Source organism: Caretta caretta, chromosome 19 (genome assembly GCF_965140235.1).
Source record: "Caretta caretta isolate rCarCar2 chromosome 19, rCarCar1.hap1, whole genome shotgun sequence".
NCBI lineage: Eukaryota > Metazoa > Chordata > Testudines > Cheloniidae > Caretta > Caretta caretta.
Window position 1 is genome coordinate 10,385,095 of NC_134224.1, and position 141,436 is coordinate 10,526,530.

At 48.1% G+C, this 141,436-nt stretch overlaps 6 protein-coding genes across 9 annotated transcripts; 2 read left to right on the plus strand and 4 right to left on the minus strand.

The window, feature by feature from the left end:
- Positions 1-3,892: 3,892 nt before the first annotated feature.
- Positions 3,893-16,435, minus strand: GPN2 (GPN-loop GTPase 2). 3 transcript variants are annotated; one of them, XM_048826093.2, is made up of 6 exons: positions 16,314-16,435; positions 11,114-11,549; positions 8,993-9,149; positions 7,698-7,858; positions 5,297-5,427; positions 3,893-4,754 (listed from the first exon to the last, which is right to left on the minus strand). In XM_048826093.2, the coding sequence occupies exons 2-6, from the start codon at positions 11,525-11,527 to the stop codon at positions 4,682-4,684; spliced, it is 936 nt and encodes a 311-aa protein (XP_048682050.1). In that variant the 5' UTR covers positions 11,528-11,549; positions 16,314-16,435; the 3' UTR covers positions 3,893-4,681. The 3 variants fall into 3 exon arrangements, with proteins under 3 accessions (XP_048682050.1, XP_048682049.1, XP_048682051.1); XM_048826092.2 differs by lacking the exon at positions 16,314-16,435 and adding an exon at positions 12,984-13,153; XM_048826094.2 differs by lacking the exon at positions 16,314-16,435 and adding an exon at positions 11,959-12,559.
- Positions 15,689-25,581, minus strand: GPATCH3 (G-patch domain containing 3). The gene is made up of 7 exons (XM_048826068.2): positions 25,237-25,581; positions 23,741-24,171; positions 21,963-22,137; positions 20,592-20,651; positions 18,820-18,941; positions 18,283-18,410; positions 15,689-17,395 (listed from the first exon to the last, which is right to left on the minus strand). Exons 1-7 carry the CDS (start codon positions 25,565-25,567, stop codon positions 17,182-17,184), a joined length of 1,461 nt encoding a protein of 486 aa, XP_048682025.1. The 5' UTR covers positions 25,568-25,581; the 3' UTR covers positions 15,689-17,181.
- Positions 25,582-27,958: 2,377 nt separating this feature from the next.
- NR0B2 (nuclear receptor subfamily 0 group B member 2) lies at positions 27,959-31,196 on the minus strand. The gene is made up of 2 exons (XM_048826100.2): positions 30,501-31,196; positions 27,959-29,634 (listed from the first exon to the last, which is right to left on the minus strand). Exons 1-2 carry the CDS (start codon positions 31,042-31,044, stop codon positions 29,354-29,356), a joined length of 825 nt encoding a protein of 274 aa, XP_048682057.1. The 5' UTR covers positions 31,045-31,196; the 3' UTR covers positions 27,959-29,353.
- A 10,682-nt stretch (positions 31,197-41,878) lies between these two features.
- On the plus strand, positions 41,879-58,579 carry NUDC (nuclear distribution C, dynein complex regulator). 2 transcript variants are annotated; one of them, XM_048826091.2, is made up of 9 exons: positions 41,879-42,039; positions 45,764-45,841; positions 50,649-50,852; positions 51,435-51,521; positions 51,934-52,050; positions 52,542-52,736; positions 53,777-53,860; positions 55,122-55,240; positions 57,072-58,579. In XM_048826091.2, the coding sequence occupies exons 1-9, from the start codon at positions 41,941-41,943 to the stop codon at positions 57,121-57,123; spliced, it is 1,035 nt and encodes a 344-aa protein (XP_048682048.1). In that variant the 5' UTR covers positions 41,879-41,940; the 3' UTR covers positions 57,124-58,579. The 2 variants fall into 2 exon arrangements, with proteins under 2 accessions (XP_048682048.1, XP_074977382.1); XM_075121281.1 differs by lacking the exon at positions 45,764-45,841.
- Positions 58,580-63,374: 4,795 nt separating this feature from the next.
- On the minus strand, positions 63,375-77,097 carry KDF1 (keratinocyte differentiation factor 1). The gene is made up of 4 exons (XM_048826083.2): positions 77,019-77,097; positions 71,563-72,680; positions 70,183-70,257; positions 63,375-69,575 (listed from the first exon to the last, which is right to left on the minus strand). Exons 2-4 carry the CDS (start codon positions 72,659-72,661, stop codon positions 69,493-69,495), a joined length of 1,257 nt encoding a protein of 418 aa, XP_048682040.1. The 5' UTR covers positions 72,662-72,680; positions 77,019-77,097; the 3' UTR covers positions 63,375-69,492.
- A 24,944-nt stretch (positions 77,098-102,041) lies between these two features.
- Positions 102,042-102,637, plus strand: TRNP1 (TMF1 regulated nuclear protein 1). The gene has a single exon (XM_048826098.2). It carries the CDS (start codon positions 102,070-102,072, stop codon positions 102,598-102,600), a length of 531 nt encoding a protein of 176 aa, XP_048682055.2. The 5' UTR covers positions 102,042-102,069; the 3' UTR covers positions 102,601-102,637.
- Positions 102,638-141,436: the final 38,799 nt, after the last annotated feature.

Consider the following 141,436-nt stretch of genomic DNA (forward strand, 5'->3'; position numbering starts at 1 on the left):
CCCAGAAGTTTGGCAAACCCTCTACTAAGACTAACTATAGGGCAAACCTCAAACTTTAATAGAGAGACTCATCCACACACATAATAAGCCATTGGCCTATTGTGACCGATCATTACAGCCCCTTCCTCTACAGATTCCACTACCTCTGCTCTCAAAGCTCCTCAAAATGTGTGTATGAGCCTGCTATTCAAATCCTTCCCAGATCCTACTGGAAAACCAACCCGGAGAGAGGGGGGGCACACAACCAAACACCCAACAAAACAATATAATGTCATAAAATGCAGTGCTTAGAATGCTTAAGAGTTCATCCAGGGGACTCGGTCCTCTCCTTATTGGGGGATCATAAGCTCCATGAATCAACAGGGCCTTGCCACCTCTAGTCAGTGTGATCCTGTGCCTCTGTAATCACTTCACCCTCCACTCCCTGCCTCTTCCCCTACGGTCAAAGACCCAGAGCTACAGGTAATAAAGTGACTGGAATAAAAATATATATTCATTAATAGTAAGAAATACTATTCACCATTTTAGCGTGGGTCAAACTTTACTATGCCCCTTAGGAAAAGGGGAGAGAGAGAACACACTGTGCTTCAGTGAGATGTCATCCAACAAATTTTATAATAAAAAAATAAAAAATTTAAAAAAAAGAAAAACCGTCAGTGTATTTAATCACTTCCTGGAGAATGGATTAAAAATCCCAGCTGGATTCCAGATTCTCACTTCAGGTCACTGGAACATTTCAAGATTGAAAGTTCTCTAAAATAGCTAACTTGTAAACATACCCAGCCCAGCTCCGCTTTGGTGATCCCTCCTAAATGAAAATGAATCAGGGAAGTGGGAATGAGGCTTTGGCTCTTGGGTGTTCCAGGAGTGAGGCTATTTCACACATAGGTGTCAGCAGAAGGTTAGCCTGAGTCATTTGTCGACAAATATCTAACTTGGAGGTATGTGGCAATGCGAGGTTGCAGGAAAGAGGGAAGACCAGAAGGAATTTGCTGCTTCTGATACAAGCAGTGACTTACAATTGGGAGCTGGGGAGTCCTGCTGATAGATCAGCTCTGTAGAGTTCCTGCTCCATAAGATGAGACTTTCAGAGCCACATAAGCTTGCCCTGCATTTAACTCACATTTCAGAAATAACTACTGTCCTTTACCCCACATGATGTCTTTGTTAACTAGAGACATGATCCAAAACATAACCCTTCCCTGCTTCGGGAAACTCCCAGATTATACATCCTGTATAATCGGCTGTATAATTCAGTGGGTGCAAACTCACTTATATCAGCAACTTTTCTACCATCTCAGATTTAAGGCTCTCCAGTTCCAGCTCACTTTCAAGGGCACTTAGCAGAAAGAGTTATCAACAGGAATGGAATTGGTCCCCCTGCATTTCATTTTTCTTCTTCACCCATGTTGAGTCTGTCTTCTAACATGTGGGTATCAGCAGGTACACTGGGGCCTGAGTGTCCAACAGGCAAGACTTGCACTGAGAGGTGGAGACAGCAACATTTCCCTGCGGGTTTTTCCACTGGAGCAATCATCCCATTACGTCCATCCAGTTGTAATATCAACACTTACAGCTATGCCTAAGCAGCAATAATTCATAGAGAGGTACAATTTAATTACTCCGTCTGACTCACCTAGTTCACGAACAGGAGAGGCCTCGTTATTACTTTCGTAGGGGTCTGTTACCATACGTGGTGGTCTGCTGCCTTGTGTTTGCTGATCAGGCAATTGCTATCTTCTCTCCTCTATGATCTCTGTGGGTTCGCATAATGAGGAAATTCTAATACCCAAGTGAGACATTGCTTTCATCTGGTTATGCTCCTTCCATCTCCCCCACCTCCCTGGGTCCTAAACCCTCCAAGGGCAGGGAGAGAATTTCAACATTACACTTGGTTTTAAGGTTCCTAAGTGACAAGATAGCACAGAGAGCAACTTCTACCATTAGCCAGAACGCAGAGAAAGTAAAATAATAAAGAAAGATACTTCCAGCTATCAAGATGTCTTCTAATTAGAGAAGCTGAAAAGGTTAAAATTTAGATGGGACTTAGAAATGGATTTCTTGACCTATTACTAAGAACACCTTAATGCCGGAACTCTGAACATTTACTTTTCACTACTGATATTGTTTGGTTTTTTTGCATTTCTCTCTGCCTGGAAAAAGAAAAGGGACTCAATTCTCCTGCACTAGCATAGTGCTCCAATGGCAAACACTACAGGTGAATTTTAAAAAAATTACTTCTGCCTTGGAAATTAAAAAAAGCCAAACAACATATAAAATTGAAGACCAATAGAAACATTTCTATCGAATTTGACCTAAAAATGCCCTCTTAAAGCACCACATTTCTCTGAGTCATAAAATTCACATTTAAGATTGAATACATTCCAAACACACACTCAAGCGACAGTACGGCTAACAGAAGAGCAGGTAAGTTTATGTCCCAAGTGGACTACAGTACCAACATGCAACAGGGTGAGTCAAGGAGGGAGTTTCAATCTAAATACATAATGAGACGGCACTTCAATCTATATGCATAATCACTGTAATGTAGTTACCACTGTGGCAGAGAATACCACCAGCAGACACAACACCCACTGCTTAACAATGCAGGCAAGACCCTACTCTTCTAAAAAGTGCCCCAAAAACTTTGAACATGCAGAGTAGACAGAACTTTGTTTTTTCAATTCTAAACTCCAGAGTGGTCTTCATGACATGACTGATATGAGGCAACCCAACCCTATGTATGTGTCACGTGCATCCCCATTCCGTCACCAACAAGCAACAGAGTAGAAAATTTCCTACTCTGAGCCCCGGCCACAATACCGTGAGATGTAGGAAAATGCAGATCTCATTCTTCTACCATGAGTCTTTAGTACCACCCACGCTTATATTCCTACCAGCTGTTAGCCTACAATTCTTTTGTTTGCCCAGGGGAGGGTACAGGGGAAAAGAGGGAAACTCTCCTGCTAAGTTCTACAGCACAAAGCAACTAGATTATTCTTTACAATATTTCAGTCGAAAAGAGATGGAAAACTTGGCCTGAGCACAGGACTGGGAGCCAGGAACTGCTGACCATTAAAATGTCAGCTCTGCTGCTGAAGTTTTGATTAAGTCTCTTAACCTTTCAGTGTCTCAGTTTTGCCATCTGTAAAACATTATGAAACTGTAACAACTTAATCACGAGCCTCACCGGGGTGCTCTTTGGATTAATCCATTTGTAAATGGCTTTGAACATTACAAGCTAATTGCCAGGCATGATCAGTTTAAAAAACACAACATGTACCTGTCTCAAGCAGCCTCCTTCAGGGCAGACTCAGATCATTAGATGCCATTCTAGCAGAGATAGGTGCGTTCACACCAGTTAACTAGCCTGATAACTGTCTCTCTCTACCAGCAGTTAACTAGCCTGATAACTGTCTCTACAGCAAGTAGGAGCAGAATTACTCAGGGTTCCCCCAGGGAAGTAGTGGACACACCGTTGCTTGGGATGTTTAAAACTCAAGTGGGTAAAGCACTGGACAATCAATTGTAGAAAACAATCCCACAAAGACGGAGGGATATAGCAAAGGAAGGTTATAGTGAAGGACCTAGTAGAGACAAAGAAAGACCTAACTTCTATGGTTTGCTACAACCTTTGCGGAGCCAGAGACATTCTTCTGCTGAACCACACAGGCTCTTCCCCAGTCATAAGCCTATGAACACTCCTGTTAGTACAGTTTGGGCAAAGCTTTCAGGAGCTCACAACAGGACATTGGCAGGGTTTTGTCATGCAGGGCAGAGAGACAGAATTTGTCCACTGGAACAGAGTGCACAAGAAGTGACCTCCTTGCCTCCACCCCATCCCAAGCAGATACTTGTCCTGCTTCCAGGTAGATCACAGAAGGAAACCACAGAGAATAGAGTGCTTTTAATAGAAACGTGTGGCCGCATCTGCGATAAGGAACCTATTCATGGCTCGTCTTGTCCCCCATGCTTTGCAGCACTGTTGCATTTTCTCCACTTCAGGGGAGTTCACAGCAAACTCAAAAGTACAGGGTGAAACTAAGGGGTGGAGAAGTGTTTTTGTTAAGAAAGAGCTGATGATAAAAAACAACAACAAAACTCACACCTCTCCTCCCTCCCAGGGATGAATGGACAGGTGGCTGGCTCTCTAAGGAGTGGATACTCCTCACTGTGAGGATGCACAGAGGTCCCATTCAATACATGGAGAACTCATTCCACAAGGAGGAGCTCCATTCACTGCAGTAAATGCTGATTTGTCTTTCACTTGAGATGTGGCTTTGGTCACGGTGGTGAGGGATGAGACTTGGCAATAGTGGGCTCCTACATCTTGTCTGCTCTACAGAGAAGTTGTGTTCTTCTGCTGCTGCTGATGTCCTAGATCAGGTGAAAATTCTCTCTTGTTCTTGTAAGAAGATCTTGAATTTGCCCTGCACTCAGCTATGGAGGTCCTGATCTCATTGTCACCCAGAAAAACATAGCTCATATGCAGCAGGATCCAGATGCAGGACTGCATTCATACAAAGAGGGAGCTTAACAGCTGGACTTCTGCCCAGGAAGTACCAGGTCCAAGTCACACTACACAGAGGGCCCCTCACGCTCCTGATTGGAAGAGGTGGGACAAACTTAAAACAGGAAGGGAGCTCCTTCCACTACAAGCCTGCTGAAAGATACAGGAGCACTATATTTCCATTGCTTCCTGTTCCACGGTTTTCTCCTGAGGCTGCACATACTTCTCCTGGACTGCAAGTGTGCTGATCATCCAGGAATCAAGGAAAACAAGGCAGCAAGAAGGGCTGGGGTTCAAAGCACCCTATGAGACAAAGGAGCTCTAACCTTCTCATCTGAGAATAGACTTCAACATTAGCCTGAAAGCTAACATGGGAACTAGTAGCATTGGTAAGATGATGCAATATTCAAATGCATTTGTAGTTCTTGCTGGTCCAAACAAGCTCCAAACAAAGTGGCATTAATTCAAATGATTAATTACGCTCTGTGGAAGGAACAAGCCCAGTGAGCATGAATTACAGAGATACAGTCAATGACACCCCCCCAAATAAGATCCCAATTAGTGCCAAATGTGGTTGTGGTGGGTTTGATGTGGACCCTTGTCCAATAGGATCTGAGTTGAGACCTAACAACTCATTGTACACATGCCATTAAACAGCATCAGATAAAAGGTACTAATAACATGGCCTGAATTCAGACCTTGAGATAACAGGCCTATATGAAATCCCCAGAGCCACAAATCCGAGTTCAAGACTCCACACAGGAGAGAAGCGCAGCTAAAGGATACGATGTGAAGTGGAAATCAGCTCCCACTGCTGCAGACATCAGGGCTTCAAGGCTTCTCTGCTCCAAGTCTCCGAAGGAGTAGCCATTGGCTTTGTCCACTGCCTGCATCACCCGTCGCATACTCTCCTTGTCCTGGGAAGAGTGACACACAGTGGGGGTGAAAATGAGAAGCAGCAGCTTTAACAGAAGCATTAAGAAGAAAAAACAGTCAAGCAGTCTGAACAACTAGCAGGGATGGGTGCAATGCCACAGCTGCACGCTCAGCCTGGGTAGAGGAAAGGGAAAGCCTCACAATTCTCCCTGGAAAGTGATTTCTTCCTTATGAAGAAATGAGGTGTGTGTGCAGCTCCTAACATCAGCGAATGTGAGGTTCAGGGCTTTTTTTGGGGGGGGAGGAGGGGGGTCATGGGGGAGAAGACACACAGAGAGAGAGAGAGAGAGAGAGAGAGATGGGGGAAAACTGCAGCAGCTATATTGCGTATTCTTTCACTCGAGGGCGCAGAATTCCAGCCATTGGGTGCTGGCTCTACTCATGTAACAGCCAAAATGCCCAAGGAAAAACATAACCGACAGATCTCTGTAGCAAAGGGCTTACAATATAATGGATGGACTTGGCCATCTTTTAAGATAACCTGGTCTAAATAAGGCAGTTGCTCTGAACCTACATTGAGGATGCTCTGCAGCCTACTCTTGAAATAAAATTTCCATTTCCCCTGAAGAAATTCAGTGATCTACAGGAAGTGGTTTAGTGGCTAGCGCAGGGCACTATATGTCAGCAAGTCCCAAATTACAGTCAGAACTCTAATAATGACTCCCTCCTGTGCAAGTAACCTAACTTTGCCGCAGCATCCCTATCTCTAAAACGCAGTGAATGACACTTACCCTGACCTACATCACAGAGTGTGTAGGAGGATTAATGTGCGGAAAACACTTTAAAGAAAGTAACATGCTGTATCGTAGACATCAGAGGGGAAAAACAGGTGTGCCAATATTGGGACCTGAAGAACTGTCTCCCTTCCAGTACAAAATTATTCTCCATAATTAGGGATTTGTTCAGTCTAGTTTTAAAAGACCAGGTAATGAGGCTTCCACCAGTGTCACAGGAAGCGTCCTCCACAGCATTCCACACCCCACTGTCAGAGGGTTTTGCGGCAAAGTAGCGTGATCTGGAGGAACGAGTGCAGGACTGAGAGTCAGGAGGTCCCGAGATGCAAACTGGGCTTTGCCCCTGACTTGCTGCGTGGCCTTTGGCAAGTTACTTCCCCGCTCCAGGTCCAATACTACGCCCAAAGAAGTCAATAGGAGTTTTTCTATTGGCTTCAATGAAAGTTGGATCAGGCCCTTGGTACTTCAATTTCCTAATCTGTCCATAAAACAGGGATACTGATACTTACAAACTTAACCTATAAGTGGTGCCGGGTGATACCAATGCCAGCACAGTGCTTCAACAGGTGAAGTGCTATATAAATAATTCTTCTCCCTCCTGCTCCATTCAAATATTTGTATCTTCCCCTATTGTCACTTACACAACTCTAGTATACATTACTAGTATATATTAACTCCTTTTAATCCTTCCTTCTAACATTATTCTGCCTGTCAGCTTATTTTTGTTGCTCTTCTCTTGCTGCAAATTTATCGGCATATTTCAGGTGACACAGTGCCCAGCAATGAATGCAGAACTCCACATACAGTTACAAGACAACTGTGTAGAGTGGGGATCCTTAATTCCCTGCTCCATGATGCAATGCCTATGCATCCCTAAACTGCATTAGCTTTACTTTTGCTGCTACATGGCATTTATAAATTCAGGCCTGATTTTCTCTCCATTCAAGCCACCGTGTCTCTCTCAATATTATAGCCTCCTGGCTTTCTCCATACTACTGAGTATCTCATATTTTGGATTCCCTCCCCACCCTGATATATTAGCTGTATTTTTCTAGGAGGAGACTCATTTGTTATTTTCTGCTCAAGTTTTCACTCTCTGTACCTCCCTTCTGTATTTCTCTGTCCTGACCAGAGATTGCAATTTCTCCAAGTTTAGTACCATTTGAGTTTCATTAGTCTCCCAAAGCCCACTTCTAGACCATTATCAAAGGCACTAAGAAAACTTGGACTTAATACCGCATGGGTAATACAGGGTTTTTGGTTTTTTTTAATATAAGTATGCTTATTCAAGGCTACAGAAATCAAGCTGTGAAATTACAGTTCTACTTGACACAGCTGAAGTCTGGAAAAAAAATAACATGGGAGGTGACACAAGATTTCATTGTCAGGTGCTCATTGGGAGAACGGAGCTCCCTTTAGAAGCCCACAAACTTACTCTAGGCAGTTAATGAATCAGAAAGCTACGTGCAAAACGTTCCTTGTCATTTCCAACCCACCCACACCTCAAGCTGGGTTACCTGGACGTTGAGTGGAACAAAGGAGACCAGGCTGTAGTCCTCAATCACCTCCACCAACTTCTCATTGAGGCGACGGTAGTTCTTGAAGAACGGATCGGTGGCTAAATGGTCTACCAGATAAGAGAGATCTAGAACCTCGGTGTAATAATCCAGGTTGAAGGCTGCAAGGAAAGACAAGAGAAGCAGCTTCAGGACCAGCTTCCAGGGTCTGCATTTTTCCTATGGGTTTGGAGGTGGTGGGGTCCTGGCCCACCCCTTTCTTTGCCCTCTGAACATGCTCTGTGACAACATTAACTCCTCTGTGTAGCTAGCAGGGCAAGCTCCCTCTTCAAAGGCTCCAATGCCATCCTACCATCAAATGAGAATATGCAACAAAGCCCAGTGAACAGCGAGTCTCCCCATAGAGGGGTGAGTCAGACAGCTCCCCAGCAATCCCATTAGCACAAGAGGCTCCAGAGCTGAGAGTTTCCCCAACAGGTACAAGACGACTATTTCGTGTAGCGTCTCACACAGACTGTGTCCCATCTGCTTTTAGAGTCAAATACAGAGTGACAAGAAGCAGGGAAGGAATGAGATGTGAAGACAAGCGAGAAGATACATCTTCAGAGGAGATTTAGAGAGGTGGAGAGATGGAGTGAGGCTGTTCCACACGGCAGGGGCTGGAGAGGGGAGAGCAGGTGAATCAAATCACATCTAGAACGGTGGCAGGTGCAACTACTTCCAGATTCCTCAGCAAATAAGTTAATGAAACAGGGACTCCTTCAGATTCGCACCAACCCACCAATGTACAACGAACACCCCCACCTTACACATCACCCCTGAATTTCGCCCACTGAGTTTAAGTTGGTTTAAAATATATGTTAAAGGTGCAAGCTATACCACCTGAGACTTACTGAATTTGGCCCCAAGAGTGGCGAGGCTGTGTGAAATGTTAGAGAGAGGAGGCTGATGATTGGCTGGAACAGAAAAGGCAGAAGAAAGAACAGACAGGTCTACGGTGCTACCAGTGGACCCTGTGGCCACTTCAGGATCTCCTTTTTCTTACTGAATGGCTTTGAAAGCGCTTACGAGAGTACTCATGCACACAGCTAACTGCACAGTCCAGAATATTTCACCAAGAACTCTGGGAGATGTTATATACTTTTCCTGTCCATCATCCCCAAGTTGCCGATTATCAGGAGGTTAGTTTCTCTCTGATAAGAGTCAGCTCCACAGCACTTCCCTTCTACCCTCTGCTCCTTTGCAGGGTCCACTCATTTTCCTTCCACGCAGGCCTCCTTCCCAAAGGCTCTTACCCAGCTTGCCATACTGTTCTATCAGGTCCATCTTAGAGAGGACGTTGACGTGGGGCAATTCCACATGCAGCATGGTTGAGAGGGAGGTGCAGAGAACTGAGATGAACTTTCCAGGGTCTGTGCAGTAGTGGGAATCCACCAAATGAACTGCAGCCAACTGCAAAATGGAAACGAGAAATAGTGCAAAATCAGAGGCAGGGCAGAATCTGCCTGTGCAAATATGCAGAAGTCACTACGGCAAATCTGTGACACAGGAGAAAGATAAAGGCATCCAGCCCTCCAGACTCATGTGGTTCTAACCAGAAAAAAAACATCAGCCAACTTCTCCCTAGATGTTTGATATACTTATTTGTATACCTCTGACCACTAAGCATGATCCACTGTATAGGATACTGACCAAACAAAGAGTCGGGAGACCTGGATTGTTTTCCCACCTTTGTCACTGATTTGCTGAATGACCTTGTAAAAATCACTTTGCTATGACTCAGTTTCCTCATCTGTACAATGGGGATAATGATACTGACTCACTTTTATAAAGTACTTTGGTATCAATGGATGAAAAAAGGTTACAGACGTGCCAAACTTTCACCAACAACAAGAGAGATTGTTAAAGTTGCAACTCTTCTTCCACTTCAGCCCCCTCTATTCACTTGCTTGGAATTTCTTTCCTTTCGGGATGAAACTTTCCATGCTTGGTCTCAGCCCAAAGGCGATGGAAGTCCACGTTAAAACCAGTTTTGAATTACTGGACTGTATACAATTTTTCCACCTTTCCCATACAAGTATTCACCCCAAAATAACTCAATAACAGAGTAATTTTATAACATCCAACTTCTCTAGGACGAACAGTCGCAGTGTGGTTTGTGAGAGAATTAATAAATTTATAAACAATTTGATTAATTATTTTTCATACATATGAAACAGACTGGTTTAGGATTTTAGTTCCGTTACTACCTGTCATACTATGAAATTGCACAAATGTATAACTCCATATTACAGAGTTCAATTGTGTCAACAGATAGATTTTTTCCTGTATCTATAGTGTACTGAAGCTTACAGACGTGCATAAGAACTCATCTATACAACTCTATAGTGATTTTTCTTTTTTCAGAAAGGATAAAAATTAGATGCAAAGAACTATGTGAATGCACCACCATGTTTATTCGAACACACACACAAATGCAAAAGTTAAGATTCTAAATAAGATTCTCAAGTAAAATTACGCAAAAAGAAAAGGAGTACTTGTGGCACCTTAAAGACTAACCAATTTATTTGAGCATAAGCTTTCGTGAGCTACAGTTCACTTCATCAGATGCATCCGATGAAGTGAGCTGTAGCTCACGAAAGTTTATGCTTAAATAAATTGGTTAGTCTCTAAGGTGCCATAAGTACTCCTTTTCTTTTTGCGAATACAGACTAACATGGCTGTTACTCTGAAAGTAAAATTACCTTACCCTCCTTGATTGTCCAGTATACCGGTTATACATTAATGGTCTAGCCAGTAATCCAAAGTATGAGATATATGTAATGTAAGCAAGACAGTTTTGTTATGGAAACCTTCACTTGTGCATTTGCTGGCTTGTGTGTTTCAACGTACAAGAATGTTGCATTAAAATAAATGTTTGCATCAAGCACATTAAAATATAATTTGCCCCATAATTTTTGTTAACTGAATGAGATCTGGGTTACACATCTTGAAAGATCATTTGAATTTCTTGGGATAGAATCCTTCAGGTCCAGAGTAATCTGACATACAAACATTCCTCCCTATCCCAAGCTACGTTCACTGGGTTAAAATGTGAAAACTTTGTAGAAAGACACTAGGAGTAGAGCAAAGGAAGAGCCCTGGATTCTATTCTTTTGATTTGCTGGGTAGCCTTGGGCAAGTCCTCTTTGTGCCTCATTCCCCACAAAATACTTTCCTACCTTTGTAAAGTGCTTTTATATACTTGGTTGAATGGACCAATACACAGCAAAAGCATATTGTTAATTATTACATACACTCCACAGATTCATAAGGCCTGTCTGCAAGACATAACACTTTTAAACATGGTTCAGCAAACATGCGAGAGCTACGGGTGCTGAACCATCTTATCACTATACATAAAACCCAAACCATACCCTGAAGTTCCACTTGGCTAACTGTGCAAAGACATTTTTCAACGCGCCGTGGTGGGTGCAGAGTTCTACCTGCCCCGGGCAGTCAAACAAAAAGTAATGACCCTCAAGGTTAGCCAGCTTTTCCCGCAGCCAGTCAAAGTTGGCTTCCAGGTACTCCATGCAATAGATCAAACCACCGTTGGGGCCCAGTTTCAGATTATCCATCACATCAGCCAGGGTGATAAGCTCTGAGATATCCACAGCACACTGATAAGGAGTCCCTTCATTGGCTGGGTCCAAATTCACCACAGCCACCTTCCGCCCAATCCTGGACATGAATTCCTGCATGCCAAAGCAGTAAGTGGTCTTCCCCGAGCCAGGTGGCCCAATCACTGCCTGGCCAAAGGCCAGGCAAGACGCATGGTTTTCTGACATGTCAGCTCATTTCTTTCTCCTCCTAGAAAGAGAAAAGGAAAAGGTTAAGACAGTGCTCTTTATTCATGTTTATAGGAATATTATGCATTGAAAACTGAAGTTGCCAAGTAATTCTCAGACCTAGGGGGGCCTATCATGCAACACCCCCCTTTCACCTCCTGAGCAAGATGGAGGGACCATGCCAAGACAGGAGAGTAAGCCTCATTTTATCCTTCCTGTCTGGACAGTCTCCAGTCCCTTCCAGGCAGTGGAGTAGGCAATATCTCAGTCTGTCCACTGGCCCAAACCAGCTGCAGAAAATAACCACGATATAAAGGACTACGCCGCTAAGGGAAGCGGATTCAGATTCTTGCTGACAAGATGTTGAGTGCCTTTGAAGTTCTTTCAGCCTGTCTAGGACTGTTACTTTCAGACACACCCATTACGGTTACCTTTACTATCCGACAGGGATTCCTGCACCTGGATAGTCAGAGGATTTTATTTTCCACTGGATGAAGATGGCTTTTGGTTGACGTTATAATTCAGTGGTCAGTCTCATTTTGGGACACAAAGTCAAGTCATTGTAACAGGTTCTCAAGCTAGTAAAAATATTAATATCAAACCCAAGAGAAAAATCCCTGGGCAGAGAGCTTAGAAACAATAGGAAGCACATTTATTTAAGGCCCTGGAGCCTGTAACACCTCCTCACTGCCAGGCTCAGCTTTGTGGGGTCACTGATGGGAGCATGGCTGGGGAGGTGGCCTGAGGGATAACGGAGAGGGATGAGATGCTAGGGTGGTGGTCGGGAGGAGCAGATGGGTAAGGGAGGTTTGGGGAGGGAACCTGAGGGAGGTTAGACCACTGGGGGCAGAGAGTGAGGGATATTAGCAGATGCCTAGGAGATCTGGAGAAGCTTAGAGAGAGGAGGGGGGTCTGGGGAAGGCTGGGCAGGGGGACGGAGGGTGTAACGGAGCAGGCGCCCAGGGGTCCAACAGGGTTAAAGCCAGTTCATAAAACAGCCTGAAAAAAGCGTGAGAGAGACTGTGTGTGTGTGTGTGTGGGGGGGGGGGTCTCATAACCCCTGGCCAAGTAAACGTTCATGCGTTTGAAACAGACAAGTCACCCTTCCTCCTGTGCACCTAGGACATGATCACACGCCGAGCTCACTAAGCTACTGATCCCCGCCGACTGCTGCCGTTTATACCGGGAACGACAAAGCCCCGCACACGTGATTCACGTTAGACACCCTGCGACCGCGGGCTCTGGGGGCTGAGTGCGGCTCGGGGGGTCTCTCTGGGATTGGGGGTGCAGTGGCCGTCAGCGGGGCGGGGGGTCGCGGAGGGGCCGGGGCCCGTCCCGGGGGAGCGGCCCGCCCCTCAGGCGCTGGGGGGCCGGCGGGGAGCGGGGGCAGCGCGGCCTCCGCCCCGCCAGGCCCCGTGGGAGCGGCGGGCGGGCGACGCCCCGCGAGCAGCCTCACCTCCGCGGCTCCGCCGAGGGCCCCCCTCCTGCCCGTCGCGCCGCTTCCGGCGCGTGTCCCAGCTGCTCGGGTCCGGCGGGCGGGGCGGGAGCGAGCGGGAAGGTTCCGGGAGCCCGCTACGTCCTCGTTGGACTAAGCTGATGAATATTCATGAGGCGCTGCCCCCGCCGGGCAGGGCTGAGCTAGGAGATTGGCGCCCCCTGGCGGCAAGGCAGGAAAAGGAAGCAGAGCGGGAAAGCCCCATGGCAATGGCGCCGTAGGAGCTAGCACAGCAGAGCGCCCCCTACAGCCTTGGGGGTGACAGGCTGCCTGCTCGGACGCTGCTCAAGCACTGCACTGGTTTCGCTGTTGATTAGCTTCCAGGCCTGGCCCTGGCTCAGGTGCGGGGCAGAGACCCGCGAAAATTATTTATCCAGGACACTAAATGCTGCGGGAGGGGGGGGCTCCATTCCCCGCCCACAGCCTTCCTTCTGAGCTAATTAATTTAACATTAAGGCAGAGGCAGCCCACTTGCATGGATTCACCAAGGGAAGGTCATGCCTGACTAATCTAATCGCCTTCTATGATGAGATTACTGGTTCTGTGGATGAAGGGAAAGCAGTGGATGTGTTGTTTCTTGACTTTAGCAAAGCTTTTGACACAGTCTCCACAGTATTCTTGTCAGCAAGTTAAGGAAGTATGGGCTGGATGAATGCACTACAAGGTGGGTAGAAAGCTGGCTAGATTGTAGGGCTCAACGGGTAGTGATCAATGGCTCCATGTCTAGTTGGCAGCCGGTATCAAGTGGTGTGCCCCAGGGGTCGGTCCTGGGGCCGGTTTTGTTCAATATCTTCATAAATGATCTGGAGGATGGTGTGGATTGCACTCTCAGCAAATTTGCGAATGATACTAAACTGGGAGGAGTGGTAGATACACTGGAGGGCAGGAATAGGATACAGAGGGACCTAGACAAATTGGAGGATTGGGCCAAAAGAAATCTGATGAGGTTCAATAAGGATAAGTGCAGGGTCCTGCACTTAGGATGGAAGAACCCAATACACAGCTACAGACTAGGGACCGAATGGCTAGGCAGCAGTTCTGCGGAAAAGGACCTGGGGTGACAGTGGACGAGAAGCTGGATATGAGTCAGCAGTGTGCCCTTGTTGCCAAGAAGGCCAATGGCATTTTGGGATGTATAAGTAGGGGCATAGCCAGCAGATCGAGGGACGTGATCGTTCCCCTCTATTCGACATTGGTGAGGCCTCATCTGGAGTACTGTGTCCAGTTTTGGGCCCCACACTACAAGAAGGATGTGGATAAATTGGAGAGAGTCCAGGGAAGGGCAACGAAAATGATTAGGGGACTGGAACACATGACTTATGAGGAGAGGCTGAGGGAACTGGGATTGTTTAGTCTGCAGAAGAGAAGAATGAGGGGGGATTTGATAGCTGCTTTTAACTACCTGAGAGGTGGTTCCAGAGAGGATGGTTCTAGACTATTCTCAGTGGCAGAAGAGGACAGGACAAGGAGTAATGGTCTCAAGTTGCAGTAGGGGAGGTTTAGGTTGGCTATTAGGAAAAACTTTTTCACTAGGAGGGTGGTGAAACACTGGAATGCGTTACCTAAGGAGGTGGTAGAATCTCCTTCCTTAGAGGTTTTTAAGGTCAGGCTTGACAAAGCCCTGGCTGGGATGATTTAATTGGGGATTGGTCCTGCTTCGAGCAGGGGGTTGGACTAGATGACCTCCTGAGGTCCCTTCCAACACTGATATTCTATGAACACCATTAACAATCATGCACCCGCAGCCTTAAGGCCAGCCTCAGCCCACCTCATGCAGGGAAGCTGCGCCCTTGCCCCCACAGGGGCTAAGCCTGTAAGTAACAGCTAGAGTAGTGAGCAAGAGGTATCAAGGTGGCCCTCTGGTCCAGCTGAAACAAGGAGAGCATTCACACAGCACCCAGGCACTGCTGGCCAGGGGCACATCACGCAGAGACCAAGCTTTATATTTACAGATGCCCTCCTGTAGAAATAAAAGGGTTGTAAGAAGCTTCTTTAATGATAGAGATTTACTTGAGAAAGGAGCTCTGCCCCTCCCCTAATAAGTAGTTGTGTGTGACACGTTTAAAGTTTTTGTATGAGCGGGCCTAGGAGTAGCACTCATGGCCCAGACCCCATTGGGGTAAGTGCTGTACAGACAGATTTTAAAAAGCTGGAAAATAGAGTTAAACTTCTTGGTCAGGCCTTGATTAGTATAGCCCAAAATGAATTTGCCGAGCTATTGTTAAAAATAAATAGGCATCAGTTTCGGTGTGTTCATTCTGTGTGTGAAACTAGCCATCTATTCTCAGTGGATGATTCCCCAGAGCCAGGCTGTGGAGGATACAGACCAGGCCTACTAGCAGAGGAGGCTCTCAGAGGTTTGTGAGAAAAGGGAGTTACTCTACATCCTTAAACTAGTTTTAGTGCTGTTGGGGTCACTGGGGCATGGCCACTAGGTAACTCGAGGGTATGGAAGGCCACGCGTGTCGGTGAAGCCCCCTTGCACTAGGCCCAAGTGTCCTTGGCCCCCCCTCCTGCCTGGAGGCACTCACAGCAGCTCTGCATACTAGGCCCAAGTGTCCTTGGCCCCCCCGCCTGGAGGCGCACACAGCAGTTATGCTGAGGATCTGCAACAATATGTTGCAGAGTCAGACTGCCTGAAACTAAACAAGGCCAAACAGGGCAGATAGGGAAGAAAAATGCTGAATAAAGCAGCTTTATGTATAGTTTAACAAATGATACAAAAAACAAGGTAACTGGATTGGCTGGCTATATGGATACTTAGGGCAGCTTGCTATTGGATAAGTATGCTGAAGAAAGGATTTTATAAAAGCCTGTGTAACTTCCTGCTCTGTGTGCAGGATTTGAGATTCTATTCTCCCTGTAGTCTTTTTGAAGCTTCAAATAAACTTTTCCGCTTCTCCACCCCGTTATGATTATTGGGTGAAGCACACCGGGTAGCGAATCAAACCCTGCTGTTGTATTGCCTCTCAGCACTGGGTGCTGGCAACAGTGCCATAGTGGGAGTGGATAATTAGATCAAACTCTTTCCAGCAGGTGGTTTCTAAGCCTCGTTTACAAGAATAAGCCATAAGCCGCTCCTCAGCCATGGTTGTCTAGGGGTGAAGCAGATTGTCAAGACAAGGAAAGAAGGTACAAGGTTTAGCATGTGTTGTTTTAACAAGCATGTCTGAGTGAAGGAAGAGAAACTAGAGTTATAGCCTGTGCTAAACTAATTAAGACGTGACAGGTAGGTTAGTTCAATGCAGGAGAGGCCAGTAATGAGATTCCTCAATATAGAGCTGATCTTACCTAAAACCGGAAAAGAAGAACGGAAACCTCAACTCTGCATTCCTCTCACCACATAGCCACAGTCTATGGCTGTGGCATAAACTGGCCATGTCAACAGGCACAGGCTACAGCCTTCCAGGGCAGATACTGCTGCTAATTAGCTCTTCTAGCTGCAGTGCAAAGCCGTGAGGGAGAAGGTGGGGCATCTCTCAGTGGAGAAGTGTGTCGTTAAATACATGTGGGTAAAAAGAGCACAAGTGCTAGTCACTGGAGAAGGGAGCTTGATGTGCACATCCTAGCCTGTGCTTTTACCCACTTAGTGTCAGGTGCTGTACAGAGAGGAAGCACAGCTAGTCTCACTACTACTATAGAAGTCTTCATTTTATCTTTGGCACTTAGTACAGTGAAGGCCACCAAAAAGGTCATCTTGCCCCAGTAAGTTTTCATCTGAGTGCAGTATAAATACCAGAGACTGAATGATGCTCTGGACCAGTAGTAAGTTTCCTAGAAAAGTGAGGTTTTTTCCTGCTTGCAGACAGTTCATCTGAAAACATCTCACTGCAGGAGCCTAAACAAAACGCTGGCTGCTTCACACAACAGCCTTGCTTACAGTATTAGTGTTAACCTTCCCACTGCCAAACACCTCAGCTGGTGGCAGGGATACTGGGACCCCCTCCTAATAAAGCAACTGTTAAAACAGGAAGACTTGCAAATGCTACAGAAGAGTCTGTTATTTCTTCCAGAAAATATGTTAACGTTTTGCTTAGGGTCAGACAGCAGGAGAAGTCAGGCTCCAGGTGAAAAGCAGCGTGGAAGAGGCTGTTCTCATACAAAGGTTCTGCTGTTGCTCTAGTGAAGGAGTCCCGAAGTCTCCGTTCAGCACCAACTCTCATGAGGCACTGGGGCTCTGGTGAGCACTCTGAGTCGCTCGGACAAATGCCACGTCCTGTCTGTACTTCATGGCAGTGGGCAGCTGGCGCCGGAGTAGCTGGTCCCCATGGTCTACAGGCTGGGGCTCATCGTAGACTGTGGAGATGAGGATGGGGCCATCCCGGCGAGGCTTTTTCGGCTTGCTGAAAGTCTGCAGTTTCTCTCCGTGGTACCTAGAGAGGAGTGGGCAGAGAGCAATGAGAAATTGCTCTACACTAGCCCATATTTACCAAATACTAATAAAGGGGCCAGGCCCATTGTTAGGGCATGGGGACTAGGAATCATAGTTCCTAGGTCCTGTTCCTGACTGGCACCAACCTCTAGGTATACTTTCATTAACATGGCTCCAAAATGAGTGAATACCCGTTTTGCAGGCCGTTAAGAGGCATGTTTGTAAAGTATCTGTATCATATATACATGAAGAGCTCTGAAGGTGCAGAGAATCTGAAGTAGTTTAGGCATAAAACCGGAGCTGGCCAACTCAAAGCTGAGACAGAACAATTAATAATGTTTACTAGGTCTGCGCATAGCATCTGTACCTAGATCAATTGTTTCCACACTCGCTGGATCTGCCAAACAAGTACTGTAGGTACCACCCCCTGTAGGCTCTGCCACAGCACTTTAGTTTCCAAAAGTGTGCACACCCCATCACCAGCATCATTGAGGTCACGCGCCACATGTGTTTCAATCTCCGCTATAAGGGAGCAAAGAAACCGTTCACAAAGCAAGAGCCAGAACAGATTCTCAAGCTTTGAAGGGACCATTACAGACAATCCAGGTATTGCTGGAGGACTGCTGAGTAGCAAAAACAAGGGTCCAAGATTCAGGACTTGATCTCACTTGAGCTGCACAACCATAAGGACAGAAGCATATTCCATTCACCTCTAAATGGCATGAGTTGTATCAATACTCACATCAATGCTGCCTATAGAGACTGCCGCAGAACCCCCGGGGACATTCCTTTTAGTTGTCAATTACCTACTACATTTTACCTCTTGGTATGGGGCCATTGAGTGGCACTGTGCACAAGCAAAGAACACCAGAAGTTTGTAGCACTTACCCCAATCCTCTCTTGCACTTGGGATGCTGACCCTCATTGTCCAACGCTTCAGCCATTCCAGAGTTGCTGCTCCCCAGACCCCGTCCCTCCATCCAGCCCTGCCTCTCCAACACCTTCCTACCAATACCCTGGAAGAGAAGAAACCACTCCACGTAAACCATCATCAATTCTGGGAGTGAGTGGGCCAAGCTATTACACTGAGGTCAGTGACACACCAAGGGATCAGGCTTCATAAACAGCCTCTGTTGCAGAGCCTTAATGAGAAGGCTAGTCAATCCTGGCCAAGTGTCTTCTGCAGCTGTTACATGCATTTCTAAAGCCCCCAACCTTCCCAATATGCCACTAACTAAAACCCAGCTCCATGACACCTGCACTTTTACAGGGATTTATAAATAACTTTGAAAAGCAACCCTAAGAGAAAAAACAGTTTGCTAGTTAGTCCAAGTCCTGTAATTCTCCGTCATTTCAAGCCTCCTCTGGCCAACTATCATTTGCCTCTGGCCCAGACACCATGAGCAGCACATATTCTAGTGTTACCTTGGTATATTTCTCAAAGGTTCCAATCTGTTGCCCTGAAACAGAGCCATCCTCCAAACCATCCCGGAGTCTCTGTTCCAAGCGCATCTGTATTGCGTCACGGGCATCTTTATCACCTCCATCTGAGGACAAACATGAGACAGAGCAGAACTTATAAGGGAAAACAATGTGATATTACAGTCCTTTCCCCAGAGACCAGTGAGCAGGGGAGCTTCTGGCAGCTTCCTTTGCCAAGTCAGGAATGTTGTTGTTCCAACTATGTTGACCTCTTATTTCTCATTTAAACTAGCTTTAAATGACAAGCTACACAGCAGCATCTTGAGAGGAAGGCACCTGGCTCCAAATGCAGGTTTTACAGTAAGTCAGATTTGAACAAGAGAATTTCATTAAAGCGTTTCAGAGACAATCTCGTTTGTTTTAAGTTGGCGCATTCACCTGCAATGCTGGAAACTCAACAGCTTCATTCTATAGCAGTGGCTCTCAACCAGGGGTATGCGTACCCCTGGGGATACACAGAGGTCTTCCAAGCGGTACATCAACTCATCTAGGTATTTGCCTAGTTTTACAACAGGCTACATAAAGAGCACAAGCAAGTCAGTACAAGCTAAAATTTCATACTATGACTTGTTTACACTGCTCTATATACTATACACCCAGGGGTTCTCAAACTGGGGGTCAAGACCCCTCAGGGGGTCACCAGGTTATTACATGGGGGGTTGCGAGCTGTCAGCCTCCACCCTAAACCCTACTTTGCCTCCAGCATTTATAATGGTGTTAAATATATATTTAAAAAAAGTGTTTTTAAATTTATAAGCGGGGGTTGTCACACTCAGGCGTGCTATGTGAAAAGGGTCATGAGTACAAAAGTTTGAGAACTGCTGCTATACACCAAATGTAAGTACAATATTTATATTCCAATCGATTTTATAATTATATGGTAAAAATGGAAGTCTGCAATTTTCCAGTAATAATGTGCTGTGACACTTTGTATTTTTAGGTCCGATTTTGTAAGCAAGTCATTTTTAAGTGAGGGGAAACTTGGGGGTATGCAAGACGAATCAGACTCCTGAAAGGGGTACAGTAGTCTAAAAAGGTTGAGAGCCACTGTTCTATAGTACAGAAACCAAAACTGACGAGAACAGGAGTGAAACCAGTTCACTAGTTTGGCTGTCCCAAGCACAATGCCTTGCTAAGTAGCCAATTATGCTCAGAGTTTTAAAGTTTCCTATTTCAATATTCTCAGGTGTTAATCTGGGAAGGTTTAGCATCCTGTCTTCTACGGACACTCAATAAGACACAGTATTAGACTTTTCAGTTCTGAACTGTTGACTGACTATGTCCCTTTATAACCGTCATCTTCAGAGCCAAGGTCTTGGAATATTATAGTTGGCAGTGGCATGAGGAAAAGTCATTATGAGATTTAACGTCTGCATCCCTGTACCAGAGAGGGTAAAACAGGAGGCTTTATACAAAGCATTAAATATCTCCCTCTTACCAAACTACAGCCTCACTACACAGACTTCTGTTCAAAGGTCCCTGCCTATTTGAACTTGCTGTGGCTCCCAACTCCACTTAACGTTCAGATCCCTTCGGCCCCACAGGAGCCTGGTGGAGAGGCAGCCATGCTTCTCTGCATTCCTGGTTCTGGAGATGCTAGACATTTGAGCATGTCTCGGTTTAACTGCAGCCCCAGTGGGAGTGCAATGAGTCTTGCTGCTGGGCCGCCACCAACACCTGTACATATGGGAGACCGCGCATTTCAGCTCAGATACCTTTGTCGTAGTAGATACTCATGTCCACATCCCAGTCATCTGCAGTCTGTTCGTCAAAGTCTGTCAAGAGAAAAACAGTTTGTGGAAATTAGATAAAGGATCTGGGTCACGGGAGCAGCTTTTCTGTCAGGGGCATAGCCCTCCATCCAGCACAGCGTTTTCCCCAGCACAGTAGAAGAAGTGTGTTAATATCCGTATGCAGTGTTGTTGTAGCCCTGTTGATCTGAGGATTAGAGACACAAGGTGGGGGAGAGAGTATCTTTTATTGGACCCACCTCTGCTGGTGAGAGACAAGCTTTGGAGCTCTTCCTCAAATCGGGTATGAAGAAGCTCTTGTGACCTGAACAAGAGCTCTGTGTAAGCTCCAAAGCTTGTCTCTCACCAACAGAGGTGGGTCCAATAAAAGATACTCCCTCCCCCACCTTGTCTGTGTTAATATACAACATTTGTGGGGTCTACAGAAAGACCTGCCAGGGGGATTGGTGATAGCATAATGAGCCTTGTCTCCAGTCACTGGATCAAATCCAGCCCAGATTTGTGGTGTCTGCGGGGTAAGTTTTCCCGAACAGGGTTGCAGTGATTATAGCCACAGAGGAGTTCACTCAGGGATGGTTCAGTACTCACCGATCACTATTTGTGGTTATACCTGTTGGGCCCACTTCTGAAAATTCAGCCCCAAGTCTCGTTACCCCCAGTACCGAGTCTGTGGCTTACGTAATCAGAGTTAGCACTCAGTCCCAGACCCAGGGGACATACGTTTACATCCAAAAAAATAACTAGCACTCTTGCTGGCAGTGGTGGGTATCTCAGACCAAGAATTCTGAATGGACACTGAAAACAAGCCACCCTCTCATCCCTAGCAGTCACCCTCCAGCTCAGGGAGGATGACCATTAGCAGAACAACATTTGAATGGGAGGAAACCTGCATTGCTTTTGTCCATGCTGGAGACTATCAACACACCAACGCTAAGTTTACTGAGTACTTGAAAGACTTGGGACTTTTGAAGGGTACTTTGACTGCCTGGCTCGTATAAACTATTTATAAATACAACCTCTTCCATGTGAGGTACTGTGGACCAGTTGCTGACCATGTGGATGACCAACCAGATAAAAGGAAGGAGTCCTTCCTACAAATTACAACTTCTCTCCAATCTGTTTATAAGTTTGTCTAACTTGATTCCTATAAAACATACCCAGAGCTTCTCCAGATTTATTGCTGTAATTTGTAATCAAATCCTTTTGCAGAACACTTGATTATCGGACAACTTGTAAAGGTTCATACAACTGAGCCCTTGATAAAAGGTGTTCATATTTAGATAACTACTGTGCACAAAATGCCCCTCCCTCCCAAGAGGCCATGAGCAATATTACCTCCTTGCTCTTCCTGCCAGTACTGAGCATCTGTGTAGAAGACCAGCCCAGAGCCTCCCTTCTCCCACTTCAGCTCAATCTCCTCTTCAAACAGTCGCTCCTCTGTGCGTTCCTGATTGGTTACATCCTCATGCAGAGCCTCATGTCGTTCCCACTCCTCACACCTATCATCATCCTGCAAAGGAACAAGGAAGAAGGTTGATACCAATAAAGCAAGGGCACTTGCCCAGACCCAGTCTCCCCCAGCTCCCATCATATCACCCACTCTCCAGTTGCCCTGCTGAATATGTTCTCTATAGAACAGAGGCATTTTGGTCAATGCACTCTATTGTGGGCACATCACCTGCAAATTCCAATCACTGGCATTATCAGTGCAAGTCCCCTCACTCCTCCACTGAGCAAGGCTTTTCAGAGTCAATTACTTGGGAGAGCTGGTGAAAGAGCTTAATTCCCTCTTTCCACCCTAACCCCATTCATGCACCATTTTATGAGTAAGGAATGCAGCTAGAGGACTTGCCACATGGCAAGTGCGTCAAAGTGGAGGTGGGTGTTTAAAAGTTCCAGCCTCCTGATCCTGTGCTCACAACTCTATGCCAAGCCCATCAGAAGGATTGCACTGCCACCCTGTAATCAGCTTCCCATGGAGAACAACTTGGTTACGATAAAATAAGCTTTGGTATCTAAGAGAACATGAAATAGCACCGAAAGCCTCATAGCCAGAGCTTAGCATATACAGATTAGTGTATATTCATGCTTTATAATACAATTCTCAGATACAAGATACTATCTGTATGGTACTGTTATGTAGGTAGATATCAGCACCATTCCCTCCTTGCTGTTTACAGGTACATCTCTACCCCAGTATAACGCAGTCCTTGGGAGACAAAAAAATCTCACTGCATTATAGGTGAGATTGTTTTATCTAACTTGCTTTGCCCCTCCCCCCCATTCCTTGTCCCCTGACCACCCCCTCCAGAGACCCCCATCCCTAATCACCCCCAGAACCCCACCCAACCCCCCGCTCCCTGTCCCCTCTCTGCTCGGACCCCTATCCACACACCCCACCCCGACAGGCACTCACCAGCAGCGACGGGAAGTGGAGCAATGTGGCCCCAGCCCGCTCCACTCCACCACCTCCCAGGCACGGCTTTCCGCTTCCCGCCACCCGTGAGTGTGGGAAGGTTGGGGAAAGGACGTCCTTTGCACTCAGCGGTGGCGGGAAGCGGAGTGACGCAGCCCCAGCCTGCTCCGCTTTCCTTGCCCTGGCCCCAGCCGTGTCGCTGGGGGGTGGGGAGAGAAAGGTCCCGCACACACTGGCAACGGGAAGCGGAGCGCCACAGCTGACAACTGGTGGAGCGGAGCGGGCTGCTCCGCTTCCACCGCTGCCGGTGAGTGCGGGGGAGGAGGAGGATCCCTTTCCCCAAGCCCCCTCCTCCAAGCGACACAGCTGGGGCTGGGGCAAGAAAAGCAAAGCAGGCTGCTCCCAGCCCCCTGTTAATCCCCTGGGCCACTCTGGGATTGCGGGGCCCCCAAAAGTGCTCCCCCACAGCTCCTGCCTCCCAGACCCTGGTGTGGGGGGGAGCCCCTGACCAGCCCCAAGACCCTCTGCCCCTTATCCAACCCCTCGGCCCTGGCCCCGCCTCTTTTACACACTGCTCAGAGCAGTGTGTCGAAGCTTTACCGTGCTGTATGCGAACCCCTGTTATATTGGGTCACATTATATTGGGGTAGAAGTGTCTATGGTTAGTCTTGCAATTTGACAGGAGAAAGCCACTTACATCATCTGAATGAGACTCTTCTGCTTCCTCCTTTCCTGGTCCTTCCCAGTCTTCCTCATCACTAGTTTGAGTCATCCCAGTTCTTGCCAGGGGTCCCTTTTCCATTGTGATCTCCTCCCCCATGTCTGTATAAACCAGGTCTTCTTGTTCAACAGTCTCAGTGTCCCGATATTTAAAGGGCACATTCCCATATCTGCGAGAGGATCCTGTCTTGGGGAATCGTAGCTGCAGTTTCTTAATAACTCGGGGAGGCAGCCTGCAGGCCTTGATCAGCTCCAGAAAGACTCTCAGAGGGGTTCCCACATTCCCATGGGGCATAAACACAGGAGGATTCAGTTCAGGCAGCCACTTTAAGTCTGCCTGGGTAAACATTTCACTCTGGGTCTTATTATGAAGCTCCTTTTTATTTTTATATGGGAACACGCCCAAACCTAAGAGAAATAAATAGTAGATTATCAAATCTGTGATTCCGTCTCAAAGAGCGCAATTTCACCAAGCTAGAAATAGAAGGCAGACTACCAAAGGGAGCCCATGATACAGATTTTAACAAAGAGTTGCAGAAGAGGATATGTCAGAGGGCTGTTCTTGTTTAAGAATCAAGCTATGAAAATATGTTAACTGAGAATTTCATCAGCCGTTTGTTTCAAGCTTTTATAAGTCCATACCAATAGCAAGGTGGCATTGTTTTATGCAGCAGGACAGAGTTGTTTCTGGTCTTCAGTTACTCAAGTCATAAGCAATATATCATTCTCTGAAGGGTGCAATTGCTTTTGTGAAGCGTTCTACTACTGGAACCGCCAACCAGGTATCTATAGTTCAGAGCTCTCGTATGCCAGATGAGCTTTCATACTTTGCGGCCAGAACACATGCTAGCTGTAATTGCACATAACAAACCTGAAGTGCTTCCTCCCAGAAAGTCATGTAACCCAACAAAGTATAGAGAGACTACTTTTTCCCCCTGGCGGGTGGGTGAATTTTGCAGCTGCAATTCAGCAACCCCTCTGTCCTACTTCTACCCATTTTACCGCCCACTGATATCTTTGTTGTGAATGCCATCCTTCCAACCCACAAAGAACTGGGTGGAACCCCTTGAGCTTCACAAGGAAGATCACTGGCCATTTGGAGGGGAGAAACAGGGGGTTACATAAACAATTTCCCCCAAGGGTTGAACCCACCACCTCTAGGCCACCGAGGCTCCTGCAAGCCTAGGAAGTAAACTACTTTCTGGGAAAAAGAAAGGGAGGACTTGGGGGACCTTAGAGACTAACAAATTTATTTGAGCATAAGCTTTCGTGAGCTACAGCTCACTTCATCGGATGCATCTGGGAGTGGTGGGAATGAAAGAAGGTAGAGAGGGGACTTGTACCAGCTTCCTCTCCCATCAGTAGGAGCCACTGCTTCACAGACTCCCCTGCTATGGTCAGCAACCCCTCCTCGCCCCCGAACGCCCCCCGCCCCTATTACCCGTTCAAGCCATCTCCCCGCCCGCCCCGTACCTGCGTCCGGGGAGACTCGGACCCTGCGGATCACACAGCGGCCGGGCAGCCCGTCGCCCTGGGCATCCAGCCAGCGCTTGCCCGAGTACATGCGGAGCAGCCGCCGGGCCTGGCCGGGCCGCACCGCGACCAGGCAGCAGCAAGTGGCCGGGCCCGGGGGGTCGCTGCGCTCGGGCCGGTGCCGGTAGTGGAAGCAGAGGAAGCCGCCGGCCTCGGCGAACTGGCTGAAGTAGGAGCGGAGCTGGGCGGAGCGGAGCTCGGCCGGGATGCGGCTCACCAGGCAGTAGCGGGCAGGGCCCCAGCCGGGCTCAGAGCTCCCGGGCGACGCCATCTTCAACCCACTGGGCCGAGGTCACGTGAGCAGCGCCGAGGGGGAGGGTGGACGCAGACACGCCTCTCGCGAGATTAAGTGATTGCGTCACTAGAAGGGGCGACGTCATCCTGTTGCAAGGGGGCAGGGATAGGGGTTCATTTCCCTGCCGCACATTGATGATGTCACAACAGTGGCACAGCCGGGTGACCCTATGGCGCAGCGGTATGACCTCAGCCTCCCTTTAGGAATGTGCCCCAGCATGGCCCAGCACATGAACATCATATCGTCATGGGAGCCCCGGGGGCCTGGAACACCGTGATTTTAGGATCTGTGCGTGTGCCTCAGTGTTTCCAACTCTCGTGATTTTTATCGCAAGACTCATGGTAATTGGTGTTTTTTCTTAAAGCCCCAGCTCCTGGAGTCATGTGAGGCTGTCAGCTTTCTTAAAACAAAAACCAAAGCAACTAGCCCTTCATAGAAATAGAATATCAGGGTTGGAAGGGACCTCAGGAGGTCATCTAGTCCAACCCCCTGCTCAAAGCAGGACCAATCCACAACTAAATCATCCCAGCCAGGGCTTTGTCAAGCCTGACCTTAAAAATATCTAAGGAAGGAGATTCCACCACCTCCCTCGTGGTTGCAGAAAAAAGCTTGGCAGCGTGACCTGGGTGCAACCTAAAGCTTAAAAACACAACAGGTAAATAAAAAGAACCCAAATGGATTATTTTAAAGTCTTGTATTTAAGGTGATCTCATGATTCCGGGGTCATGACTCATTTTTTTTGAACGCTTGGGGTTGGCAGTACTGGGAGCTGAAATCAAAGAAAAAATGACCAGACAAAACAGGGAGCAACCCAGAAATTACAAGCAGAGCCTTGTGGCAACCCCTGTTGCGAACAGACAGCAAAGGGTGCTGATGCTTTTTTAGACCTTTGACAAAATGGGCCCTGTATTAGCAGGTGTATCTGTGGTAATGACATTGTTTATTACGTCCTATGCCAGTGGTTTTCAACCTGTGGTCTGCAGACTCTCAGGGGTCTGCAGACCATGTGTAAGGGGTCCGTGAAAGGGTGTCATTACCATAGAACAGTGGCTTTCCACCTGTGGTACATGGACCCCTGGGCATCTGCAGACTGTCTCTACAATTTCCAAAGCGGTCTGCACCTCCTTTTGAAATTTTTTAGGGGTCTGCAAATGAAAAAAGCTTGAAAACCACTGACCTATGCTATAACTCACGCATTCATCACTTCCTTACATGCTCAATAAAATAAGAATAAAATAACCATCTGGCGACTGGTGTGGACTGTGTGAAATCAATTAATGGATCTCAGATCGGTTCCCAGTGGAACGTGGCCACAACACTAAGCCACTGGCACAAATTGGCCCAGTTAATCAGCAGGCTCTGCAGAGAGGCCAAAGACTGAATGGACATGGAGCCTGAACTTTATTTTCACCGCTAGTGCCCGGGGGCTAAATTTTGAGGTGTGTCTATGCTGGGGGCAGGGGTAGGGACCACCCACATTATATTACACCAACTAAGGCTCCCTGAGGCTAACACCCACTTACACACAACTCTTCCACATCAGTTCTGAATCTGGCCCCCGGTATACAGATTATACAGGCCACGTCTATACTACAGCAGCACAGTTAGGGCACTGGAGCTGTGTGTCTGTAGCGCCGTAGTGTAGATGCTTCCCACGTAGAGGGAAAGGTTTTTTCAGTCAGTCAATGTAGGTAACCCATCTTTCTGAGAGGCAGTAGCTAGGTCGAGAGAAGAATCCTTCTGTCAACATAGCCGTGCCTACACCAGGGGTTAGGTCTACCTAACTACAGTGCTTAGGGCACAACATTTTTCAAATCCTGTGCAACATAACCAGGTTGATCGAAGTTTTATGTGTAGACCAGGCCTAAGGGAGTCTAGTGTTGCCGCTGCGCCACTCTAGCTTTTCTAATGGAGACACCCTAAGTGAGTGTCAGGGAGTCTCGTTTACGTATCACTTCAGAACCTGGCCCAGTGCCTTCAGGGTGGGACGGAGGTATGGTTGGTGAAGGGAAGCATCATAGGGGAAAAGTTGCAATTCTGCTTCCTGTGATTTTCCTGTTCAGTCTCCATCACTATTAATCAGACACCTTTCCTCAGCAATGTTTATGTACAACATTAATTTTGTTTTGCAGTTTAAGATGACAAATGCTGTCAAGACAGGATGCATTTTTGAGGGCATTTTCTGGAGACTGTGCCTCATCCCATTTGAATCATCTTTGGGTTCTCAAACCTGTGGCAGGCTTTTCTAAGTTTCAGTAAAATGCAACATGCACCAATGTTTCCAAAACAGAACCACCATTTTCCAAAATGTAATACATTTTATTTTAAAAAAAAAATAATTTACTGAATTTTATATACAAATCACAGACTAACATCCACTCACAAAATACTGATGTCTGAACTCTGTGCAAAGGCTGTTTTCTTTGTATAGATCAGCACCTAGTATGGGGGAGCGGGAGCAACCAGTCAGTAGTCTAGGAAGCAGACGCTCTGCTGCAGAATGCTCTTGTGCAACCACTACAGCTCCTCCTCTATAGTGTGTACCATCTACGTAATATCACTCACTGTTACACAAATGGACATAAGATCACCAGCCCTACCTGTTCTTAATATCACTGCAAACACCTTCATAACATTTAGCTAAAATGGAGCCCTCAGCCACTTGAGCTCATGCATTAACAAAAGGTATTAGATTCTGCCACCCTAACATTAGTGGTACAAACATTAAGTGGTACGTTACTCAGAGTAGTCCCATTTTCTTCTACATGACTACTCAGTTTGAGTAAGGGTGGCAAAATGTGGCTCTCTGTGAACCCTTTTAGCTTTAATACCGTCTGTTTGAAACAGGGATAGATGTTTTATGGCTACTTCTCTAAGATTCCAAGGCACTTAGTTAACCAGTCACACAATACACACACAGGTACTATATAAGGGCCTGATTCCACAATACCTGGTAGCACTCATATCAGTGATTCCATTCACTCTCAGTACTGCTCAGCGTGACTACAGTTTGCAGAATTAGGCCCGTATGTATGCATAGACTGTGAGGGTGAAATCCTGGCCTCACTGAAATCAATGGCAGAACAGGCTGAGATTTGACCCTGAATCACAAAATTTGGATCATGCTCTAATCCAATGTGTTGTGTATTGCAGGCCTGTTTTCAAAGGTGCTGAGTACCCACAGAATCCACTGAGCATGGCAGGCAGAGTGAGTGCTGAGCACATCTAAAAATCAGGTTGTGTGTGTGTAACAGAGGCTTTCTATGGCAATTTTATCCTTTAAAACGGTAAGACTCCATTTAGTTCAAAGCCCTTGTTTCAATCCCCTCCTTTCTCAGATAAGTGCTTCTCTGACCTGAATATTTCCCAGGAAAAATGTCAGCCCAGAGGATTATTTTGTATGGAATGTTTTAAGGACATTGGTCGTGCTTTTTTCACGTTACTGTGCAGTGAAATAGTAACATCACACACACTTCAGAAACGACTTGGCTTTATGAGTTCAGTATGTACAGGGGCTGATGTCTGCTGTAAACAAACGCTAAATAAGAGTTACATTCTTAAGTGTTTTGTGCCTTAGCTGAGATTTTCAATCGCTCAAGCTGTTGCCTGAGCCCAAGTGAAATATAAACACAAATCCAGGTGTCTGCAAGTCCACAGTATCTTTCCCACTAAATCCCCACTCCCAGATTAACATTACCATCCCTTGGAACGCAACTCAATCCTCAGGAGGTGCATGTGAGAGTGGCCGCTGAATCTGATCTCTTAGGATGCTGTGTGTGATGAAAGAGTCAGTCGCCTGCTGGTTATTTCGTACAGCATTTCAGTGATCACCTCAATAACGTCTGCATTGCCAATGATCGGTCGAAAGAAGAGATTGGTGATAAGTGCAGGAGGTATGGACCTCAAGGTGGAGGCAATCAGCAAGATGCGGGCAAAGCGGCCCTTGTCCTCTGAGTGGAGGGGCACTAGGACTTCTCGGAGCGCTCTCTGTGCTTCCCGTTGGAGGCTCTCAATGTACAAAGAGGCCCTGAGACCTGGGACATCTATGGAGAGAGAAACAACAGGAAATACAAATTAAAGTTGGACTTAGCTTGGGAAGCAGAGCCTCAGTCCCAGACTCTTACCGTGCATGTGCCTCTGCTGAAGGCTGGCTAGGCACTATTGCTAGCGAGTCACAATCAATTTCTACTGACCGCACACAGGCACAGGCAGAGAAATATACACGCCGCCTTAGCATGTATACATACCTTCCAAGGGACCCTAAAGTACTTCACTAACTCATACATGGAGCACCACTGAAATGCAGCCACTTCTGGGGTGGAGAGCACCAGTTCTTTAATAGTGTGTAACACAACAAGGGAGGCGAAATATTGATCAGTGAAGCCAGGGCAAACCCCAGCTCTAGCAAAACATGCCTTAACATCCTATTGTCCCTGAAGGATATGCAAGAACTCCATTTTAAAGTCTTATTTAAAATATCCCCTTCCCTCTTCACACACAGTAAACTGCATAGGACTCAGTTTATCTGCCTTAGAAAGATGAAGAACTGAATCAACCCTGTTAGGATTTGAGAGACTGCAAACCTAATGAGCCATCCCTATCAGCATAGTTGACTCCGAGATCTATGAATTAAAGCAGGTGACTGAGTGGGGAAAGTCACTTACAGCCTGAATTCCAGAAGTCAATGGGAGCTGGAGATGCTCAGCACCTCTGAAAATTTGCCCCTAAAATGCTCTGTGCCTCAGTTTTCCTGTCTGTAAAATGGGGATACTCCTTCCAGCTTGTAAAGTGATTTGCGCTCCCTGGATGAATGGATAGACAGATAGATAGATATTCATTGCTAGATGCTATTGTGTGCCATGCCTTCTCTCCCTGCCGATGGAAAGGTGTGTGAGGATTAGGCACTCACCAGGGTTAAAGAGAATGGCTCCTTTCAGGTAAGCATATTCCTTAGGGCTCAGGTCCAGGCTCCAGAATGTGTTCAGGCAGCACTGCAGCCGCTGCACCCCGGCTAGGGTGGGCTGTGTCCTCTCAGGCTCCTGTCTCTTACTCTGGCCATCAAGGAGAATCCTCTTGAGCATGCTAGGGACTGGAGTTTCTATCACCTCGAATGTCACCATCTCCTGAACCAGCCCCAGAATGAAGAGGGGAGCCCAGCAGCTGTCCAGAAGCAGCAACTGGTCTCCCCAAGGAAGCAGCTGGAAGGAGGGCAGGTTCTTCATGAAGCTGACCGTTTTCACAAGGACATCAGAGGCTGCCTGGCAGGTGACCTGGGGGGTTTGGAGGCAGACGGTGCGACGTTTCTGGCACAGGCAGCGCTGCTGGGATGGGTTATGGCTGCCCCAGTTGTGGTTCAGGTTCTGGCTCAGGAGAGTATAGAGGATGGCGTTTCGGTTCTCCTCACTGCGGCACCGGCACCTCTCATAGTCCAGGTCCATGTTGCTTGTAGTCATTGCTGAGCCTGGCAAGCGGATCCTGTCAGGTCCCAAGAAGGATGAAACTCTTGTGCACCTGGCCGGATGGATCTGTGAGCACGACTAGTCCCTTGCAAATGCTGCTGTATCAATCAAAGCTCTCTGACTGCAGCCTGCTTCTCCCAGCTCAGTAGCCCCTCTCACCTCCTTGGCTGTTATTCCTGGCTCTATTTATAAGACTCTGTGATGAGTGAAACACCCCCTTAGCAGCCTTGACTTCTCTTTGACCGAGCAGCATTCATTGAAAAACAACTCGACCCTGGACTAATTGGCTAGGGAAGTGGGGCCTCCACGTGGTGCCGATAAGAGTTTTCTCAATGAAAGTGCCAGTTGGGGCCAGGAGGATGGGACAGATCCGGATGACAGATTGAGTGGCCTTCTTATCTGGATTACCCAAACAGTATAAATGAAGTCATTAACCTTGCCCGTACCATGGCACCAAGGCCCCAGGTATGTAATCAGGCAATGCTATATGACAGGTGTCATTGCCAAAGAGTTCACACACACACACACACACACACACACACAGCCCTTGTCTGGAGCAAGAGACCAGTAGCAAAACAGCCTGTAAACTCCGGCCTTGGAAAGAGCAACCTGGAAGTCATTTTATCAGCAGGTTGTTTGTTTAACCTTGTTGACAACAGGCTGCCGTTGTTGCAGATAAAGAAAAGAAACCCAACAAACTACAAAGGGCATCTCTAGTCCTCAGAGGAAGGCTGGAGCCTCAGGTATTCTTACGTGTTTCAGGGAGGGGGGAAATACAGGGGAGTCTGAGGGTCTTTTTACTTTTTGTCTTGATTTCCCTGGAGATTTCATCAGTTTATAGACAGGAATTGCATTAGACACAGGTTAGATACATGGATTGATATGTCTTCACATTTCAAGGAGTGAATCATAGAATATCAGGGTTGGAAGGGACCTCAGGAGGTCATCTAGTCCAAACCCCTGCTCAAAGCAGGACCGATCCCCAATTAAATCATCCCAGCCAGGGCTTTGTCAAGCCTGACCTTAAAAACTTCTAAGGAAGGAGATTCCACCACCTCCCTAGGTAACGCATTCCAGTGTTTCACCATCCTCCTAGTGAAAAAGTTTTTCCTAATATCCAACCTAAATCTCCCCCACTGCAACTTGAACTTGAGTGCCATGACTCAGATGAATTTCTAGGGCAGGAAGAAGTCACTTAGTTGAAACCCCTATCCCATCCAGGCTCCTGGAGCCCAATCCTAAAGAACATGAAGGAAGGAAGAGCCATGCTGTCTAGTTCCTTGCCTTAGTGAGTTGGAGGGAAGCAGCTGGGAAAGCTAGGTGGGAATACAGAGCGGGACCTAATGGAGTGAAGAAAGAGGTAGATGACATGTTTACAAGGGAGCAGAAGACATCCACTTCCCCAGTGCAGGACAGAGGGGAACTTTTTGTCACTAGAGGTGCCCAGTGGAGATCACCAAACTATGAAAAGTCTTAGGAAAATAATGACTGCCGGCCCCCTTCTCCCAATGGTAAACGGTGTAATTTTCATAATGTTAATAGGTTCATTTAGACAGGTTGAGTCACGGGCATCTGTCCACCAGACCAGCATTGTAAGTAGTAAAGGGTTGATTTGAGCTCTCATTGATTTACTCTCTGCATGAAATTAGAATAAAATAAGATCAGCACTTCTGCCCCCAGATGTCTTACTATATGATCAGTGCCAGAATCCACAAATCTCACTGTGGAATTAAAACCAGGATAAGAGAGCTAGAGGAAGGTCTGGGTTACATATGAGCTATTATTATCAGATTAGGCAGAACTGAAGAGAAAGCCATCTAAGATGGCATATCATTGGAGAAAGGGCTGCAAACCTGCCGAATCAGATGCTCTGTGACCAGAGTTAGCATTTAGCAAAAGAAAGGAAAATTGACTGCTCTTTCAGGAGTTCTGCATCCCAGGCAAGCTTTATAGCTCTCTACCTATAGCAGCAGGATCAGAGGGGGAGGTGTCATGCTGTCTGGAGTGGTTCATGACCATGAGTGCCAACCTCAGGGCAGACTGTCAAAAAGCAGACAAACACCTCAAACCGGCTGTATGTTCAATAATTAAATTTCACCAACTCAGTAACAAACGTGAACTCCTGAAGCACTATAACAATCTTACCATGAAGAAAAGGAGTACTTGTGGCACCTTAGAGACTAACCAATTTATTTGAGCATGAGCTTTCGTGAGCCACAGCTCACTTCATCAGATGTGTACCGTGGAAACTGCAGCAGACTTTATATACACACAGAGAATATGAAACAATACCTCCTCCCACCCCACTGTCCTGCTGGTAATAGCTTATCTAAAGTGATCAGCAGGTGGGCCATTTCCAGCACAAATCCAGGTTTTCTCACCCTCCACCCCCCCACACACAAATTCACTCTCCTGCTGGTGCTAGCCCATCCAAAGTGACAACTCTTTACATAATCAAGTCGGGCTATTTCCTGCATAGATCCAGGTTTTCTCACTTCCCCCCCACCCCCATACACACACAAACTCACTCTCCTGCTGGTAATAGCTCATCTAAACTGACCACTCTCCAAGTTTAAATCCAAGTTAAACAGAATATCTGGGGGGGGGGGTAGGAAAAAACAAGAGGAAACAGGCTACCTTGCATAATGACTTAGCCACTCCCAGTCTCTATTTAAGCCTAAATTAATAGTATCCAATTTGCAAATGAATTCCAATTCAGCAGTTTCTCGCTGGAGTCTGGATTTGAAGTTTTTTTGTTTTAAGATAGCGACCTTCATGTCTGTGATTGCGTGACCAGAGAGATTGAAGTGTTCTCCGACTGGTTTATGAATGTTATAATTCTTGACATCTGATTTGTGTCCATTTATTCTTTTACGTAGAGACTGTCCAGTTTGACCAATGTACATGGCAGAGGGGCATTGCTGGCACATGATGGCATATATCACATTGGTGGATGTGCAGGTGAACGAGCCTCTGATAGTGTGGCTGATGTCATTAGGCCCTGTGATGGTGTCCCCTGAATAGATATGTGGGCACAATTGGCAACGGGCTTTGTTGCAAGGATAAGTTCCTGGGTTAGTGGTTCTGTTGTGTGGTATGTGGTTGTTGGTGAGTATTTGCTTTAGGTTGCGGGGCTGTCTGTAGGCAAGGACTGGCCTGTCTCCCAAGACTTGTGAGAGTGTTGGGTCATCCTTTAGGATAGGTTGTAGATCCTTAATAATGCGTCGAAGGGGTTTTAGTTGGGGGCTGAAGGTGACCGCTAGTGGCGTTCTGTTATTTTCTTTGTTAGGCCTGTCCTGTAGTAGGTAACTTCTGGGAACTCTTCTGGCTCTATCAATCTGTTTCTTTACTTCTGCAGGTGGGTATTGTAGTTGTAAGAAAGCTTGACAGAGATCTTGTAGGTGTTTGTCTCTGTCTGAGGGGTTGGAGCAAATGCGGTTGTATCGCAGAGCTTGGCTGTAGACGATGGATCGTGTGGTGTGGTCAGGGTGAAAGCTGGAGGCATGCAGGTAGGAATAGCGGTCAGTAGGTTTCCGGTATAGGGTGGTGTTTATGTGGCCATTGTTTATTAGCACTGTAGTGTCCAGGAAGTGGATCTCTTGTGTGGACTGGACCAGGCTGAGGTTGGTGGTGGGATGGAAATTGTTGAAATCATGGTGGAATTCCTCAAGGGCTTCTTTTCCATGGGTCCAGATGATGAAGATGTCATCAATATAGCGCAAGTAGAGTAGGGGCTTTAGGGGACGAGAGCTGAGGAAGCGTTGTTCTAAATCAGCCATAAAAATGTTGGCATACTGTGGGGCCATGCGGGTACCCATAGCAGTGCCGCTGATCTGAAGGTATACATTGTCCCCAAATGTGAAATAGTTATGGGTAAGGACAAAGTCACAAAGTTCAGCCACCAGGTTAGCCGTGACATTATCGGGGATAGTGTTCCTGACGGCCTGTAGTCCGGAACTACATTATCGGGGATAGTGTTCCTGACGGCCTGTAGTCCGTCAGGAAAACCTGGATCTATGCAGGAAATAGCCCGACTTGATTATGTAAAGAGTTGTCACTTTGGATGGGCTAGCACCAGCAGGAGAGTGAATTTGTGTGGGGGGGGTGGAGGGTGAGAAAACCTGGATTTGTGCTGGAAATGGCCCACCTGCTGATCACTTTAGATAAGCTATTACCAGCAGGACAGTGGGGTGGGAGGAGGTATTGTTTCATATTCTCTGTGTGTATATAAAGTCTGCTGCAGTTTCCACGGTACACATCTGATGAAGTGAGCTGTGGCTCACGAAAGCTCATGCTCAAATAAATTGGTTAGTCTCTAAGGTGCCACAAGTACTCCTTTTCTTTTTGCGAATACAGACTAACACGGCTGTTCCTCTGAAACCAATCTTACCATGGAGTCCCCGACAGTCCCCTTGGGCACTCCAGTCTATCTTGCCACCCAGGCAAGCTGGATGAGTGATAGCTGGTTGCCATACACCAAAGATCACAAAAAGATTCAGGTTGTTTCCAGTCCCAAGAGACCAGTCACTTACCCCAGGTCAATTTGTATTTCAGATCTTACACCAAAGATAACACTTGTAGCCAATCCTATAGTAAACTAACTAAGGATTCATTAACTAGGAAAAAGAAAAAAGAGTTATTTGCAGGTTAAAGCAGGCAACAGATATACATACATGAGTTACAGTCTATGGTTTCAAAAGGTGACAGAGATGTAGTAATCTGTCAGAACCAAATGTCTTTTAGGGCTAACCCAAGTTGACCCCGAGGATCTCTGCTAATTTCCTAGCTCCAGCCCTTTGAGAGTCCAAACAGCAAAGAGACGACAAATTTTTGTGCCAGCTATCTACATTTCCTTTCATAATCCAAGTTGATGAGATGAGCTTCCTTGCACATAGCACCTTCATAGGTGTGAGAGGACCATTAATCCAGTCCTTGTATCGTGATGTTTCACAATGGTCCACTTAGTTTTGATAGCCCTTCTTGATGGGTGGGGGAACCACTCCTCCTGCCTGGGTCCACAAATTCAGAGCAACATTTTACAGCTATAAAGTAAAACTGACATATTACATTATAGAATGGGATACAGACATTACAAGTAAGATTAATGCATACAGCAATTTACAAGCATTTTACAGAAACTAAACATGTCTTTACAAGTCTAACACCTATCTTGAATAATACTAACATACAGGTGAGCTAGTTTGGTTTCCTTCCAGCTATCTATCTATCTGTCAGTGCTCAGCTGACATCTTCAGCCTTGGCAAAAGCTGGCATCTGATCTACCAGCATCACAGGAGGAAATAACTTAATGGCAGAACCTCTCACCTCCTCCTGTAGTAGGACTCAGATACTATGATGGTGAGCATGTTATAAGAACCTGGACAGAGAAAGGTTAGTTAGATTCACTGTTTTGAATTATGCAGAATTCCCATTGAAGTCAGTATGTTTGTCTGAGTTAGGATTGCGGTATTTTATGTAATGATGTAAGAGATCAGTATGACTGCTCAGAGCTAAGGAAGTATGAAACTGCAGAAAAACCTGAGAGTCTCTGGATTAAGTTTAGAAGTGTGAGCAACAAGGGTGATGGGAGTCTACTATAGACCACTGGACCAGGGGGATGAGGTGGACGAGGCTTTCTTCCGGCAACTCGCAGAAGTTACTAGATCACACACCCTGGTTCTCATAGGAGACTTCAATCACCCTGGTATCTGCTGGGAGAGCAATATAGCGGTGCACAGACAATCCAGGAAGTTCTTGGAAAATGTAGGGGACAATTTCCTGGTGCAAGTGCTGGAGGAACCAACTAGGGGCAGAGCTCTTCTTGACCTGCTGCTCACAAACCGGGAAGAATTAGTAGGGGAAGCTAAAGTGGATGGGAACCTGGGAGGCAGTGACCATGAGATGGTCGAGTTCAGGATCCTGACACAAGGAAGAAAGGAAAGCAGCAGAATACAGACCCTGGACTTCAGAAAAGCAGACTTTGACTCCCTCCGGGAACTGATGGGCAAGATCCCCTGGGAGAATAACATGAGTGGGAAAGGAGTCCAGGAGAGCTGGCTGTATTTTAAAGAATCCTTATTGAGGTTACAGGGACAAACCATCCCGATGTGTAGAAAGAATAGTAAATATGGCAGGCGACCAGCTTGGCTTAACAGTGAAATACTTGCTGATCTTAAATACAAAAAAGAAGCTTACAAGAAGTGGAAGATTGGGCAAATGATCAGGGATGGGTATAAAAATATTGCTCGGGCATGCAGGAGTGAAATCAGGAAGGCCAAATCACACCTGGAGTTGCAGCTAGCAAGAGATGTTAAGAGTAACAAGAAGGGTTTCTTCAGGTATGTTAGCAACAAGAAGAAAGTCAAGGAAAGTGTGGGCCCCTTACTGAATGGGGGAGGCAACCTAGTGACAGAGGATGTGGAAAAAGCTAATGTACTCAATGCTTTTTTTGCCTCTGTCTTCACGAAAAAGGTCAGCTCCCAGACTACTGCACTGGGCAGCACAGCGTGGGGAGGAGGTGACCAGCCCTCTGTGGAGAAAGAAGTGGTTCGGGACTATTTAGAAAAGTTGGACGTGCACAAGTCCATGGGGCCAGATGCGTTGCATCCGAGAGTGCTAAAGGAGTTGGCGGATGTGATTGCAGAGCCATTGGCCATTACCTTTGAAAACTCATGGCGATTGGGAGAAGTCCCGGATGACTGGAAAAAGGCTAACGTAGTGCCCATCTTTAAAAAAGGGAAGAAGGAGGATCCTGTGAACTACAGGCCAGTCAGCCTCACCTCAGTCCCTGGAAAAATCATGGAGCAGGTCCTCAAGGAATCAATTCTGAAGCACTTAGAGGAGAAGAAAGTGATCAGGAACAGTCAGCATGGATTCACCAAGGGCAAGTCATGCCTAACTAATCTAATTGCCTTCTATGACGAGATAACTGGTTCTGTGGATGAAGGGAAAGCAGTGGACGTGTTGTTCCTTGACTTCAGCAAAGCTTTTGACACTGTCTTCCACAGTATTCTTGCCAGCAAGTTAAAGAAGTATGGGTTGGATGAATGCACTATAAGGTGGATAAAAAGCTGGCTAGATTGTCGGGCTCAATGGGTAGTGATCAATGGATCCATGTCTAGTTGGCAGCCGGTATCAAGTGGAGTGCCCCAAGGGTCGGTCCTGGGGCCGGTTTTGTTCAATATCTTCATAAATGATCTGGAGGATGGTGTGGATTGCACCCTCAGCAAGTTTGCAGATGACACTAAACTGGCAGGAGAGGTAGATACACTGGAGGGTAGGGATAGGATACAGAGGGAGCTAGACAAATTGGAGGATTGGGCCAAAAGAAATCTGATGTGGTTCAACAAGGACAAGTGCAGAGTCCTGCACTTAGGACGGAAGAATCCTATGCACCGCTACAGACTAGGGACCGAATGGCTCGGCAACAGTTCTGCAGAAAAGGACCTAGGGGTTACAGTGGACGAGAAGCTGGATATGAGTCAACAGTGTGCCCTTGTTGCCAAGAAGGCCAATGGCATTTTGGGATGTATATGTAGGGGCACTGCCAGCAGATCGAGGGACGTGATTGTTCCCTTCTATTCGACACTGGTGAGGCCTCATCTGGAGTACTGTGTCCAGTTTTGGGCCCCACACTACAAGAAGGATGTGGAAAAATTGGAAAAAGAGTCCAGCGGAGGGCAAAAAAAATGATTAGGGGTCTGGAACACATGACTTATGAGGAGAGGCTGAGGGAACTGGGATTGTTTAGTCTGCAGAAGAGAAGAATGAGGGGGGATTTGATAGCTGCTTTCAATTACCTGAAAGCGGATTCCAAAGAGGATGGCTCTAGACTGTTCTCAGTGGTAGCAGATGACAGAACAAGGAGTAATGGTCTCAAGTTGCAGTGGGGGAGATTTAGGTTGGATATTAGGAAAAACTTTTTCACTAGGAGGGTGGTGAAACACTGGAATGCGTTACCTAGGGAGGTGGTGGAATCTCCTTCCTTAGAAGTTTTTAAGGTCAGGCTTGACAAAGCCCTGGCTGGGATGATTTAATTGGGGATCGGTCCTGCTTTGAGCAGGAGGTTGGACTAGATGACCTCCTGAGGTCCCTTCCAACCCTGATAGTCTAGGATTCTAAATAAATAAATACAGGACACTGGGCCCCCTTTGCAAAATGTGCCATGGAACTCTTAGTGATCACAAATGCTCAGGATCTCAGTTTTACATTTCATCCTAAAGATGGCACTTCCAGCAGCACAAGATCTCCTAATACCATACTGGAGCATTAGCTCAGAACTGCTTCAGAAGGAAGAGCTCCATATTCTGAATCACAATCACCACTAATGACAGGTTTCAGAGTAACAGCCGTGTTAGTCTGTCTTCGCAAAAAGAAAAGGAGTACTTGTGGCACCTTAGAGACTAACCAATTTATTTGAGCATGAGCTTTCGTGAGCTACAGCTCACTTCATCGGATGCATACCGTGGAAACTGCAGAAGACATTATATACACACAGAGACCATGAAACAATACCTCCTCCCACCCCACTGTCCGAGGGTGAGAAAACCTGGATTTGTGCTGGAAATGGCCCAACTTGATGATCACTTTAGATAAGCTATTACCAGCAGGACAGTGGGGTGGGAGGAGGTATTGTTTCATGGTCTCTGTGTGTATATAATGTCTTCTGCAGTTTCCACGGTATGCATCCGATGAAGTGAGCTGTAGCTCACGAAAGCTCATGCTCAAATAAATTGGTTAGTCTCTAAGGTGCCACAAGTACTCCTTTTCTAATCACCACTAAGAATCCCGAATTCCACATTACTACACATCATCTCCAAGGAACCCTAAAGTAGATATTTTCTCTTCAATATGATACATACATGTTGCTTAATTTTTTCAGCCCTGGATTTAGAAGATCGAATAGCAATGGATTTGCGAGTGAAAATATAAGAACCTACTTAACCAACTACTATTTCAGCTTTTCTCTCCCCTCCAAAATCTGAGCAACCAACAAGATAAGGAAACACAAACACAAATTTCACCCAAAGGAGTACCTCCACATTTCCAAACTCCTTCTAACCTCTATTTGAACTGCACTTACAGCATATTATTGGATGTCATTTTTACAGCAGCTTTCATGCTGAAGGCTCCCACAACAGTGGATAGTCAGTACATATTGTATTCAACAGTGAGTGGAATGGAGATTTTGGCTAAGGACAGTGAGACAAATCCACAGTTCTTACTGAAAGTGCAGCTTGAAAGGGCCTTATGACCTGATTTTCAGATGGGCTGAGCACTCAGTGAAGTCAAGGGGAGCTTCAGATGCTGAGCACCTCTGAAAATCATCCCACTGGATTTTGAAGATCTTGTCTGAAAAACCCACATGTAGCAAACTGCATGGAAATAAATTGAACTTCTTCTGAAGAACAAAGGGCTGAAGAGAGCCTAATTATTAGTACCTGCAGTTCCAAGGAATCCCCATATTTCAAAACTGATTCTTAGATCATTAAACAAACATCTCCCCAAGGTAGCCTCTTTGTACCACTAACACTGGAAAGCACCGAGATCTCTCTGAAGCAGAGCAGAGTGAAAATGGGGCACTTTGTTTTGATCAGATATATTGCACTCAGAACAAACGGACCTGGCATTTATCTCTTGTTCCACCCCACTTTTTTGCAGCGGTCTAAAAAGAGCCCATATTTTGCCTTCCCATTCCAGTGCACAAGAAGAGGGGAACCTGATACAGTCACACTGTGGTCAAAAAGTCCCAAGCAGTTTAATCACTAAATTGTGTAGGTGCCTCAGCAACGAGCAGAGTAGCCCAGAAAGGGTGAAAACAGAGAGAAACTGTTCTATACAAAGGGTGACATGTTGGGTGTTGCTTAAGAGAATGATCTGTCTTTCCAGGCCTCAGTCATGAAATTGGTCCGGGTTACTAAAAGCAGCATGGTAAGAGTTAGGAGCCATTTCCTCTAGTGACTATAGTAATACCGTCCTTTATCAACAGCAGCCTGTTTGACCATTGAAGTGGATGCATCAGCTTGGTCATGTGTTTGCTGCTCCTGGTGTTTTTCATTGTGATTAGAGTCAGGAACATGTTACTTCCTTCCGTCAGTATGCAAGCTTGTCATCAGCAAACTGGCTGCCCTCGAGCAACAGAGAGTTGTCTTCCTTGGTTTTGCTTCTTTGCCCTTGGTTCCACGTGTGAGGCTGACCTATCCTTTGGAGGCGTTTGAGAAGCCCTGGTTTAAACGTTCCCTCACAGCGTTTGCAACCCAAACATCAAGGCCGCCGGGCCCGTGAGGAGAGGGAAAGGAAACAGGCTCCTCTAGTCCCTACCCAAGTGGAAAGAGCAGAAAGTGTGGTACCCCTCCCCACATAGCCCTCCCTTGGTAGGTAGCACCCCGCCCCCCCCTTCAACCCCCAGGATGCCCTCCCAGGAACATGGAGTCCCATAACCTCTCCCTTTTGATCACCAAGGCCCATGACTCCTTCCCTTTGACCCCATCACAGGCATCTACCACCATGCCTCTCCCTTTGACCCTAATACAGGAGCCCCCCGGACACCCTAGGGCTCCCACCCCAGAACCAGGACCCTTTACGCCCCTCACGCCCCTATAACCCCTGACCTTTGACCCCCTCCCCCTTAGGACTGCGCGGCCCCTGCGCAGATTTTTCTGGAAGGCCCCGGACGTTGTCAGTAACCATAGAAACCAACGCCAAGCGCAGAACCTGTGTCGGGGCTCCCGCCTCTTCTCCGTGGATTGGCCGCGGCGACAGCCAATCAACTAGCAGATTGGGGGGATTTGGGCGCGAGGATTGGCTGACGGGCTCAGCGGCCGAGTGGTGGCGGGGTTTCCGGTTCCGGTGTGAGGCATCGGCGGCGGCAGCGGCAGCAGGAGGAGGTCAATGATGGGGCCGAGCGCGGCGGATGCGGCGGAGCAGGAGGAGCGCTTCGACGGGATGCTGTTGGCCATGGCCCAGCAGCACCAGGGCGGTGTGCGGGAGGTAACGCCCGGATGGACGCGCTCGTCAGGCCGCCCCTCCCCCACCTTCGACTCCTCCCCCCTGAGCTCCGAACTCTGTTCCGGGGCCGCGTGAAATGGGAACGGGGGCGGGGCGGGGCGAGCTGGGGTGCAGGGCTCACCCCACCCTGGTTGGGAGCCCCCTGGAGCGGAGTCTGGAATAAAGCTGTGATACCCCCCAGCTCCTGTGCACGTGCTCTGGTGGCTGCATTAAGCCATGTGGTTCTCTTCCCTCCCCCGCCATCTGATGTGCCCGTTATTTCCCCTCCTGCCTTCGTGCTTGGCGACTTTGGTAGGGAAACGGTGATTCTTAATAAAGAGGAAGGGGTCGGTATGGTGCTTGTGTCCTGGGTCTGCGGCTGGGGTAGTCGTTTCAGAGGCAGGCATGCTCCTGTTGGTCACCCAGAGGTTGCCATGTTGCTGTTTGCCAGCAGCCTCTACACACGTTGTTATTGCTTCCACTAGAGTCCCCAGGACTCAGGGTGCCTGGGGTAATGGCTGGAAGACATTGACTTGAATGTATTTCTCATTAATATGGTGCTATTGACATGTATGGGCTTTCAGAGACAGCCAAGAAGACAAAATCCACACCCATGTTACAATTTCAATAGACAAAATACAAGCAAAGGGATGTAATATAAAAGTAAGTTGAATGAGTAGCTATATTAGAGAGACAAGGTGGGTGAGGTAATCTTTCTTATTGGACCAACTTCTATTAGTGAGAGGAAAAAAAAGCTCTGGAGCCACACAGGCCTCTTCTTCAGGTCTGGAAATTATCATCCCAGTTCAGTAAAATATATTAGCTCACCCACTTTGTGTCTCTAATATCCTGGGACCAACACAGCTACATTACATATATTATATCTATAGGGCAGGTTACTTGTTTGTCAATCATGTCATTGAGTCCTACCCCTGGAGAGTGTGACCCTAAGAAAAACCATATTGAGTCAGACCTATGGTTTGTCTAGCACAGTATCCTAGTTTCTAACAGTGACTGGTGTTAGGTACTTCAGAGTGAGTGACTAGAACAAGGCAATTTATCAAGTGATACATCCCGCCATCCAGTCCCAGCTTCTAGCGTCGCAACCCTGATACAAGCAAAACTGTTTAAACGTGAGCCGTTTCTTTGGCCACAGAGATTTCTGTACTGACAGTCATCCCAAAATGTTATGATGACTGTTACATGGTGTTTCAAATGACCTAGGAAGATAAATAGGATGGTGAGGTTACCATGGGTTTCAGAATCAAGTCCCTGCCCACATCAGTCAGGGAAACCATAGTAGCAACAGCACTTCCTACTGACATAGTATAGCTTTTAGCTGAGGTGTGGGTAGGATTTAGTCTCAGTGAGCACTATTTTCCTTTCCTCTACCATCTCCCAGAAATTTTAAATTTCTTGCAGAAATTGCCATGCTGAAACATACCTATATAGTCTAGTCTTGTCATATGTCAGGTGTCTAGGGCCCGACCAAATTAAAGGTCCATTTTGGTCAATTTCACATTCATAGGATTTTAAAAATTAGTAAATTAGTACTGCTACCCTTACTTCTGGGCAGCTGGAGAGCAGCAGCTGGTGGCTGGAAGCCTAGCTCTGAAGGCAGAGCCACCGCCAGCAGCAGCGCAGAAGTAAGGATGGTGTAGTATGGTATTGTCACCCTTACTTCTGCACTGCTGCCTGCAGAACTGGGCCCTCAGTCAGCAATTGCCACTCTCTGGCCACCCAGCTTTGAAGGCAGCAGCACAGAAGTAAGGGTGGATGGTATTGCCACCCTTACTTCTGCACTGCAGCTGGTGGGGCACTGCCTTCAGAGCTGGGCGCCCGGCTAACAGTCAGCGCCATCCATCTGCCCAGATCTGAAGGTAGTGCAGAAGGCTGACCAGTAGTGTGACACCCCCCCCCCCAAATAACCTCCCCTACACCCCCCCCCCCAACTCCCTTTTGGATCAGGACCCCCCAATTTGAGACACTCTGGTCTCCCCTGTGAAATCTATATAGTATAAGGTAAAAGCACACAAGACCAAATTTCACAGCGGGTGGCCAGATTTCATGGCTGTGAATTTTGTATGGCCCTACAGATGTCCGATGGAAGCAATTCCTTTTTGCAGCCCATGCATCTGGACCATTATGAAATGCTATCCTTTAGCTGTGCCATATTAGAGCATCTATTTGTCTGCTTCACTGATGAAGTGAGCTGTGGCTCACGAAAGCTCATGCTCAAATAAATTGGTTAGTCTCTAAGGTGCCACAAGTACTCCTTTTCTTATTGAGTCAATGTATCCTTTCCTTGGACAGTAAGAACTTTTCTTGGTTTAGGGCCTGGAAATGAGAATACTTGCTCAAATAGTTCTCATTTACCAGACTGTTTAAAAAAAAAATTGTTCAGTGTGATACTAATAAGATTAGGAAAAAGTGATAAGGGTAACTACTATTTCAGACTACAGACTTTTCTTGCAGCTGTGCAACAGGTTGGCTTTATTAAACCAGTGCAGTAGGTATTAAGACCTTGTTTGCATTGTTGCCACTCAGTAAAAGATGTAAAGGTGGCAATTTTGCAACAGAAAAGCTTCAAAAACAGACTCCAGTGAGAAACTGCTGAGCTTGAATTAATATGCAAACTAGATACCATTAACTTGGGTTTGAATAGAGACTGGGAGTGGCTGGGTCATTACACATATTGAATCTATTTCCTTAAGTTAAGTATCTCACACCTTGTCAACTGTCTAAGTGGGCCATCCTGATTATCACTACAAATGTTTTTTTCTCCTGCTGATAATAGTTCATCTTAACTAATTAGCCTCTCACAGTTCGTATGGTAACTTCCAACTTATCTGTGTTTATATCTAACTGTATGTTCCATTCTATGCATCTGATAAAGTGAGCTGTAGCTCACGAAAGCTTATGCTCTAATAAATTTGTTAGTCTCTAAGGTGCCAAAAGTACTCCTGTTCTAGTTTGCATTGCTGGCCATTGTTAATTACAAAATTTTACAGATTAATTTTCTTTAGTAAAGTCTAGGATACTGATTCACATGTGCTTTACTTCTTATAAGTATAGCTGCAGTTTATAATTCTTCATATTTAAGTAAGTGTGCTGTAGTCTCTCTCTCAAAAAAAATAAGATTTGATCACATAAGGTCTCTTATGGCTACTACAGCATTGCTCAGAGCTGAGGAATGATTTGGTGAGAGAGAGAGAATTACTGGGGTTTTTACATGAGCAAAGAGACCTAAGTTTGAGAGTTATTTTTAAAAAAAAATCCTCACACACCAGATAGTTTTAAGGTTATAATTCTAGAAGCCCCCACTGTAACTATAGTAGTCATGGTGCTTCTAAGGGAAGGTGACTTCAAAAGGAATTTATCAGTCCTTGCCCATTGTATAATCTCATAAAAATCTCTTGAAGGTAGAGAATCCAGAAGGCATATCTTTGCAGAATACGCTAATTGTTTCTGATAAATAGGTACGGGAGTTTGATGTCAAGATTTAAACAGATCTCCAAGTAGACTTGGCTGGGGATTACAGTACAGATCAAAAAAAAAACAACTCTCCTTACTGAGGCGAGAAGTACTGATGGGAACTAGCATCTCTTGTTGATCTGGTGGCAGTTTGGTGTCCTGGCAGGCCAAGAGTAAAGTTATTGTTTGTTTTCTCTTGGGAAGTTGAAATCTTTATTTCAAGTCTTCTGAAACTACCTGTCTTGTCTTTCAGCTTGTGAACACGTTCTTCAGTTTCCTCAGACGTAAAACTGATTTCTTCATAGGAGGAGAAGAGGGAGTAGCAGAGAAGGTAACTCCCCTGATATTTTCATGATTGATTTCTTACATATATAGAGCATAGCTTGCTCTATCTGGAAACACTCATTTCTGTGGCAGACTGAGTTCTCCATATTCTCCAGTTACTGCTCTGTCTCCACATGCTCTCCTATTGCCATCAGATTCTTTTTACTGCTCTATGGGCCTGACTTTCTGTGAAACTGCTGAAACATACTAAGGAAACAAGGTAATAATAGACTGCCCCATCCACAGCTGAGCATGTTTGCTTGTGTGAGTGGCATCAGTGGTGAAAGGTTGTTGGTTTTTTTGGCCATGCTCTGGCCAAAGGCTTGTTTGGAAAGCAAGCCTGCCAGACATACTGATTTAACTGTGACAGACACCGCAGGATTGATAACCCCAGGTTACCTTGTTTGTTCATTTCAGAAAAAGCACAAAGTCCGTCTCACTGCATATGTAGTTACCACTTTGTCTCTGAGCTGCAGGATACGACAGTGTTGGTGTGAGGCTGGTGGTTGCTGTGTGGGTGTGGGAGACCTGGACCCTTCAGTTTCCAGCAGGCTGGCATTCCTGACCCTACTGCAGAGTACTACATTTCATATTTAATCTCACAACAGACTTAAGTGCTCAAATATGAAGTACCTAAACTTTCTGAATGCCTTCTGTAGTTAGCTACATAGCAGGAGTTCCAAACTTCTTCACGTTGTGGACTATGTCTTAGTAACATCTCATGGAAACATTAATTTCCATACAGATCACATCCCCTCCTACTGGCTATTGAATAACATCTGTGGCCGGCAACTACAGCCATTCTTGCATGGAAAAAAAAATCAGTATCGGGAAATTAATATATTTGTAGGTGCTTTAATGCAGTTTAACAAATTCTGTGCTCTACCACAGAGCTGTTAAGTGCTCTACCAACCACTGCTGATCTGAAGGCCAGAGTTTGGGAACCACTGCCATATGGTTTTGTCAATGCTGCATAATGTATACATGCTGCATAATCTATGAAATGGAAAAAGAAGCTTTAGGATGAAGATGATGCAAATGATTAACTCTTCTTCCTCCCCTCAGTCTGGGGAGAGACGAGTTAGAAATCTACAAGATCACAAAGAGATTGGCATATAGTTATAGAAAGAAAATGTGATTAGCACTCCTGATAGTTTCAGATGACTGACACCCCTCCCCATTTTTTTTTTAAAAGAACCTTCCTGTGTTTGACTGAGGGTTTGTTTTTAAAATTATCCTCACTTTGGATTCATTCCTCAGTAAGGGCAAGTCTTTGACAAATCACTATACAGGCAGTGAACAATACTACATGCAAAAAGAAAAGGAGTACTTGTGGCACCTTAGAGACTAACCAATTTATTTGAGCATGAGCTTTCGTGAGCTACAGCTCACTTCATCAGAATACAGACTAACACGGCTGTTCCTCTGAATACTACATGCAAATACATATTTTGTACTTCTGGTCATGGCTATTCAAATGCTGAAGCAACTTTAAGGGTCTTCCAACATTTGAAACAGAGCCAATTTCACCGTCAAATGGTTGCAGAACACCCTGCCACTTGCTGCTGGGTATGCATCAGTGTCCTGATCTCAGCCCCTGACTCTCCTGAGATGTAGGTTAGGTGGACAGAAATAGCATGCTTCTCCCACCTTCGTTTGGGAAAGAACACTGAGCCTGTTTCACGCAGCTTTTTGGGATCATAGCTTGGAATTTGACTAGCTGTAGAGGCAGGAAAACCATAATGTTGAATCCTCTTTTGTGGAGGGAGAAAGATTCTGGAGAAAATCTTTTCATAGGGCAGCTCCACCAAGCAGCACCCCCACAACAGGCTGTGGCCTGACAGGTTCTCCCAGCCTCAGTTTCTCCTTCTTATCCACACATGAAGAGAACATAGTCTGTCTCTGATACAAAGCTTGCCCTGGGCATAACTGGTACACACCATTGCAGTAATTCCCCAAAAACCTTGTAATAAAACCATTCTGCAGTTTCCACAGTAAACATATGAAGATACAGTGGTTTCCCCCCCCCTTCAGGTTGAGCTCTGCCACATCACCGACCCAAGTCAATAACAGCACTCTGTTCCGAGTTCTTTTTACACCAGTGTAGAGTCCCTCTCTCCAGGCCTTCCTGCCTGAGAGTGACCAGTCTTCTTGTAGCCCTTCACTCAGATCTTTGCCATTAGAGCTCCCCCTCCTGCAGGCCTCCCTTCCTGTAAGTCCTGCCCCTTGGCAGGGGATCCACTTCCTGCATCAACCCTCTTTCTCCCAGGCTTGGCTTCCCCTCACCAAGCTGTATCATCCCCTTTTTCCTAGGAGCCACTACCCAAGCCTTCTACTCATCTAGGATTCCCCACTTCAATCAGTTCTCACCAGCAGTTCTGTTCCAGTTCTTATTTGAATTCAGCTCTCTTCCAAGCAACTCCTGCCACCTTTTCCTTGCTGCTCACTCTCGGGTTCAGGCACCATTCACCTGTTCTGACTCTCCCAATCTCCTGCCCTCAAGTGCCCAGATGCCCTCTTTTAAGCCTAATTTGGGGTCAACTGACCAGTTGCAGGTGCACTGGCCTCTTCCCTCTTAAAGGGCCAGTGTTACCCTGTGACACACCTGTCTCCTTTTCACTTCCCTTCCCCAAATGAATTAGAATGCTATTTTAGTAGTACCATCCTTTTGGCTTTTTGGAGACTCAATTCCGCTTCTATGTATACAACAGAGGGAGTGTGTTTTGAATATCATATCAAAGAAGATACTACAGGCCAGTGTTCCCTCTAATTTTTTCCATCCATGTGTGGAATAAATTTGTAATGTGCACCAATATTGAGGTAATGTGCAGATCTGTGTCACCAGTAGAAACAAAAAGCCCCGTAATTTTTTAATTACCGTAGGGATAATTATGCATTTTAGAACTCACTACTCAAAGAATTAAATTTTAAGCATAAAAGAAATAAAATTATGAAATGCATAGACCAGTCCAGAAACTAAAATAATAGCACTTTGAAAGAATAAAATTACATAGAATATATGTGCACTGCAGGAAGTACCAAGAAGTACCAACAACAACACAAGTATGAGTGTGCGTGTGAGAGAGACACAGACAGTGTGCATGCTCTGGCCGCTGGGGAAGTCAGGGACTGTGCGCTATCTCTTTAAGGCACTCACTCATCACAGCAGCTCTCCTGCTCCTGAGCCCTGTGTTCTCCTCCCCCTCTGTGGAAGTGGGGTACATGGGCGGGGGGGGGAGGCAGGGGAAGCAGGACACCCTGATATCGGCACCCCCTCTGTCCCCCCTCCACAGCAAGCAGGAGGGTCCCAGGAGCAGCTGTCCAGGGGTTCCAAGATAGAGGGCAGGAGCAATGTGACTGCAGAGCAGTGGGGGGAGGGCCACCTGAGCACATGCTGCCGTGGCTCTGCTAATCAAGTGCGTGATTCACTCCTGGGTGGTCCTTCAGCTTAGAGGGAACAGAGTACTGCACTCCTGCTGTGTACATAAAGATTTAATAATAATTGTATCTTTCTCCCCCTGTACTGGTTTGCAGTCAGTTGTATAATTAGCTGAGGTCCAGAATCTCTGAGCTGCTTTGGCCTAGTTCACCCTGATAAGTGCCGATCACATCCTTGGCACTTCTTCTGATTAAACTCATACCCTTTGATATAAGGAATCTCTTCTTCCCCTCCTCTTGATTCCCATCTGTGATGGTTACCAGGGGTACCCAGCATTGCTCCCACCTGCCCTGTATTACATTCTCCCCAGATGTTCTCTTTCCTGTCTGAAGAGCTTGTGTGTCTTCCATAGTAGAACTATGTTTTCACTACGTGCTGCCTTGCACTGTACCTCTGGCATTATCAACAGCTGGGTTATTTCTCTGGCTTCCTGCCTGTTTACTCAACTCTCCCTCCAAGCAGTGCAGCCATTTACGTCACAGACCTTGATATTCTGCCTTTCTTGGGTGCTCCTGGGGCAGGGTTATATGGTAACTTGGTCCCAAGCAATATAATTTGGTTTTCAAATTTTTAAAATCTCTCTCCCACAAACTATACCTTCTAGGTTTTTAAGTATTCATTGTTATTTCTTCCCCCCCGCCCCCTTCTGCCAACAATGCAAGGTGTTTACAAAAAATAGTATGAATGCAAGTTCTCCACCCTAAATAGCTTACCATCTAAATATTAAATTGGATAATTATCCATCTAGTGTATATGGGGATGCTTCAGATGGGAAAGGTCTTCAGTGTACTCCACCTGGAAAGCATCCGGATCCAGTTATTATACTCCTATAACTTCTTCCACGGGGGGAATCTCAAAGCATTGACAAACACTAGTTATCAGAGCCTCCTGGTCCTCTGTGAGTTAGGACAGTATTCTTCTCATTTTACAGATGAGTGAGGCACAGAGACTACATGAATAGTTTAAGGTGAGACTACAAATCCTTGGCACAGAGCTGAATATACAAACTAGGGTCCTGAATCTCCATTGCACTTTCACCTCTGCAAAGTAGCTGTTAAACACTGTCAAATCAAATGGTAGGATTTTACACTACACAAGGTACAGGGCAATGGAGAATCCAGCTCAAGGAGTACTTTTCTCCTATGGGCAGGGATTTGGAAAGTATTTTGAACTTTCCCAGATATTCTGTCAGACACCATCTCAAATCTGGGATGAAAAGAGGGGGAAATATCCCTAGGTCAGTGCTTTTGGGGAACGTGTCTGCTCTGCAGTAGACTTATAAGGGAGGTGAAGTCTCCCTTCAGCTGCTGCCACCCAGGTTCGGGAGTATGGTGAAGTCTTAAAACTCCTCCATCATTGGGCTTCTTTCTTTCAGTTAATCACAGAGACGTTCAACCACCACAACAAGCTGGCTCAGAAAGAGCGGAAGGAGAAAAAGGCCCGGCAAGAGGCAGAACGGCGTGAAAAGGCAGAGCGAGCTGCCAAACTCGTTAAAGAAAAGAAGCAGGAAGATAATGAGCCAAGGATCAAGGAGCTTACAGAGGAAGAGGCGGAAAGGTTGCAACAGGAAATTGACCAGGTGAGAGCTCAGTATGGTGCACGTGTGTGCACACACACATCTGCCTTTTAAAAGGAGACTGTCTGGGGCTAGAGCCAGCCTTCTTTGTTGGCTTGTGTGCAACCCAATCAGTAGTGACTGGTATAATTCAGTTAGAAGCTTTGTGCTTGTACAAATATCCAGAATACCAGGCTGGAGCAGCTGTTGCATTTCCAAGTTAATCTAAGCCTGTCCAATCTTTCTTTTCCTTGGTTCTCTTACAGGTTACTTTGCCCCAGTGCCCTCAGCAAGTGCTCTTATTGCAACAGAGCGCTCTGGCACGGTCTCTGAGTAACTCTCTGTGCAGTTACACTGGGGAAGGGAGCAGAGGAGGGCTGACACCATGCCAGACTGCCTCTCGGAGAGTGGGGCTTTCCTGTTATGTGGTGCAGTAGAGCTGGAAACCCCCCCAAGTTTCCTGTAGTTCTGAGTCATGCGCAGGTCTGCAGCTTTATCTATAGAAGGAAATGGGGCCACCTAGTGCTGTATTAGTACATTTCACTTGTCAGAGTTTCACAGATATCAGATAATCAGTCTGGGGGTTTGGGTTTTTTTTTAAAACAGAAAAAAGAGCGAAAACAAGATGAGCCCAAAGATGTCTCAGTGAAACCCTGTGAGAATCAAACGGAATCTCCAGAGCCCAGCAAACAGGTAATGTGTTCCCAGAGACTTTCTCAGTTCTGGGGAGGAGGAAGTGTGCATCTGAACAACATTGAGGTGGCCTCTCGGTATGTGGAGGAGTATGCCATTTGAACAGTGTGGAGCGTCCTCTTTCTGTGAGAGCGTGCGCTGGAGGTCTTCAGTGCTTCTGCCATCTCTACTCCCTGCCCATTTGGCGAGTGCAAAAGATTCTCAAAGACATTTCCTAATGTATTAAAAATCTGATGCTTTAAAAGGAAATCTCTGCCCTCTAATTCCAGGCTGGATCTATGTGGAGTGCCTTGGGCATCAAAAAACATAATTAACTGGAAAATCCCATATGAATTTAAAGAGCCATTCTTACTAGTGAAATGTATATGCAAGCTTGAAGACCTCTTTACTGATGCTTAAATTGTCTGTTTAGGAGACTGATGACGAAGAAGAAGAAGATGAGAAGGATAAAGGAAAACTTAAACCAAACTCTGGGAATGGGGCTGACCTTCCAAACTATAGGTGGACACAGACCCTTTCTGAATTGGATGTAAGTGCTGCCTTTGATTGGGGATGTGAGGAATTCTAGCCTTGAAACTTGAGGGCAGGCACTGCTATGAACTGTGGAGCCGTTGATGAGTAACAAGGTCAGCTAGCTCAATTATATGCTTTGTATTCTGGTTGTCCAAGAAGATAATAGTAACAGTGTTCAGCTGTAGCACACCCATAGAGGGAGAGAGCTTAGTAGACAAGATGCTTTGAGGCCTTTTTGTCATTCTGCCTCAATCTTGACCTTGTTGAAGTGAGACAGCACTCATAGTTTGCTCATCCTGTGCAACCCACTTGAGACCTGTCGGGCATCATCTTGCCAAATGTCTGCTTCAGCCCCCACAGAATCCATATATTTAATGCACAAAGAGCATGTCCTACTCTGGCATATACCGTGTAGCTCAGATGAACTCAAGGTAGAAAGTCTTGGAGCAGTAACACAAGGGGAAGTGAGAGATCTCTCTGATCCCTCTTTCTCTCTTTCCTGTCCAGCTGGCCATCCCATTCAAGGTGAGCTTTCGGCTGAAGGGGAAGGATGTGGTGGTGGACGTTCAGAGACGGCACCTGAAAGTGGGGCTGAAGGGTCACCCCCCAGTGATTGAAGGAGATCTATACAATGAAGTGAAGGTGGAGGAGAGCTCCTGGCTGATTGAGGATGGTAAAATAGTCACCGTGCACCTGGAGAAGGTAAGAACATAAATGCCATACTGGGTCAGACCAGTGATCCATACACACAGTATTTTGACACCTCAATCTCGGACAGTTCTTCAGGGCATGTCTACACTTAAAATGGTGCAGCAGTGGATACTCCATCTCCCCTAGAGGAGGTAGCTAAATCAACAGGAGAATTCTCCCATCGATCTAGCACTGTCTACACTAGGGTTTGGTTAGTTTAATCATGTTGCTCAAGGGTGTGGATTTTTTACTGTGACATAGTTATACTGATCTAATTTCCTAGTGTAGACCAGGCCTCAGTTTTGTCACCTAAAAAGAATGGCTCAGGTCTGGAAATTTTTCTCACATCCTGTACAAGGTACAGCAGGATGAATCAGTGATAGCATTCAGGCTCATGTCTGTTATACATCTCCTAGAGCCAGGAACCTTGAGAGTTAAGATTGTACTTCCACTCCTGTTCTTTGGTACAGTATTGCTTGAGCCTATATACTGCTCCACTTAGGAACATCAGTGTATTGAGGACTAGAGTCTGACCAGATCTTCAGCTGTAACTTTTAATTGGTCCTGGATTGGTCATTCACTCTTTGAGAATGGAGTCCGCTTTTCTTTAAAGTTGGGTGGATTATTGGAGCAAAGTTCTGGTCTGTCTTTCACCTGTGGTATGTGAACATCTGGGCACAGTTGGTGTGTCATGTGCTGGCAGGTTTCAGTGTGGCAGTGTTCCTTTTATGTCATTTCAGTTGCAGTTGATTAATAATAGGAACATGGGTTTGCCCATTCTGGACGCTGTCTCCTTGCAGATTGTTGCTAGCGTTGGTAATTCCTGCCATTTGGGATTAAACTGAGGTGATTGAGAGTGGGAAAGCCACCTTATACCCAGGCTTTATCTTCTGGCGGTCATTGTCATTTAAGGGCTACATGAGCTGGGTTTGATTCCAGTAACTCTGTTTCTTTGTAACAAAAAAGTAACCCACCTAAATATCCAGATGAGCATTTTCAGAGAATCTGCTGTTTTGTGAAGTGTTCTTTACTGCCTCCTCTCCTCTTTTTAGATCAACAAGATGGAATGGTGGAGCAAGCTAGTCTCCACGGACCCAGAAATCAACACCAAGAAAATTAACCCAGAGAACTCGAAGGTAATATCTGCTTGTCACCCCATTAGCCATAGTGAACAGGGGCTGTGTACGGTGATCAACTTGTGATCAAGGTTTTCTTAAACCTTTTGGCCTCTACCATATATTCAATCTGCAAGCAAAGTAAATGGGGCCAAAGGACACAGAATCCAAAGGGGATGAAGACTTGGGAGAAATGTTGACCTATGAAACTATAAGAAGTGTGGCACACAACTCGTCTCAGTGCCCCATGAGAGACCTGGTCTGAATTAGAAGTGGGACTGTAGAATTTCTTGTGTCCTGGGAAAATAAGGTGTAAACTTGCCACTGCCCATGGTGACAATGTTGCATTAGTCTGAGAACAAACCTCTGCTCTGTGTAAGGAAAACCCCTTCCCCTGACTTCAAATACCATGAGTTCAGTATCAGGGGGTAGCCGTGTTAGTCTGTATCCACAAAAACAACAAGGAGTCTGGTGGCACCTTAAAGACTAACAGATTTATTTGAGCATAAGCTTTCGTGGGTAAAAACCCCACTTCTTCAGATGCTGAAGAAGTGGGGTTTTTACCCACGAAAGCTTATGCTCAAATAAATCTGTTAGTCTTTAAGGTGCCACCAGACTCCTTGTTGTTTTCATGAGTTCAGTGTTACTCCAGAAAAGTTTGCTCCTATAGAATCCAGTGAGTGTTCACCTGGAGTGGTGTAGGGAGCATGTTAAAAGGAACATGAGGAGACATGTTGCCTCCTCATGGAACAGTTTTTGGATCAGAGTATGACTAACTGAATATTTTTGAGAGACTTTGTGAGTGTAGAAAGAAAAGGAGTACTTGTGGCACCTTAGAGACTAACCAATTTATTTGAGCATGAGCTTTCGTGAGCTACAGCTCACTTCATCAGATGTTTACCGTGGAAACTGCAGCAGACTTTATATACACACAGAGAATATGAGACTAACACGGCTGTTCCTCTGAAATTTGTGAGTGTATTCCCTGACTGGGGTTATGGATGGCATAACTAGAAAGAGATGATCTAGCAAGTTAAATAATTCAAAAGCATGAGCTGGTATTGGCTACTTCAAAGCTACCCTGCAAACTGAATCCTGCACTCACTGCAATAAGGTTTTGCTGTTGGATTTACAGGTCAGTTTATAAGTAGGTCTGTAGTTTGCATACTATAGTGGATTGAAATTTTACTGTCTTAATTCACTGTAAGCAGAGGTTCTGTATGTAGGCCATGGGGCCTGTGGTTTATTCCTCCATCTATAACAGAATCTCTTTGGGTTTTAGTTGTCAGACCTGGACAGTGAAACTCGCAGCATGGTGGAGAAAATGATGTATGATCAACGTCAGAAATCCATGGGGCTCCCCACATCTGATGAACAGAAGAAGCAGGATATACTGAAAAAGTGCGTACAGAGAATTCATCCATGGGTACTTTCTTTCCCCACCTCCCTTGAGCAATTTTGTGTGTCAGCCATATGTCATGGAGTAATGGGAGGAGGGAGAATGACTGATGGCGTGTGAGACAGGTTTGGCCTTGGAACCTGTCTGCATTCACGTGCAGAATTCAGTTGCAATGTTTTAGACATTGACCCTCCGTGAAATGTGCTGTGTTGCACAGCTCTGCTCTAGGGCTAGCTTCAAGTGCAGGGAGTAAGACACAGCAGGTGGTGTCTTGGCTGGAGGTATTGTCTCTATGGAGCCAGTGAGATCACATAAAAGCTCATTAATCTCCCTCAACCTAGTAGCCCAGATAATCTTTCCTCCCCCACACATCCTACATTAGACAGTTGTCTCCAAGCCAATAGCACGTTTATATCTTTATAGCCCTGTTTGGCGTAACTGCACCTTGGAGTTCCTGTGAGTAACTTTCCTGACAAGGCTATATGGGGTCAGTGCCCACATCTGCTGGTGATGAGACGAAGGGTAACTGTAGGTTGTGCAGCTTCCCCTTGTAAATGCAAAACTGCCTCTTTTCCCTGGGGTGAAATAAGGATTAGTCTAGCAGGACAGTTTTTCTGCAGACTTTACTGGCAGTACTATCTGATGTAGTTTTTTGATCAGCACCATAGGGGCTTGTTCAAGCTAAAGGTCCATGAGGGTTATGTGCTGTGTGCCTCTAGTGAGATGACTTGTTGTTCCAAAACGTACATCAGACCCGAAACTGAGATGGTCTCCTCTCACCAAGAATCTGGGTTTGCCCTTGCTTCCCTGAGCAGTGTAGACAGGATCTCTTGTACACGAGACCACTTGTTGAATGTTCTCCATAAGCTTAGTCTCAGTGTTCTTTGACTGGTGGAGAATGGGCATGAAGTTTAGACTGTCCGGCCCATAGTGGGCTTTGGTGATGTCCAGCTACATTCCTGCTCTCTGGCAACAAAGTCCTCTCTGCTGACATGCCGCTGCAACGGCACTTCTCCAGCGTCATGCAGAATGGGCATGTGGTTGCATATAGCCCTCTGCCTAGCCAGCGGTTGCATAGTGCTGAACTACATCGGTGGGTCGCCTCCTTGTACCATATTGTTCACATTGCATGATGCAGTATTTCCAAACCTGCTTGCAGTGGCAGACGGAGCATGAAGCTAATCAAAGCTGCTGGAAGAGCTGTACATTTGGGCAGGGTTTGGCCTAACTTTACTGGAGCTGGGTTTCTGTGCTATCCTTCTCTTGCTACTATTCTCACTACCTCAGTAGCGGAGACATCCCCAACATCCCCAGTAATATGTATGACTAAGTAATATGTCTAAGGTTCGATCAGAATCCCCTCACCCCCATTATCAACATCGCAGCTGCTACGTGTCTGGCCTGAAGGTAATAGTTCCCAAGGGTGTGTCCCATTAATAACAGTTGCTTGTTTACACCTGTTGGCCTTGATGACTGGGTAATGTTACTGATATTACTAACGGGAGCAGGAAGGAGTGAGGTGGTGTCCAGGGTTCCTTGCACGGGAAGCTCTGCAAATCAACATGGCTAATGTGAGACCTGCAGGCCTGGGGAAGGGGAGGGCAGCAGCCATCATGATAGCAAGTGAAAGTGACAGTAGAGGGGGCATTGCTATCCTCTTCCTATGTGGAAGCAGCGATTAATGCCTCCCCACTATACAGGGGCTGTTGTGAGGATAGATTGAACAGTGCCTAGGAAATGTCATACTCTCTGGTGTGTTTGATGTTGCAAAGTAACATTATGTAGCATGCAGCCTACCTAGCTCATTCACTTGTGCACCTTTCTTTCTTACAGGTTCATGGAGCAGCATCCAGAAATGGACTTTTCAAAGGCTAAATTCAACTGAGCCCCTCTTTTCCCCCCCACCCCCTTGAGACATACCATGGAATGGGGCAGGATGTGCATGGGTTGGGGGGAGGGAAGGGTCATCTCCTGACCTTGGGCGAGTAAACACTCCTGTCGTCCCCAAGTGAACTTGCCACGGAAGCAGCTTCGTGACTGGCATCCTCGCTGTTGTCAGTCCAGCACAATGCAAGGCCCTTGTATCAGTTTGCAGCAGCAGCGCCTGCCAGACCCGTAGCCAGCTGGCTCACATTTATATAGATCCCGAGGACCTTGCTTGGCAGAGAGGAGGAAGTAAAGCAAAAAAGGCTAGGCAAGTCAGGCTAAAGCAATGTTTGAACATCTCGTGGGACTGTCACTTGCCTCTTGGGACCCACTAACCCCAGTCCTTGGTTAAGAACCAGTCTAGTTGTGACAGGAGGGCAGCTGATGCAGCTGTCCTCCCAGCTCCTGCTTTGAAACTGGGCAGTTGGCGCCTTGATGGGCAAAATTCCATCTTCTCTCCTCCCCCCACTCCCCCCCACATATGTACCTGCTCCAAAGCAAGCTGCACCTGTAAAACTTTTACAGGACACAGTACCCTGGCTAAGCCCCTTCCCCCCCCCCCCCCCCCCCCCCGTGTTTATCAGTGGAACAGCTGTGGCATTTGGGGTCTTAGTCCTACCTTCAGTAATACAGCACTGCTCACAGTGGGTAAGTCCCTTAACTCTTCCTGCATGACTGCTCTGCTCTCTTGTAGGAACAGTTGGCTTATTTTGTAACGCTTTCCTAGCCTTCATCTGTTTGCCGTGGGGGAGCTCCTCAATAAGGCCTGCCTTCACCCTTGGTCTTTGGAGTAGAGGCTAATGTGCCAATTAAACACCATTTTATCTACAACAGAGAAGGATTTTTTACTCCTCCCAGTCCACACTGGTACAAATCCATTTCAGTTATCAGAGGACATTGCGCCACTAGTCACCACACTGCTGCTCAAATTAGTGGGGAAGGGACTTTATGGCCTTTCTAGCTTGGGGGAAGCCCTAGAGCTGAATTGTGCCTGGGGAGTGAGGAGGGTTCAGTGGCTGATCTGCCCACTGCATGGGATTGGCTTAGTGCTGTTGTTGAGCTTGGTGAAAGTGGGACAAGCGGCTCACTACAGCGTTGAGGGGAGAGGTCACTAAAGTGACAGAGGGGTGTGCTGAAATTCTGCTGTCCTGTGAAGGAGGAGCACTTAAGCCCTCTTGCCTTTGCAAAGGGAGGGGGTGGATGGTAGGCAGGAGGAAGCCTGCTGGAAGCTTGATCTCTCCACCTATGTCAAGTTAGTGTTTTCCAAGAGGCCTCCTCTCTTTCACGTGTTGATTGGCCAGCAAGTGTCCCCTATATTCTCTCCTCTCTGGGGTGCTGCTGACTTGAGTAACTTGTTTTCTGCATGTTCATATCATTGTTAAAGCTGCACTTGTAAAATAAAGGAAATAGGGTGACATGCATGTGTAATTGTGTGGTAAGTAGGGTGGGGATTGATAATGGGGCAGCACCTGGTCTGAAAGCAGTAGAAGGTGGAAATGGAGAACACTAAGGGCTGGACTGATGAGGGGTTTTAGGCCAGGGAGTCTCAAACTCTGCCTGGACCAACTGTGAGCTGCAGTGCCCTGTCTGAAACATTTGAAAGCAATAATGAGGTGGGGTCTGCAGGAAGAAGAGGCTGGTGCATTGCTGATCTGGGACTTTTAACACTCATCTTGCCTAAGGCCGGTCACCACCTCTGACTTCCACTTCCTGAAGCACACAGCTCGGCCTGTGACTGAGCCTGGGCCCAGCTTGTACACTTTAGTCCGGGCTGGCCAACGGCCCTATTCTTTGGCCTACCCTCTGCCTATAGCGGCCCTGGTGCTCGATCTGAAGTAGCTGCCCCCCTGCCTGATCAGTGCTGCGCCTGTGAAAAAGGCTTGGTGCATAACATGCCATGATGGCTTTTTTTCACCACACACATTGCTGTGCAGGAACTAGGCCTGAGCCCTGGTGTGGTTATGGAGCGAGAGCAGCAGGTCTTTATTTCTCTCATCAGCTGCCTCTGTATCAGATGGAGTGGAAAAGCTGCCTTTTGGTATCACTGGAGGGGCTAGTCAAATTGCCAGAACGGGTAGTTGGGCAAAGGGGTAAAGTCCCCTCTGCCCATGTGCCTGGGCTGTTTGTTTTCGGTTTATAGCAGCAGGACACGGCAGCTTGTTTGCGCTCAGCTGAGCCAAGGCCAGTCTGTTCTGTCTCAGCTTTTGTACATTTTGGCCCCAGATGTCAGTACTGCCTGCACAATCCCCTACAGCAGCAGCCTTGTAACAGAGCATGGAGCTGGGCACCTGCCCTGACAACTGCCACTCTGAGGTGCAGGGGTGCTTCCTTACACTCTCTGCCTGAGCTTCCACCCCCGCTGGACAGGCTATGCTGTCACTTCACCACCAGTTCTCGTCGTTTCTGCCCTCACTGAAGTCAAGTGTGCAGACATAAGAAAAAAGTATTTCAGGGTCTTACATTAAAACTGACTGGGCCAGCCACTAACGTGACATGTGTAAGCATTATTTCTCTCTCCTGTGCAGGCTGAGCAGCTACATTAAGTTCCTGGAATGTACGGTTTATATATGCCAACTTTTCTGTCCAGTTCTGGTGTATAGCAGGCCAAAAAATCAGGTCAGTATATCTGCGGCATGTGTGTGGAGAGCCTACCGTGATGCTGAACTGCAGAGCTCAGAGAGGGGTAGAGAGGAAGTCACTGAGGGCAGGTGCCTGTCGGGTTCTGTCCATCCCTTGAGGTGGGAGAACAGCAGGAGCAGTGGGAAAGTTCAGGCTAACCTCCATGCTTGCACTAGGCTTAGCTCCCAGCCTCGGGCCCCTCCTAACGAGTCAAGTTTCAGCAGCTGCAGTGGCAGAGACTGATCAGAGGCCAGACCTGCCTGTAGCACCGCCCTCCTCGAACCATGTCCTCAGTTCACCAGCCCCACTTCATCCCTGGCTGGCAGGGGTTGGTGTGGGAGAAATCGAGTTCGGTCACCCTGTTTTGTGGAGGGAAGTAGGGTCAGATCAAAGGTGAGGAGGAAGATAGATGAGCAAACTACACCTCTTGCTTCAGATAGTGCAAACCCCACGTGGGAGCAGGGTTCAGTCCGCAGCAAGCAGGGCTCTCGCATCCATAGGCAGCCCTAAGAATAGTTATTGCTAACCCAGCAATGGAAATAAGCAGATCAAAGGTAACAAAAGTCATTGGGATGCAGCTGTCTCTAGAACTGACGTGAGAAACCTTTTGACAAGCACCTCTACTAATTTTTTTTTTTTAAATACAGAGCCTCCCCCTTGCTTTGACTGAGATAATGCCTGACGCTGAGCTTAGCCGCTGTTCTTGTTCACTTCATGGCTGTTAGGGGACAAAACCTATCTTATACAGCACATGATGGTGGTTAACTTCAGCCATACCCTTAAGATATTAAATCTCAATTTTCTAGTCCAATCTGGCACCAGACTTCCCATTTTAGGTGCCAGCCACCCAGGATTTGAGAGAGAATCTGCTACAGCAGCACCCCTATCACGTTAGCAGGTAGCTACTGTTGATTCATGTGTGCAGGGAAATCTACCCCCCCCGCCCCGAGAATGACCCTGCTCAAGTTATGGGAATAGACTGCAGCAGCTAACATCCGAGGTTGTGTTTGTGAATCAAAGCTTGGCTTTAGGCCTAAGCCCCTGGACTTCAACCCTTCCAGCCAGCGGAATGGAAGGTGTTTCTCCCTGCTGACCTTGTCCTGTGCCACTGCTGAGGTGTCATTGACTCCTGCCAGGGAAAGGTCAGTAAAAACAACACCCCCAACTGAATGGGTCATGCTGGAGTGAAATAAATCAAAGCAGGGAAAGGGGGTTTCTGGTTCCAAGCAGCTGTGAAGGTGGATCCACAATTGCAGATGTGAAGCAGTCTAGTTACACGCATTGTAGACACTTCCTGGGACCAGGAGTCATACTTCACATGATGTAAGTAGGCTCCCAAAAGCCCTGATACATCAGCTGAAAAACTTTTCCAGAGCTAAATTGCCAGCAATCCCTGGTAATGGTGAAAGCTTTAGACCTCCACCAGTACCGTGGTGAGCTGGAGCCAGTTCGCACGAACCGGTGATTAAATTTAGAAGCAGTTTTAGAACCGGTTGTCAGGGTTCCCTGAGCTCCCAGCTGGGGAGGTTTCCCCCAGCTCGCAGAGCCTCAGCACGCCAGCGCTCTGGACCACACCCGGGCAGCTCTGCAGCGCCTGCCGCTTTGAGTGGCATGATAAGGGGGCCGGGCCGGGGCTGGGAGGAGGGGTTGGATAAGGAGCAGGGGTTCTGTGGGGGGGCAGCGGTCAGGGAACAGGGCAGGGTTGGGTAGGCAGTTGCTGGCCCAGAAAGTCCCAGCCAGGATGGGGCTTGGCTGGGGCAGCCCCCCAGGCCAAGGGGGCCCCGACTCACTGTGCTAGGGAGGGTGCACGGGGTAGGGCTATAGAAGGGGGCTGTTGGAGACAGGGCTGGCTCTAGGCAGCAGCAAAACAAGCAGGTGCTTGGGGTGGCACATTTCTAGGGGTGGCATTCCGGTGCCATGCTGCCCCTGGAAATGTGCCCCAGCTCACCTCTGCTCCGCCTCCTCTCCTGAGCGCACCGCCGCCGCTCCGCTTCTCCAAACAGCTGTTTGGCGCGGCAAGCCTGGGAGGGAGGGAGAAGCCGAGCTGCGGCTCAGTTGTGGGAGGCGGCAGTGGTGGAGTGGAAGAGAGCTGGGGTGGGGAGCGGTTCCTCTACCCCCCCCTACTTCCTGTGCTCCCCCGCAACCCTCGCTCACTTCCACTCTGCCTCTCCCACGCCTGGGAGGGACGGGGGGAGAAGCGGAGCAGCGGGGTGGTAGGGGGAGCGGAGGTGAGCTACGGCGGGAGGTTGCAGGGGGAAGCCGTAGGAAGCAATGGGGGGGGGGAGGAAATGTGGCATGCCTGGGGGAGGAGGTGGGGCCAGGGATTTGGGGAAGGGGTGGAACAGGGGGTGGTGGGACTCCTGCACCACCAGCAGGCACCTGGGATGGAGAACGGGCCTAGGGAGGCAGGAGGGGGCAGGACAGAGGTACATCCCTTAAATCAGAACTTTTTATAGGGAACCGGTTGTTAAGATTTTGGCAGCTCATCCACTGCTTTTAACTGCTTTGCTACAAAAGCAGTCAATCATGCGGGTCAGTGCTGCCACCCCTTGGCAAAGAAAGGAGAATTCAGCACACAAGTATGTTAATACTAGTCACCATTCCCAAGCAGGTTTAACTTGAAAGGTGGTTTTCAAGATAGGGGCAATGTCCCCAGGCTCACTGCCCTGCTGTGGACACTCAAACTGCATGCAGGAAGCACAACAAAATCAATCATCCTGTGACAGGAGCTGGAGTTGCCGAAGGCAAGCATGCCTCCACGCAATAGAACTCTACAGGGAGCAGACAGGGGAGCTAGCTCTGCACTGTGCATAGGTGACAGACAAGAGCAGGAACAACAGAAGCAGCCCAACACCCACGAAAGATCTACTCGAGCCTTTGGGTTCAACAATGGTTCCTTAGGTCAGCAATTTATCATGCACCTCTTTGGCTTTGTCTACACTGCAGCTGGGAGCAAGGCTCCCAGCCCTGGTAGAGACACTTACTAGCAGGGCTCGAGCTAGCATCCTAACAGTTGTCATGTATACAGTGGGGCTCTGGCTCTCAAGCCCACTTGACTTCCTAAGCTTCAGAGCCTGAACTCCAGCCCAAGCTGCAACATCCAGGCTAGCTCAGGCCCTGCTTGAATCTGGCTGCCTGGGCTGGGAGGCTCACTCTCAGCTGCAGTGTAGACATATCCTCAGGGGGCCTCAGCTCTTCCCTTCCCACATATTTAGGCAAAGCCCTGAAGACTCTTTGTAGAGGTGTTTCCAAGCTGAAATACAATTCTCTCCCCCTCCCACTTTCCTTTTTCTAACACCAGCCTCTGTGTAGCTTTTTAAGCTACATGTTTAAACAGTACGAGAAGCAAACCAGGCTGTGGTACTATTTTACAAACAAACTATTCAGTAGCAAAGCCTTGCAGGAGAAAGAACAAGTACTAGGCATTTAAAATCACTGCTTTTTAGTTTGAACAGAGGCTGCAGCTCTCACTTTAAGGGAGGAAGCTAATACGGACTGGGCTGGGAAAGGATCAAGGTAGAACAGTCCATTTTCCAACATCACTTTTTGACCACATGGAAAGAAACCATTCAGTCATTTTCAAGAGGTGGGTAGGTGAGAGGAACATGGTGTTTATTTGCTTTTCTTTGCATGCTCCAAACAGTAATTAAAAAAAACACAGACCAGAGTTAGGGTTGCTAACCCTCCAGAATTGTCCCAGAGTCTCTAGGAATTAAAGATGTCATGTGATGAAACCTCCAGGAATACAATCAAAATTGCCAAACCTAACCAGAGTCTGTTCATTCACAGGAAGATCAATCGCTTTTTGCTAACTTTAACAAAATAAAACAATCACTGCCAAGGGGTTTGAAAGCAGGGGTCTGTGCATATAGAGTTGATTTTTGCACAAGGATGTTCTAGATTCATATGTATGCAGAGAAACACAGCCAGGATGAAGGTGCTACCATGGGCTTGCGCCCACCCACTTCCCGGGTTTTCCAATAGGACCATGGTTGCTCAGGTCAATGACCTGCATGGTCCTGGATTTCTGCTAAGGGGCATAGTCATGTGACAGATCATAAAATCTCTGAAGAGCACCATTAGGTGGTTTTCCAATGGTGATTAAGACACATGCTCAGTAGAGACTTGCTATTTATTTCACTGAAAATCTTAACCAAAAAAATCAAAGACGTCAACAGTGAAATAAAGATGCTGACTCAAGTTCCCAAAAGGAAGTAAATTCACAGGTGGTTTCCCAACGTACCTCAGTCCTGCTCCTGCTGATTTTAGCTGCATGTTCATCATGAAGACTGCTTCGGGTTAAATCCACAGATATTTATGTAACTAACAGGTGTGAGACAATGAGATAGTACTGACACGTAGATTCATCATGAATCAGACTCTCTTTTAAGGAAACACCCATAAATTGAAGGTTTGTGCGCTCTCAACTGAGCGGTGGGAGGGGGGAAATCCTCTCTCACAGGTGTTCATTTAGACATTGGAGGTAAATGTATGTTAAAACCAGTCTGCCTAAAAATCCCTGTCCTCCTGTGTTGCTCAGCTCTTGGTCTCTTTTAGTGTTATGGCACTAGTTCCCTAGTCACCATATTCTTCCCAAAAGATCACTTGCCCCATTCAGTACCACGCCCAATACTGAAACCCAGAGTGGATCCAGATACAGCAACTAAGGTTAGGTCTACACTGACAAGTGAATGACAAAACTTTTGTCTTTTAGAAGTGTTAAAAAAAACCACAACAACCCTAAAAGACAAAAGTTCTGCCTCGACAAGCGTCAGCGTGAACTGCGTGTTGTCAGCAGGAGAGCTGCCGGCAAATGCCGCTCGTTGGGGGTGGAAGTTTTTGTCAGCAGAAAAGGCAACAAACAGCAGCTATGCTAAAAGCTGTGTAGTGTAGACACAGGCTAAGAAACTGCTGGACTGACAAACATGACAACTCTTCCAGTAGCAAAAAGATGTTGCAAATTCATTCAACACCCAGGCATGAATGGGGAGAACACAGCAGTCAAGAAACAAAGTGACACCCAGGCTCAGGAGTGAGAATTTAAAGCACTTTCACTGCTATTCTACAAGGAACCAAGAAGTGAGATGGATGCATTGTCAGATCTTTATTTTAAGCAGTCTAAGGTGGCAGAAGACATCCTAGTTACTCCCTAGAAATATTCTGAGAACAGCAATTAATGAGGGTTTGGAACCAAGGGCCAGCTCGGTATGATTACATGGCTCTTTGGGGGCCGGGACATGTCTCACCATGTGTGTACAAAGTGGGTAACTTGATGGGCTCCCAATTGTGGGTGAGGCCTCTAGTCACGGCTGCAGTACAAATAAGTAATAACTTGAGTCACAGCTTTTAGGATGGCCTGGTGTGTCGAAAATATGCCTGATCACCAGTACAAAACAACAGAGCAATTCTGTGGTCATCAGCCGTTCCCCACCACTAATTCAAAATAAGCTAACCCCAAACAGGAAGCTGGCCAAACAGAAGGGAAACCTACTTGGGTCCCATAAAGCAGCTGGAAAAGAGTAAGTGGCGCATCCTAGAGTGGCTTTTTGTGAGGGGGCTGCCCTGTGATTAGCTGGCTGCAAGCTGTCGGGCCCTCTTCCAAAGCTGCTTCGAAACAGACTGGGATAGTGGAGAAGACATTCTGTGGCCAGAGCCCAGTTGCAGGACCCGGATGAGGCAGCTATTCAGAAAGCTGGCTGAAAGGCAGCTTAAGTTACTGCCACTTAAGTGGAGCTGGCCGTATTAGTTCTATATACCTGTTGCCCTGGTTCACCAATAAAACAGCTCTGTTCACAAGCAAAGGTTCTTCCCTGGCAGATCCCTTCCAGCCTAGAGCAAGGATTTTTTCCTCCCTTCATATTTTTAAAATGAAAATAAAGAACATTAAAAAGGAAGGCTGTCTCCCTGCAGGGGTCTGACTGGATATTTAGTGCTGGTGGAAGATGGCAGCTTGACAGGACTACAGTCTGATGTCTACTTAGCCCAACGGGTAAATGCAGTCCAAACGTCTTTCCCTGGACCTCCACATGGAGGTCTGCAGAGTAAGTGGGGAGTTTGGTCTCAATCTTTTGCCTCTCTAGACAGAGAACCGTAGCTCCCAAATGGAACAGGGGTTGTGCTGGGAATCACTGGCTTGACACCAACCAGCTTGTTTCACACCAGCCATGCAACAGTGGGGAGTTTTCAATCATTACTGCCTGCAGCACCATTCAAATGGCAACTTAGATGTAGAAAGCTCCAGATTTCAGATCAGACTGAAAGGCTCCTAGCAACCCCTGACCTAACAAGGGGGATTTAAATCCCTCCCTCTCCCCAAACCAACCACCTTCCAATCCAACAATCGGGTCTCAATGGAGCCCCACTGCCACTAGGAAGTGTCTTGCAAAGAGGAGAAAGAAGGGTCTGGCACCAATTCTTACCACACCCCCATACCTTTGAAAAAGTGTATGACAAGGTAGTTACCCTACAAGCAGCCACACTCCCTCGTCTAATGACAAGGCTAGAGAGACATGGGAGTTCCTTTGATTGACCATCTCCTTCCCATCCCCTCCCCACCCCAAAAAAGGAGCGCGACAGCAGGTGCAGGAGCAGGACTTTGCAAACTAGCTACTAGATGAGTAACTGACTTTAAAAAGGCAAAACTGGTCCTTCAAGTCAGAGGGTCAGGAGAACAAAAAGCTCTGACAACCCCCCCCCCCCGCTTCATGAGGGTGTGGCTCCTCCAGATGGATTAAATGAGTACAAGATTTGGGGATGGGGGGGAGAAGAGAGACACTGTAGAGAAGATTGGCCTCAGTTCTGTAGAATTGTCATTGACAGTGTCTTCCCTTTATTAACTCCCCCACACACATTTCCCTGCACACAGACAGCTCCCAAGAGGCTACTTTATTTACACAGACCCTCATTGCTCCCCAGACACCAGGCTGCATTAAATCAACCGGGGAAAAAAGATATACAGACTTAACACAATTGGTTAGTCTCTAAGGTGCCACAAGTACTCCTTTTCTTTTTGCGAATACAGACTAACACGGCTGTTACTCTGAAATCTGTCATTAACACAATGGTCAACCACAAGAGAAACTTCTAGCTGGACCATTGCTGTCTGCCAGCTGCAGGGCACTACACACGCCCTTCTCTCCCAGACCCTTCAGCAAAGGATGTGCTTAAAATCTGCTTCAGGCTGAAATTTAAAAGCATAATTAAATAGGGAGCAATTAAAAAAACAAAAAACAGAAAGACGGAGTCCAACATAACATACAACAGGTTTGCCAGTTTCAGGAATTGTTTTACACCTCTAACACCCACTGGTTTTTTCACTCGGAGTTTTAAGACGCATACATTGTCAGGCACCATTGGCATAAATGGCTGTATAAACAGTTGTAAAAGTCTGCTGTTGCATCTGGGCAGCAGCCATTGGCAGCTCTTCCTGAAACTGCCTCATCATAGGTGCTATATGGAACCAGTTTGTTCCAGCAGTAGGCGCCAGGCTACGTTGTCATGTAAATGTGCATTTAAAAAAGCAAACTTATCCAAATACATATTTACAAACTAGTTCAGAAGCCAAGAGTCAGCAAGGCCCATCAAATGTAGTATGTAAAATATTACGTATTTACAGTCAGTCTCTGTTTGCCAGGAGTCAGGTCCTCACATGAACAAGTGGGAGGGCTTTTTCAAATTTACATTTCATTGCTTTAAAAACAAAGCCTAAGGAAATACAATCGAACTCACCAAAACTTCAGTGGCCCCCGCATTGCCAGACCATCCCTCTGAGCCCGCCAAAGGCCCAAACGTGGAACACAGCGCCACAAGAAAACACAGGCAAATGTGGAAGAAGCTTCGAAGTGATGTGGGATCAGTTATTTAGCCTAAATATCATTGCCGAGTCAACACTGATGCATGAGCCAGTGTTTCTGATGTTTCAAGTGATATGATTGAATCTGTATTTTTTAAAAGCAAGTAATTTACAAGAACAGCAAGTAGGTCTGAGTGGGACTTAAATGTGGCTCAGGTGAATGGTATGTTTCAAAGGGGTTCTGTCCACAACTGGCAGCTACATAAGCCCTACTTAGTGAAGTGAGGAACCAAAAGCTACAAAAAGCTGAAAAGCACAGGAGGCAAACACAGGCTCTAGAGTCCCAACCTACAAGCTCAAGACCCCTTTCCTTTGCTGAAGCACAGAAGTGCGGCATACACCAGGGCAAGAGCCCACCTTTGCCACTGTCTGTCTCTAGCAACACTGGACACCGGTTTCACTGCTGGTTAATTCCACCAACGAGCATTTCCTATTCCCCTGCTAAGGCACCGAGGTGTATAAACAAATCTCACAGCTGGGTGTGTTTACTTTCTGATAACGAGCCAGTGGAGATGCCAATGAGGTGCAGGCCTCAGGCTTCTGCAAAGCTGCAGCCCTCAAGGTCACCCAGTTTGGTGCCTTTAGGGTGGCCACAGCTTCTAGGAAAGAGGCTGAGCACACTGAACACCCCTGTGCGAAGGGGGGTGAGAGTCACATTTACACAGCAATAATCAGTTCCCTACATATACTTCATGGAGAGTTCCCCCAAAAAGCCCTTCTCCCTCCCTTTAAAGGCAACAGCAAAGTTTTCCAGGGAGCATTTCTAAGGAGCATTTAAGATCCCAAACACACAGGCAGAGTTACAGGGAGGACTGATTTGTAATTTTAAAAAAAGTCTGGTCTTTCACTTACCTGCTAAGACCCAAGGTCAGGGCTTTCTCCAGCAGTTCACATGAGCACCAAGGGCTATGTAAGCCTTGGCAGGTGAGTGAGGGAAAAGCTGATTGGCAAATGAGTTATAAATCAACACCTTTGTCTATTTAATACCTCATGTCAGTGGTTCTCACCAGACTGGCAGTGATTTAAAGTTGTTACTCAATGGTTGCATGATAACCTGAGAGACAAGAGTTGGGTCGCAGTCCAGTTAGTCTCGTCAACAAGTTGTCCACATTGTAGTTAGCATTAAATGGCTTGGTTGCTTTGTTGGCACCCACTACAAAGAGGCCAAGGATTAAACGAACCCTGAAGGCTGAACTACCCTCTCTTTTCTGAGGTGGTCCCTCCAGGACAGGTGTAAGGCACTTTGTCAAGAAAGCTTGTCTGGCTACTGTGCCTAGAGGACTCAGCCTCTGGGACAATCAAGGCCAGCAACGGTAAGTAGACATCTGGGATCTTAAACAGGTGTTCTCACAGCCTTGGAGTTCACCTCAACAGAATTGCTACAAATGTAAAGACATTCCTATCATCAACAAAGCTACACAACATACATTAACATCTACAGTACCAGAAGGGCAAAAGCTGTACAGCTGACTCTTGGAGCTGGGCAACAGCTGGATGTCTGATTGGGTACTAAAACTGCACTCCAAGAGTGGAAGTTCCCACAAAGGCAGAACATATTCCGTTTGTCAGTATCCCCTTGTCCATCTTCTGTTCCCAGAACTCACATCCCACTGTCTGAATAAGTTCACTAGATTCATGGTCCATTTCCTCAAGGTTCTGTTATGATCCCCCACACACAGAAAAATAATCCAATGCACCCCACAGATTGAGGGGCAAGTTGAACTTTAACAAGGGAAAAAGAGAACTGAAGAAAATAAAGTGGCATAGCATGTTCTATATGAAAAGAGATGAGGAACTCTGTTTGCTGTAAGGCCCAGCGACCTCTCCCGCCACAGAGTCCTGCCTTGGTCCATTATTCTAACAGTAAACCTGAAGCAGCGGTGCTCCAGACGAATCAGTCTCTGTGTCCTGGTAGGAGGAAGCTCTGCTCATTGGAGACCCTTGGAAAAAAAAAAGGGGGGGGGGGAAATAAGTTCAAATAAAATGGCACAGACTGCAGCAGCAAAATCCTCAGGAGCTACACAGATACAGCTGCCATGAAGGGGCTTACCTATGGTGAGGGAAGAGAAAGCAGCTGACGCCCTCAGGCAGGGAACAGCCCAGAGTATCAGAGGCAACTTTCAGAAGAGATCCTGTCACTTCACACACACAGGGGAACTAGCAGCTCAGCCTACGGCTGCTCTCTGATGCAAAACATTAAAAGCAATATGGGAGAGGAACAGAGCCCAAGGCATCTGCTGGTAAATAATTCGCCCCCGCTGCTTCACTTCACTGTAAGTTACCCTCAGGCTGAAGTCAAAATCCCATCCTAACTATGCTTTCACTTCCCTTCAAACTTTGTCAAGAGGTTTGGGGACTGAAAACCCTCAGGCTTGGTCTCAGGCCCCAGGAGAAAAGAGTGTGCGTGTACGTACATACGTACTAGCCTGGGTCCTCCCAATGAAGGAAATGGCCTCTATTCAACAAGTGCCGCATCCCAAAGTCACAATGGAAGCTGGAAGAGCTGTAGCCTTTGCTTTCTCACTATGACAGAGACAGAGGTGTTACCTGCAGCGCTGAACCGCCTCATGTTCCTGGCTATCACATCTGCTGTGGTTTCCTCTGATATCTGCACAGCCAAATCTGGAAAGAGAATTCAGAAGTGCTGAGAGGGGAGAGACTGAAGGTGTATATGGTGCCATGAGCAGACAAACCTGCCAGCAACATATAAAGTTCTCTCCCAACAGCCAATATCATTTGCATGTATCCAGCTGAGTATCAGGACTAAGCTCACTACTTCTTTATTCTTTAGGTTTAAGAAACATTCTTGTGCCTCTGACAACTATTGAAATACAATAAAGCAACAGCAACCCTATAACTAAGTAACCAGCGAGCCCAAAAATAGAATAGTCTTACTTCTTCCCCATCACATCCAACAATATTTGCTTCTTCAAGAGCCCTAAGACAGCGCGCCTTGTGGCATGTCCTGGAGGTGAGCAGTTTCAGGTACTTGGACAGGGGGTGCACATTCCAAAGAAAGAGGCCCTCCCACTCTGTCAGCAGCTCCCCCTTTTCTTTTAGGGTTAGGCAGCACTTGAGATACTTGCAGGTAACTAACACCTAAGAGAAGAACGATAGGGGACAAGCTAGTGACCGGCCTCAATGTGCAGTTCAGAAGTCTGGAAGTGTATACTGTTACGTTACTGGACTCTAAGTTAAGGAGGAGAGTGGGGGAAGGAAAGGCTTTCCGGAAATGGAATGAAAGATTAGAAAATTAACATGGTGAAACCCCACCACACACACCCAGCCAGTTTTCCAAGACTGTTGATAAACAATTGTTTCAGATTTGTTACTAGATTGGGAAAGTTCCTTCATGCTACGGGCAGAAAAACTGAGATTCCTTTGGCTTGAGAATGAGACACGGGGAAGAAAGCGTCAGGAGGTGAACATTATCCAAGAACAACATTGGCCAAGCTTAATTAAGAAGGCCAGCTTACTAGCCTTAGTGGAAGTGCTCTGGCATGTGCCGGATCTGATCATCCCAGTGACCTGAGTTTGACTCATGGCCTTGCTTCCTAAGATGGGGTTAGGGAGGAGAGCCAGGACTAGCACAGAACCAGCATCGCCAGCCCCTTATATCACGGAGCACAAACCCCTCTGGCAGAGTAAAGTATGGTGAGTTATCAAGAAGGATACTAGCTGCAAAGTGGGTTCTCAGGGACTTGGACAGTATTAAGTGGCTATCTTCAGAATTTAGAAGGGGAATAAGGATCCCCCTAACTCAGGAAAATAACCTTGATGCTACAGTTCAGTTTCCAACTCCACTCCCTGCAAACTCCAAAGTAGGAGCCTCACAAGACCAGGGTTTCCATATCCCAAGGTGAACCCAGCTCTCAAACACAGGGAGCTGAGCTGCAAAGCTAGTGTGGACAAGAGACTTGCACATACCGTCTTGGCTGGGGATTAGGGACTCCAGCATGGTTTCATTGCCGCTGTCCGGTGGGTTTCCTCTGCTCATCTTCTCCTCGTGGCTCTTGGTGGCAGGAATGGAAATGGGGGGCCGGACCCTGCTCTTCCGGGTGCTGATGCGTATAATGCCACGGACTAGCCTGCACTCAGCATCCTGCTCATCCAGGTTGTAGTCCTGAGTGATGCTATTAATCAGGTCTGAGATCTTGTTGGTCTTCTCCAGGAAGACTGTGTCTGATGTGCACTTGGCCAGCTCATCAATCTGGTGGACGCTGAAGAGCTCTGTCAGTTTCTTGAAGATCAAGACATCAATCTCTTTGCTAGACATAGAGCTGCTCAACTCACTGAGATCCAGATCAGACTCATGGAAGGAATAATACTCCTCCGAGCTCCGGTGGCTGCTGGGGAGTGGTGGCTTTTCTATGCTGTTTCTGAAGGTCTTCTCTGGCAGGGGCTCTTTGTAGCACGAATCTGCATCTGTATGGTTGCCAGGGCTCCGGTTCGGATAGACAGGGATCCCCTTCAGTTTCACATCTGGGTAGCTGAAGCTGCTCCCCATGGTATTCTTTTTGATCTGGTTCCCATTCTTTTCAACAGGGGAGATGTTGGCAGGGCTGTTGCTAGGCACACGTCCATTTTGCTCTCTGTTTCTTCCATCATCAGTTGAAGTCTCCGTGTGACCCATGCAGGGGATGTGAATGCTGCAATTCTTAAAGCAGCCCCCACAGGCCACTATACAGCAGAGAACAGCCTTGGAGGCGTTCCAGGCCTGAGACAAAGAAAGACAGCACAAGCTCTGGGTCTGGGGAGCCTCTGCTGTGCCAGAAATAAAGGTAATTGTTTCTGCCTCCCTCCCGTTGGAGTCTTTGAGGTCAGCTTTGCGGGCTCTCCTGTCCCGTGCTTGCTGTGCCAGCTTGCGGCTCTGTTTGAGTTCAGGTGTGGATTTGCTAAACACCTCCAGGCTGATGTCACACTCTTTGGATGGGTTGATCCTTTGGGGCACAGCATCCTGGTGGGATAGGTTCATCCGGTGCTTGCTGATTATTTCTTGGGGGTGTCTTGTTCTCCTGCCCAGCATGGCTCACCACCTCAGGCACCTGAAGAACAAGGTCTCATGTCAAATTTAGAGCCATTGTCACAGTAACTTTGTCTCCAGCCAGCGTCTAAGAATCATCAGAGAAGGACGACACCTGGATCATCTAGCCCAGTGGTTCTCAAACTGTGGGTGTGGACCCCATAGTGGGTTGTGACCTGTTTTAATGGGGTCACCAGGGCTGGCATTAGACTTGCTGGGGTCTGGGGCTAAAGCTGAAGCCTGAGGGCTTCAAGCCCTGGGCGGCAAGGCTCAGGCTTCGGCCTGTGGAGACAGGGCTCAGGTTACAGGCCCCCCACCAAGGGCTGAAGCCCTCAGGCTTTGACCCTACCACCCTAGGCAGTGAGACTCAGGCAGGCTCAGGCTTCGGTCCCCTCTCCTGGGGTCATGTAGTAATTTTTGTTGTCAGAACGGGGTCATGGTGCAATGAAGTTTGAGAACCACTGCCCAATCCCTGACCAGGGCAATGTTCCCTGCAGTACTTTTACTAGTGCTTTAAACATCGAGTTTTAAGTGCCTTCCAAAGGAAGCAGGAAGTCAGAAAAGCCACTTATTTTTTAAAATGCTACTTTTAGCAGCATCAGAGTCACTATAACCTTCAGAAGATGCTTCCCCAGCATAAATGGAAGGAGATTCAGACTCTGAAGTTGTTCAGAAGGCGGGTGGTCCCTGGGTTTAGCAGGCCAATGCTCGAGCCACTGAGCTATCCCTCCCCTCATCTTTGGAAGCTTTTAAAAATGAGTTGGACAAACACCTGTCAGGGATGGACTAGGTTTACTTGGTCCTTCCTCAGTGCAGGGGGATGGACTTGATGGCCCCTCAAGGTCCCTTCTAGCCCTACATTTCTATGATTCTAATATCAAATATTTGCTCCGTATATAGGTACTTATAGGTATTGGGATCAAGTCACCCCTTAGTCTTCTCTTTGTTAAGCTAAAGAGATTGAGCTCCATGAGTCTATCGCTATAAGGCATGCTTTTCAATCCTTTAATCATTTTTGCAGATCTCTTCAGAACCCTCTGTATTATGTATCAACATCCTTCTTATAATGTAGACACCAGAACTGGACACAGTATTCCAACAGTGGTCACACCAGTGTCAAATACAAAGGTAATATAACCTCTCTACTCCTACCCTAACTAGGGCGACCACTGCCACTTTTTAAAAGTAGCCCTGCCAAAGTAACTGACATGGGGACTGGGAGTGCTTGGCAGATATTTATACATTGGGGATAAGCTTCCCTAGCCTCCGTGCCACTGTTTTCCATGGACATTTTGGCTTCATTAGCCTTGGCTGATACTTATGTATCTTGCAGTGTTGTAGCTGGGTTGGTCCCAGGATATAAAAGAGACAAGGTGAGTGAGGCAGTATCTTTTACTGGACCACCTTCTGTTGGTGAAAGAGACGTGCTTTTGAGCGACACAGAGCTCTTCTTCAGGCCATCTGGTCTCACCTATGTATTTTATAAGATTAACACACACCCTGAGAGTTCCCCTTCCCTGACTCCTAGACATTTTAAATATAAAAACTCAGATAGCACCTTCTGAAAAAGAGGATAAGCACCCCCAGCTCGCATTGCCTTCACCGGGAGCTGTGGGTGCTCGGCACTGTTGAGTCAGGCCATCAGCTTTTGCTCAATTTCATCAAGTTTTCATGCACCAAAAAACCCATCTGAGCTGATCAAATTCTCCAAGTGGAGAGCCATTACCGGTCAGCAGGAAGACAGATTAGTCATAATACAGAGGTCATGTTAAAAGAATGACATATATCCAAAGCCCATAAAGTAATGGTCATTTATATAGCGCTTAGTATCCTGAGGTTTCAAAGTGTCTTATAAAGTGGGTATTATTGCCACTGTAGAAGAAAAAATATCTGAGGCACAGCAGTTAAATGACTTATCTAAGGTTGTGCAAAATACAGTGTCAGGGATAGAACCTATCTCCTGCTCACATCCTGTGCTCAATCCATTAGATCACAGCTGCACACTGTATTCACCACAAGATCACAAGTTTAAGACTATAAAGACTTCTCAACCAACACAGATATCAAACTACAGTCAAAGCCCAACTACCAGGATTCCAAAGACGTGTTCCCTTTGACCGTAAGCCCAGATGCTAAATTGTAACCAGCTGCATAACAATGGCAAATAAATATTTGGGTTAAAACCCACTTGCCAAATTGACACTGACAATGAAGTTGGTAGCCTTCTTCCTCCTCAAGCATCAATCTTATTTGAACCAACAAGATCCTTCTAAAGAGGTTAAGCATCCATTTCAGAAGAATGGTATTTGTGAGTAGTTGGAACTTCAATTATCCAGGGTTTAAGATCTTCCTTGTTGAGAGGGAGAGGAAATCTCCTTCAAAATCAGTTATAAGAACGAGCTGAATTATCAAGTATTAAGGGGTCGCAGTGTTAGTCTGTATCCACAAAAACAACAAGGAGTCTGGTGGCACCTTAAAGACTATTTGGGCATAAGTTTTCATGGGTAGAAAACCACTTCTTCAGTTGCATGCATCTGAAGAAGTGGTTTTTTACCCAGGAAAGCTTATGCCAAATAAATCGGTTAGTCTTTAAGGTGCCACCGGACTCCTTGTTATTTTAGCTGAATTATCAAAACCAGTAAGCCAATAACCAGGCTGGCCACAGCTTTGACTCATCCCTATCTAGTTCTGGAGGATTTGGAAACACTGGATAAAAGGGGGCCTTTCAGAACATCCAAACTGCTGTATTTCAAATTTAATCCTTTCTTGATTTCTAATGTGACCTGCATCCAAACACACACAACCCTCAATAGCTTTTACAGTTTCTTCAAAAACCACACTGCTGCCAGGGTTCAAACCTGCCTTACAGTGGTTTTGCTGACAGTAGATTGCGCCTCAGGACATCCAGGTTCTATTCCCCGCTCTACCACTTATTTGCTGGGCAATCTGGGGCAAGTCACTTTGCTGCTGTGCCTTAGTTTCCCCTCCCACCTCACATCTGTCTTGTCTATTTAGATCAAAAGCTCGCCTCTCACTATACGTTTGTACATTAGCACAATGGAGTTGCCAATCTCAGTTGGCGATCCTAGACACCACTGTTGTACAAATCATAATAAACTGTTCATTCTCCTGAAGATTCACTACAGACAAATTTCAGAGTAGCAGCCGTGTTAGTCTGTAGTCGCAAAAAGAAAAGGAGGACTTGTGGCACCTTAGAGACTAACTAATTTATTTGAGCATAAGCTTTCGTGAGCTACAGATGCAGTGAGCTGTAGCTCACGAAAGCTTATGCTCAAATAAATTGGTTAGTCTCTAAGGTGCCGCAAGTCCTCCTTGTCTTTTTGCGACTACAGACAAAGTTATTTTCACATAAACGGAGGTACATCTACCTCTGACACAAACACCTTGGGCGTTCCCAACAACACAGCACACTGCTACTTTTTAAAAACTTAACTAAAAATATTTTCCAAAGGAAGAGTAACAGACGTGCATCTAGTGTAACGATGGCACTGTAGGTACTGGGTCCGCAGCAGCTCTTTCAGAGGACAGGACATGAAGTGGCAACGGCTGCACTGGCGTTTGTGGTTCCAGTCAATCACACGCTCCCTAGAAAGCTGATCACATTTCTTGAACACACACACCAGATCTGTCATCCCACATGGAGCCCAGGACCCTCCCAAGCCCAGCAACACACAGGGAGCACAACATGCGTGTCCCCCCCGCCCCCAGAGCGAGCAGGCTGGGGGAGGCAGGGAGGGGGACACAGAGTGCTTGGGTGAATGTCACACCATCAAACAGGCAGCCTGCTGGGGGGTGTGGGGTGTGTGTGTGTGTGGGGGGGGGGGGGATGTTGGAGAAGGGCTGTCACAAGGAGCGGAGACCGATTCCGTGGGGAGGGGGAAGGAGAGCTCCCCCTGCCCCAAGGCAGCGAGGAATCCGCGGCTTTGGATCTCACGAGGCCGGTGGGTTACACCCTCCTGTCCGCGGACCCCTGCGGGGCTGCGCACGATGCCTACGATCTCCCCAGGGGCCCGCACACGACACCCAACCGCTGCCCGCGGCACACAACCCCCTAGCCACCGAGCAGAGGCGGGAGAACCCCGCCCCGGCTCCAAGGGCCCCGCTCCCCCCGCGCGGGGTCTGAACGGTCCCCCGGGGCGGCCCCCGCCGGCGGGGTCTCTGAGGTGGGTCTGGGGCGCCCAGAGCCGGGCAGGGGCGGGGCCCGCCCCCCCGCAGTGTGTCGGGGGGGAGCGACCTGGGCAGGGCGGGGCCTGCTCCCCCCGGACGCGGGGGGGGGCTCCCCAAGCGGGCCCCCTCCCGCCGTGGGGGGGTCGCTGGCCAGGCCCGGCCCTGGAGTTACCTGTGCCGAGCCAGGTGAACGGCGTCCGGCCCCTCCCTCACCTGAGCCAGGTGAGACCATGTGACCCGTCGCTACGGGCTGCCGCTCGGGACACGCTTCTCGAAGAGGCGAAGCTCCTCCCCCCACCCCCCTGCGGACGAGGGCCCAGGGACTGAGCTCCTGGGCCCTGCACCCAGCCTCTCGCCCCCGCCCCGCCGGGGACCTCCCGCTTCTCCGGGCCGGACCCTCCCAGCCACGGACCCCGGGATCCCCAGCCACTGATTTCTTCCCGCTCTGGGACTGACCCCCCCAGACACTGACACCCCCGGGACCCCCAAACGGGAGTGGCCCCCCCAGACACTAACACCCCCAGGACCCCTAACCGGGACTGACCCCCCCATTCCTCCCAGACACTGACCCCCATCGGGATCCCCAAACGGGAGTGACCTCCCCCCCCATTCGTCCCAGACACTGACCCCCATCGGGATCCCCAAACGGGAGTGACCCCCCCAGACACTGACACCCGCTGGGACCCCTAACCGGGACTGACTCCCCCAGACACTGACACCCCCGGGAACCCCAAACAGGACTGACTCCCCCCAGACACTGACACCCCCGGGACCCCCAACTGGGACTGACCCCCCCCAAACACTGACACCCCCTGGGATCCTTAACAGGGACTGATCCCCCCCAGACACTGACACCCCTGGGGACCCTCAAATGGGACTGACACACCCCCCAACTCCGCCCAGACACTGACACCCCCTAGGACCCCAACCGGGACTGACTCCTCCCAATCATTGCTCCTGCCCCCCTCCAAGGAGTGTCCACCAAACCCTCCTCTCACCCTTCCCCCCAATTTCTGCAGCTACTGACTCCCCTCCAGGAATTACCCCCCACCCCGAGATCCCTTCACCCACTGACCCCCAGTTCCGGAGCTCTTCCCCTGAGTCCTACTGCTCCCCCAAGTACCAGGCTTCACAAGGCCTCAGCCGGGACTCCCCTATAGTTAGTATCTGAACACTGAAACTATTGGATGTACAGACCATGCGTGCAAAACGGAGTCTGGCCTAATGGTTATTGCAGGGGAGTGAGTCAGGACTCCTGGGTTCTACACCTGACTCTAATCTCTTGTGTGGGCTTGGGCAACCCACATCCCCGCTCTATGCCTCAGTTTACCTATCCCTGAAATGGGGATAATGATACTGACCACCTTACGGGGAAGCTTAATTAATTAAGATTTGTAACAGGCTTTGAGATCTTGAGGCGGGAGAAGCTGCAGAAAAGCAAAGCACTAGAATGAAGAAATAAGTGGTAGCCCACACTGAGGTGTGTTGGCCAGTAGGTGGCAGCCTTGACCTCCAGTAATTATTTTAGATGAGCTATTACCAGCAGGAGAGTGAGTTTGTGTGTGTATGGGGGTGGGGGGGGGATGTGAGAAAACCTGGATTTATGCAGGAAATAGCCCGACTTGATTATGTAAAGAGTTGTCACTTTGGATGGGCTAGCACCAGCAGGAGAGTGAATTTGTGTGGGGGGGTGGAGGGTGAGAAAACCTGGATTTGTGCTGGAAATGGCCCACCTGATGATCACTTTAGATAAGCTATTACCAGCAGGACAGTGGGGTGGGAGGAGGTATTGTTTCATATTCTCTGTGTATATATAAAGTCTGCTGCAGTTTCCACGGTATACATCTAATGAAGTGAGCTGTAGCTCACGAAAGCTCATGCTCAAATAAATTGGTTAGTCTCTAAGGTGCCACAAGTACTCCTTTTCTTTTTCACCTGTAGTTCAAACAAGATCCAGAAATGAGACAGGCCAGTCCTTGCTTACAGACAGCTCCCCAACCTGAAGCAAATACTCACCAGCAACCACACAACAAAAACAAAAGGAGTACTTGTGGCACCTTAGAGACTAACCAATTTATTTGAGCATGAGCTTTCGTGAGCTACAGCTCACTTCATCGGATGTATACCGTGGAAACTGCAGCAGACTTTATATACACACAGAGTCTGCTGCAGTTTCCACGGTATACATCTGATGAAGTGAGCTGTAGCTCACGAAAGCTCATGCTCAAATAAATTGGTTAGTCTCTAAGGTGCCACAAGTACTCCTTTTCTTTTTGCGAATACAGACTAACACGGCTGTTCCTCTGGAACAACAAAAACACTAACCCAGGAACCTATCCTTGCAACAAAGCCCATTGCCAACTCTGTCCACATATCTATTCAGGGGACACCATCATAGGACCTAATCACATCAGCCACACTATCAGAGGCTCGTTCACCTGCACATCTACCAATGTGATAGATGCCATCATGTGCCAGCAATGCCCCTCTGCCATGTACATTGGCCAAGCTGGACAGTCTCTACGTAAAAGAATAAATGGACACAAATCAGACGTCAAGAATTATAACATTCAAAAACCGAACACTTCAATCTCCCTGGTCACTCGCTTACAGACCTAAAAGTCGCAATACTACAACAAATAAACTTCAAAAACAGACTCCAATGAGAAACTGCTGAATTGGAATTAATTTTCAAACGACACCATTAAATTAGGCTTGAATAAAGACTGGGAGTGGATGGGTCATTACACAAAGTAAAAGGGTTGTGAGCTCAATCCTTGAGGGGGCCATTTAGGCAAAAATTGGGGATTGGTCCTGCTTTGAGCAGGGGGCTGGACTAGATGACTTCATGAGGTCCCTTCCAACCCTGATATTCTATGATTCTATTTCCCCATGCTTATTTCCCTCCCCCCCGCCCACTGTTATTCACACCTTCTTGTCAACTGTTGGAAATGGGCCATCCTGATTATCACTACGAAAGGTTGTTTTTTTTTCCTGCTGATAATAGTTCACCTTAACTGATCACTCTCGTTATAGTGGGTATGGCAACACCCATTTCTTCATGTTCTCTGTGTATATATCTATCTTCCTACTGACAGGTTTCAGAGTAACAGCTGTTGTTAGTCTGTATTCGCAAAAAGAAAAGGAGTACTTGTGGCACCTTAGAGACTAACCAATTTATTTGAGCATGAGCCCACAGTATACATCCAATGAAGTGAGCTGTAGCTCACGAAAGCTCATGCTCAAATAAATTTGTTAGTCTCTAAGGTGCCACAAGTCCTCCTCGTTCTTTTTGCTGATACAGACTAACATGGCTGCCATTCTGAGAAATGGAAGTGGGGCTGGAGTTTTTTACAGTTCTTCATCCATCGCAGCAGAGCAGAGACACTCAGAACCCCCTCTACTTTTAAATTGTCTTAGCTGATACTGTTGCCAAGATACCAGCTCCTACTGCTAATAGCAATGTCCTTGTACTTCTGCATGTGCTGACATCGGGGGGCTCAGAAACGGCGTGGGAGAGCAGAGAGGAGAAATGAATGGTGGCATTGCATATAGCAAACCAAGCAGAGGCTGGAGCAAAGTGGCAGTGTCTTGACAAAGGAAGGGAGCCGGCAGTGCCCTGATCCACTCTCAGCGACGGGTAATCTGGACTGTTATGCCCTGCCCACACTGGCACCAAATTAAATCACTTTGAAAATGGTTTACTTGGAGGGTTTAAACTGTAACCATATTAAGTTAAAGCATTTCTGCATCCACACTAGTAGTCCAAAGGGCAGGGTGTTTGGAATCCTGGGGCAAGACAAGGAATCCCACACACCATTCTTGCTGACCTGCACTGTGCTGCTGGGCGGGAAGCAGGCCTTGAGGGCTTCCCTTGAGGGCATGGTGCTGTGCACTGTGGGACTGTCTGGGCCATCAGACTAGCATGGTTCTGCAGAGGGCCACGTAAAGCTTTGTTCACACCACAATACAAACTCAAAGCATCAGCCTGTTACAATGTAGAAAGGGAACATTGTCTAGTGGTTAGAGCAGAGGCTTGGCATCAAGACTTTGGTTCTGTTCCTGGCTCTGTCATGAACTCCCTCCACTATACTGTGGAAATCATCTCAAATCTCTTTGCTTCAATTCACCCACGTGTAAAATGGAAATAGTATTTCCCTGTCTCAGGCTCTTAGGTGCTGCAATAATACAAATTATTAATATTTATAAAGTGCTTTGAGATCTCTGATGGGAATTGCCATAGAAGGGCAAAAGGTAAATTCATGTCTCTCTTTACACATATGTGTACAAGAACACTACCACCGCTCCCTCCTCTTCCCTTTAGAGGGGGACTTCCAAAGCCCTTTTATGAGGGCCATGCCACTGCAATATGCCAAAGCATGGTCTGCAGCGATCGCATCCTTGAGTCATGCTTTGCTGTGTGCGCACCCCGCTCCGCTTTAACCCCACCTTCAAACAGGCTTCTCTCAACAGGTCTGGAAACAAGTACCAAGGAGACAGTTTAAAGTAATCCACACATATGAAAACACAGCACAACCAAAATGAAACTAATCAACTCAAATAACCTGCTCTGTGGGAATAACAGCCCGTCCCCCACAAGGGCAAATCTCCCTTCCTAATTACTAATATTTTAACCCTGCTGCCACACACGACCCCTTATCTAGCAAAACCCACCTTTTATTTATATTTTGAGATTTTTTTTAAAAAGAAGGAACCATCTTCTGGTCTCCCAGCCCCGTATGTGAAAGATAATACCACAAAATTCACTAGGCTAATGCCGAACACCCAACCCCACTCTTTGCTTGAAGCAAAAGTCCACCTCACTGACATCCACTCAGCCTGGTGCTCTTTGTGCATAGATCTCAAAGTTCTTCGCAAAAGTCATCCCTGCGTTAAAGACGGGGAAGCCAAGGCACAGAGCTTATGGCCAACATTTGCAAGAACAGCCTCTGATTTTTGGATGCTCATTTTGAGACACCGTTGAGCATGATTTTCTGGGGTGCCGAGCTCCTATGACTCCCATTGACTTCATCTGGAGTTGAGGGGTGCTCAAGTCTTGAAAACCAGGCTCACAGTGGCTGGTTCAGGGCACCCAGAAACGGAGTCGCCCGAAATCAGAGGCCACTTTTGCAAATGTTGGTCTTCAGTGATTTGCCCGGGTCACACAGCCAGTCAACTGCAGAACCACGAACAGATCCAGATCTCCTGACTGGACCTTGCTGCCTCCTATGGTAAACCCTGTGCCCTGAGACTTGACGATCTCAGACCATATTGGATGAAGGAGAGGAGAGGTGAGTTCCAGAATGAAGAACTCTCTGAAAATGCCGGACAGCAATAGCAATCCAGGGGGACTTACATGCTTAAAGTTAAGCATGTGCTTAAATGCTTTCCTAAATCAGGGCTTTAAAGATTTGCCATTTGTTTTATCCTAGATCTAATTTAGGACCTGATTGTGCAACACTACCAAGCACACTGCTTACTGGCAGGCCCAGTTGCTTTGGAGTCAATAGCCTGGCAGTAAGTGCTATGCCCAGTAGCCAGAGTTTGCAGGTTTGGGCCTGATTGTAAGACCCATGGATGCAGTTCAGACACTTGGTAGGTGCAGTGTGCCCCTCTGGTGCTATCTAAACAATGTCAAATGGTAATAACTGCGTGTTTGCTGAGGGTCTGAGCTCACAGGAATGACAAAGGCAGGGATCAAAGCAAAGAAAAGGCAGAAATCCACACAAAGCAAAACTTGGTTAAAAGCCTCATATGCACCTCTACAAACTGCTGCTATGTGGCAGGGACGGGAATATGCAAGCTGTGGGCTTGATCCAAAGCCCTCTGAAGCGTGTGTGTGGTGGGGGGGTCATTCCTTTGGATCAGGCTCTGGGTGAGTTGCATGTCTCATGGCCTTGTCTCCACTAAACTTTTGTCTTGATCATTTCCTGCCAGAGCAGCCCCGCCTGTGGGAGCCAGGATGGGAGCCCCAGTGTAGACAGTGTTTGGGGAGATTTTGGCAAACCAGTAAAGTGCCTAAACCACTCTCGCTTGTTGCTAACAGTAGTCAAGTTAGCAGGCCGGACTGAGCCATTCTTGCTTATTGCTAAAAGTAGCCAAGTCAGCAGGTTGTAAATTGGTCATGCAGCGGCCTCAGTGTAACCAAGGCAGCAGGGGAGGGGGTTTTAGGTGCCACGGACAGGGCTGCTTGTCCCCGTGCCCTTCCTGCTAGGTGTTGGAATTGCTGATGCAAATATTTTAAAAAAACAAGAAGTCTGTTTATACGTGCCCCTGGGAATGTTTGTCAGGGCCCAAAGGCATGGACACTCTGAAAAAAAAAAATCTCTGGTTAACTGACGATCATAAGGTGTTTGACCTTTTAAAACTGCTTGCTTAGCAAGTTTCTTTAAGGAATATGTCATTGTATTACTAATGTATAAATAACGGGGGAAAGTTTAAGGTAATTGGACTTCTCTCAGAAGGGGCTCTTCAGGAACGCTCCCTCTGGATGCATCTTGGTCCCCACTGGCAGACGGAAGCCTGGCCAGCAGAAGCCTGTTATGGTGCCACTCGAAAGCCACACTCAGCTTCGGTAATTATCGAGGGTTGGGGGTGTTTTACTAACCTATTGCGGACGTGTGTAAGTGCTTGAGACTAAGAAAGGCTTAGCTTCAAGTAAAAGCACTCTTGCGTTGTCCTCTTTGTGCCAGCCATCTATAGGTTGGACGGTCGTGTCCTCCCTGATTTATTTCCTGACACCACCTCTCACAGAATAAACGTTACGAAGAGCTTTGGATTAAAAGAATTCCGGGTAACAACAAGGCGATGACAGCTTTCAGAGTAGCAGCTGTGTTAGTCTGTATTCGCAAAAAGAAAAGGAGGATTTGTGGCACCTTAGAGACTAACCAATTTATTTGAGCATATGCTTTTGTGAGCTACAGCATCCGATGAAGTGAGCTGTAGCTCACGAAAGCTTATGCTCAAATAAATTTGTTAGTCTCTAAGGTGCCACAAGTCCTCCTTTTCTTTTAACAAGGTGATGGTGGCTAAAAACAAGTCCCATGCAAACACAGTCCCTGCTTTCACCAGAGAGAGGAGCTTGCGGGCATTGTTGCTTTGGTTTGGTGTCGTTCGCTGCATGGTGGTGGCATGCAATTATGCACGCTGGAGACGCACTGCGCTTTCCACGGAGCAGACCTGCCAGGCAGCTCGGCTCATTCACTCTTTTTTCCTGCTGTCTTGAGTGACTCATTGGATCTCTGACTGCTGATGACTCACCAGCCTGGAGTGTAGGGGTGGGGGATGCTTAGTTCTGCTCCTGGGTTCGGGGAAAGGAGGGAAATGATGGGGTGCAGGGCACTTCATACTCAAAGCCCATCCCGGGACAGCTGGCTGGCAAGGGTCTGAGAAGAATGAGGCTGACATTTGTGGAACACCAAAGCACCCTGCCCAGCAGCAGCTGTGACTGACACGGGATTGTGTGAGATGCACCAGCCAGGCTGCTAGAAGGAGAGAGAGAGAGAAATCAGATCACAATGTGCTGTTAGTACCAGGCGGCTGGTTCCTTTTCAAAAGAGCACAGAGACTTTGGGTGGATCTGTTGAAGCCGCGGCAATGGGAGCATGGTGCTTCACTCCCGCTCATGTCGTTTTGCTGGCTGGGGTTTGATTTGTGTGCAATTCAAAGTGCTGCCTGGAAACGTGTTGCCTTTTTCCTCGTCAGGTGTCCAGAGTGCCGGTCAAGAGAGCGAAAATACCTCCCGGGCATTATTAATTTATTATTCTTGCATTATTAGAGACGGGCCCATGAAGTTCAAACTTCCCCTGAGTTCAGGGCTGTTGGGCTCTGGAATTTCACTTTGGCTCCAGCTCTATTTAAAAATACCTGGACACTGGTTTTCATTTGCTCATAAGATTCCTCCAACCCGAGCAGTCACCTTCTAAACTGGAAGTGCTCTGGGCTTTATTTGGAATAAGGATATGCATTGAATCCAGCTGATCTTCACTGCAGCTCCGGGGAATATGCAGTGCTTTAGCGATGGACACAGCTCAGGTTGGTTCCTTCCAAGTTTATGACCAACATTCTCCACTCTTCTCCCCAGTGCAAAGGCTGTCATGTTAGCGCTGGGCATTGAGCAGACTCTTAAGCCTAGTGACAGCAGGAACGTGGCCTGGGTAGGAAGAGAAGCTCAGTTTGCTGCTGAGCACTGTTCTGCGTCACGGTGTGGGCAAGGAAGCTGCATTAGTCAGCAGCACGGAGGCGAATGCATCAGCCAGAACTGCCTAGCTCGCAGCACGCAAGGCACCTGCTGACATCAGGCCTGTTCATCAGGGTCTGTGCAGTGCATGGCCTGAGCTCCCAGAAGACTGAGGCTTTTAAAAGTGCTTGAAAGCATCTTTAGCGGAGGTCAGGCGTGCTGCTAATTTTAACGTCTGTTCTTTTCATTGCTACCAACTCTGGCACGGTCCTTACTCCTTCTGGAGCTCCGGGTGCTGGAGGAGGACTTTGAACATGCTCCAGTTTATGCCAGGATGTTTCAGTGACCCCAGACACCCCTGACAATAATTCCATACCATGGTCACTCATGGCGGGCGGGGGGAGGGTCACAGGATTCACCCCAGGAGCTGCACATGAGCAATATTCCAGCAGTGCATCCACATTTCCTCTTTATCAGGAGCAATTTGCCCTCCACTAGTCTGTTTCTAGCTGAGGGTCTCAAAGCCCTTTGCAAAGATTAACAAGTTAATCCTCACAGTTCCTGTCCATCCTCAGATCCAGTGTCATTATCCCTGTTTTAGATGAGTTCACAGAAGCACAAAGAGGGAAAGGGACATGCCCAAGGTCATGCAGTGAGTCAGCAGCACAGCTGAGAATGAACCCAAGCAGCCTGACTCCAAGTCATGTGCTCTAGGGTGACCAGATGTCCCGATTGTATAGGGACAGTCCCGATATTTGGGGCTTTTTCTTATATAGGGACCTATTACCCTCCACCCCCTGTCCCAATTTTTCACATTTGATATCTGGTCACCCTAATGTGCTCTAACCACTAGATGTGATTTTTCTCTGCTCTCTTCTTTAGCTGGATCAGGGTCTGTGGAGTAGAGGGGAAAGCTGCAGCTCCTAGATTCCCCATGCTGGCACCAGTGATGCATGGGAAAAGCTCCTGGGCAACTGGGGAAGTGATAGTAATCGCATTAATTAATTCATGAAGGTTATATTATTCTGCACTTCTAAAGAGTCCACCAGCCACCAGCTTTTAAATGGTTGGCAGATAGTAAGGGCCAGCCCATGGCTCTCTGGACTTGTCTTCACTGCAGTGTTAGCTCCTGGTATAACTCCAGGGTAGCCCTGAACCCACCTCCCATTCCCACACAACAATCACCAGCTCGAGGTAGGTGGTGTATTAAACTCAAGCTAACTGGCCCGTCGGGGGGGTTGAAGCTCCAGTATGCCGATGCTCCAGCTAGTAATGCAGCGTGAGGGCATGAGGAAGCCAGAGGGACCAGACCAGCCAACCCCATCCTTGGGGTCAGCTTTGCAAAGAGAAGCCCAGGAACACGCTGCTTTCAGCAAGAACTGAAGGGCCAGTACACCCCCTCTCTGTTTCCCTCTCTCTCCCCAGGTCCATTAGTGTCCTAGGTGAAGCCAAAACTTTATTAGGGCCCTCAGTAAAGCTGAAACCAGGCACCCCTAGGAATTTTCTTCTTGTTCCATTCCCATTCTCCCTCCTCCCAGCCCATCCTGGGCCCTATCAGCCAAGTTGTCCTCCCCCCCATGGGCATATCTCATGTTGCTGAGATACTGCAACGGACGCCTCTATTCACAGTTCCCAAATGTGCTCCCAGGATCCTTTGCACCTGCTGGCAATGGCAGAGGGGTGCTGGGTGCAGATTACTGAGCAGGAACCTGGACTCCTGCTTGGACAGGGGACCAGGATGTGCAGACGGAGAAGATCAGGTCAGACGGGAGAGGGTCCTCGTAAAGCACAGCAACTGGCTCAGCCTCTGCCAAAGGCTGTCTCCGCCCCACCCCATCTGTAATAACACAACTTAGTCCGTCTGTGGGGCTCCCATGTGAGGAGTACACACATCAGCAAAGCCTCTCAACCTGGTCAGGGGTGGGGCAGTACTGTTTTCCCCAGTTTACAGATGATTTAACTGAGGTTAAGTAACTTACCCAAGGTTACACACAGCAAGTCAGTGGCAAAGCTAGAAGTAGGACACAGGTCTCCTGACACCCAGCCTCCAGCTGTAACCAGCAGATAACATTGCCTTCTCCCCATGCACACCCCCCCCCCCTTGAGCTGGTTCTGCTGTGGAAGGAGGGAAACAGGGTTTGTCCCATGCTGCTCATGATCACCCCCCGCCCCAATTCCTTCATGTGCACACAACAGAGACAAAATCTGCCCAATACCTAAAGCTTTACCTCTAATTCCTTGTGGGCATGAGCCCCCCCCTTTGGCAGCATGCAGCTGCAGTCCACTGACTGAGGCAGGGTGTCTCATGCCCACGCCAGGCCCACAGGCCTCGCAGAGAGGATGTCAGACTCTGAAGCAGAGAGAAGCACAGTGTCCTTCCTAGTGCAGAGATGGCAAGGATGCTGGAGTTACCTTTGCCCCCGGGGTTAAATGGGTGAAGAGGGTGAACCAGGGTATGCCAAGGGAAGCAGAGGCAGCGTGGATGCATCAGAGCACCAGGAACAGCTGGGCTATTGCTGAATCACGGAACGCTAAAAGCAGATTAAATGTGTTCTCTCCAAATGCCTAGTCTCCACAGTACAATCTGTTTGAAACAAATCAGGACTCAGACTAGCCTGGAAAATATCCTGCCTGGAACATGAACTCCAGAGGGTGATGGGAGAGACACGCCGCAGCAGGGGAGGAAGGGATGTATCTATGTTTGAAATGGGTTTGCCCCCAGGTCTGACCATGACACCCCCAAACATTTCAGGGAAGCCCTAATCCTGTGGCATGGCCCCATCTCTTATCTGTATGAATGTGTCACCAATGGAGGTGTGGGGGGAAGGTGTGCACATTAGAGCATGTGGACACCAGTGTGCAAGGGGGGATTGTGTGTCTTGTTTCTGTCCTGTCTGTTGGAGGGTGTATGGTAGGTTGTGTGTATGAATGGTTGCAAATTGCTCTCAGGTGTTTTTCTAAATGTCTGCCATGTGTCTATCTCAGTGGTTCTCAAATTTTTGTACTGGTAATCCCTTTCACATAGAAAGCCTTTGAGTGCAACCCCTTCTTATAAATTAAAAACACTTTTTATATATTTAACACCACTATAAATGCTGGAGGCAAAGCAGGGTTTGGGGTGGAGGCTCACAGCTCGCGACCCCCCATGTAAGAACCTTGTGGCCCCCTGAGGGTCCCAACCCCCAGTTTGAGAACCCCTGGTCTATCTATTGCTATGGGCAGTTGCTCCTGTGGCTTCTTGCAAGCTGAAAAATTAAGGTCTTACTACCAGGGAGGCAGTGAATAGGACCTAGGACTGGGAGTCAATATGCCCAGCCCTATTCCCCACTCTGCTACTGACTCTCTGTAACGAGGTGGCTCACCACTGGAGGACTCGGGCTAACCAGTCCTGATCACAGAATGAGCTATCCCCTGGAAGAGCTCAAGGTGATTGCCCTAGAAAGAGCAGCAGGAGGCTGCAGTGGAGGGAAGGAGAGAGAAATACACACGTACTTCCTCAGCCCTGGTCTACATTAGGACTTTAGGTCGAATTTAGCAGCATTAAATCAATGTAAACCTTCACCCGTCCACACGATGAAGCCCTTTATTTCGACTTAAAGGGCTCTTAAAATCGATTTCCTTACTCCACCCCTGACAAGTGGATTAGCGCTTAAATCGGCCTTGCCAGCTCGAATTTGGGGTACTGTGGACACAATTTGAGGGTATTGGCCTCCGGGAGCTATCCCAGAGTGCTCCATTGTGACCGCTCTGGACAGCACTCTCAACTCAGATGCACTAGCCAGGTAGACAGGAAAAGAACCGCGAACTTTTGAATCTCATTTCCTGTTTGGCCAGCGTGGCAAGCTGCAGGTGACCATGCAGAACTCATCAGTGGAGGTGACCATGATGGAGTCCCAGAATCGCAAAAGAGCTCCAGCATGGACCAAACAGGAGGTACGGGATCTGATTGCTGTATGGGGAGAGGAATCCATGCTATCAGAACTCCGTTCCGGTTTTCGAAATGCCAAAACCTTTGTCAAAATCTCCCAGGGCATGAAGGACAGAGGCCATAACAGGGACCCGAAGCAGTGCCGCGTGAAACTGAAGGAGCTGAGGCAAGCCTACCAGAAAACCAGAGAGGCGAACGGCCGCTCCGGGTCAGAGCCCCAAACATGCCGCTTCTATGATGAGCTGCATGCCATTTTAGGGGGTTCAGCCACCACTACCCCAGCCGTGTTGTTTGACTCCTTCAACGGAGATGGAGGCAATACGGAAGCAGGTTTTGGGGACGAAGAAGATGATGATGAGGAGGAGGAGGTTGTAGATAGCTCACAGCAAGCAAATGGAGAAACCGGTTTTCCCGACAGCCAGGAACTGTTTCTCACCCTGGACCTGGAGCCAGTACCCCCCGAACCCACCCAAGGCTGCCTCCTGGACCCAGCAGGCGGAGAAGGGACCTCCGGTGAGTGTACCTTTTAAAATACTGTACATGGTTTAAAAGCAAGCATGTGAAAGGATTAATTTGCCCTGGCATTTGCGGCTCTCCTGGATGTACTCCCAAAGCCTTTGCAAAAGGTTTCTGGGGAGGGCAGCCTTATTGCGTCCTTCATGGTAGGACACTTTACCACTCCAGGTCAGTAACACATACTCGGGAATCATTGTACTACAAAGCATTGCAGTGTATGTTTGCTGGCGTTCAAACAAACATCCGTTCTTTATCTCTCTGTGTTATCCTCAGGAGAGTGAGATATAATTCATGGTCACCTGGTTGAAATAGAGTGCTTTTCTTCAGGGGACACTCAGAGGAGCCCATTCCTGCTGGGCTGTTTGCCTGTGGCTAAACAGAAATGTTCCCCGCTGTTAGCCACAGGGAGGGGGGAGGGTTGAGGGGGTAGCCACGCGATGGGGGGGAGGCAAAATGCGACCTTGTAACGAAAGCACATGTGCTATGTATGTAATGTTAACAGCAAGGTTTACCCTGAAAGAGTGTAGCCACTGTTTTATAAAATGTGTCTTTTTAAATACCGCTGTCCCTTTTTTTTTCTCCACCAGCTGCATGTGTTTCAATGATCACAGGATCTTCTCCTTCCCAGAGGCTAGTGAAGCTTAGAAAGAAAAAAAAACGCACTCAAGATGAAATGTTCTCCAAGCTCATGCTGTCCTCCCGCACTGACAGAGCACAGACGAATGCGTGGAGGCAAATAATGTCAGAGTGCAGGAAAGCACAAAATGACCGGGAGGAGAGGTGGCGGGCTGAAGAGAGTAAGTAGCGGGCTGAAGACAGGGCTGAAGCTCAAATGTGGCAGCAGCGTGATGAGAGGAGGCAGAATTCAATGCTGAGGCTGCTGGAGGACCAAACCAGTATGCTCCAGTGTATGGTTGAGCTGCAGCAAAGGCAGCTGGAGCACAGACTGCCACTACAGCCCCTGTGTAACCAACCGCCCTCCTCCCCAAGTTCCATAGCCTCCACACCCAGACGCCCAAGAACGCGGTGGGGGGGCCACCGGCCAACCAGCCACTCCGCCACAGAGGATTGCCCAAAAAAAAGAAGGCTGGCATTCAATAAATTTTAAAGTTGTAAACTTTTAAAGTGCTGTGTGGCATTTTCCTTCCCTCCTCCACCACCCCTCCTGGGCTACCTTGGTAGTCATCCCCCCTATTTGTGTGATGAATGAATAAAGAATGCATGAATGTGAAGCAACAATGACTTTATTGCCTCTGCAAGTGGTGATCGAAGGGAGGAGGGGAGAGTGGTTAGCTTACAGGGAAGTAGAGTGAACCAAGGGGCGGGGGGTTTCATCAAGGAGAAACAAACAGAACTTTCACACCATAGCCTGGCCAGTCATGAAACTGGTTTTCAAAGCTTCTCTGATGCGTATCGCGCCCTCCTGTGCTCTTCTAACCGCCCTGGTGTCTGGCTGCGTGTAACCAGCAGCCAGGCGATTTGCCTCAACCTCCCACCCCGCCATAAACGTCTCCCCCTTACTCTCACAGATATTGAGGGCTCCCATTGCTGTGGAGCACACAGCAAGCAGTAATAACAGTGGGAATATTGGTTTCGCTGAGGTCTAAGTGAGTCAGTAAACTGCGCCAGCGCGCCTTTAAACGTCCAAATGCACATTCTACCACCATTCTGCACTTGCTCAGCCTGTAGTTGAACAGCTCCTGACTACTGTCCAGGCTGCCTATGTACAGCTTCATGAGCCATGGCATTAAGGGGTAGGCTGGGTACCCAAGGATACATATAGGCATTTCAACATCCCCAACAGTTATTTTCTGGTCTGGGAATAAAGTCCCTTCCTGCAGCTTTTGAAACAGACCAGAGTTCCTGAAGATGCAAGCGTCATGTACCTTTCCCGGCCATCCCATGTTGATGTTGGTGAAACGTCCCTTGTGATCCACCAGAGCTTGCAGCACTATTGAAAAGTACCCCTTGCGGTTTATGTACTCGGCGGCTTGGTGCTCCAGTGCCAAGATAGGGATATGGGTTCCGTCTATGGCCCCACCACAGTTAGGGAATCCCATTGCAGCAAAGCCATCCACTATGACCTGCACATTTCCCAGGGTCACTACCCTTGATATCAGCAGATCTTTGATTGCGTAGGCTACTTGCATCACAGCAGCCTCAACAGTAGATTTGCCCACTCCAAATTGATTCCCAATTGACCGGTAGCTGTCTGGCGTTGCAAGCTTCCACAGGGCTATCGTCACTCGCTTCTCAACTGTGAGGGCTGCTCTCATCTTGGTATTCATGCGCCTCAGGGCAGGGGAAAGCAAGTCACAAAGTTCCATGAAAGTGCCCTTATGCATGGGAAAGTTTCGCAGCCACTGGGAATCGTCCCAGACCTGCAACACTATGCGGTCCCACCAGTCTGTGCTTGTTTCCCGAGCCCAGAATCGGCGTTCCACAGCATGAACCTGCCCCATTAGCACCATGATGCATGCATTGGCAGGGCCCATGCTTTCAGAGAAATTTGTGTCCATGTCCTGATCACTCACGTGACTGTGCTGATGTCGCCTCCTCGCCCGGTATTGCTCTGCCAGGTTCTGGTGCTGCATATACTGCTGGATAATGCGTGTGGTGTTTAATGTGCTCCTAATTGCCAAAGTGATCTGAGCGGGCTCCATGCTTGCCTTGGTATGGTGTCCGCACAGAAAAAAGGAGCGGAACGATTGTCTGCCATTGCTCTGATGGAGGGAGGGGCGACTGAAGACACGGCTTACAGGGTTGGCTTCAACAAAGGGGGTGGCTTTACATCAAGGAGTATTTCAGGCAGGACTTCACGGAGCGTTCCAATAAGAAATGGTGCACCTAAGTTATTGTTCTTATTGGAACAATGAGGTTAGCCTGGCCTCTGATTGATACATGGCTAGATTTACCTCGCTGCACCTTCTCTGTGAGTGACTGCAGTGTGACCTAGAGGAATGAGTCCCCTAGACGGGGGAGGAGGCAAATGAGTACAAAACAAATCTGGTCTATTTCTTGTTTTGATCCACTCCATCTATCTTTTACATCTTTGGCTGGCAGCAGACGGTGCAGAAGGACTGCATGCCATCCACATCTCATGGCTGCTCGGCAGAAGATGGTACAGTACGACTGCTAGCCATCCTCATCTCTTGCCTGCCCGGCAGAAGATGGTACAGTACGACTGCTAGCAATCCGTATCGCCTGCCTGCTCACCATAAGAATGTTCAATAGGACTGACTGCAGGACTAAAGAGAATGACCTGGTCAAGTCACTCCAAATTTAGTCCCTGCGCCCATGTCTGCCCAGGTGCTCCCAGCCGACGTGGCCAGGAGCACCTCGGACACGACGAGGATGGCTACCAGTCATACTGCACCGTCTGCTGCCAGAAGGCAATGGGTTGCTGCTACTGTGTAGCAATGCCGTACCGCGTCTGCCAGCACCCAGGAGACGTACGGTGACGGTTACCTGAGCGGGCTCCGTGGTATGGCGTCTGCACAGGTAACTCAGGAAAAAAGGCACGAAACGATTGTCTGCCCTTGCTTTCACGGAGGGAGGGAGGGAAGGGGGGCCTGACGATATGTACCCAGAACCACCCGCGACAATGTTTTAGCCCCATCAGGCATTGGGATCTCAATCCAGAATTCCAATGGGCAGCGGAGACTGCGGGAACTGTGGGATAGCTACCCATAGTGCAACGCTCCGGAAGTCGACTCTAGCCTCGGTACTGTGGAAGCACTCCGCCGAGTTAATGCACTTAATGCACTTAGAGCATTTTCTGTGGGCACACACACACTCGAATATATAAAACCGATTTCTAAAAAACCGACTTCTATAAATTCGACCTTATTCCATAGTGTAGACATACCCTCAGGGACTGGGAGTGAAGACAGCCTGGGAGTTGCCTGCAAAAGCAGTAAAGGCCCCAGGCAGGAAAGCCAAGAAAACTTTGTTTTGTAGTTGGATGCACTTGAAAACTTTGTTTTGAATGTTTGTTAATTTAATGTTTGTTTAACGTTTGTTAATTTAATAAAGCACACGCTGAGAAGGGACAGGAATGGACAAAAGGGTATATTTTTAGTTTTTTTAGCAGTCCAAGAGGGGAAACTGAGGCCGGCTACCTGTTGTGTGACCATCAGGTGCATGGGAGGCAGCAGCCTGGTTACTCTCCTTGTGGCCTTGAGCAAGTCACTTCCCTGCCACTCGGTGTCTTGCTCTCTGTTCCATACTTGATGTAGTATACAGTATCATCGGTTTAAAAATGAGTTTAAAAAACCTGGAGTACTTTTTATTTGCTTTCTGGCTTCTGACATTTTAGGGGCACCTGCGGGTCACATTGTCCAGTTTTTCTCTGCAATCATGAAGGCTAGACACTTTTTTTTTTTTCAGAACAAGCTGAGAGCCTGACATAATCCCATGACTCCAGGAGCTGTGGCTTGAAGTAAAACACCAGATATCGTGAGACTCAGGATAATATCATGAGGGTGGGTAACAATGCGAGAGCAGCTGGGTATCGAGTGTATTAAATAATAATGATCACATATACCTGCACATTTGGGTTGGGTGTGTTTTTTTGTGTCCTGGGTTGCAAAGTGGTGGTATCGAATTACCTGTATAAGCATATGTGCTAGTGTCCGTTACTGGCAAGGCTCACAGACCAGCTTTCACATCAATGAGGTTTATTCTGAGTGCTGCTAAATCCAGACTTCTCTGCTAAATTATTAAAAGCTTGTCAGCCTGGGCAAAGATCCATCAGCATTGCAGCCTGTCTCTTATGGTGGAGGCATTATTTCCAGGCACAAAGGGCTTGCGGGGTAACAATTGTTCTTGGGATGAGGGTGGGTGCTCGTATGTGTGGGTGGGGGGGCTATGGCCTTTAATATCATACTTTCCCTTTGTTTGCATTCATCCATCTTCTCTCTGCTTGTGGGCAGTTGGACTGTGCGGTGCATCAGTGACGGATGGGACGCCTGGAGCCTTTTACGACCCGTCGGAAGGGCCGTGAGACACTCGGCCATGGAGCAGAATGCCCGAGATCTCTCCTCCGTGGTCTAACTGGGAGCCTTGTACTTCTCCCTGCTTTGCTCGGATGCTGGCACAGGTGGCTATGGAAGCACGAGTGTGCAGCAGCTGCTGGCCTCTTTACCCCTTGCTCTGTGCAGGTTTACAGGACGTGGTGGTTAAAACACTTGAGCCCTGGAGCTGCTCCAGTGCTAGGCAACGGTGGGGGGAATCCTCATGGCAGATGATTCTATCACTGAAAGCTTGGGGTGGAAAAAGGAAGGAGTGCCCTGGATCCAGAACTACTGATGGGAGAAGAGCCATGCCAGTGTGAGAGGGCTCCTTGGATGGCTCCAGCTCAGGAGGTCGGCCTTAGTTGTGAGAGGCAGTGGGGTCCTGTTGGCTAAAGAAGTGGCAGGGCCTCAAGGAGGCTTGAGTTCAAATCCATGTTTAGCCACTGGCTCACTGTCTGGCCTTGAGTAAGTCACTGAGGGCCTGAGCCTGCACCCATTGTAGAGAAGACAAAACTGTCATTTCTACAGCAGTGGGAGCAGGATCAGGCCATTAACTTCTCTGCCTTTGGCAACTGAGGGGTAATTTTTAGTTACCTGTTTTCCCAGGGGTGTTGGGGGATGGATTAACATGTGTGAAGTGCTTCGAAGAGGGGACATGCCTTATTTGTGCGAAAACTTGTGAACTAACAGGGTCAGATTTGTAAGTACTTGGATCCAGGGAACAGCCAGATTGGGTGCTGGGGTCAGGGGATGTTCCCTAACCCAGAGTTTCCTGAACCAGTCTAAAAGCAAATACAGGAAAAGTCAAAAAGGAGATCCACGTTCCAGTGGCTGGCAATGTAATCCAACACTTTCGGACTCAAGTGATAAATATTAACAAGGTGGGCGATTCTGTCATCCTTACTGAGGCAAAACTCCCCTTGAAGAGCTTCAGGATTCAGCTCACAATTACTGAGACTTCAGTTGCGTTTGATCTTGATTACTTCTGGGTGATGTACTGAGAATAGCTCATTTAAATAGAGCAGGGGCCTGCTGTCTGACTGAATCACGGCTATATTGTGGCCGATGAATCACACAGCCTGCCACAGTATAGCTGTGTATTGGAAGCCAGACCCAGGGATTGAAGAACGGATAAAAGGGAAGAACAAGGCGATCTGCAATGCAAGATCTGTAATATTCTAATTACATCCAAGTGCAAAGAAGAGCAAACCAGAAATAAAATGTACACTGAACATTAAAATAGCACAATGATTAAAATTCAAACAGGAAGCTGTCATACTGACATTCTGATGGCTTATAGTGAAGACACAATAAATGCAGCTCAGATTTGCATACATAAGAAAGGCAGGAGACTTTCCAAAGCTGTTGTCTGGAAAGTTCTATCATTAAAAAAAGAAGCCTTGGTCATGTCACTTATTCTTATTTATTATTCAGAAGGGAATCTAGTCAAAGGGTTATATGGTGCAAGGAAGAAGAAGTCAGGTCTCCTGGGTTCTACTCCCAGCTTCACCATTGACTGGCTTTGGATAAATCACTTAATCTTAGTTTACCGATTTGTAAACTGGATATAATAATACTCACCCGCCTGAAAGGGGAGAGGTGAATATTAACAGCTGTTTTAGACGAAAGGTGCTAGAGAAGCACAAAGGATTATTTCCCAGCAGGAGTCTAACATATCGTCAAAAGGGCAGCTCCCAGCATCATTCAAGGGTGAGGAAAGAATGAAACAAGAAGAGCTATGTCTAAAAACAGTCTGACCATCCATCTGCTAATACACTTCTAGAGATTGCTTTAGCTGTGTGGTACAGTGGCCAGGACACTGGATTAGGCGTCAGGGCATCCGAGTTCTCATCCCAGTTCTGCCCAGAGCTGCTAAATGATTGTAGGCAGTCACTTCCCCTCTGAGTTTTCCTGTTCGTAAAATGGGGATAACAATACTTAAATTTTTTTGTAAAGTGCTTTGGGATCTATGGATGAAGTATCATTAATAGGATACTGCTTTACTTTAAATCAAACGTATTTTTGCCATTGATTTAAATGGCAGCAGAATCCGCCCCTAAGAATAAGTCAACTCAAAACAACTCCACCGCTGCTGGGGACAATGAAAGCAGCTGAGCGCGGTTGAAAATGTGGCCTCGTAACTAATTCCTGAGGTTTCTCCTTTAAAATGAACATTCGCAGCCAACAAACATCTGCATCTATATTGAGTGTGGTGCTCAGCAATTCACAATTCCAAATAATTGCATGTTTCAGCAAATTTCTGTCCAGTTCCCAGCTTCCTGTCTTTTTTCTCCTGTCTGCTCAGTTTATATTTCTGCCTGTCCGCCTTTCGTTTCCCTGCGGCATGTTTCACCAGGTGCAGTTGATGTGAAAAGAAATGAAATATATGTAAGGAAATAAACAAAGTAATTCTCAGTCCCTGATAGTCAGTCACAGACAGGCGCCTGTGTGATGTGTGTGGTTCTTCATAGCCGAGCTATCGCAAATTAATGCAGAACATGGCTCAAAAGCTCACCTGAGAGCACGAATACAGCCAAGGGAATTTCTGCTCTCCAGCTTAAGGAGGGAAAAATCAGAACCACATGCAATTATTTCATCATTAGATTTTTATCCAAGGGGAGCAAGGCTCTTTCTCTCCTTTCTTTATTGCTCCCACGGGCTGGGGGAAGATGCAACCAGTCTTTTCAAGATGTTTTTTTTCATTCCTTGGGGGTACAAGTTCCATCAAAGCAGAGTCAATAATTACAGAGGAGGATTTTCTGACTCATAAATTATACCTAGCACCACTCACCCTGTGGAGGGCTGTTTTGGAGTGGTGGATAGAAGGTGAGGAGATAATTTTGTATGCAACAACAAGGTGCGTCTTACAAAAGGGGCCTCGTTAAATAACAACGAAGAATATGCTATGGCACTAACAGTGGTCCCACAGTTAAACTGAGCCTGGATTTTGTCTTAGATTTTATACAGCACGTTCCACACATATATAAAGCAACAACTCAGGTTTAGAATAGGTATCATTCCTCAATATCGCCTTAGTCTGTAACAACGTTTTTGTGCTCAATGTCTTGTTCAAGGGTGCTGTCAAGGTTCCTTCCCCACGCTGAACTCTAGGGTACAGATGTGGTGACCTGCATGAAAGACCCCCCTAAGTTTATTCTTACCAGCTTAGGTTAAAAACTTCCTCAAGGTACAAACTTTGCCTTGTCCTTGAACCCTACGCTGCCACCACCAAGCGTGTTAAACAAAGAACTGTGTCCAGTTTTGGGCCCCACACTACAGGAAGGATGTGGAAAAATTGGAAAACGTCCAGCGGAGGGCAACAAAAATGATTAGGGGACTGGAACACACGACTTATGAGGAGAGGCTGAGGGAACTGGGATTGTTTAGTCTGCGGAAGAGAAGAATGAGGGGGGATTTGATAGCTGCTTTCAACTACCTGAAAGGGGGTTCCAAAGAGGATGGCTCTAGACTGTTCTCAGTGGTAGCTGATGACAGAACAAGGAGTAATCGTCTCAAGTTGCAGTGGGGGAGGTTTAGGTTGGATATTAGGAAAAACTTTTTCACTAGGAGGGTGGTGAAACACTGGAATACGTTACCTAGGGAGGTGGTGGAATCTCTTTCCTTAGAAGTTTTTAAGGTCAGGCTTGACAAAGCCCTGGCTGGGATGATTTAGTTGGGGATTGGTCCTGCTTTGAGCAGGGGTTTGGACTAGATGACCTCCTGAGGTCCCTTCCAACCCTGATAGTCTATGATTCTAAGAACAGGGAAAGAGCCCACTTGGAGACGTCTTCCCCCCAAAATATCCCCCCAAGCCCTACACCCCCTTTCCTGGGGAAGGCTTGATAAAAATCCTCACCAATTTGCATAGGTGAACACAGACCCAAACCCTTGGATCTTAAGAACAATGAAAAAGCAATCAGGTTCTTAAAAGAAGAATTTTAATTAAAGAAAAAGTAAAAGAATCACCTCTGTAAAATCAGGATGGTAAATATCTTACAGGATAATCAGATTCAAAACATAGAGAATCCCTCTAGGCAAAACCTTAAGTTACAAAAAGACACAAAAAACAGGAATATACATTCTATTCAGCACAGCTATTTTGCCAGCCATTAAACAAAAGGAAATCTAACGCATTTCTAGCTAGATTACTTACTAACTTAAGGAGTTATGAAGAGCGTTCTTGATCTGTTCCCGGCAAAAGCATCACACAGACAGACAGACAGACCCTTTGTTCCCCCCCTTCCAGCTTTGAAAGTATCTTGTCTCCTCATTGGTCATTTTGGTCAGGTGCCAGGGAGGTTATCTTAGCTTCTTAATCCTTTACAGGTGAAAGGGTTTTGCCTCTGGCCAGGAGGGGTTTTATAGCACTGTGGACAGAAAGGTGGTTACCCTTCCCTTTGTATTTATGACAGGTGCTTAGAACACAGCTGCTTCCTTTGGAGGAGCAAGGAAGAGCTTTCAATCCTAGGCGTTGTGGCAGAAGCAGAGGTGATATCAAAACAGGTTTACTAACTGGCGAGAGGGCTGTTGTTGATTGCACTAGCTGGCAGCCAGGGGCAGGCCGAGAGGTGATGCAACAGTCTGATGTGGCGCTGATGTCTGACTGGCATGTGGCAGCATCGTCAAACTCAAGAGTTTGTTTCTTAACAATGTGAAATGCACGCCCATCCTGACCCCAGTGCACATATCCACGTGCATTAAGGCCCAGCTGTTAGCTGCACTGTGTCCTGATCAGAGCAGGAAACTTAAGAGGAAAATACCCCAGGACGGGGATGGCCAGTGCTGCTGCCTCTGTTTGCCAGCTGGGAGCAGATGTCACCGTCTCACTCCAGAATGCTCGCTCTCTCTCTCTTTTTTTGACGGTTCTGTGATCTCCTGTCAACCCAGCCCACTCTAAGCTTTATTAATAAAGTCTTATATAATAATGTTATTAGCAGTCATGCTGCACTATCAGCGTGTGTCAAGGTTCCTCCCCCACAGCTGAACTCTAGGGTACAGATGTGGGGACCTGCATGAAAACCTCCTAAGCTTACTTTCACCAGCTTAGGTTAAAACTTCCCCAAGGTACAAATTAATTTTATCCTTTGTCCCTGGATCTCCACTGCCACCACCAAACTCTAACTGGGTTTACTGGGAAATGTAGTTTGGACACGTCTTTCCCCCCAAAATCCTCCCAACCCTTGCACCCCACTTCCTGAGGAAGGTTTGGTAAAAATCCTCGCCAATTTGCATAGGTGACCACAGACCCAAACCCTTGGATCTGAGAACAATGAAAAAGCATTCAGTTTTCTTACAAGAAGACTTTTAATAGAAATAAAGAAATCACCTCTGTAAAATCAGGATGGTAGATACCTTACAGGGTAATTAGATTCAAAACATAGAGAATCCCTCTAGGCAAAACCTTAAGTTACAAAAAAGACACACAGACAGGAATAGTCATTCTATTCAGCACAGTTCTTTTCTCAGCCATTTAAAGAAATCATAATCTAACACATACCTAGCTAGATTACTTACTAAAGTTCTAAGACTCCATTCCTGGTCTATCTCCGGCAAAAGCAGCATACATACAGACAGAGACCCTTTGTTTCTCTCCCTCCTCCCAACTTTTGAAAGTATCTTGTCTCCTCATTGGTCATTTTGATCAGGTGCCAGCGAGGTTACCTTTAGCTTCTTAACCCTTTACAGGTGAGAGGATTTTTCCTCTGGCCAGGAGGGATTTTAAAGGGGTTTACCCTTTCCTTTATATTTATGACAGTGTGAATGATGAAACAGAGGATCTGCAGTTCCAGGCCACTAGGCTCTATTGACAAGTCACCTTTATTTTCCTACTGAACATCTTTATGAAGATGGGGGACCACCCTCACTGGGCAATAAGGGGATCCTGGAATGAGCTCACCCCCTTCCTAGTTACTGCTGACCCCTGCTTTGTCGGTCTGACTTTCCCTCCTAGCTCATAGCATTACATCTGAAGAGCAGATATTTTGCCTTTGTGATCCACAGCCCGTATAGATTTAGCAAAACATTTCCCTGAGGAAGCTGCAAAGGGATCAACTTCTCTCTACCTTCCAATGGCTAAACTCAAACACTGGGACTGAGGATGCCTGAAGCTACAGGCCTGGGAGAAACTGAATCAGGCTTGTGGTAGCCTCTCCATTTCTTCTTTCCGGTAGCATGGCAAGATGCTCAGACACCTGAATTCTGCAAACTGCAGAGAAAAAAACCATCAGCCCCAGAATCTTCGTTAACTGTCTCACTAAATCCTGGAAAGAAATCCCTATTCTATTAAGCCCTTCGAGGCCCTACCGCACCCAAGAATCTCACGAGGGGAGAAGAATGGAGGAGGTTTGTAGAATAAATGCACCAAAAACAATGTCAAATGTAAAGAATTCTTCTCATGGCTAGGCTGGTAAATAGAGATGATTTTAAGCTGTATATATTCATCTCAGCAGAGCTCTGAAGGCATATCGGATGTCTCTAGGTGCCTCGCAAGATAGTCCCTAGTCAGCTCCCTGCCCACCTCACTTCCCTTCAGTCTATTTACTGATGATACCCCCAGAGTTAAACGACAATAACCATCACCATTCCAGGAACACAAAGTCATTACTTAGGGCAGAGTATTCAATGTCAAGCAGAGCTGTGTGGGGAAAAAGGAGTGTGTGTCTGGGAGGTTTGGGGGAAGGCTAGTGCCCTCAGACGCCAAGGTGATGGGCATGGCCTGAACAGAAGAGAATACAACAGTGTGAGTGTGTGAGGAGAGTGTTGCATTTGAGGAGAGTGTGGGTTTGGGGAATGGGTGGGGGGATGTCTGGGGAAGGGACGTGTATGGATACAGAGGTATTTATGGAAGGGGTGTACACCTGTACAGGGTGTGTGTGTATGGGGAGGGTGTGTATGCTTGGGTAAGGATGTGTGTTTGAGGAAGGGGTGTATGCCTGCATAGAGCCTGTGGGTCTAGGTCAGGGTATGGGGTGTGTGGGGCTGAGGTTTTGGGGAGCGTCATGAGGGCTGCTTGAGCAGTGTTTGTGCTCAGCATTCATAACAATATAAGAATGGCCATAATGGGTCAGACCTACGGTCCACCTAGCCCAGTATCCTGTCTTCCGACAGCGGCCGGTACCAGATGCTTCAGCAGGAAGGAACAGAACAGGGCAGTTATCAAGTGATCCATCCCCTGTTGTCCAGCCCCAGCTTCTGAGAATCAGCGGTTTCAGGCCATCCTGAGCATGCGGTTGCCTCCCTGAGCATCTTGGCTAATAGCCACTGATGATATCCCCCCTCCCCCGCGGAACTTGTCTAATTTTCTTCTGAACCCAGTTTGTAAATTCCTTCCTTCACATGGAGTTTATTCCTGAGAGCGAGGGGGGCTGGGAACGGGCTGCAGAGAAGAGGGGAAGCTAGTGGACTAGGGGCCGGGGGTGCGAGGGGGCTGGGAAGGGGAAGGCACCTGGAGGCGGGTGGGGCGACGGGGCGGGGGCGCTGCGGCTCCGGTGACTGGCTCGGGGAAGCATCTCTCAGCTCCGCGCCAGCCCCCCGGCCCCTTATAAGGGCTGCCGGCGCCCGGCGCCGCTGCCACAGCGGCGGGCTCATGCTGGCCGGGGCCCCCCGGCCGAAGCGAGCAGCCGCAGGGGAAGGCAGCGGGGAGCAGCAGGAGCCCCCGATGCCCGGCAGCGCCGGCGCGGGCAAGCCCCGGCCGCGGGCGCAGGCGGCGGCGGCGGGCGGCTCGGCGCTGCCCGGGCTGGAGCTGGCCGAGGCCCGGCGGCGGCTGCTGGAGGCGGAGGCCCGGCGGCGGCTGGTGCTGGAGCTGGAGAGCCGGGTGCAGCAGCTGCACCGCGTCCTGGTGCAGGCCGAGCTGCGCCTGGCCGGCCGCGCCGAGAGCCTGGCCCGGCTGGGCAGCGGCGCCGGCCAGGCCCAGCTCCGCCTGGCCGCCCACGGGCAGCGCCTCAAGAGGAGCCTGCGGCGCTCCCGGAAGGCGCGGCCGCCCGCCCTGCTGGCCTCGGCGCTGGGCGGCTGCGTGCCCTGGGCGGCCGGCCGGCTGCGCCGCGGCCGGGGGGGCGCCGCCCCGGAGCCGCCCGAGTCCCCCTTCAAGAGGAGCCCGCCGGGGCAGCCCCCGGCCTGAGAGCGGCGGGGGGGCACCGTCTCCTCGCCAGGGGCCCCATCCTCGGTGGGTAGGAGGGAGGGGAGGACCCCTGTGCCGGGGGGGGCACCTTCTCCTCGCGAGGGGCCCCATCCTGGGTGGGAGGGTGGGCAGGACCCCTGTGCCGGGGGGCACCTTGTCCTCGCGAGGGGCCCCATCCTCGGTGGGTAGGAGGGAGGGGAGGACCCCTGTGCCGGGGGGGGGCACCTTCTCCTTGTGAGGGGCCCCATCCTGGGTGGGTGTGAGGGGAGGACCCCTGTGCTGGGGGGGGGCACCTTCTCCTCGCGAGGGGCCCCATCCTGGGTGGGGAGGACCCCTGTGCTGGGGAGAGCACCTTGTCCTTGTGAGGGGCCCCATCCCGGGTGGGTGGGAGGGAGGGGAGGACCCCTGTGCCGGGGGGGGCACCTTCTCCTCGCGAGGGGCCCCATCCTGGGTGGGAGGGTGGGCAGGACCCCTGTGCCGGGGGGCACCTTGTCCTCGTGAGGGGCCCCATCCTCGGTGGGTGGGAGGGTGGTGAGGACCCCTGTGCTGGGGGGAGCACCTTCTCCTCGCGAGGGGCCCCATCTTGGGAGGGTGGGGAGGACCCCTGTGCTGGGGGGAGCACCTTGTCCTTGTGAGGGGCCCCATCCTGGGTGGGGAGGACCCCTGTGCTGGGGGGAGCACCTTGTCCTTGTGAGGGGCCCCATCCCGGGTGGGTGGGAGGGAGGCGAGGACCCCTGTGCTGGGGGGAGCACCTTGTCCTTGTGAGGGGCCCCATCCCGGGTGGGTGGGAGGGAGGCGAGGACCCCTGTGCTGGGGGGAGCACCTTGTCCTTATGAGGGGCCCCATCCCAGGTGGGTGGGAGGGAGGTGAGGACCCCTGTGCTGGGGGGGGCACCTTGTCCATGTGAGGGGCCCCATCCCGGGTTGATGTGAGGGGAGGACCCCTGTGCTGGGGGGCACCTTGTTATAGTGAGGGGCACCAGCCTGGGTGGGTGGGAGGGAGGCGCACCCACTTCAGCTGGGACCTGTGAGAAGGAGCAGCTTCCCCCTCCACAGCACTCTGATCTGGGACCAGGGTGGATCCCACTCAGCAACTGCCTTTCCTGTGCCCTTTTGGGAAATGGAAAGTTGTGCTTGACCCACCCGCCTTAAAGTCAGCACCCGTGTCACCTGGGGGAAACTGGGAGGGAGAGCACCCATAGGTATAGGGAAATGCATCCACTCTAGGCTTGCACTTGGGGACTTTCCATAGCACCCATCCTAAGAAGGGTTCAGTTCTTGTGGGGCCCCAGGTAGCACCGCACCTTGGCTTGCAGATCTCCTGTTCCACGACTACTCACCCATCTAGTCCATGACAGCACCAGTGCTGGTAGATTGGCCTCCTGAACCACAGGCAGCTCCGCACAAGTGTAAGAGCTCTGATCTGTAAAGAAATGAATGAAGATTCAATTCATCAGGAGCAGAACAAACCCCAATGTGGGACAATCCCATGTCACATGTAGAAGACCCCAGTGTGCTGTGTCATGGCCCAATCTGTTTTGCTGTCCAGGGTGCTTTCAGACCAAATGGGCCCTCTAGAGAGAGACTGCCTCCCCCAGACAGATTGTCCTTACCGGCTCCTGCAAAGACTCATCTGTTTCTCCCACCTCATCAGGCTGCTGGCAGCAATCAGCCTGTTGCTCTGACTCTCTGGTCCCCTTTTGGAATGGGGGGACTGGATCCAAGAATCCTGCCTTAATTTACCCCTGCACATCTCCAGCCTGAGACTTCAGCAATCCACCTGGGGACATAGCTACTGGACTGCACCGAACCTGAAGTATCTGCAGCTGATCAGTAGCTCTCTTGTAGTTTTGGACAATGTTTCTATTCATGGACCAGTATCCACTGAGACAGCTTAGTGGGACAGAGACCAAAAAGGAACATTCTCCTCTTCAGTGATTGTAATGACCACAAAGCCTCCCAGCTGGGACACAAAGGTGCCCAAACAGTCTCCCGCAGCTTTGAATGAATGTTTCCATTTAGAAGCAATATACTCTCACATTCAGAATCTAATTGTTACATTCTGAGGTGCCCTAGAACTGAGCTAGACCTTAATCGTGATCCCATAGAAATCTTTGGGAATTTTGCCACTGACTTTCATGGGGCCATAATTTGGCCTTAAGTTCTCCAAGAGGTTTGTGCCCTCAGGGTGAAAGTTACCCCTGGGAAGAGGGCTAGCACTAGGCCTAGGCATTGCTTACGTCTGACTTGCCCTTTCACGTCCTCTACCTGAGCTTGCCTAGCCTAAGCCCACTGGTATGGGATTGAAGGAGTGTAGATGCTTTGTGCTGGCCCGCTGCACAAGGGTGGAGTTCAGTCTGAGTGAGCAGTACAATAAGCAGCGTTGACACTTCCCTGTTGGAAGTCCTTCAGGGCAAGGTTGGAATGTGTTCTGATGGCAAACTCCCTTGCTGAAAACCTGCTTGCAAGTTTCAGGTTGGATACAAAGAACAGCGCCACGATTCAAGCCCTGTGCAGAAACAGAATCAACCACGTGGAACAAGTCACAAAACAATGGTTAAAGTATCTCTTTGCACTGGGCCTCGTCCATCACTGGCTTCTATTGTTCACTTTGCTTGGGACTCTTTGACTCTTCTGCCAGAAGAGGCTTATCTCATCCCTTTTTAGTTTTTTAAACTGGATCACTTTTTTGATCACACTGACTCATGAATGTTCAGAGACTACCTTGATGTGCGTGTGAGAGAGAGGGAGAGTGAGACAGCAGGTCTGTTATATAATCTTTGCCTCGTGTTTATGCTGGATAGATCCAGAGCAGCTGCTGTAGCTGGACTTATACTGAATATATACATGTTGCACTTGGTGCTTTATAGCAGGCACTTTCTGGAAGTCGGCATGTTCATAAATAAATAACTATATATTTTATTAATTATATATGGTGTCTTGAGGGGTTGCTTTAAATATGGAAGGGGAGGTTGGGATAGGAAAACTGAAAAATAAGCCAGACTGCTTGTTTGCTAGCTGGGCTCTGCATCCCTTTGGCCTCCCCGTCACCTGGGTATTCTTACTTTTAATATTTTGTGTTAGTTGCAACAGAACCACAATCATTGGACTAGGAATATCTGTATTGTGCTGGTGCCTTGGGACATGAATGTGACTGGGATCTTTCTGTGTACAGGCATGGGGCACATATTTAGGACTGGTCTACAGCCCTATATGGGGATAACCCCATCGCTCAGGGGTGTGAAAAATCCTTGCATCTGAGCGATGTAGTTATACCGACCTCACCCCCTGTGTAAACAGCGCTGTGGCAGCAGGAAAGCTTCCCCTGTCGACACAGCTCCCACCTCGTGGGGAGGTGGATTAACTACGCCGACAGGAGCGCTCTCTCCCATCGGCTTAAAGCGTCTGCATTAAAGCGCTACGGTGGACCAAGGCAGCGTTTTCAGTGTAGACTTGCCCTTAGTAACGGAGAGTCCCTGGCCTGAGGAGCTTGCACCTTGAGGACAAGACACAATAAGCAGGTGACACAACTGCACACTGTGTGGAGAGAGGCCGACAGGGTAACAAACGTATTCGTTGGTAGTAATCTTTGCGTGCCATCTGCTGGGCTGTAGTGAGATGGCAGCGTACAGGACAGGGGACTCTCTTAGGGCATGGCCTACAAGAGGCTGGGGATAGACTTGGCTTTATATGGCAACAAACCCCATTCGTTGCCTGCACAAGGCCCTGTCTGAGCTCTTGTAGTAGAATGCTAAAGGGGAAACTTTCATTGCTCCTGAGCTTCCGGACAAGGCCGCACACGACTCTGAACTCTCTCTTGTCACAGTGTTTGCATTACAGTACAACCTCACTAATGCAAAATCCCTTGCTATCTGAAATGGTTACATCCCCTCCGAATCGAGCACTTATTAAGAGAGGTGAGGTTAAGTCCAGTCCTGGGCTGAGAGAGAAAACTGAGAATAAGAATAGATTTTGATCATGGTGAAATGTTCCATATCCAGTCTGAGGTTAGTATATTTATTAATTGTCTGGAGAAGGCTGTAAACAACATATTCAGAAGAACAACAGGTGGTTAGTTGTGACTAGAGAAGACCATGGGGACCTGATAGCTAGGTGCCTGGGCAGCACCATAGCGGATGAAATTCCATACGGGTGAGTGAAAACTGATGCACAGTGGAGGGAATAATTTGAATGACTCATTACACCTCTGAGATTTAGGAGCACAGGTCTCACTGATAGTCAAAGGGGCCTGTCACTAAATCCCCTGGTCACTTTTGAAAACTTTCCCGGGTCAATGCCATCTGCAATTCAATGCATTGGTGACAGGACTCCTACCAGATTAAAGCTCATCGGGGTTTACTCTGTGTTTAATCTGTCCCTGCTGGGGTGAAATCCTACTGAAGTCAATGAGAGGTTGCTAGAATTAAAGTGGAGTAATAGCCAACACCTCAGGAGTCTGCCTACAGAAATGCAGAGACAGCACAGACTCACTCAGCCCCTCTGCTAGACTGGACTAAAAGAAAGAGCAAAGCCTAGAAGGAAAATCACCAGGATGGAGTTTGTCTCATTTAGGCCCTGATCCAGAGCCCACTGGAGTCCTGGGGGTCATTTCATCTACTTCAACAGGCTCTGGATCAGGCCCTTTCACTCTAGTCTTATTCCAAAGATTGGGGTCAGTGTTAAGCCACTAGGGAGTCAGGAGCTGGGGGAGGGGCAGGGCAGATGACTCAGTCTGAGAGCAAAAGAGCAACATTTAGAAGTAAAGTAACCAGCTCTTTTCTGCTTGCAGCTTCAATGTGACAACAGCTATTTTTGCTCCAAAAAAAGTTCACTTTCATATCTGAATACTTCATCGTTGTTTGCAGCTGCAATACCCAGCACAAAACTCCCCCCACCTCCACCTCCACCCCATCACCTGTCCCCGCTCCCAAACACAACCTGGTGACTCCAGCTGCCAGCTGGACTTTGTGGAGAAACCCCCAAGAGCCCAGATCACTGTTGTGTCTGCAACTAGAGCAGTGCACGGTGCATGTGAGATGCTACCGCTCCAGGCTGGGAGCATTTTACACATGTTGTCAGTGACTGCACAAGGATCAGGGCAGCGATGAAGGGACTTTAAATGGCTCTGATGTGTTCATGACCAGATTTCAGAGTAGCAGCCATGTTAGTCTGTATCCGCAAAAAGAAAACGAAAGCTTATGCTCAAATAAATTTGTTAGTCTCTGAGGTGCCACAAGTCCTCCTTTTCTTTTCATGACCAGACTAATTTTTTTGGGGGGGGGGGGGGTGTCGGGGGGGAGAAGAGCAGGGAATGGGGACGGGACACTTGGGCATCTTGGATTTTAAAAAATTAATAATGTATTTTGGAAAGTGTAAGCTGCCTTTTCTCTTTTACAGTAAAACTCAGGGATTCTGAAGAGGGTCCAATTAAAAAAAAAAAAATGACCTTCCCCAATCATGTCCCTCGAATATCCTGGGACCGATAGGGCCACAGCTGCACAGGATTCTGAGTGCACAGTCCGCTTGTGCCAGGGTCACCGGAGGGGGCTTTTTTCCCATGCTAAGACTTCATGTGATCTTAGCCCTTTTCATCTGGGATCTTAAAGCACTTTACAAACAGTACTGAATTGAGCCTCCCAGCCAGGGTGGGAAATCGGTCAGTATTATCATCCCACTTTTATAAAATAGGCCCTAAGAAATGAAGGCCCAGAGCCTCAGAAGTTTTAGGCACCTAAATCCTATTGATTTCAATAGGAGTTAGATAGCTAAATACCTTCCAGGATCTGATCTGAATAGACTTGATAGCTCTGTTAAGAGCAAAACCTACATAAGCGGTCTCCTGGGTTTCAGTGCTAGGCCGTTTTACAGTAAAGAAACTCTTTGTTATTTTTTGAACCAGTTTTGCTTATAATGTACTCAGACTCTTGGGCCTCTTTCCATGAATACAATAGTCACCCATAATGACAGGTTTCAGAGTAGCAGCCGTGTTAGTCTGTATTCGCAAAAAGAAAAGGAGTACTTGTGGCATCTTAGAGACTAACCAATTTATTTGAGCATAAGCTTTCATGAGCTACAGCTCACTTCAGCGGATACATACTGTGGAAACTGCAGAAGACATTATATACACAGAGACCATGAAACAATACCTCCTCCCACCCCACTCTCCTGCTGGTAATAGCTTATCTAAAGTGATCACTCTCCTTACAATGTGTATGATAATCAAGGTGGGCCATTTCCAGCACAAATCCAGGTTTTCTCACCCCCCCCTCCACCCCCATACACACACAAACTCACTCTCCTGCTGGTACTAGCTTATCTAAAGTGATCATCAAGTTGGGCCATTTCCAGCAAAAATCCAGGTTTTCTCACCCTCTGCCCCCCCACAAACAAACTCACTCTCCTGCTGGTAATAGCTCATCCAAAGTGACCACTCTCTTCATAATGTGTATGATAATCAAGGTGGGCCATTTCCTGCACAAATCCAGGTTCTCACCCCCCCACCCCCGGGGAACACACACACACACACACAAACTCACTCTCCTGCTGGCAATAGCTCATCCAAACTGACCACTCTCCAAGTTTAAATCCAAGTTTAACCAGAACTGGGGGGGGGGGGTAGGAAAAAACAAGGGGAAATAGGCTACCTTGCATAATGACTTAGCCACTCCCAGTCTCTATTTAAGCCTAAATTAATAGTATCCAATTTGCAAATGAATTCCAATTCAGCAGTTTCTCGCTGGAGTCTGGATTTGAAGTTTTTTTGTTGTAAGATAGCGACCTTCATGTCTGTGATTGCGTGACCAGAGAGATTGAAGTGTTCTCCGACTGGTTTATGAATGTTATAATTCTTGACATCTGATTTGTGTCCATTTATTCTTTTACGTAGAGACTGTCCAGTTTGACCAATGTAAATGACAGAGGGGCATTGCTGGCACAAGATGGCATATATCGCATTGGTGGATGTGCAGGTGAACGAGCCTCTGATAGTGTGGCTGATTTTATTAGGCCCTGTGATGGTATCCCCTGAATAGATATGTGGGCACAGTTGGCAACGGGCTTTGTTGCAAGGAGAGGTTCCTGGGTTAGTGGTTCTGTTGTGTGGTATGTGGTTGCTGGTGAGTATTTGCTTCAGGTTGGGGGGCTGTCTGTAGGCAAGGACTGGCCTGTCTCCCAATGTATACCTTCAGATCAGCGGCACTGCTATGGGTACCCGCATGGCCCCACAGTATGCCAACATTTTTATGGCTGATTTAGAACAACGCTTCCTCAGCTCTCGTCCCCTAAAGCCCCTACTCTACTTGCGCTATATTGATGACATCTTCATCATCTGGACCCATGGAAAAGAAAAGAAGCCCTTGAGGAATTCCACCATGATTTCAACAATTTCCATCCCACCATCAACCTCAGCCTGGTCCAGTCCACACAAGAGATCCACTTCCTGGACACTACAGTGCTCATAAACAATGGTCACATAAACACCACCCTATACCGGAAACCTACTGACCGCTATTCCTACCTACATGCCTCCAGCTTTCACCCTGACCACACCACACGATCCATCGTCTACAGCCAAGCTCTGCGATACAACCGCATTTGCTCCAACCCCTCAGACAGAGACAAACACCTACAAGATCTCTGTCAAGCCTTCTTACAACTACAATACCCACCTGCTGAAGTGAAGAAACAGATTGATAGAGCCAGAAGAGTTCCCAGAAGTCACCTACTACAGGACAGGCCTAACAAAGAAAATAACAGAACGCCACTAGCCGTCACCTTCAGCCCCCAACTAAAACCCCTCCAACGCATTATTAAGGATCTACAACCTATCCTGAAGGATGACCCAACACTCTCACAAATCTTGGGAGACAGGCCAGTCCTTGCCTACAGACAGCCCCCCAACCTGAAGCAAATACTCACCAGCAACCACATACCACACAACAGAACCACTAACCCAGGAACCTCTCCTTGCAACAAAGCCCGTTGCCAACTGTGCCCACATATCTATTCAGGGGACACCATCACAGGGCCTAATAAAATCAGCCACACTATCAGAGGCTCGTTCACCTGCACATCCACCAATGTGATATATGCCATCATGTGCCAGCAATGCCCCTCTGCCATGTACATTGGTCAAACTGGACAGTCTCTAAGTAAAAGAATAAATGGACACAAATCAGATATCAAGAATTATAACATTCATAAACCAGTCGGAGAACGCTTCAATCTCTCTGGTCACGCAATCACAGACATGAAGGTCGCTATCTTAAAACAAAAAAAACTTCAAATCCAGACTCCAGCGAGAAACTGCTGAATTGGAATTCATTTGCAAATTGGATACTATTAATTTAGGCTTAAATAGAGATTGGGAGTGGCTAAGTCATTATGCAAGGTAGCCTATTTCCCCTTGTTTTTTCCTACCCCCCCCCCCCGACGTTCTGGTTAAACTTGGATTTATGCTGGAAATGGCCCACCTTGATTATCATACACATTGTAGGGAGAGTGGTCACTTTGGATAAGCTATTACCAGCAGGAGAGTGAGTTTGTGTGTGTGTGTTTTTGGGGGGGGGGGTGAGAAAACCTGGATTTGTGCTGGAAATGGCCCACCTTGATTTTCATACACATTGTAAGGAGAGTGGTCACTTTGGATAAGCTATTACCAGCAGGAAAGTGAGTTTGTGTGTGTGGTTTTTGAAAAAAAGCAGGGGGGTGAGAAAACCTGGATTTGTGCTGGAAATGGCCCACCTTGATTTTCATACACATTGTAAGGAGAGTGGTCACTTTGGATGGGCTATTACCAGCAGGAGAGTGAGTTTGTGTGTGGGGGCGCGGAGGGTGAGAAAACCTGGATTTGTGCTGGAAATGGCCCAACTTGATTATCATACACATTGTAAGGAGAATGATCACTTTAGATAAGCTATTACCAGCAGGAGAGTGGGATGGGAGGAGGTATTGTTTCATGGTCTCTGTGTATATAAAGTCTGCTGCAGTTTCCACGGTATGCATCCGCTGAAGTGAGCTGTAGCTCACGAAAGCTTATGCTCAAATAAATTGGTTAGTCTCTAAGGTGCCACAAGTCCTCCTTTTCTTTTTGCGAATAGTCACCCAGTTCTCCTTCTATCAGACACACGTATCAGCTTGTGATCTAGTTAAATACCTGATGAGTTTGTTTGTGCCTGGGGGCAACTTTCCTGCTCTGTTTCATTTGTAATGTTCAATTATCCAAAGACAAAGAGATTGACCGTCCTGGAAACCAAACAACAGTGATCTCTGTGCAGTGCCACTCCTAGTAACTTTCAGGGGATTGGCATGGCCAAGTAGTCAAAAAATCACTAGACCCCCCCAAAATTATAAGATTGGCTTACAAAATCACGAGATTTTAAATATATATATATATATATATGTCTCCTGGTTTGTAAACCTGTAGAGACTGTATTTTCAAGCTTCTGCCACCATAAAGGCTAGAAACTTACTTTCTTGTTTAAAGGAAAGCTGAGAGGCCCAGATAATCCCATGATTCCAGGAACTGGGGCTTTCAGGTTAACACCTAGTATTACAAAAATTGGCCACTCCGGTAGTGGGGGGTGTTCATATATGAAGTAAGGCCTGTGCAGTGCTCAAGCACCTGATCTGGAAGCCTTCAAAGTCCACCTGGCCTGGAGGAAGTTGATGTGTCTTGTTTGTTTTTAAACAGGAATTCAGTGCTATTTGATGGGAAACACCAGCAGGGCAGGAGGAATTCTAAGAGTCGAAGGGGTGGGGGATTCTTGGGTGTGTTGCAGCCACTTTATGATGGTGATAAAGTCACCTCATAATGCCACAGCCGACTCCATGCTGCTCACCGCCGCAGGGATGGTACTGGCCGGGGAGAGGAGGGGGAGTGGCCCAGTTATTCTACGGTGGCACAGTGGGGCTATTGCTGCTAGGAGGCACTGCCAGAGGAGCCGGAACAGCTGTCCCAGGTCAGGGGAAGTACAAGCCACCCCCAACCTGGTCCCTGCGTAGGATGACCAGACAGCAAATGTGAAAAATCAGGACGGGCTGGGGGGTAATAGGAGCCTATATAAGAAAAAGGCCCCAAAATCGGGACTGTTCCTATAAAATCGGGACATCTGGTCACCCTATCCCTGCGTGGGGCTCATCACTGGGCACAGATTCCCTCCCAGGATTGTAGCTGAAGGTCTGGTCTGCACAAAGTATAACTCTGTCTGTTAGGGGTGCGCTGTTTTATTGATAGTCACACCAGCACAACCCTAGTGTGGGTGTAATTATACCAGTATAAGTGTGTGTGTGTGTGTGTGTGTATACCGGTAGAGTGTAGTCCCCTTCCCTTAGGGGAATAAGCTATATTGGTACAAGTCCATTTACACTGGAATAACTGCCTGCACTCTAGGAGAGGTTGTATAGATAGATAAAGAGAAAATATCTGCATGCACTAGAGTGGGACTCTGACACCTAGGTTCTAGTCCCAGCTGTGCCCCTAGATTGCTGGGGTGACCTTGTGCAAATCACTTCACCTTGCTGTGTGCCTCAGTTTCCCCATCTGTAAAACAAGGATGATGAATTCTCCTTCCTTTGTAAAACACTTTTGAGATCTGTGGATGACAAATGCTAGGTAAGGTGGTAGGCATTCTTAGTGTTATTATGTGTCAGGAAATGCTTCCATTTATTTTTGAATTTAAAATGATCCCAGTTTGCAGGACTCTGTGTTTGCAACTCTGCAGCAGAGAGAACCCTGCACAGCCTTGCACATCCCATCACTGAGACTGCTCCCATTCCAGCCCGTAACTTCCTGACCCTTTTCTAAATCAACTCACACCTGAAGGAAGAATACTGAAGAAGGTTCTCTGTGCCCGCTGCAGCCTTAATCCCATCAGGGACCCTTTCTTCAAAAGCAGGGCGGAAAGGGGGACTTTAATAGCGGCTTACAGGTTTCACATGTGAGAAGGAACACATTATCTCCCAGAGGTTTTCAATTAATAGTATGAAAAGCACAGCTTGGTCTTAAATCCTTCCATTTTTTTTTCTCTCTGGTGATTATTTGCAAATCAGCTTTTGACCCAATTATAGGAGAACCTACTTAAAGGAATTGCAGGGAAAGACCTTTCAAAAAGAAATCCACACTCCATTAAATGACACGGATTGAAATAATGCAGGAGCCTCTTTCCCTCACCCCTTGGTCACAGTGCAATTACAGTCTCATCATTAACGGCTTTTCTTCAGCATCTTTTACTGCTCAGCTCAAACATTAATTAATTAAGCCTCCCAACACCCCCATGGTGGGAGGTTACATAGTATCCCCATTTCTCGGAAAAACGCAGGGTGGTCAAGTGTGTCTGTGATTGCAGGAGAAGTCAGTAGAAGAGCTAAAAATAGAACCCAGGCATCCTGATTTCTAATCACTAGGTACTTGGATGTGTTCAGTGAAAACACACTGCACATGAAATATAATACACTTCGCACCAAACCACCCCACTGGGACGCAGGGAAACCTGCAATCCCGGTAGAGAACTGGAGGGAGGGTGGGGAGTGGCAACCTCGCATGCCCACTCTGGAAGGTGACTCCCTCCTGTGGGGCAGCAAAGAAGCATCATTCTTCTCCCCCTTTCCACTGGTATAGGGAGGTGCAGAGAAACGAAGGTAAAAGCGTTAGAAGTGACCACAGATTTGGCAACGTACCTAGGGCTTGGTTTCCAGAGGTGCTGAGCATCAGCGGCTCTCACGGATGGAAGCTGCAGCTGCTCTGAAAACTAGGCCAAGGTGCATGCCCAAGAACAAGGCACCCTATACCCTGGCTGCTTTTCACATTACTGACTTAGCCAGTGTCACTCACGAATCCTGTAGCAAGGCCAAGACGAGAACTCAGATCTCCTGAATCTTCAGCCAGTGCCTTAGCCACGTGACCATCCTTCCTCTTACTACCTGCAATCTATGGCCCACCTGGACCGAATAGCTAATTCCTTCAAGATTTCTCAGGCTTCATTACAACTGACCATTTTACTCCAAGCCAGCCATGCCCCTGATCCCCTTTACCGCTAAATTCTCCGACAAGACACTTGTTCTCTCACAGCCTATTAACTCCCACACCTGCTCCAGGGCTGAAATCCATGGAAGAACCATCTCAAACCTCTCTCGGCTACTGTTAATGGATCCTACAGCATGGACAACTTGTATTGTAAAATTGTGCTGTCTTCTTTATTTCACTCTACAGCACCTATCACAACAGGGCCCCGATCCTTGACTAGGGTTCCTAGGGGCTGCCAGAATACATAATAAAAATGATGGTGAAAGAGGAGAGAGCATGAGTGAGGGCTGAAATGCCAACCCCCATCCAGTGCGGGAGATCCCATCGGAGAGAGTGGGTGGGCTAGCAGATTTTCTGGCCACAGATATGGATAAAGACTTGGCAACCGCAGTATAAATTCAAAGGAAAAATAAAAATTCCTTTGCCTCCTGCATGGAGGGAGCATCCTTCTGACCCAGGGCTTCCATAATACCTATGTGTAGTCTGGTCCACTTGCCAATGGCCAGCAATAATGTTCCCTAAATAGTGCTGGCACTTGTTGGCTCACCAGGCTTATCTCATTACAGTCTTTCTAGAAAAATTAATGTGGGATGTTAATACCTAAGCTCAGATTTTCTCCTTTGTGCTGCAGTTCGGTTCAGTTCTGATGAAGCACGTCAGTGATAGAGCACTGGGATCGCACCAAGGGAGGAATGCCAAGCAGCCCTGGATATCCCATCACTCCTCGGGACAAAGAACTAGAGAGTCTTCGGACTTGCCCGTCTCAGATAGGATGGGAATGGGAGTGAAGAGCACTGGGGAGGGGGCAGGATCAGCAGAGGGTTCTCACTCACTTTGGTTATTATTATTTGTGCTAACATAGGACTCCTAGTTAGATTGACAGGGTGGAGTGGTGGTGGTGGGCGGTCGTCTCATGTAAAAACTGGGATGGATTATTTGGGACCTCTCCACTTCAGTTCTTCCGAAGTCCTTTTGTGACATTTGTACATCACAACCCTGTAGGCAAACAGCCTGCAGCCTCATTCAAATAGACAATGGCAGACCAAAGACTGTCCTGCTAAACAAAATGTGACAAGGCTGGATCACAGGGTTGTGAGGTGGATAGGAACTGTTAAATTCTTAACTCTGACATTTAATGTTGTTATCTCAGAAAGGTTTGGGCAAAGATGTGAAATTCTTCCATTCATTAATGTTTGGTGTGAAAACAATGCAAAAAAAACCAGAGACTATGTTGATTTAAAACACACAGGCCTAATACTGAATATTAACTGCAAAGCCCACAGGGTGCACGCAAGTGGGATGCTAGGAAAGTGGAATGCAAAGAATCTGCACTTCCTTCGCTGCAGCTGTTTGCAGATGCTGAAACCACGTTCATGTCTATGTGGTGACACAAGGGGGCAGTGTAAGAACTCCCATTAGGGACACAGCCATAGGTTTATCTGCTGCACGAAGATTTTGGCAGTGATGAAATGACAGAGGGTGAGTAATGCATTGATACAGTCCAAGGACACAGCTTTTGCAGGGGAATAGAAATACGAGTACATGTGAGGCTTATGGGCAGGAACTTAGACCAGAGGCAAAGGTGCAAGGGGTGGGTGGGGGAAGGGTTATTATAGATTCATGAAAAAAAGAAAAGGAGTACTTGTGGCACCTTAGAGCCTAACAGCTGGGGGGAGGGATAGCTCAGTGGTTTGAGCATTGGCTGGGGTTGTGAGTTCAATCCTTGAGGGGGCCATTTAGGGATCTGGGCCAAAAATTGGGCATTGGTCCTGCTTTGAGCAGGAGGTTGGACTAGATGACCTCCTGAGGTCCCTTCCAACCCTGATATTCTATGATTCTGTGAATTCATTGACATTCTGGAGCATTTCCTTTGAAGCCCTGGGCCTTGAGAAGAAGGGGCTGGGGGTGGTTAAAGCACTGGATTGGGACTCAGGAGATCTAGGTTCATGTCTTGGCTTTGCTACTGATTTGCTGTGTGCCTTTAGGGAAGTCATTTGAGGTAGTTTGCTGATCTGCACATTAGGGATAATAATATGTTCTTTGTCTATCACCCTCATCTCTTTATCAGGGAAGGGACTGACTCTTACTAGGTGTATGTAAAACAACTAGCACAATGGGACCCTGATCTTGATTGGAGCCTATCGGTGGTACTGTAATATTAGTGTTTTATACTGCTGCCCATCACCGCAGCATCTGGGCACCATCCACATAAAATCAGTAGCAACGAGCAATGTTCTTAGTGGACTTGGTGAGGGTCTCTGGCCCTTTTTCAGTTTTGGGGTAAAATCCTGCCGTATAACCAGACAAATTAAAATGGGGTTATTTGCTCCACTGATCTTACGGTTTCTTTCTGAGGAGAAACAGAAAACTATTAGGCAACGCTGTTAAACTACCTCACCCGCCGCCCAAAGCCAGAATGTACAGCTTTGAAATGCTGATTTCCAGCAGCTTCATGTGCAGAAGCTGCATTCTCTCGGTCCTGTTCTGCCTCTGATTAGCAACTTTGTAAATTAATCCTAACCGGTCTTGCGATTCTACGCAAAACACTTTTAAAAAGTGATTGTTCTTGGGCTTGACCACTTAGGGCGGAAAGGCTGGCCTAGAGGCTCTGGCAGTGGACTAGCCAGCAGGAGACCTGGGTTTGATTCCTGGCTCAGTGAGCTGTAGCTCACGAAAGCTTATGCTCAAATAAATTGGTTAGTCTCTAAGGTGCCACAAGTACTCCTTTTCTTTTTGCGAATACAGACTAACACGGCTGCTACTCTGAAACCTGGCTCAGACAGTGATTTCCTGTGTTACTTGAGGCAAGCCACTTAATTCAGTGGTTCTCAACCTTTCCAGACGACTGTACCCCTTTCAGAAGTCTGATTTGTCTTGCATACCCCAAGTTTCACCTCCCTTCCAAACTACTTGCTTACAAAAATCTGACATAAAAATGCAAACCAGTATCACAGCACATTATTACTGAAAAATTGCTGACACTCATTTTTACCTTATAATTATAAAATAAATCAACTGAAATATAAATATTGTACTTACATCTCAGTATACAGAGCTGTATGAACAAGTCACTGTATGAAATTTTAGATTGTACTGACTTAGCTAGTGCTTTTTATGTAGCCTGTTGTAGAACTAGGCAAATATCTAGAGAAGTTCATGTACCCCTTGGAAGACCTCAGCGTACCCCTGGAAGTACGCATACCCCTGGTTGAGAACCACTGATTTTTAAATTTACTCCATTGGCAGAGTGCAGATAATACTTCTCACTCACCCAGAGGATCACCCACAACTATTTCACATTTGGGGACAACGTATACCTTCAAACCAGCGGCACTGCTATGGGTACCCGCATGGCCCTACAGTATGCCAACATTTTTATGGCTGACTTAGAACAACGCTTCCTCAGCTCTCGTCCCCTAACGCCCCTACTCTACTTGCACTATACTGATGACATCTTCATCATCTGGACCCATGGAAAAGAAGCCCTTGAGGAATTCCACCAGGATTTCAATAATTTCCATCCCACCATCAACCTCAGCCGGGACTAGTCCACACAAGTGGACCATTTCCTAGACACTACTGTGCTAATAAGCGATGGTCACATAAACACCACCCTATACTGGAAACCTACTGACCGCTATGCCTATCTACATGCCTCCAGCTTTCATCCAGGACACACCACACGATCCATTGTCTACAGCCAAGCTCTAAGATACAACCACATTTGCTCCAATCCCTCAGACAGAGACAAACACCTACAAGATCTCTATCAAGCATTCTTACAACTACAATACCCACCTGCAGAAGTGAAGAAACAGATTGATAGAGCCAGAAGAGTTCCCAGAAGTCACCTACTACAGGACAGGCCTAACAAAGAAAATAACAGAACGCCACTAGCGGTCACCTTCAGCCCCCAACTAAAACCCCTCCAACGCATTATTAAGGATCTACAACCTATCCTGAAGGATGACCCAACACTCTCACAAATCTTGGGAGACAGGCCAGTCCTTGCCTACAGACAGCCCCCCAACCTGAAGCAAATACTCACCAGCAACCACACACCACACACCAGAACCACTAACCCAGGAACCTCTCCTTGCAACAAAGCCCATTGCCAACTGTGTCCACATATCTAGTCAGGGGACACCATCATAGGGCCTAATCACATCAGCCACACTATCAGAGGCTCGTTCACCTGCACATCTACCAATGTGATCTATGCCATCATGTGCCAGCAATGCCCCTCTGCCATGTACATTGGTCAAACTGGACAGTCTCTACGTAAAAGAATAAATGGACACAAATCTGACATCAGGAATCATAACATTCAAAAACCAGTCGGAGAACACTTCAACCTCTCTGGCCACTCAGTGACAGACTTAAAGGTGACAATTTTGCAACAGAAAAGCTTCAAAAACAGACTCCAAGGAGAAGCTGCTGAACTTGAATTAATATGCAAACTAGATCCCATTAACTTAGGTTTGAACAGAGACTGGGAGTGGCTGGGTCATTACGCTAATTGAATCTATTTCCCCATGTTAACTATCCTCACACCTTCGTGTCAACTGTCCGAAATGGGCCATCTTGATGATCACTTCAAAAGTCTTTTTCCCCCTGCTGATAATAGCTCCTCTTAATTAATTAGCCTCTTACAGTTGGTATGGGTACTTCCACCTTTTCATATTCTCTGTATGTATAAATATCTTCTTACTATATGTTCCATTCTATGCATCTGATGAAGTGGGCTGTAGCCCATGAAAGCTTATGCTCAAATAAATTTGTTAGTCTCTAAGGTGCCACAAGTACTCTTGTTCTTTTTGCTGATACAGACTAACATGGCTGCTCCTCTGAAACCTGTCATTAATGACTGAGGTGCTTGGATACCTCTCCAAGAGGAGCACGGACTTTTCCCTTGAGAAGGATTGGGCCAAGTGCAGTTTCTGTCATAGCTGGTTATTGTTTTACAGCAACATATACTGCGCCTTTGTGCGGGGCAAACTGCGCCCCTTGCCAGGTCTCCTAAAACTGGTTATTCCTAGCTCTGCAGGGAAAATCCCTCCGGATTTAGCAGGCATGTTCTGTGCCAACAAAGAGTTGGGGTGCAGCCTGATCCCAGAGAGGGCGAGGGTGGCCGGCAGGAGATGGGAAGTGAAAGAAGCAGGGGGGGGGGCTTACCTTGGTTCAGCCAAGTCCCCCCTCCCCCGGCCATACATTAGATCTGGCGGCTGGGGAGAGCTAGGGCCTGAGAAAGGCCAGGAGGAAGCAGGTGGAGTGAGTCCCTAGGCTGGTGTCTCCTCTGTCCTAGCACCTTCTCTCCTAGCTGATAGGGTTGGGATGGAGATGCCCTCCAGGGACCAGTGAACAACCACAGGGAGATTCGTTGAGCCGTTAACCAAGCTGCTGCCTTCCCCTCTGGGCCCAGGGGTGTGGGGAAAGGGCTGTGGTCTCCCACAGAACGTTTCCATGGTTTGTGCTGCGTGTGCCCCAACTCCCTGCTGTCGGAATCGGTGAGCCCTCCGCCTGGTTCACAGTCCACTGCTTTGTCTCTCCGCTGTTCCCAGAGGCTGAGGCCACAATCCCCTTGCACGTGACACTGCTCGCCTCCTACACAGCTGGCTGCGCGCACAGCAGGTCTCTGCTGGCAGAGAGTCACTGCAGAGGAGCTCAAGCGACCCTGGGCAGACTTCACTGGCTAGCACAAAGGGGACAGATGGAGACAGGGGGGTCCCCTCTGCTGCAGCCGGGGGAGAGGAGCTGTGGAATTGGAATATTGAGAAATGACAGGCAGGGGCCCCAGGACTATGGAGGGATCCTGGGAAAGGAGGGAACCCACCTGGGGCAGCAGGGCTGGGGGAGGGGGCGGGGGGAGCTGGTGATAAAAGTGAGCAGGATGAAAATAACCTACCCCTAGTAACAGCAGGTGAATCAGTGACACGGTGCTCTGCCCTAGCAATTCCACACAGGGATTTCACTGCACTTCACATGCATTCCTTGAGCCGGCCAGCCCTTCTGGGGCCCTGCTCCTCTGCTGCAGAGTTAGGCCCCTGCCATGGGAGTGATGACACTGCTCCCATTTTACAGCTGGGGGAAACCGAGGCACAGAGACAGGAAGGGACTTGCCTGAATCACAGCCCCAGAACACTTCCTCTCCCCCTCATCATGCCAACCCTGCTCTTTGCTCCTTGGCTTCTGGGTTACGGCTGTAGCCGTGTGTGTGTGTCTATGCCAGAGCAGGAGGGCAGGGCCATGCTCTGGAAAGACAAGGGCTGATCCGAGGTGGGGTGCATCTTCCCCCTGCAAAAGCCAAGGACATGGATGAGGGCTATTGGGTAGAGCACACAGAGGCCTCCTGGCATGTTGACTGACAAAAGGCCCCCGAAGCCATGTCCATAGGGGAGTGATTTTCCCAGCCTTTATCCTGGAGTCAAGGAGGTGCCTGCTGAGGGCTTTGTACTGATCACCACGTTCACATGGGCATCACTCTTACTGCTGATCTTACCAGCGATTGGGGCTCCACGCAGATCCAGCTCCGTGCCAACCCTGTGGTTAACATGAGCTCCATCTCCACTTCCCCTCCCTCTCTGTGCATGGGATGTCCTTGATCAGCGTCAACGCGCCGATAAAGAGCCTTCCTCTTCCAAAAATCATCCATCCCAGCCCAATAAACAGACACGTGCCAAGCCGGGGCCATGATATAAGTGCTTTGGAAGCATCGTTGGGAGGAAAGACAATCCAAACAATGCTCTCGCCGCCCCCCGGAAATATTTCTATAAGCCGAAGTTTGAGTTCCCCTCCACGCCACCTGGTCAAGGTTTTTCCAACAGCAGCAAAAACCAGAAGCATTGTGTAGTCAGGCTGCAGCTTCCTACTGTCAGGGCAAGACACCTGTGCCGAACCTTCCTGGCTTCACCTCTTGCAAATGCCCTTTGTTGCCAGGACAGTGCTGGCATGGACATCAGACTTCCTTTTTTGCTTCGTGCTTTCCCTTAGGAACGCAGCTCTGTGCCTTTAAGAGCCTACTGCAGCAACAAAGGGTCCACCCTTGAGCCAGCTGAGCCACCCCAGCTGCAGACCCACTGACTTCAGTGGCCTATGGCGGATTTTCATCAGCTGAGGATCTATCCCCTGCCGGTTTGTTGAGGTGGCTCTTGTGACCAGTGGATCGTGGTTTATGGGATCTAGGGGTGATTGAGTGGACTGAGGGTACAGCTAGAAGTCACGACACTGGGTTCTGACCCCAGCACCGCTTTCTCTTTACCACGGCTGGTCTTTGCGCAAGAGATCAGCACCCTCAGTCGGGGCCAGCACCCTGGGTGTGGAGCTCTTTGGAAAGTCTGGCCCTAGTTTAGGTGTCTGAGGGGGCTGAGCTCATGAAAATCTAGCCCCAACTGGGGGTGTGCTGAGCAGTTAGGCTCAGATCCTCAAAGTAACTCCCATTGGAATCTGGCCAACATGGCCTGGGGCAAGTCACTTAATTTCTCTATGCCTCAGTTTCCTCTTCTGGGGTAACAATACAGACCCACTGCTGTTAGGCACTTTGGAGAAATACAACTGCAAAATGCTACATTATTAAGGAATGACTTTTTTTTGTAACAAGGTGAGCAATAGCCACAGGACATACAGAGCAAGCAGAGCATCAACTGCACTCAGAGAGCAGCCTGACTTGCGGGGGAGCTCCAGACAGCTGTCTAATCTAAGAGCTCAAGTTACAAGCGACTGGATCATTTTGCCAGGATTGCTGCTCTGCCGTCGGATTACCTCTGATGGGATACAGCATGAGTGCCACATCTGGACAAACAAAGGAGGCCTCCGTGGGCAGTAAGCACGGTGGGATATTGACTCCCCGTCCATGGGAACTGGGTTCGCTTTACTCTCGGCTGGTGAAGTGCAGCCGCATGTCGGTGACGGATGGTGCCCCGGGGCCTGTAGCGAGTACAGCAACGCGTGCCACGCTGCTAGGAACGTGCCCCTCTAAATGCATCCCTCTCTCTCTCTTCCCCCCTTGTCTCTGTTCCCTCTCTCCGTGCTGTCCCTCTTTTCTCCCTTGCGCTTGCTCCCCTCAATCAGCGTGGGGGAAGTGAAATGAACAGATCCAGAAAATATCATTCCTGAGATTTGTGAGTAGAGAACAATCCCCCAAACCCTCCCCCCACCTCCCACTGCACCCCCACTTCCCACCCGGACTCAGAATGTTTATGGCCAGAAGGGACCACCGGATCATCCAGCCTGATCCCCTGTATATCACAGGCTGCTACCCACCACCCCCACACCAAGCCAACCCCCAGGATTAGACCACAGTATTACATTCCTCAGGAGACTGACTACTGCAAGTCCTAGGCAGAGAACAGGAAGGACTGAGGTGCACCGACCTCTGCAAGAGCAGCGAATTGATTTAGTGAGATGTACCCAGATGATCCCAGCAAGGGACCTGCTCACAATGGCAGACACACAGGCCCCCCAGGGCCTAACCTGTGATTGCCACAGCTTCACCAAGGGTGACCAGATGTTCCGATTTTTGGGTCTTTTTCTTATAGAGGCTTCCAACACACTCCCCCCCCCCCATTTTTCACACTTGCTGTCTGGTCACCCTAGCTTCACCCTGGTTATCTTTAACCATGTTAGTTTCCATATGGCAGGATGGTGGCCAGCTCCATCAGGCCCAGAAGCAGGAGTCATGCCCCAAGAGCTGGAGCTTGGTGCCTTCTTGGACGGCTGGCCTGGTTCAGCAGCTGTCCATCAAGCCGAGGGGTGAGAGAACGCCAGGTCCTAGCTGGGGACCGACTCCCTTTGCAGCCAGGTGAAGGGCAGGCTGCGCCTCAGGAGCTGCCCACCAGGTGGTACTGTTGGGCTCTCTCAGAAGAGGAAAAATTCTTCCAACTGGATCAAAGGGGCCTCCTCTGCCTTCAGAGACCAGGGAGCAGCCAGCTCTGCCGTCTCACTCCCCCAGCCACAGCCACGGCCCCTCCAGGGCTGCTGACCTGGCTAACTTTCCACAGACCAGCCCTTCCTGCGGTCCAGAGGAGCAAGGGCCTCCGTGCTCCAGCACCCTTCTCGTGTGGCACTTCCAAAGTGCTTCTCCCAGAGCCCAACACACGGGCTGCTATCATTTTAGATCACGTGGAAGCTCAAGTTTCCTGCTTCCCCCCCCATCACCTCAGGGCTAGCCCAGAGGTCATGATTCCCCCTGCCATCCCTTCATCTATCATCTCAGGGCCGGTCCAGGGATCCCCCGCCACGGCCAGAGCAGGGCTTGAGGCTGAGGATGGAGACAAAGGATTCCACACGAGCACTAGAGCGAAGGGAGAGCTCACGGCCCCTGCTTGGGCCAGGCCGGGGCTGGTAAATCACAGTCAGAGCCCCTGCATGACGCAGCACGACCAAGGATGTGGGGAAACTGCAGGCAGCCCCTGGTGCTGACAGTACCTGAGCAGTACGATTCCCCCCCAACCCCCAAGGAGGAATCCAGCCTTGGGAAATGCTGCAGAGAAAGATGATAGAGGGGGGTGTAATACAGGGAGGACCAGCTGGCTGTCTCCCTGCTCGGGGGATTACCCAGGCTGCTTCTTTAACCTGGAGCAGGAAGCCCAGTTGGGGGCGGGCTGCAGGGAAGCAGAGACAGACTGAACAGGGTTAAGCATGAGTCTCTTTTCCTTGTTCTATTAGAGTTCCTTGTTCAGCGCTGGAAGAAAGCGACTCTTTACCCCTGTCACACACCGCTGCCTAGAGAGATTAGATAGCACCATTACCTTCCTTTTTTCGTTACTGAGCTCACACTTGACCCAACCGAAATCAGGCCATCCTTGTGGTAGGTTCTGTACAGAGGCATAGTCAGAGACAGCCTCTGCCCCAAAGAGCGGACAGTCCAAATAGACAAGGCAGACAAAAGGCAGGAGGGGAAACTGCGGCACAGAGCGAGGGAGTGACTTGCCCAAGGTCACGCAGCAGGTCAGTGACAGAGCCAGGAACCGAACCCAGACCTCCATACACCACTACCCACTAGACACCACTGCTCCCCCGTTCTCAGCCCTCTGCTCTAGGGTTCATTCCTGTCCTCGGCAGATCCCAGGAGGGGGTCACACAGCTCCAGTGCTACAAGCTAGGGCTACAAGCAGCTCGGATATGGGAATTGGTGGAGCTGTGCTGGGCTAATATCCACCTACCTCATCCCATCCCCTGCCCTGGGGAACCGCTCCCGGGCTTTGTGGGAACAGAAAGGGCTGGCTGCAAGGCCCCATTTCCAGTCTTCGGGCTGGGGCTGCCAGTCCTGTTCTGCAGGAAACAGCTTGATTTACGGCGGGTGTTAATTATGATCTCAACGTGGGGGAATGGCTGGGTTATTTCCCAAGCCTCGGGGATGGATATCAGAACACAGGATGTGGCAGGCAGGACTTTTCTGGACAGTTGTGCAACGCGTCTCAGGCCGAAGCCGACGGCAGAGAGCATTCAACTGCATGAGAAGCGTGTAACGCCCATGGGACACACAGTGCCTGCAGTGCCAATGTGGGTGGCGCCTATAACTCGGAGACCTTTTATTCGCTGGACACTGCAAACCTGGCTAGGCAGGGAGGAATGGGCCATTTGGACTCAGGTCTCTATAGCCGCTTCACAAAGATGGGAGAAGCTGGACATCAGCGGGAGTGGGTGGAACAGGGCCCTGGCGCATGCAATCCACGTCCTGCAAAGCTCTGGCTGACGGGTTGAGTCAGGTGACTAAGACAGGGTTATGCGACCGCTTGGAGGCAGTCCTTCCTGGGAGAGGGCGCCTAGCACCTGCTCAAATAGGCAGAGGTGAGATCAGGTGAAGGACCTGGGACCAGCCAGCTGGAAAGTCTGGTAGGGAAGATAACCAGCAGGGAGTAGTGATAGAAGTATCAATGGGATGAGGCGTTAAAAAGGGGCAGACGGCAGGCTCTGGAGTGGTTTGAGTTGACACTGATTTGCTTTGTCAATAAACAAAACCCTGGAGAAAAGGCTTGCTAGTCAGCACTGGTGGGAGCTGTATTTAACATACACTCCAGTAAGTTGGTGGACCTGTGGATCGGAGCCAAAATGCCAAGCAGCAGCAAAAGATAATTGGGAAAACCCTAATCAGAGGGTGAATTAGACATGCTCCAGGAGCTTAATAAATACTATTAGTAACAAGAAAAGGAGTACTTGTGGCACCTTAGAGACTAACCAATTTATTTGAGCATGAGCTTTCGTGAGCTACAGCTCACTTCATCGGATGCATACTGTGGAAACTGCAGCAGACTTTATATATACACAGAGAATATGAAACAATACCTCCTCCCACCCCACTGTCCTGCTGGTAATAGCTTATCTAAAGTGATCATCAGGTGGGCCATTTCCAGCACAAATCCAGGTTTTCTCACCCTCCACCCCCCCACACAAATTCACTCTCCTGCTGGTGCTAGCCCATCCAAAGTGACAACTCTTTACATAATCTTTACATAAACCGGTTACTCTTATATTGGCATTGTGTGTGTGTGTGTGTGTGCCCGTCCTGCTGCCCCCTGCTGGAGGGGATGGGCCCTGTGTGATCTTGTGCGCGCGTGCTCTCTCTCTCTCTGTTCCTGCTGCCCCCTGCTGGAGGGGATGGGCCCTGCCGTGTGTGTGTGTCCTGCTGTCCCTGTGGGAGAGGCTAAGCCCTGCTCTGTGTGTGTGTGTGTCCGTCTGTGTCCTGCCAGTTCTGGGGGGAGGCTGAGCCCCGCAAACACACACACCTCGCCTTCAAGGCAGGAGGGGGCAGAAAGGAGTGAGCAGTGGGCAGGAGATGCTCAGGGGAGAGGACCTAAGGGGAGGGGGCAGAGCGTGGGCAGGAAGAGGTGGAGTGGGGCAGAGTGGTGGCGGGGCTTTGGGGAAGGGGCGGCGCCGGGATAGGGCACCCACCCGCCAAACCAAAAGTCAGCACCTATGCCTGTAGGAAGCTCATTTCCCCCCGTCTGGGAGCCTTCTTTTGTCTGACAGGTTTCAGAGTAATAGCCGTGTTAGTCTGTATTCGCAAAAAGAAAAGGAGTACTTGTGGCACCTTAGAGACTAACCAATTTATTTGAGCATGAGCTTTCGTGAGCTACAGCTCACTTCATCAGATGTTTACCGTGGAAACTGCAGCAGACTTTATATACACACAGAGAATATGAAACAATACCTCCTCCCACCCCACTGTCCTGCTGGTAATAGCTTATCTAAAGTGATCATCAGGTGGGCCATTTCCAGCACAAATCCAGGTTTTCTCACCCTCCACCCCCCCACACAAATTCACTCTCCTGCTGGTGCTAGCCCATCCAAAGTGACAACTATTTACATAATCAAGTCGGGCTATTTCCTGCATAGATCCAGGTTCTCTCACATCCTCCCCACCCCCATACACACACAAACTCACTCTCCTGCTGGTAATAGCTCATCTAAACTGACCACTCTCCAAGTTTAAATCCAAGTTAAACCAGAACATCTCGGGGGGGGGGGTAGGAAAAAACAAGAGGAAACAGGCTACCTTGCATAATGACTTAGCCACTCCCAATCTCTATTTAAGCCTAAATTAATAGTATCCAATTTGCAAATGAATTTCAATTCAGCAGTTTCTCGCTGGAGTCTGGATTTGAAGTTTTTTTGTTTTAAGATAGCGACCTTCATGTCTGTGATTGCGTGACCAGAGAGATTGAAGTGTTCTCCGACTGGTTAATGAATGTTATAATTCTTGACATCTGATTTGTGTCCATTTATTCTTTTACGTAGAGACTGTCCAGTTTGACCAATGTACATGGCAGAGGGGCATTGCTGGCTCATGATGGCATATATCACATTGGTGGATGTGCAGGTGAACGAGCCTCTGATAGTGTGGCTGATGTTATTAGGCCCTGTGATGGTGTCCCCTGAATAGATATGTGGGCACAGTTGGCAACGGGCTTTGTTGCAAGGATAAGTTCCTGGGTTAGTGGTTCTGTTGTGTGGTATGTGGTTGTTGGTGAGTATTTGCTTCAGGTTGCGGGGCTGTCTGTAGGCAAGGACTGGCCTGTCTCCCAAGACTTGTGAGAGTGTTGGGTCATCCTTTTGTGAATACAGACTAACACGGCTGCTACTCTGAAACCTGTCACTATTAGTAACAGTAATGTTAACAGAAAAGGAGGACTTGTGGGACCTTAGAGACTAACCAATTTATTTGAGCATGAGCTTTCGTGAGCTACAGCTCACTTCATCGGATGCATACTGTGGAAACTGTAGTGGGGAGATTTATATACACAGAGAACATGAAACAATGGGTGTTACCATACACACTGTAAGGAGAGTGATCACTTAAGATGAGCTATTACCAGCAGGAGGCCGGGAGGTGGGGAGGGGGGGATTTTGTAGTGATAATCAAGGTGGGCCATTTCCAGCAGTTGACAAGAACATCTGAGGAACAGTGGGGGGTGGAGGAAATAAACATGTGGAAATAGTTTTACTTTGTATAATGACCCATCCACCCCCAGTCTCTATTCAAGCCTAAGTTAATTGTATCCAGTTTGCAAATTAATTCCAATTCAGCAGTCTCTCATTGGAGTCTGTTTTTGAAGTTTTTTTGTTGAAGAATTGCAACTTTTAGGTCTGTAATCGAGTAACCAGAGAGATTGAAGTGTTCTCCGACTGGTTTTTGAATGTTATAATTCTTGACGTCTGATTTGTGTCCACTTATTCTTTTACATAGAGACTGTCCAGTTTTGCCATGTACATTGGCCGAGGGGCATTGCTAGCACATGATGGCATATATCACATTGGTAGAAGTGCAGGTGAACGAGCCTCTGATAGTGTGGCTGATGTGATTAGGCCCTATGATGGTGTCCCCTGACTAGATATGTGGACACAGTTGGCAACGGGCTTTGTTGCAAGGCTAGGTTCCTGGGTTAGTGGTTCTGTTGTGTGGTGTGTGGTTGCTGGTGAGTATTTGCTTCAGGTTGGGGGGCTGTCCTGCTGGTAATAGCTCATCTTAAGTGATCACTCTTGTTACAGTGTGTATGGTAACACCCATTGTTTCATGTTCTCTATGTTTATAAATCTCCCCACTGTATTGTCCACTGAATGCATCCGATGAAGTGAGTTGTAGCTCACAAAAGCTTATGCTCAAATAAATTTGTTAGTCTCTAAGGTGCCACAAGTCCTCCTTTTCTTTTTGCGAATACAGACTAACAACAGCTGCTACTCTGAAACCTGTCAACAATGTTAACATTCATTATGCAGTTGTCTCCCCAGTGAGCTAGGCGCTTACTGTAATAATACAAATGTAGGGCTGTCATATGACCCACCTGTCATCAAGAAGGGATGTCACACTTGCGCTTATTCTGCATGTCATGCCATATTTCCTCACTTCAGTGTCCAGATGGACACAAAGGTGTTTTTCTTGTGCTTTTCCACCGCCTCAGCGCTGATTTCAGGGCTGTTATTTGCGGCTCCCTGGAGCTGCCGTAAAATCAAATCCCATCTGTTTCCCCGCAATGAAGGGCTTGACAAAAAACAAACAAATCAAAAACAAAACAAAAAACCCCCCAGAAAATCCAAACCACTCCCCTTGTAACCACCCCTTGAATACTCAACCATCCCTGTCTTTGCTAAGGGAAACTCACGCTCAAGCGTGTTGTGTCAAAGCAAACAACTGACCCTCCCCCCCAAAGAAACTCCACCCAAATCTACCCTTTAGCCATCTGCAGAGCATGAAATCTCCCTGGCTACCTTGCATAGAAATCAGCTTGGGAGGAAGCCAGTTTGGACAAACTTTTGGAACAGGGACTTTAGTCTCAGGATAACCATGTGCTGCCAATCCACCGCACAGATTGTATATTACAGGGTGCTCCAGGGCCACATGTCAACCGAGAAAGCAGCTCTGGGAAGAGATGGAGGAAACTTTCATCCTACAGGCCCTGCATCTGAAGCCAGAAAGGCTATTTTTTCCATCTTCCAATGCCACATTAATTAATAGCCTATTTATTTGTATAGGCCGGCTATATATCTGTGCAGCCCCTTGTGAAACAGGGCCCAGATGTGGTAGAGGCATCTAGACCCTACCGCAATATCAGTATGAAATAACAGCAAGAAGTTACGACCCCACTGATCAAATGCATTACCAAGAAGTCCAGGGATGCAATATCTGCCTTCCATAGAACCTGAGGAAATTTTACAAAGGCAAAAAGTACAAGCCTCTTGACCTACGGCCAAAGACGACTCGTGCCATGCGCCGCAGATTAAATAAGTACGAAGAAAGTTTGAAGACCAAAAAACAGCAGCGAAAAGAGTGCCTGTACCCTGTCCGGAAGTTTGCTGTTAAGGCATAAACCCTTTGCCTATGATGGATCTGTCATTTATATTGGCTAGCTTTTTCTCATTAAACATCAAGTTGTTTGGAAATAAATAAATAAAAATAGAGGTTAGAAACAGAGGGTTCGCTATACCCAATCGGACCATTGGTCCGTCTAACCCAGCAGTACCCTGTACCGGATGACTCAGCCCAATAGTGGTCCAACCGTGGTTGTGGGTCAAGTGTAGCTCAGCGTTCATTATCCTGGTCCTACAGCCGATCCCAGTTCTAATCCACAGCTGCCGCCTACAGAGTACGGGCTCCAGAATTCAGCTATAACAGTCTGTTACTATGTCTCCCTCCAGTGGCTGAGCCCTGCTATTTGCAACTAAAGGTATGCCGACACCGCACAAATCTTACGGTGGCATGTAGAATACTACACTGCACCCCCTTCCAGTGCAGGTATAAATAGCAGCGTGGATGGTAAGGCACTGCTTAGGCGAGCAAAGACATGCCTGAACCCTGTGGGTACGTACCCGACACAGCTCTCTACAAGCCCAAGCAGTGCCTGCCCTGTCTACGTGTTTATTTTTAGTGTCGCGTCCTGCTGGCTCCCTATTGCAGGAGCCTTTCCCCACTGCCGCGAAAGACTCTGGCAACAGGGAAAGGCTTGTGGAGGGGAAGGCAGCAGGGAAAGGCTCCATCAGCTGCCAGATTCTTTCCTGCTGCCTCCATCCAGATATAGTCTTTCCCTGCTGTGTGTAGCTACACACTGCAGCAAGGACGCAGCTTGCTTTTCAGTCTGCTGTGTAGCTACACATGCACTACACCCAGTGCTGTACAGTGTAGACGTAACCTCACACATTTGCGCCTGTCGCTCAAGTGGTAAGGGTGGTGGGAGTGTGGTAAAACTAATGAAGTGGCTAACGTAAGCTTTTTGGTGTTCCAGGCCGGGCAGTGGTAAGGTAGGCACAAAGGGTGTGCAGTGATGCCCTTACTAGCCTAAGCCCAATTTAAAGTAAGATACACAAAGTTGTAAAAATAAATAAATATTGTACGCTATCAATGGTTGGCAAATGTATTCAGTCAAACCACATGGGAAGTAGCCCAGGATGGCTTGTTGCAGTTTTTTGCAGGCCACGATTTCCAGGACTGATCTGTTGCTGAGCATTACCGGCTGGTAGACAACATGAACCTTGGCTGACTGGTCGTGCAGCCAGGATTTGCTTCTCACAGGAGAGAAGGAGGGAGCAAACGCTTTATTCCTTCCATGAAAAGTGGGTACCTGCCACATTCCCCAAAGGAGAAGTGGGTCAACTCCATTTACCTGCATTTACCCTCAAGTACAATACTGGGTAAGGGCTTGTGCCGAAGGTCCCCTGTTTGATCCCCATGGATGACTTCTGGTGTCTGGGAGCAGGCAGTCACATTTGGCTACAGAATGCTCCAATTGAGAATCGCTTGCTGGAACCTGTATTTACCAAAGGCCACAGCTCTGCTTAAAAGTCACAGAGACTGCAGTCTGCTCAATTTCATGCAGCTGAGCAGGGCTTCTGGTAAGTTGCCCACATTGGGACAAAGTTGGGGCAACCCTGCTTCTGAGGAAGGCAAAAGGCCACCATCTTGCCCCAGGGCAATTGCACCAGGCCATACGCGGCACAGAAAGGTCCCTCGCTCTGTGCGCAGGCAATTGACTCAAGGCATCAGGTTCTGCCCCAGCTCAGAACTCTGACATGCAGGACTAATTGCCATTTTGTCTCTGGTATCGTCACGTTGCCTTCTGCTACTGATGCTAAATCCCACTGGTATTTCCCAGGTGTTGCTAGATCCTGACTTGGAGATGGGTTCAAGAACCCTTTGCATGCTGGGAAGACAGGATCTGGTCCTGAACTTCAGAGCTTGGACCATGTTGTCCCCAGTAGAGGGGGCTCCCTCCTCATCTGTCTCTTGGGCATTGTGATCTAATTTACCTCCCTCCCCCTAGTCAGTGGATCCCGGGAGATCCATCCAGATCTTGGAGTATAATGTGGAGGTGCCAAGTCCTGAGAGGCCTCTGCACTGGTTTGTACCTCCCCCGGGCATCCTGGCAGTGCAGCTCCGGACACAGAGTCCCCTGTTGCTATTGGAGCCGGCTCAAGGTGGGGGCTCACCATTGCCTCACCTACAGGAGTGCCACAGTAGAGAGCAGCCGACCTCTGGCTGCTGCCACTCTTCCCCCTCTTATCGAAGGGGCAATAGTCTGAGGAAATAACTAGGGACCCTAATGCCGCTTCGTGCAGATTAGAAGCGGCCAGTAAGGAAGCAGGAGTACTGAAATAATCATGGATCTGCAGTGTCCCCCGCCCTCCCGTGGGGTATCAAGTGACCATGGGATCTCCCAGGGGAGGAGGCTCTGGTTCAGGGGGATAATATCAATAGGTGCCACGCTGCTCCTGCTGGCTGGCAAAGGGAGGGGAGTGAGAATCAGAGCTCTCCAAAACATCGCTGCTCCCAGCAAATGCTGATCCAGGCTGCCTAGAAGTGGAGATTGGGCTGTGCTCATCCCTTGAGTTCAGGGCAGTCGCTGGGAGGTGAAGGAATCCAGAGAGATACATGCATTGTGTGCATTTAACCCGTGGGACCCACTGCTGCAGGGGATTAATGCGCCAAACAATTTAGTAAGATCCAAAAGCAGGATTATGCGCTATGGGTAAAATCCTGATACCACGGAACTCTGTGAGAGTTTTGCCATGGATTTAACTGGGGCTAGGATTTCACCCTATCTGCATCTTGTATGAAATACTCAGGGAGATTAGAGAGGCTACAAAAAACAGAAAACCCAGTAATAATGGGGGATTTCAACTATCCCCATGTTGACTGGGAACATGCCACCTCAGGCCAGGACGCAGAGATAAGAGTTTAGACACCATTCATGACTGCTTCTTGGAGCAGGTAGTCTTGGAACCCACTAGCGGAGAGACAATTCTTGATTTAGTCTGAAGTGGAGCACAGGATCCAGTCCAAGAGGTGAATATAGCTGAACTGCTTGGTAATAGCAACCATAATGTAATTAAACTTAACATCCTTTATAGGAGGAAAATGCCAAATAAACCCTCCACGGTAGCATGTAGCTTCAAAAAAGGGAAACTACACAAAAAATATGGAGACTAGTTAAACAGACATTAAAAAGGAACAGTCACAAGAGTGAAATGCCTGAAAACTGCATGGAAACTTTTTAAAAACACCATAACAGAAGGTCAAACTATATGTATGCCCCAACAATAACCCCCCCCCCACAACAGTAAGAGGACCAAAAAAATGCCACCATGGCTAAACAGAATAGAAGAGACAGTTAGGAAACACCAAGGTATATTAAAAACTAAAAGGCAATCCTATTGAGGAAAATAGAAAGGAACATAAATCTATCAAGTAAAGTATAATTAGGAAGGCCAAAAAAGAATTTGAAACACAGCTAGTAAAAGACAAGAGCCAGCTGCAAATTTTTTAAAAGTATATCATAAGCAGGAAGCCTGCCAAATAGCCAGCGTGGCCACTGGACGATTGAGGTGCTCATGGAGCACTCAAGGAAGACAAGGCTGTTGCAAAAAATGCATTTAGCTTCTCTGCGTCAGTCTTCACTGCAGAGGATGTGAGGAAGAGTCTTTTAAGGTGATAAATCTGAGGAACTGTCTCAGACTGAGGAGTCAATAGAGAAGGGTTTGGAACAAATTGATAATCTGAACAGTAATAAGTCATGAAGACCAGATGGCCTTCACCCAAGAGTTCTGAAGAAACTCTTATGAAATTGCAGAACTACTAACTGTGTATGTAACCTATTACTTAAAATAAGCTTCTGTACCAGATGACTGGAGGGTAGCTAATGAAACACTGAGTTAAAAAAAAAAAAAAAAAAGTCTCCAGAGGCAATCCTGGTAATTACTGGCTGGTAAGCCTAACTTCAGTGCCAGGCGAATTGGTTGAAATTATACTAAAGAACAGAATGATGAGACACTGAGACAAACGTGATATGTAAATAATGGGGTCCCCCACAGATCTGTATTGTGACGAATGCTGCTTAACATATTAATAAATGATCTGGAAAAAGGGGTAAACAGTGAGGTGATGAAGTTTGCAGATGATCGCAATCTTGAGTAATTTTGTAAGTCCAAAAGTTGACTGTGAAGAGCTACAAAGGGACCTCACAAAACTGGGTGACTGGGCAACAAAACAGCAGATGAAACTCAGTGTTGATAAATGCAAAGTAATGCCCATTGGAAAACAATCTCAACTATACACAGAAAACGATGGGGTCTAAATGAGCTGTTACCACTCAAGAGAGTGACCTTGGAGTCATTGTGGAGAGTTCTCTGAAAACATTTGCTCGGGTGTGCAGCGGCAGTCAAAAAAGCTAACCATGTCAGGAACCATTAGGAAAGGGATAGACAACAAAACAGAAAATATCAATAATGCCACAATATCAATAGGTTTCAGAGGAACAGCCGTGTTAGTCTGTGATGAAGTGAGCTGTAGCTCACAAAAGCTCATGGTCAAATAAATTGGTTAGTCTCTAAGGTGCCACAAGTACTCCTTTTCTTTTTGACAATATCAATAATGCTCCACCCCTTGAATACTGTGTGCTGTTCTGGTCGTCCCATCATACAAAAAAATATTGGAATTGGAAAAAGTACGGAGAAGGGCAACACAAAGGATGAGGGGCATAGAACAGCTTCCATATGAGGAGAGATTAGAAAGACTGGGGACTGTTCAGGTCCGAAAAGAGAGGACTAAGGAGGGATGTGATCGAGATCTATTAAATCAAGGATGGTGTGGAGAAAGTAAGGAAGTGTTATTTGCTCCTTCACATAACAAAAGAACCGGCGTCACCTAATGAAATGAATAGGCAGCAGGTATAAAACAAACATGAGGAAGTATTTCTTCACACCACACAGAGTCAGCCTGTGGAACTTGTTGCCAGAGGATGCTGTGAAGGCCAAAAGTATAACTGGGTTCAAAAAAGAATTGGATAAGTTCATTGACGGACCTATTCTCCATGGCTATTACCCAAGATGGTCAGGGATGCAACCCGCTGCCTTGGGTGCCCCTAAACCTCTGACTGCCAGCCACTGGGACTGGACGACAGGGGATGGATCATTTGATATTTGCCCTGTTCTGTTCATTCCCTCTGATGCATCCGGCACTGGCCTCTGTTGGTAGACAAGGTAGTGGGCTATGTGGACCATTGATCTGACCCAGTATGGCCGTTCTTATGTGGACACCAGGATTTTAAAAAATAAAACAAATAAAATAATCAGGGCTCCCCGTCCGTCCTGCTTCAGGGTGTTAACTGGTCTCTGGATGGGAGCCAGGTAGGAATATCCCACGATAAAGTGTTGCAAAGTCAGGTGCTTTGGGTCAGGTTCTGGAGGAGCTGGGGACATGACAGCTCCCTCTGGGACCACACCCCATGACTACTGCATTAGTTCTTTCACAACTGCCAGTCCCAGCCAGATAGCAGCTGGCTGCTGAGTCAGCCTGCCCCAAGAACCGTGGGATTAGAAACCATCCAGTTTCTTACAAATCCCTCTGCAGCGTAAGCAGGGAGGATGCAGGCATTGCGGATTAGAGCCAAGAAGGTGGCGTGTTGCTGGAGTACCCATCTGGCCTGTGCTTCCAAAATGCAGGAAGAGGAAGAGGGGCCTTTATGACTCCAGGAATAATTCTAGCTAGGTGACAAGAGGCCATTAACAAAAACCACAGAACCAGCACTAATTCTCTGCCCTTCTAGCCCATGGCTCTCAAAGCCCATGAGCCTCAACACCTCAGAGAAGCAGGTTGGGATCAGTGTCCCCATTTACAGATGGGGAAATGGTGGCTGAGCAACTTGCCCCATGGCTCTGAGTGAGTCAAAAGGAGTAAGGACAGAGGGGATGCCACATGGGATCAGCCCTAGGGTCCATTTACCCCAGGGTCCCATCTCAGATAGTGACTAGTGGCCCACGCTGCAGAGGAAGGCGTACGAGTCTCCTTAATGGAATTTGTGGTCTGTGGGGGAAGTTACAGCCCAGCCAAGGACAGCGTACAGCCCCTGTTCTAGCTCAGGTAACTGGATATTCTTGTTTATTCATATCAACTGCTCATCCTTTCCTGAGTCTGGCAGAACTTTTTATCAGAGCCCAGAAGCCTTGATTCCCAGTCCCCTGCTCAAGCCCCTGCCCCACAATCCCTCCTCATGGCGATGGCCTTTTAGGCTGCAGGCATTGCGAGGCAGCCGAGCCCAGTCGTGGGAGGGCACGGGCAGGGCAGAGAGTCCAGGGCTGAGGGGGTGGGTTCAACAGGTGGGCGAATCAGTGCTTTGCCTGCAGCGGGTTTTACCACCTTAAAAACAGAGGGCTTGAGTCTCAGAGGCGCTCAGCCCTCGCAACTGTCATCTCAAATTCCAACAGGGGTTCAGCCCCAAACCACGGGGCTAGTGCCGCGCCCCATCCGAATGGCAGACTCCAGCCCAGGGAGCTGTGGCGGAGACGCTGTGCTCCCAGGAGTGGCTGCTTTTCTTAAGGTGGGTGCAGACAGACGGTAGCTCCCTCCTAGGGGAGGTCAGCCAGGCGTAAGCCGGGTGCAGACCCGTTTCTTCTGGGTCGAGAGCTCTCCTTATTTTGCCCTCAATAAGGGACCCCAAAGGCCTCTCTTGCTTTTCCTCTCATTCACTCTCCTCTTCCACTTCCCCATCACTGTCTGCTGGCTTATACAGGTGCCCTCAGGGCCCTGTGGTGAGTACAATGTGCCAAACGCCAGCGTCCCTGCTCCGTCTCTCTTCCTCTCCTCTGCCCTGTCTCCCCCTTTCTGGTTCCTCACACCCGTCTAGCCATTTCAGTGCTGACAGCTCTCCTGGCCTGACAAGCGTCGCCACCAGCCAGCGCTGCAGGCCTCACCTGAGGGAAGAGGGGGTAGGTGGGACAGGCCACGTGTCGGCCTGTAACCAACCTGGTGACAGGTTGCCATGTATCAGGAGCCTATTTCTGCCGGTCGCTCTGATCCCCACCACCCCTCCTTCCACTTGCGTTACTGTGCTAAGCTTGGCTTGTGTTAGTTCCTCTTCCCACCTGAGCTCCTTAAGTCACTGATCCGGTTAAACCTCAGAAATCAGTTTGTTTTGTCTGAAAGTTAATGGACCTAATCCCCTGGCCTTTCTGCTCCTGGCATCCAGCCGGGTTTAACCGCTTCAGCGCTCAACGGACCAGCCGCGCGACCCCTCCTTGGCTCTGCAGGTGGAAGCAGAGCATCGAGCTCACGGGGTAGTCAGGTATATGGATGGTGATCCGGTTTGGGGGGCAGGAACTGTGCAATCTCACATTAATGGGGCAGGCCTGGAAAGTCCCCAGGCCCGTGTAGCATCCTGGCCTCTCTGTTAGTGGCTGGGCCACATATTGCGGGCTGGGTCTTTTAGCTCTGGCAGCAGAAATTCATGGGTTTGGATCCACAGGTGCCAGGTTCCAGCCCGGGTGCCAGCAGCCCCTGCAGGGCCACGGTGTGACACATAGTGGCCCATATGCACGGCGTGGGTGCGGTTTACACCGGCAGGGCAGCTGGGGAAATCAGTGCCAGCACCAAGATTTCAATTGCCATGGCTCAAGTAGGAAACATCCAGAGAGCCAAGGAGCTTGTCCCCCAGGTCAGCCCACCTGCTCTACCCACACGTCCAGCCCCTTGGCTGAGAAAGCTTCACACCTTGATTATATTAGTGCACCCACCAGTATGCCTCCCACCCAGGACTGGGTGGGTGTGGTCAGGGAATGGCTCTACCTCCAGGCACCGGCTCCCCAGAGTGGTATCCCAGAATGCATTGTGCATGTCTCAGCAGTCTGCTATTGGCACAGTATGCCCCCACAGCCTGGCTATCAACCGACACAGCATTTTGGGGAGGGGAGAAACTGGCAGAATGTGGGTTTTGGACTCCCACACCCCCCATTGTGTTTTGAAAAAAGTTTCCCCATAATTTGAACCAGTTGTTTAAGGGAAATGCACTAATCCAACCGCACGTTCCTTCCGCTAAGTGGAGGGTCGAGAACTCAGATTCTTGTGGCCCTGCTTCTAAGAAGTCTGGGAAGAGGGAGGGGATGTTGAACTGTAAAAACCCCAGAATGCAGCAGCCCCAGAGAACGTAGAAGTTGGGGGTTCTGGTCCAAATCTAGAGATTTTTCCAAGGGTTCAAAGAGGACTCACCCTTGTCCCCTGCCCTGGGTAGCTGGATTAATGCTCTTGAGCGCATGCCTTAGAATAGCAGCTGCACAAGGCAGGCAGGAATGGGAGGCTCATCTTGTTCAGTCTGGTTGCCCAAATCTGATCACACTGCATCACTCATGCTGTGGTCAGGCAGCCCCTTCCAGCAGGCTCAGAGTGGTTTACATTATGGGCATTATTAATGACTCTTGGCAGGAGCTGCTGCATTGTCCAGAGGAAGCATTTCTGTCAGGAGCCCTGGACAGCCTCAGAGACAGTTCTTACGCACTGCATCGGAAGGAGTCTCCCCTCTCCCCCCCTTTCACTCCCAGGATTGCGAGGCATGAAAGCGCTCAGGTGATGGAGAGACTGAGTTGTGCAGAACTGCTCAGGCTCATGGCTAGACAGGGACCTGCGAGGGGAAGGTGCAAGAAATCCAGCAACGTCAAATGCTTTTAACTCAGCATTGAGCTTTGCCAGTCACACTCAGAGGTTTTATTTCCATATTGAATAATGCCTGCGAGCCTCAGTCAGGGAGCAGGACCCGAGGGCGCTAGGCGCTGTACAAACACAGATCAAAGAGATGGCCCTGCCCTGATGAGACATTTACAATCTAAGTATAAGAGACAAGAACAGGTAGATTCAACAAATAGCTGGGGAAAGAACAAGGTAACAAAGAGACAATCCGATCAGCATGGTAAGCAGCTGTCACAGCCCACTAGCTGCCTAGCCATTGCCGAGTTGGTTGTAGGCATCACACAGAGTTAGTGCAATAAGCATAGATTTCAAGGCCTTGCCCAGGTTACAGTTTCAGTTCCGACATGGCATGCGCGGTTCACACAGAATTTCTAACCGGGGTAGTGGCACTCACATGGATCCATTCCCATCTCCTGTGGCTCTGGGCAGGAGGAGATGCTGAAGGTCACTGCCCTGCGTGGAAAAACAGCCATGGTTGTCTTTCCATGGTGCCTGCCATTCAGGCAGTATGGGAGTGCGGACCAGATTTCCCCAGAATGCACCAATATTAACACAGGTATGCAGCGTGACAGGGGTGGACAGGGACACAGCTGTACTGGGAAAACAAACGAACCCTCAAATCCTGTTTAAAATAGGAAAGTTGCTTGCGGGGGAGGAAAAGAGAGGCTTGGGACAGGAGCGAGTGAGCAGGATGACAGGTTAATCTCTGGCCCAGCCCGTACTGGCCAAAATTAGTGATTCAAAAATCTCAGCTAAAGCACAATTCAAACGCTGTCCAACAGCAGCGGAGTTGAAGCCCAGTTTGGCCAGTGAGTGTTGGGGATACCAAGCTGCATTAGAATAGCCATGTTTGTAGCTGTAGTAAGGACTACACTGACCAACTAAGCTAGTGATGGGCCAGAATCAGACCCCTGAAGCTGAAAACCCCTGGAGTCTGGGAAAGGTCAGATTCTGGACCACGCTTTGCAGCATGGGTTGTCTACAGCCCGAGTGCCAGGTGAGCCTAGCAGAACCCGGATACATATAACTCAGACTAGCAGTAGCAAGGACGGGGCTATTGAGTCCTATAAACTCCCCTGGTGACCTGTCAGAGGCTAAGTTTACTGAACATCATCGGACAAAGGCACCTCTTTTTGTTTGATGCTGGACCAACACTTGGATTTTTAGTAGGGTGGGTCTCTGTGACGATTTCATTGCATTCATTGTTGCATCTAATTAATGTCCTGGAGCCAGATGCAATGGTGATGGGCACATGAAACACCCCCATGCACCTTCTCCCCTTCCCTCTTAAGTGCAAGTGCTTCCCAAGATAGAGATATTTGGAGCAGAGAAGCTAACTGGCACAGAAATGGATTTAACTCATTAGGCCCTTCCTACTACTCTGCAACCATCTGCTATTCCCAGAGAGATGTTGCCTAGTCATTTGTCCATTAAGGGCTGTAAGAGAATTAATTGCCAAAGGCAATCACTCAGAAGGGCAACATCCCATTCCCACCCTCGTGCTCCCCTCTCCAATGCTGGGACGCATTTCCAGTGACGGGAAGCGAAGAGCCTTCATTCCCCAGCTATGGGGAAGACTGGAAAATCATATGCAAAGGGGGTTACACACCACTTGGACTGCAGCCTGGCTGTGGGGCCAGGGGCCAGGCTGTGGAGTAGCAGTACCAACAGCCCCAAGCGCTCAGAGCTCACGCCTCAAAAATATTGAGAGTTTTTAAAAATCATCCCCCCCCCAAATTTTAAGGATCTTATCTTTATTTGCCTTTGAGATTGAGCTTTTAAGCTACTCAAAGGTCACATTTCCAGGCTTTTCTCTTCATCCATGAAGGCCAGACATTTATTTTATTTATATGAGGCGCTCACCTTCCATTTTAATCACTTGACTCCAGGCGCTGGGGCTTTAAGAGGGGGAAAAACCCCAACTAGTGTGAGGCTAACAATAAAAATCATGAGAATTAGCAACACTGTGATGAAACGTATCCTGCCCTTGTTGAATCTAGTTAAACTCGGATTTGAAATCAGTGTTCAATGGCTTTTGATCCCAGCGCACACCGGTTAGAAAAACTGTTTGGAGTTGGGACAATTCTGATCCATGGCTGGTTTGGCCGCTGTCCAGAAGGAACGGTCGGTTACAGGGCTGGCTGCACCTCTGTTCCCTCTTTGGTCTCGGAGTCCCTCACGGATCAGGCCTCATGCCTTTAGCTCCCCTGGGGTGGAATCACACAATTCTCCCACTCTCAGACTGGGCTACAGTTTGCTATGTATCCACGGGGCTTATTGCCTTCAGCATCACTTGTGGTGCTTCCCTTCAGAAGGCCGGGGGCAATGACGGACAGTAACCAGACAGGCCTTCTTCAGTTTAAACACGACTTTGGTTGACCAGTAGGAATAAAGGGTTTTAAATCCTTCTTCCTCGAAATAAGACAGTGCACACACACGTGCAGGAGCACCAGAAGAGAGCCCCTCCCCACGCTTTTTACTGGCCGCAAGGGCGACTGACGGGGGGAGGGCCTCGGAGATTGGCGGCATGAGGGCGTGGCCTTGGCGGAAAGGGCTGTGCAAGGGGGCGGAGCCACATTTCAGGCACCGGTGGCCCCCCTACTTTTAAGGGCCTTCTGCCACTCCTGCACATGTATCTCTCTCACCTAGAGCCTTGCTGGTGAGGCCGGCAGGCCCAGCTTCTTCAGACTCCAGCAGGTCCTGACTGTGAACCTGAACAGCTCCCCGCAACTGCCCCCAGTCTCAGGACTGAGTCTGTTTAATGGTGTATAGTCCTTTTGAACTTGGTTCTCAGCACTGACCCCCATGCAGCCAAACCGGTTTTGTTTGTTGGCTGGAGCAGTTGAGACAAGGTCTCTCAACCCTGAAGCGTTCACC

What these genes read in the sequence shown, in the direction of transcription:
- GPN2 (XM_048826093.2), bottom strand. Translation starts at nt 11,527, where the DNA reads ATGTCAGAAAACCATGCGTCTTGCCTGGCCTTTGGCCAGGCAGTGATT. An exon ending in AGAACAGTATGGCAAGCTGG is followed by an intron (nt 7,859 to 8,992) that starts GTAAGAGCCTTT and finishes CTTTCCTTGCAG; the next exon opens with CCTTCAACCTGGATTATTAC. An exon ending in GCTGATTTCCACTTCACATC is followed by an intron (nt 4,755 to 5,296) that starts GTATCCTTTAGC and finishes CTGGATGATCAG; the next exon opens with CACACTTGCAGTCCAGGAGA.
- GPATCH3 (XM_048826068.2), bottom strand. Translation starts at nt 25,567, where the DNA reads ATGGCGTCGCCCGGGAGCTCTGAGCCCGGCTGGGGCCCTGCCCGCTAC. An exon ending in CCGAGTCTCCCCGGACGCAG is followed by an intron (nt 24,172 to 25,236) that starts GTACGGGGCGGG and finishes TATTTCTCTTAG; the next exon opens with GTTTGGGCGTGTTCCCATAT. An exon ending in AAGTGCAAGAGAGGATTGGG is followed by an intron (nt 17,396 to 18,282) that starts GTAAGTGCTACA and finishes ACTCCTCTCTAG; the next exon opens with GTACCACGGAGAGAAACTGC.
- NR0B2 (XM_048826100.2), bottom strand. Translation starts at nt 31,044, where the DNA reads ATGACTACAAGCAACATGGACCTGGACTATGAGAGGTGCCGGTGCCGC. An exon ending in AGCCATTCTCTTTAACCCTG is followed by an intron (nt 29,635 to 30,500) that starts GTGAGTGCCTAA and finishes CTCTCTCCATAG; the next exon opens with ATGTCCCAGGTCTCAGGGCC.
- NUDC (XM_048826091.2), top strand. Translation starts at nt 41,941, where the DNA reads ATGATGGGGCCGAGCGCGGCGGATGCGGCGGAGCAGGAGGAGCGCTTC. An exon ending in AGACCCTTTCTGAATTGGAT is followed by an intron (nt 52,051 to 52,541) that starts GTAAGTGCTGCC and finishes TTTCCTGTCCAG; the next exon opens with CTGGCCATCCCATTCAAGGT. An exon ending in AAGCAGGATATACTGAAAAA is followed by an intron (nt 55,241 to 57,071) that starts GTGCGTACAGAG and finishes TCTTTCTTACAG; the next exon opens with GTTCATGGAGCAGCATCCAG.
- KDF1 (XM_048826083.2), bottom strand. Translation starts at nt 72,661, where the DNA reads ATGCTGGGCAGGAGAACAAGACACCCCCAAGAAATAATCAGCAAGCAC. An exon ending in CCTAATCCCCAGCCAAGACG is followed by an intron (nt 70,258 to 71,562) that starts GTATGTGCAAGT and finishes TTCTCTTTCCAG; the next exon opens with ATTTGGCTGTGCAGATATCA. An exon ending in GAGGCGGTTCAGCGCTGCAG is followed by an intron (nt 69,576 to 70,182) that starts GTAACACCTCTG and finishes TTTTTTTCCAAG; the next exon opens with GGTCTCCAATGAGCAGAGCT.
- TRNP1 (XM_048826098.2), top strand. Translation starts at nt 102,070, where the DNA reads ATGCTGGCCGGGGCCCCCCGGCCGAAGCGAGCAGCCGCAGGGGAAGGC.